At 39.6% G+C, this 144179-nt stretch overlaps 1 protein-coding gene across 7 annotated transcripts; it reads left to right on the forward strand.

The window, feature by feature from the left end:
• Positions 1-9939: 9939 nt before the first annotated feature.
• ELAVL4 (ELAV like RNA binding protein 4) lies at positions 9940-91788 on the forward strand. 7 transcript variants are annotated; one of them, XM_075832973.1, is made up of 8 exons: positions 9940-10220; positions 49138-49378; positions 60538-60624; positions 71372-71475; positions 74796-74949; positions 80610-80835; positions 84336-84374; positions 89377-91788. In XM_075832973.1, the coding sequence occupies exons 1-8, from the start codon at positions 10173-10175 to the stop codon at positions 89702-89704; spliced, it is 1227 nt and encodes a 408-aa protein (XP_075689088.1). In that variant the 5' UTR covers positions 9940-10172; the 3' UTR covers positions 89705-91788. The 7 variants fall into 7 exon arrangements, with proteins under 7 accessions (XP_075689088.1, XP_075689093.1, XP_075689089.1 ...); XM_075832971.1 differs by lacking the exon at positions 9940-10220 and adding an exon at positions 10237-10755; XM_075832977.1 differs by lacking the exon at positions 9940-10220 and adding an exon at positions 15425-15829.
• Positions 91789-144179: the final 52391 nt, after the last annotated feature.

Here is a 144179-nt window from a genome sequence, read left to right on the forward strand (position 1 = left end):
ACTTCAATGGGTGCGTGATGCGCGAAAAACGCACGATTATAGAACATGTCGTGAGTTTTACGCAACGCACTCGCGCTGCGCAAAATTCACGCATCGTCTGCACTGCCCCATAGAGTAATATAGGTGCGTACGACACGCGTAAAAAGCACGCGCGTCGCACGCGCGTATATTACGCTCGTGTAAATGAGGCCTTATAGCGAGAGAGACCAATTGTGCTTCTTCACTGTGGAAATGCATCCAGTTTACTGGACAGACAAAGGGAAATGAAAGCGAAAACGATGGCATATGTTAAAAGAATGTAAGGGTGGGAGAAGTTGGGAGGATCCTTTCTAAAAGCTGTGATGACATAGGTCTGTCCCATTTCTGTTTTGTTTGTTTTTTTGTTTTTTTCAATTATGTTGGAAATTGAATAATTCAGTGAGATTCATTTTCCAAAAACATTGAATCAGTTGTGAATCATTGCGACAGTAAAGAAAATGTTGCATGCAAAGTTTTCCTGGCTGGCGCTAGCAACATCTGTCATCTCATCCATTCTCCTCTGTCATAGTAACAAGTCAATAGGATAATGGATATGATATATAGAAATAATGGAGGTGATCTAAGATCGGTTCAGTAGTGCCGCAGGGGCTCCAGGTGTTGTGGCCATAATACAGATGCTACAATGTGGCTTTATTACAGTCTGGTAAAACCAGCGATGATCTTATTGGAAGGATCAGGAAAATGAGGGCAGACATTGTGAAAAAGCTACGGTGTTTGCACATTGGACCTGGAAAACATCCAAAGACATTGCAACACCATTCCTGTGGTTAGATGATGGTGGAATTTCTGTGGCAAGACCTCAACTTATAAAGCGGTTGTCCCTTCCGGATAACCCCTGTCCGAATGCTCCATTAGGGCATATGGCTGTCATAGAAAGGGGTCCCCCGTTCAATTTTTGCATAAACATTCAGTTCCAGGACTGTAAGCAGGTACATTAAATGTACAGAGTCTACAAAGTAGATGCACCTGTGATCGCCGAGAAATATTACCTGTCTTTATACGTGCGGCCAAAAAAAAAATTGTGGGAGCATAAATTCTAAATATGTGCTTGATCTTTTCGAAATGAAAACCATCAAGAGTCTCTTAAGAAGATTTTACATAATTATTATTGGTTAGCCTCCATATTTAAGCGACACTTTCCCATAATATAGAATGAAAGAGTAAAAATTTATTTTTAAATATACAGTAAAATCTCATATATATATTATTTTCAAAATCTTTATTTATTGTTTATTTCTTTTTATTTTCTTGCTATTTTCTTTTGGTCTTCAATAAGGCTTCATTCACATCTGCATCAGGGATCCGTCGTAGCTTCACGTCAGAACGGAACCCTGACTGAAACAAACGGAAACCATACGATTCAATGGTGACGGATCCGGTGCAAATTGTTTCCGTTTGTCTCAGTTGTACAAAGGTTCTGTCGTTTTGATGGAATGAATACAGTAGTCGAAACGACGGATCCCTTGCACATCTGAGTCAAACGGAAACCATTTGCACCGGATCCGTCACCATTGAAATCACTGGTGATGCAAACGGAAACCTATGGGTTCCGTCCTGACGGGAAGCTCCGAAGGAACGTCAGAACGGAACCCTGACGCAGATGTGAACGCAGCCTAAGCGAGTCGAAAGCAGAAAACTGTGGGTCAAACTGTGCACCAAACACTGTAGGCTTAGTACCCAGCCTACAGCCTACTCATGCACCAGGCTACTGGTCTGTACTATGGAGCCGTAGGCACTCTGTGTGTTGTTGTATAGTACCTTCATATAACATGCTATTACCGAGATATTCTAACCAAAAGCCATGGTTCTGGGAGAGAATACCCATGCCATGATTTCTTTGTCAGAAAAATACCTCTGTATGCTTTCCTATGAAGTCAGAGGTATACAGAATTACCGTAAAGCCGCATAAACTACTATGAGTCCTGTATTAATGCTCCATATACCTTTGTATGGCGTGGTGGTGTGGATGAGGTCTTACTAGCATGTTGTACCAGCAGCAGGAGCTCGTATTGACACCAAGACTAGGGAGTATGAGAGAAGTCATTTTCTGATCACTCTCTCTCCCTTCGATATGCATAAATATTCTAAAAATTAGGATAGGACATGGTGGCACGTAATCTAACAATTTGAGTCCTATGTAAATCTCAACAACTTCTTTCAGATTATTAGACCAGATGAAACTGTTCCATGAACCAGCAGCCTAAAGGCCATCACCAGTCAAGTGAATGTTTCCATTAAACTTGAAAGACAATCACAAAGGATAGGGTGCCACTATTTTAACAGTACTATAAGTCCATGACCCTGATGTCACGGGATATATCCTTTCAGTCTGCTGCATCTTATACGTACAATTTGCTAAGTGGTGCTATGACTTTAAGGGGCTGAGATAAATCTCCCTATAACAGTTGAGTTGCACTTAGCACTAGAGCAAGGCAGATGGTGTAATGTCAATGGGGAATGGTTATTATTGATCAGATAAAGCATCCTTGGGGTGGACGACATCCATTTTTTGTGGCTTTTTTTTTATGCATGTGCCTTTTATCATGCTGATGAATTAACCCCCTTTTCCCTGGATGCAATAATGAAGCTGTCAACATGAGTAATCATGTGACAACTTAAGATATTAGATGCAACATCAATATCGCGATCGTGTGTTGTAACCTCTCATCTTATCCCTCTTACAGCATTAAGATTTCTTTCATTGTTCGTAAATGTCTTCTTTAAATCGCCCGCTCCAAGACATAGGTCCACTTTTAGAAAAAATTGTTGTATTGACGGCAGTCTGCTCTTTGAGAAAATGGCGCAGGATTTATGAGGCATGTGTCATATTGCCTTATGGGCCATACATGAATTTGGTGAAGTAATTAATTGAGGTTTAGGATAGAAAACATTGTAACGAAGAACAGTAACATGCAAAGCTATGGCAGGGTTTAAAATAGGTTCAGGCTTTATGTTTGAAGAGTTTCACCAAAGGTATGCCAAACACATACGCTTATATAGTTGCATACGTGTGCCACTAAATCCTATGGAAAAAAAAACAAAAATCATAAACTGCAGTATGCTTTTTTCCCGATTCTGTTGTATTGAATTAAATACATTTGAGACAAGTGTATATGATATATACCAGTCAAACGTATCCCAAAAGGACACTCTTTAGTCATACATATAGTACATATAGCCTAATTGTACGTTAGATATGTATGTCAGGAAAATGTCAAAATGTCATATACACTTCTCAACATTGAAATTGCAACACCAAGAAGAAAAAGTTTTGGAATTATGGAAATCACAGGACCCATAGACATGAAAATGATATGCAAATGATTAAAAAATGGAAAGAAAATGTTGGGTCCGCGGTCACTGACCGACAGCACGTCCTAATTATCAGCAGCCGCGACCGCAGGACATTCTCTTCATAACGGCGTCTCCCTCCCCAGAGATGTTGGCATAAGCAGCTTCAGCTCCCCTCTGAGTCCTGTAAGGCGCAAAGTTTCCCAACCAATCCCTATACACCCTGGACTTTAAAAAGGGTTCTGCTCTTCCTCTCCTTGCCTGAGCGTTGTTGTGTCTGCCCATGTTTGTTACTGCTAATGCTCCCTAAGTTGTATCCTGTGTTCCTGTACCCTGTATCCCGTATCCAGTAATTGTGTTTGTTCCAGCGCAAAGCCAAGTGTCATCTGTGCCAAGCATCATCTGTGCCAAGTGTCATCAGTGCTACGTGTCTGCTACTCCTCGTGTCTGCTACGCTGAGTGTCTGCCAAATCATCTATGCAGGTACTCTTGTCCTAGAGAATGTTATTGTTATCATTTGGCCAGCTGCTATGCCACTACGGCAGAGCGGCCTAGTGGGTCCACATACCCTACAGCCGTGACAAAAAAATATTCCAAATATCTTGATTTATTCAGTATCAAATATAAGCGTTACACGCAGAAATACACACACTTACATGCCTTGGCATACTATTAATGAGGTTATTAATGCCACGTTGGATGCGTTTGGGCACACAAATCATCAAGATTGTCTTCTAGCAGCTTCCTTTGCAACTAAAAAACGGCTTCTGGGACAATTTGGAGAAATGACTGTACCACTGGTTTCACGACCAAATCAATGTAACATGGAGCTGTTAGTGTACCTGAAATAAGGACTAGAGGAATCCGTCCGCCGTAAATCCCTGGAGTAGGACCGGTGTGACGTTCCCTTGTGAAGGCCTCTTCATGGCGTTGACCATGTGGTCTCCAGACCAGTCTCTGGCTATCATTGCGTCCGAGACAAAATCGGGACTCATTGCTGAAGAGGATAGACCTCCTTTCCAGCCTCCAATGCCGTCTTGCTGGCACCATGATAGCCTTTGAGAACAGAGGCGTGTGAACACCTCTGGCTGGCTCGTAGCTCGATGTCGTGCAAATGCCTTCTGATGGTTTGTTTCAATACTGTTTGCCGCCCTAGGCTTGGGATGTGACGTTTAATTTCACTTCCAGTACAGAATGGATCACTATGCGCCATCCTTCCAATTACACGGTCTGTCCGTGCAGATGTTCTCCTCCGCGCACCTCTTACTGTCATTCCCGTTCGTTGTTGTTCTCCCAAACTCCAGGACACGCAACGTAGAACAGTGCTGACATCTCGGCCTAGACCAGTAGCGATCTGCTGGAGTGATAAACTAGGGTCTCTCAGTTCAAGGATTTCTGTTCCTCTCTGTTTGCAACAAGTGGTGATAACTGGTACGTCAACGAACAGGAGGAATCGCACAATCATCCCACACCACTTGATCTTTTAGGTTTCATGTGACTAAAAAACTTTGCTTTTAATCTGACTTTTAAGCCTCCCACATGCCACAGATTGGAGGTCAGTGCTTGAAAATTTGATCATTTGCAGATCTTAGCGACACCTGCGACTTCCTCGATTTGCATAACCTTACGGCTTGTCCTTCTTGATGTTGCAATTTCAATGTTGAGTTGAGGAGTATAGTATTATTATTTGTTAAAAGTTACTAAAATGTCACAAAATAAATGAAATATTGAATCTTACAATACACATCCCAATCACATCCACAAAGAACTACAGTATCTGACAAATTTTAAAAAGGAGGGGAGCAACGACATATAAGAGAAATATTGCATATAAACCATATTTGCACTTATTTGACTCCATAATATTGGCCACTTCATTGTTTTACAAATTACCCCTATAGTTAATCTAAAAATACATGAGGAGGATTAGTTATTTTTTGGAAATATAGGTTATTGGCGATTAAAAAACGTACTGAAAAGTGAAACACTTTCTAAATACTTATTTTAAACTCCTCACCACTTCCAGTTCTGTGTTTGCCGTTATTGAATCAAAGTATTCTTGTTTATATCTATCGGCTGCAATCCTGTCCTGATCATGGCCAATGACACAGAGTTATATGTTTGGACATACTTAATTGCATCGATGGCTCTGCTTGGGGTCTTTATCGCAAATCCTGTTAATTTTGAGGAGTGGAATAGTGCTGCATACATTGCTATTCTTCCCGTCAAAACAATGGAACTCAACATACCCCATTGTAAGTCAATGATGTTTGTAGGTATCTGTTGGTTTCAATCGTACAATGGATCCGGCAGCACATCTTGACTTCCGTTATGAATAGGAAGCCATGTAAATTCCGGTCAGACCTGAGTAAGCGGCTCCAACCACTCACTGCCTAGGCTTCGGACAGCGTTTCTTTTCTTAGAGTCAACTGTGAGCTATGGAGGACCAAGTTCCTGGAGAACCGAAACGTCCAAAGGTTGAAAAACTTATTGCATTCTTCTGTTCATTATAATGAGTACATGAATCATCGATTACGGCAATACATTTTTTTTGCAATTGACCTCTGAGCTCTTTGGATTTTTATATATAATGATGCAGCAAGTTTCTCTACCGAGCTATATGGTTTTTTAGTAAGAACACCCAAAGAAAGTCTAAAGTGAATATAACATACAGTAAGCTGGAAAAGACCACTTTGTGAGCACTTTGCCAGGGTTAAACTTATGTAAAGCTTTGTACTGGTAATAAAGCTATTAAGTAAGTTTAGAACATTATCAGACACAACACATAGTCCTTGAGATGCACTTAGCAGTGTGATAAGCCCTTTGTCAGGCATTGTCACATCTCTAAGAAGATGTACTTACTTTACAGTGGAAAGAGATCTTTGTGTTGTGCTAAGAAACATACAAATTCACACTACCTATGTGAAAAAAAATGTGCATTATGTAACAGTGTTAAAGGCTCGGCTGTTCTTTCCTTATTTTACTCTCTGGACACTTCAGTATCTGTTCTGTTAATGTAACACATCCAAACTAATACTGTAGCATGGCTTACGACTCTAACTAGGACTGGGCTACCTCTCTCCGAGGGCCTCAAAGCAGCCACATGGTCAGTGTCTTTGGTATACATATGAACAAATGTATTGGGACGCACCTTTTAATCATAACATTTAGGTGTTCCAGCAACTCGTCATGCAGTCGCCTTTACAAACACTTGTGATAGAATGGGTCATTGTAAAGAGCTCACTGAATTCCAGCGTGGTCCTGTAATAGGACGCCACTGTTGCAATAAGTCAGTTTGTGAATTTTCTTTCCTCCTAGATAGCCCTTGCTCAACTGCGAGTGGTGTTGTTAGAGTGGAAGTAATTGGGAACCACAGCAACTCAGCCGCAAAGTGTCAACCCACATAAAGTTACAGAGCGGGGTCGCCGAGTGCTGAATACATAAAAGTCGCCAATGCTCTGCTAACCCAATAACTGCAGAGCTCCAAACTTCCTCTGGTATTAACATCCGTGCAAAAACCCTGCGCCCGGAACTTAATGGCATGGGAGCCGAGTAGCTGCATGCAAGCCTTACATCACCAAGCGCAATGCCAAGCGTCGGATGGAGTGGTGTAAAGCACCCCGCCACTGGACTCTGGAGAAGTGGAAACGTGATCTGTGGAGTGACGCTTCTCTATCTGGCAGTTTGATGGACGAGTCTGGGTTTGGTTAATGCCAGGAGAATGTTACTTGCCTGACTGCATTATGCCAACTGTAAAGTTTGGAGGAGGGAAAATGCTATTGGGTGGTTTTTCAGGGGTCGGTCTAGGCCCCTCAGTTTTACTGAAGGGAGATCTTAATGTTTCCAATTGTAGCTTCCAACTTTGTGGGAACAGTTTGGGGTTCGGCCCTTTTCTGTTCCAGCATAACTGTGCCCCAGTGCACAAGGTCCATAAAGACATGGTTGGGGGAGTTTGGTGTGGAAGAACTTGACTGGTCGCACATAGCCCTGACCTCAACCCCATACAACACCTTTGGGATGAACTAGAACGGAGATTGCGAGCCAGACTCTCTCCTCCAACATCTGTGTCTGACCTCACAAATTGTCTTCTGGGGAAATGGGTAAAATTCCCACAGGCACTCCAATATCTTGTAGAAGGTCTACCCAGAAGAGTGGAAGCTGTTTTAGCTGCAAAGGGGGTGACCAACTCCATATTAATACTTATGGGTTTCGATTGGGATATCATAAAAGCTCCTGTAGGTATAATGTGTATGTGTCCTAATACTTTTGTTCATATAGTGTATATATTCCCTTGGACATATAGTTTTGAATGGAGTTCGGGCAGTAGAATAAAGAGATTTCATTTAATGGTGTCCTGACATCCTATCCTTCTAGAGGTTTTCTTGCAGACTTGATATCCTCAGAAGTTCCAGCTCTCATATTACTGCTGGTCATGCAGATTTGTTGTTGAAACCCCTTTTAGTGTCAATGAGATATGAGCATTAGTCGACCATTGTAGAGCTCAGGGGACCTGATAGATTTTGTGAAACTCTAAACGCGAGGAAACCAAAAATATAATTTTGCATTTTAGATCTATTCTAGAAGTTAAATGCTGAGAAGTGATATTTCACAGATCATAATGACGAAAATGTAATGAGATATCCAGGTGGAGTCTTCGCACTGGGTAAAAAATACCTACAGGCTTTGTCAGTAAATCTGGTCCAAGAACTGGATATGACCACTCGTGTATGTAAGGCCTCGTTCACATCTGCGTTGGGACTCCGTTCATGGATTCTGTCTGAGCTTTCCGTCATATATATATAAGGTTTTGTTGACCTGGCACCTATGGGTATGTTTATCCCAGGAGGTCTACATGTGTTGGGAACAATGTTCAGATGGAAGGATGACTGTGGAGTTGACTGCTGTTTAGCTTTAGAATTTGGCACTGTACTTGAGGTCAGGCTCCCCTAGAAGCAAAGATCTGACCATTTCACACTTTTATATACCTAGAACAATAGCTTGTTATTCTGTGGGACCACACAAGTGATAATGTCCCAATGCTGAGAAGTTGTTGTGATTTCATACTTTGAGTGTTTAGTGTAGTTAAGTAATTATGCCCGTTATTTAAACCCTATTATAGCTCTATAATGAATTGCAGCATGCAATAGTATACATAGAAGAGAGGGTACCCTTCATAAACCTTAAAGGGGTTGTCCGGGTACGGGACAGTTTTTTCTATACTGATGACCTATCCACAGGACAGCACGGCCACTATAATGTGACCAGAGCCATCTGTTTCCGGCACGGACATGCGGTGGCTGGGGACAGCCAGAGCAGCTGATTTGTGTGGGGTCCGGGTGTCAGGCCCCCACTGATCATATACCCACTCATCAGTATGAAAAAACGTTCTGTGCCCCGACAACCCCTTTAAGCTGCCCATACACTTAAGATGGATGTTGGCCGAACGAGTACAAAGCTATTCCTCCCGACACCGATATTCACATGCACGATGGGTTTGCTGAGTGTGCATGTGTATTTAATTAGAAGATGAGGAAAAAGCCGCTATTAGACACCTCTGGCAGCGCCATATTTGCTACGGAAACAAAGGATCGGCCATGTTGAAAACCAACATGCCCAATCTTTCTTTCCGCCTACATTTGCTATCGGGCAAAAGTCGGGACACCCCTTACACATCAGATGGTCCTCTGGTCCCTACTATCATCTGTTTGCTAATACTATCGTTCCACCTAAGAGAAGAATCCTGCCAGGCAAAGGAGATGGGACCAAGCAGGACTGGGCCTCCTCTCGCCAAATGCCCCATAGTAGTCGCGTGGTCTTCCTGTATATGTACGCCCCTGACACCATGTAGCAAGACCTTTTTGTTTACAGGATAAATGAATCATGTTGGATGAGACATGGACACTAAAGGGTTTATATAGGCATCAACCTATTTCCTATATTTGCCTTTTTCCTCAGCTTTATAGACTCTATTTCCCATTAAAAGTGAAGAATGAAATTCCTGCTCTACTATGCCCTTCACAATACCAGCTCAGTATCTGATAGAACGGCTGTAGTTAGCATTGCCGCCGTCATTCCATGTTTTTCTATTACACAAACACTTATCTAATACCTGCATGGATGGAATATGACTGCACCAAACATACCGAGACAGGTTTTTTTGGGGTTTTTTTTCACGCCAGTAACGTATTCAGCATGTTATATTACGAAGCAGGACTGAAGAACATTCTATTCAATTTGTATCTCTATCATTTATGTTCTATTTTGCGCAATCAGATTAATTGTGAAGCTCAGCGGCTTGCAGTTACAATGCAACAATTTCAAGGCATGCATTTATTCACTCAATGGAATTAATCTCCAGAATCTACTGAGATTGCAAGGAGTTTCTTCTTCGGTAAGAGAAGGGGGATTTCAGTGGGCAGTGACAAATAATTTAGTATACACGGGGTGATTGGAGGGACATCAGGCATGGGTGCACGCTTTTAATATACCTGTTTTAGCACATCCAACCAAGAAGCTCCAGGTCCCTTTCTCTACCCAAGGTTATTTGCATGTTTGCTCGCAGACCACCTAGTGGATATGCTTTGAATTGTTACTTTGAAAGAATACTTTTAACACCAGCCATGTTTGTAGCAGTGTAACCTTGCAAGAGAGCAGTCCATGCGGCTTTATCCATCTGTACTCTGTGTGCTTGATCAGGGGGAAAATATCCAGCAAGCTGAATAGAAGCTCTGATGTGCGAACTCTAGGGACTCTTCCTATTGACTCTCTTGGAAAGAACAATTCGGACAGACCCTTTGGAGACGGAGCATAGCAAAGGCTCCTTTTTCTTACTCTCTAGCAAGATGTTTGACATCACCAGGACCCTTAATGCTGCTTTATTAAATAATGAGGTAACAATTTGACACTTTCTTATGCGAGTCTAACATTTTTCGTGCTGACTTAAACTGCTGTAATGAAGAATTATTCCCAATTTTTTTCCTAAATGAAGACAAATTAACCTGATTTTGACATTTAAAAAAAAGAGGGTTTGTGGTTTTGTGGTTTTTGCGAAAAATCAAGATTTTTTTTCCTCTTCCCTCCTGTGATTTTGAAACCTCTTTGCAGCCAAGGGGGCTTCCAGTGTATTGCGTTCCTAGTCCTTTTGACAGCATAGAGGTTAATGAGTGCGTCAGTCGCCTGCTGTTGCCTATGGTAGTACGAAGTATGACTTGCAAGCTGCCCAGAGTAGGTGTTTATTAATGCTGAATTGGCTTGTGGTGTAGCCCATCTGGACTATAAGAGACGCTGCAGATTTCTTGTGATGTTAAGATGTCCATACCGTTTGGAAAGGATGTTTGCTGGAGACAGGCTGAGAGATACACTATGAATCCGTCCCTTTTACATGCATCTGCTGCCGCTAATGACTTACAAGGCTGCTCATTTAGGGTAAGGCAATCTAATCACCTTTTGATTTGATTTCGGAGGAATCGTCTGTGAACGAGCTCCTTGTCTATATATTTTTTTTTTTCATCCTTCTGTTTGTGCCTTGCAGTGTTTTCCTGAGCATAGCTGATCTTGGCAGGTGTAGAATCCTAACAGCTTTTTATTTCTTTTATATATATATATGTATATGTATGTGTGTGTGTGTGTTACCAAGTTTATACGAACAGGGGTATCCTCAATATAGAAGCAGAATTTTTGTATATAGAGGCTTGCAAGTTTTTGGATATAGAAATAATATTAGAATCTGTCCATTACAGAACATCAATGACTTACCGGAATGATACCTCAGCCAAACAAACCGGGTGAGGTGTACATAGCATGGGTGAGGGGGTTTTAATCTTGTTTTGCTACACTAAATGCCACTTACAATGACCTTCTAGATCTGAGTACCTTTTCATGCTATGTTAAATATCATTCACTATGCATCATGGGGAAAGTTGTAAATGTAACTTTGGCTTGTGACCCAATGTTCCCTGGCCAATTGGAATATTAAATATTGTCTAATTCTGATAAATGGACTGTTAGCATCAGGTCATATCTTGATGATGATGGATAAGTGTTGGCCAATGTTGTCCTTGAATTCAGTAAGCAAAGTGAAAATACCCAAAGGTCAGATGAAGTGTATTGCATTTCGTCACATTAATACATACTTGCAAGCTGAATATATACAAAATCTTCATATAATGCTCTTGTGATGTTCTTTTGATGATGCATTTCATATGCTCATTCCATGGTGTGTCTATCTGTATACACTTTGTATTGCTATGTGTTTTGCACTTTTGAACCATAATATAATGGGCCGTTCATTTCTTTTTACTATGACCAAGGGCATACATCTTGCTAGTTTTAGTAGGTGATGTCTATTTAGCTGCCTAGACCTTTAGAGTTAACTGAGAACTTTAAGACCGGACAGATAGCGCCCCCTAAGATAAAATAAAGGGACTTTAATTCATGTCTTAAGCTATTTTGTCACTCAAGGGTTCCATAAAGCAATAGTATGGCCCATGATAATAAAAATCTATCTGTAGTACATATATAAATTATCATACGTATATCGTTTTCTATGCTCAGATGGGGCATTTACTGCAATATATGGCAAACTCTACTTATAGTAGATGCCAACTTTATTGCTTGACTAGTGACGGTGATTAAAATACATTTACATTGTTTCCTACTGGACTTTAAATTCCCAGCACTGTTAAATCTTATCTACCAGAACAAAGTAAATACCTGCTGAGAATTCGATATTGTACTTGGACTTGATTGTAAACACCTATGAATTTTCTATAGCCCTCAGTCAGTGCCTGCTGTTAATAGTAGAAGACCGCATGAGTATCATAAAAAATGGGTATGCTTCAATGGCTCTATTTCACGTTCCCATCATGTCTGCGTGCAATTGTGCGCTGAGCCACCTTCGACAGTGGCGTCATTTGCAATTATTATGAGTAGCTGCAAAATATACTGTAACCAATCAGCATTTAGCTTTTATTATTCTGCTGCAGTGTAGACCATAATAGCAAGCGTCCAATTGGTTGTTGGATTTTAATGTAAATTCGAATGTTCGTCCCTATATATTGTACATATACAGCTTGTTCATCCATTGATGAGAGAATTTATGTGGCCTGGATTATTTCTTGTGGTGTCTATGTCTCAAATATAGTGTAGTATAGTGAATGGTAGAGGGTTTATTGTTTGCTTGGCCTGTGGATTTTGTTTTTAACTTTAGAAACTTATTTATGCACAAAGAGATGAACTAAATGACGCCTGGATAGAGTATTTTAATGATGAAATGTCTATCAATACCATGCAAGGTTAAAAAAAATAAAAAAGTAGCGGTTGTTCTGTTGCTCAAGCCTTCAGGTCCCAACAATTGTCATAAAGTCAATGCTGATGTGTATCTGCTATTTACCAGATTTGGAGAAACTTTAGAAAAATATCATCTATTGCCCGAAGAGAGTCCATGACAGCTGAGTAATATACATGTATCCCCAGTCCCACCATCCAGTGCCGGAATATAAGTCATTACTGTATCCTCTAGTCATTTCATTGCACTAAATGTATCCTTCAATCACATCTGACTCACTAATTCAGTGGAAACATTTTGCGCTCTCAGCATTTCTGCCCAGTAATGACTTTTCTCTGTATTTACATTAATCAATGAGGACAAAAATCCCTTAAAATGCTTCCTGCACATTATGGAACGTCTTATATCTTGGTGCCTCCAGGGAAAAAATACAAATGTATCTGGAAACCAAAATGTGGAAGCAATTGCAGAATATTATAATAACTTTCTCCCTTCCAAAGCAATTTGTTATTGATCTTCAGATCAGTAATATGCAAGAATTGTCCCACGATACTTCCTGTAAATATGATGCAACTAATGGACTCAAAGTGGAGGTTTCTGATACAGAGCCATCCCCCGCTCTGGGTCACAGTTCTTTTAACCCCTCTGCATAAATCATGTCTTAATAATGAGATTATAATGTCATCTCACTGGATACGGTATATAACTTTGGGGGAACATGGCTACCAACACATCTCAAGATCAATGTTACCACTCTACTTTGTACATCACTGTCAAAAAATGGGAAAAGTTACAATTTATTGGTAGCTTACCTTAAGCAAAATCTGCTTATTGGATTGATCCACCATGATTGAACATCCATGTTTTTGCAATAGGACACTCCTACTGTGAACATCAGTGGTTGTAAAAGAGCTCTGGATGTCTTTATGATAAAGCCAAACTAGGCACGTGCCTAGGGCGGCACAGTTTTATTGATATAATAAGCTATTCTTTCCACTAAGCTATAGGATGTAATTATATTGGGAATATAAATGGTATTTTATGGTGTATCTTCATACAGTGCCTGAGATACCACCCACACTTACTGTATTTTCAATCTTACTCTCATCATCATAATCATGGATGGACTCCTCTGGATCCATACAACCTTAATGGGTTTTGGACAGTTCAGGACAATCACCTTAGTATATGGGTTATCTACTGTATGAATGTTAGAGGTGTAATGCCTGGTTTGCATGTGCTGACCTTTAATCTTAACATACATGTAGATGGAGCGTATCTATTCTGGAGCAGGCCGTACATGTTGCAGTTGTTTCTTTATCAATGATGTTTTTTATTAAAGAATAAACAAAGAAATACAAAAAAGGTAACAAAAGCCCATCAGCAATCATCAAATGACATTTTATGTCGGATTCGCAGATCCGCAGTGTTATGACATAAGACATTAAAATGGTGATACAACAAGCGGGAACCGTCAAATGAAAAAATATTACTAAAAGCTGCACTATATTATTAATCTATTATCAGCTGAACTCATGAGGGGAAGGGAAAGATGAGAATTGTATCATTACAACTTTTTTGTTTTGTTTGTATGGCGTATATATACATTCAGTACTCATAGCAAAAGGTCGCCGTCTGTAGAGACCCGAATGACCTTCTGTAGAAATTATTTTAAACCGGGTCAAAAGATTTCCCATAAATAACTTCCATTATGGTTGTTTCAAAAAGTTGTCTACACATAATTTTTTGTATTGGCCACTATGGTTGAGTCTGAATCTGTGCAAAATTGCACCATGTTGAGTCAGCTTATTTAATGGTTTCATCCACTTTCACCATCCTTGTCATATTAGCTGAATAGAATTTTATCTCCCAGCTGCGGGATAAATGACCCCTTCAGTTCTACACAAAGAACAGATGTGGGCTATTGTCTAGTGCTGGTGGATTCCTCATTACACTATACCCCAAAAAGAAAATTGAATTGATATTAATATCTATACAAAGTGATAGTATTGTGGACAGCTCAAACCCTTTTGGTCTTCAGGTATTTACAATTTAAAATAAGAAAAAATTGTGAAAAACTTTGGTGGAGATGGATGTGAATGTCAGAAGAACATCTTATGTCCATGCATATTAAGAAAAAGGCAACTGCTGCTGCATTCTAAGGACATGTACTTGGAGGCTGATGCAGAACATCTTGACATGCAAAGCTATCAATCACCCCTAAGCACCAGCTTGCTCCTCCATAAAAATTACAAAATGTTTTTTTTTCCCACCAGCTTCAAATAATTAGTTCATGAAATCCTTATCTTTTTTACTTTTGGTCTTTTGACTTTCTTTAATCCAGTACCAGATTTTTTTTGCAAATTTCTTAGCAAAGTCTATAAAAACATCTCCCCAATCATTCTTCTGATTTTTAGTTTGTCTCTTTTATTTAACTTGGAGCGTAATATTAAAATCAATAACTTGGATTAGTACAATTTGCATGCTGAGAATGACCCGGGAACTGATACTGTTGAGCCTAAAGTGCCCATCTGGTCATTAATGATAAAATTCAATGCACATTTCAGTGACCGTCACCAAGCCATTAACCCCCCAGGCTCCAGTAGCAACATACTGAAAAGAACACACAGCAAAGCCTCTCGCAGCAGACAAAGAGTTAAGCTCCCTAGCTGTTAGAAGACAATTTCAATAGCACCTTGCATAACCCCGCCTTCCCTAGCTCACTCAGCCAATCAGATGCAGCCTTTATCTGACAGATAGTCCCATAAATGCATGCAAGCAGCCAGCCAATTTTCTAGCAAGGCTCTATCCAATTTTCATATCTACACCCTACTTCCGAGAGGCATCAACACAGTCTCTCTCTCTCTCTCTCTGTCTGTTTTTTTCTTTTCTTTTTTTTTCTTTCCTTATTTTTAATTTATATTTTAATTTATTTTTTCCTTTATTTCACAAAGGCGTATAGTTTACAATTTATTTAGATATTTTATTTTTATTTTATTTTATTTTTTATTTTTTTTTACCAATTACTGGACATTTTTTTCCTGGCAGTTCGTGGATTGGAAAAAAACAAACAAAAAGACATCACAAAAAAAAAAACACAAAAACTATTTTTTTTTTTTTCTCCAAAAATATATAATAAAGCATTCCTGAAAATAACTAGGAGAAAAGTCGGAGCACACAGCAAGAAAATTTTAACAATTAAGAATGGTGATGGTAGGTATGGCATTTTTTGTATGTTTTTGACTTCCGTTCAATGTGTCGATATGTTGTGTCTGCATCTCTTGTTATTTGGGCTTTATTGTTGCTGCTGTTTTAGTGATAGTATTGGTGGGCTGATTTATTTATTTATTTGTTCCTCAAGTGATTTGTCACGTGCTAATCGGTTGCATTACAATGCATATTATTTTCAAGGTCATTCCGATATTGCACGCTTGTGTAAGACAAAAAAGCACCCAACATACTGTTCATAGCATTTCGATCATCCGTCTCCATTTAACCCGTGATATTGTGTGTGAGGCTTCTTTTCTGCCATTGTGTTTCTGCACAAAGACTCTTAAGACCTCCGGAGGAAAAAAAAAATAAAAAATGAAATCTCGCCCGTGCTGCTAATTTCAGTTGGTCTGTTCCATCAGTATGGTAATCTTTTATGAGAGTAATATATAGGGGCTTGGTAAACGCTGCATATTGTATTTCAGAGTTCCCTTCCGTGACCTCATAAAAGAGGAGGAGGCTGGCGTGTGGTTGAGCGCGCACTCTGTGTATGTATGTGTGTGAGTGTGTGTGCGTGTGTCCTTCGTAGCATCTCTTGCCAGCAGTACTGTAAGAAGGAATGTCAGTTTTTACATAACGCTCTTTTTGGTTTTGACACTGTGACAAGCTTGAAGGCTCCATCTCAATAGTCACAGATGGAGTGGAATGGCTTAAAGATGGTAAGTGCATTATATACAATGCTATTCTTTTCCTTTATTTTTTTATGCTTTTTTATTTTTGCTTTTCTCATTATCAGCAATTATTTTAAATTACAGCTGTTTTTCCTTCTGGCTTTTTGATTTTACATGGGTAATTCATGTCGAAACGCGTGACTGCTGTGTAGCATCCAATCTAGGATAGGACCTTGACAACTATAATGTCAGTGCACATCTATCATAGAATTACTTGGTGCTGTGTAATCTTCATTTGAATTACATGAGTCTTTGGCTGTGTCAGGATTTTTTTCCCTTTACACTGCTGCTGCTGAAAGCTTTCAAAAAAAAAAAAGACCCCCCCTTAAAAAAAAAAAGAAGCATTTGCCGCAGAATGTCCATATGTTAAATAAGTGCAGCTGTCTTTTTTTCCCCTTCCCCAAAACACTGAGCATGTAGCTACTTGACGCTCCTTTTGTGTGCTTTTCTCACAATGGGTGTAAAGTGCCACACTTGAATCCTTGCAGTCGTGACCTGCATGGCATTTCATTGAAAGCTGCAGGGACACAGGGTACAATGTAGCTTACAGTTTCCTATAATCTCTCAAACCTGTTGTAGACTTGGACCTTTAAGACAAAAAAAAACCCCCAAAAAAACATACTTTCCCTTTTCCTACAATTTGAGAATTCCTTATCTCCACCCAGCGCCTTTCCCCATTCTTAAGGAATTGTCTTTGTCTGCTTGTTTTGATGGGTGTAAAACAAACAAGATTAGATGGAGCATTCTAAGCGAAAGCTATCGCTCCGAGGGGAAGCCAGAGAAAGGTTGCCGAGGAAACGACTAGGGAAAGAGCGGAGATAGGGGAGCAGGTGGCAATCATTTGGGAATATAGCAAGCGGCGTGAAAATGAAAAGGACTGGGGTTACTGCTATTATCTACACTGCACTATAGCAGTCACAACTTTAATTATTCTGTACATATAGGTGCTAATTACATCTCTGCACAGATGTACGGTGAATTTCTAAACACTATTTTTAAGCATCTGTCCCTCTGTAGAACGGTGTATCTTTTTATGTTTTAGGCATACTGAGCAAGATGAGTGAAACCTTGGCCACCAATAGAGCAAACATATCTCTCTATATATATATATATATATATATATATATATATATATATATATATATATATAAAAGAAAAAGTGTATCTATATATGTGTATCGACGTGTGTGTGTATATATATATATATATATATATATATATATATATACACACACATTATTCTGATTCTACATTCTTGATCGTGGGTTTGTCCTGCTATATACAATCAAGGTGGATTTTCTATACTAATACAGTTAAATAGTTATTTTAGATATTTCAAAATGGGCTTTACAGCACCAGCAGGGGGTTGAGATGAATAGTCACCTAGTTAATTTTAAGCAGAGAGCAGAATGTTCATTGATCCTTGTAGCCTTAGTCTTATTGCAGGTACCTATGGTTTATCTTCTTGACTTTCATTACTTCCATATGATGTAGCGGTAGGAGGTGTATAAACCATAATAAAATGCAGAAAAATGTAGGTAAAAAAAATGGTTTTGGGGTCGATGAATTGAACATGGCAGTGCAACCTACAGTCAAAAAGTACTGTAATAGTGAATATATTGTATTGTTATTATATATTCTCCAATATGAACGGAGCACCTCTATACTGTCGTGTCTTATAGGTCACAATAAATGATGCTTTGATAGAATTTTTGTAGATTGTGGTTTTTGAAATTTCAGCAAGTTAGGAAAATAATGGAATAAGACTGTTCGGTGTCTAAGCCTTTGTTGAGTAAGGAAATGCATACATCAGTACAGTGGGACATTTAAACCCTATAATCAAAATATGTGTTTCACTCCAGCGCACACAACACCTCAATTTCCATCTTGTTGACTAAATGAATAATGTTATAGAAAGACAGACTATAGTCTATAATGGGGATACAGCTGGTAACGGAAGGGAATTCTTACATTGTATTTCTTACCAGCGCGAATCTCACCCAATTGTGCCTTATTGTAAATCTTAATATTAATTGTGTGGGGTTTATGCATTTGAGTTTTCGTGTGTATGCGTCTAGGTACACACATGTGTTTGGTGCATTATGGAAATTGCTTTTGGCCTTGATAGAAAACTAGAGTAGGATCATTTTGTAGACCGAGTCAGTAGTCAGTTGATATTTTGTGTTACTATGTTTCAGGTGTATTTAGCAATATTAAAGGATATCTGTGTGTGTCGCTGTCTTCCCTCGCTGGTCTAAGGCGAAAAACTTGATGATGCTCTGATTAACTTACTATTCAAGCTGTGCCTGGACTAATACTTCCTGTTTGCAAATTTCATTGCCCAGAGCTTCCTGGGGAAGGAAATAGAAACATCTCAATTTTACAAAATTCTATCTGGAATTGTCTATGGCAGGATGCTGGAAGAAGGAGTGATGGAAACTTCGGTCCCAGAATAGGAAAATTTTTCATGATTTTTCACGGCTTTAAAAATAAAATTGGAAACGGTGTGGAAGTGGGTTGCTTAGGTTTCGACATTGTTGGTATGGCCATAAATGTACTCTACAAGGACACTCGATCACATACTCTATAGGAGGTCTGAACATGGGATTTGCTATCAGAGAGTAGGTGTAAAACAAAGCAGCAAAAGTCACCAGTATTAGTGCATTCTACGAATGGGTGTCAGGACATCATTACTATGGGTGATACACAGTGTAACAGAAGCAATAACCCTGTAATTTGTAGGGACAGTTGTAAGTCATGGAGATATAATGGGATACACAATGATGTTTTGTGCAAATATAAGAATGATTATGATCATAGATTTGATACTATGATGCAAAGATATCCAGGACATGGAATAAGTAAAATTCCTCCCAAATTCCCTGGATACTGTAAAGGTTCATATATTGTTATAAACTCACAGTTTCCACGGACACCTAAGCAAGTTACGACAAACCAGTAACATGGTCTATTCATGCCCTGATGGTGAGAGAAGACAGTGTTCTTATATTGTTCTTCACAGATTATTCCGGCTTCTGTCACTATATTAACAGTTCAGCACCTTGGTCAGCAGCTTAAGGGCCTTGGTCAATCCTTACTATTCTTTTCGAGCCTACAAGTCTAGATACAGACGTTGTGTTTGCGGTGATAGGATCTGTCGTCTTTTGTGAATTTAAAATCCAATTCCTTTCATTCCCTTTGTTCTGAAATGATCAGTGTCTCAGCCACTGATTTCCATGGCCCCCTCCTCCCTTTTATTCTTTACCTCTTTGTTTGCCAAATGCACAGAGCATCGGCACCGTAGCCTTTCCATGTCCTGCACTGAACACCACCACCAGGTATCCATGATTTGTCGTGTGGACTGTTGAGGGGAGTAGTGTCCTTATCCCGCTGTGTATTTAGCCTCTTGGCTTATAGTGATATGAATGTGCCTGGGAAATATAAGAAATATATATGTGAAATATTTCCCCCTGGGGAGGACATTATGATACCAAGCCGAGCTCTCTAGCTGAGCCGTATACCTTTCAAACACTTATTTGTCTATGGGACAGTTGAATGTGTAGACGTATTGAATAAGTGCTGCAATGCAGTATTTTTTTCAATGTCATTAGGGTGTTTAGGGTTAGAAAGACATTGTATTTTGTTGAACGTCATAAAAAAGCATGTCTGATTTCAAGATGCCTGTCAGATGGGGGATGGGCAAATCCTTAAATTTCTCCTCCCTCTTTTCTTGTGTTGACAAATGTTTTCAAGGTTGACCAATTACCCACAAAGGTGACAGCCTGTGAAGGTTAAACGATTAGTCCAATCTATCCCTTCTTTCTTTATGGGATGTTCACTTACTAGTTTAACGATTCTTTTGTAAAGCCCAAAGGCATGGATATAAAGAAAACGCATGACAAATAGACTGATGACTTTTCATTGGTTCAATGTTATGTAATACATATTATCTTTGTAACAAAAAGTAATTAAAAAAGAAATAGACCAGATCTAGCAGAGTTGAGTTTGTCATTTAGCAAAAAGCATGGTGATATAATAATGTGTTATCTGTAATATTTCATAGGACCGTATGAAAATATACAGAGCTATCTTCTCAGTAATAATAATGCTGAAAGAAACAGTAACATGACCAATTCAGCTCTCCTACATCAGTCAACTATAAAATGGGCCACTTATTTAACATTATTTAGAAGAAACAAAGTTATTATTAAATAAATATCGCCACTTTGTATTGTTTTAAAAAAAATCTTATATGGTAATAAATTCCTATGCCCAAAAAGAATAGTTAATTGACAAAATGAATTCTGCTACATCTGTAGCCAACAAACCTCTTAAAGTTTTCAGTCCATTTAACAATATTCTGTAAAATACAATACATTAATAGTGCATGCATGGATTTAACAGAGTCTGTATCTTGATATTCTTTGGTCCAGCCATCCTTCCGCCCAATGAAACCTACAGTATTCAGAAACTATAATATAGAATCATTAAAAGACAGAAGAAGCATTACAGACGTCTGACACATATGCCCCATATCCACTATAAGAACAAGCAGGTTAAAATAAACACTTTATTGAATAAATTAGACATCCCTCCAGATCTTATAGCTCCAGGCTTCGTCTTCCAGTGGGGACAGAGTTTATGTATTGCGTAGTCAATTGTTTCTCATTACATTGATTCCAAGGGACTTTTAAATGTGCACTCTTATAATGACCCCTGACCCCGAGCGCTGTCACATTTACGGCACCATAAAGGATCGTCTTATAAACCTATAAACATAACTGTTCAGATGCAGCCACCCGGAAGACAAGAAAGAGCTGATGCATAAAGGAAATAAGATGCAAATATTTTCAGCTCCATGACAGCTCATAAAAGAGAGGAGACATTTTTGTCAAGTCAAAAAGGTATTCTTGTGTAATGTCTAATATATATATATATATATATATATATATATATATATATATATATATATATATATATATATATATATATATATATATATATATAGGAAAGCCTATCAATGCAAGGAGTGGGTTTGGTTAGATGGGGCTACAAAAAAAGGACACATGACTTCCAACCACTCTATCATATGATAATAAATAATTACTCTATTTATAGGACTCCCTATATATATATTTATGATCATGTGACAACATGTATTGTTCACTTATCTCAGTGATTACTGACATGTATAAAAATTACAGGTTTTGCATCTGATTAATGGTATTGTTTAATTAAAAAAGCAAAAAAAAAAAAAACTACCTTATTAGGACCTGCTGAGTTAATTAAGTTGGGGGTCCTTTATAAAGCACCTCCATTAATTAGCCAGGGGGAAGATTTGCAACAAAGAGTGTCTCTTGCTCTGGAGGACCTGGCAAGTCCAAACATGGCAGAGACAGCCTATTGATTTGAGTGGGTACTATGTAATGCCTAATTTTCCCTGTGGTGGCGTTGTAGGAGAATTAAATATTTGAGAAACTTTCTAGCTTTCTCCACAGAGAGTCCCAGCAGCATGATTTATGTCAGCTTATTTTTGGGGAAGCTTTCTTACAATGAGATTGTCCAAAGTGAAGATCCCTTTGAGGATATTCATTGTTTTTATTAAGATTAAATTACCAACTGAATATGTGTATTAGGTTGGCTAACCCAGTAGAAGCCTAGAGTGCCCATGAGATAAGGGGCATGATACCATATTGAAAAAACAGAGTTGGGATCAAAGTAAATAATTAAATTATACTTACACCATTAGATTAACAGTGGTATGAGCAACGTATAACACGCAATATCTAATTTCTCTATACATGGCTATTGGCTTTGCCTCATCATTATTATAGATTGTTTACATATAGAGTTATGTGCAATTATTGTCATAGTCTCAAGTATATTAGACCAAGTAGTTCAGGCAGCAATCTCATATGTTTTGATAGGCATTTAAAAGGTGCCAGGACCTCGTGGTAAACCCTCTTGCCACCCAAACAATCCAGCAAAAAAATTGGTTGAAACTCCGGATTTGCAGGGTAATTCTAAATAAATTTTATTGTACTTAATCCATATCGGTAATAACACCACTGTGCAAATTGTAGCACTAGCAAAGTTTCGGGCTAATGTCCTTTATCAGGTTTAATAAAAGACTATATACACATTATGTACATTGATAGAGCATTGCATGTCATACAGTAAGCCATGAAGCAAAACACTTTTTTTTCTAATAATCCTCATAGTCATAGCAAATCATGAAAATGCCAGAATCATATATATATAGTGCGCTATAGGGAGATAACTCATGAGTGTTAAGGCTAGATAGGGATGGTCGGAGCATGTATGGAGAGTAGTGCAGCATCCCAGATGACCTGTACGTAAAGGGGCTAGACCCTGTGGCCATAGACATAACAGGAATGGTGTTACAGGATGCACCTTATTGTATTCACTTACAGCATTCATAAGTGCAGATGGCTCGAAGCCTGCTAATGTGCGTCATAGAGCATAAGCTTCGATTTATGTATATTGGCATGGTGAAAAGGAGGCATCAGATACTGAATATGGGTATGACACAAAAACAGAAGGAGTAAAGGATATAGAAAAGGAGCAACACTTTGTACCCAGTGCCTAGTAACATAGGAGACACCAAAATTACTGACCTTGGAGAAAATAAGTGCTCTCTAATACCTTGTAAGGTCAGATGCTCAAAAGGAAGATCAAAGTGACTAACTAATATTACGACAGGTAGATGTAACAATAACTTACCAATAGACATACAGTCTACGTCTCATAAAACAAATTCATTATTTAATTCACTTTTGGGTCACGTCTAAGAGATCTCTCCATCTATTTATCGATCGAACTATCGATCAATCGATCAATATTTATATATACGTTGGTTATACTAAGAACACTGGAATATTCCAATAGACTTTAATTGGGAAAAATATGCCAAAAGAGAGGGGTTTGACATGTATTTGAATAAGTAATGTTTTTTGGACTTTTCGGAATAGCATAGCCTTCTATGACATTTGGTACCATAAAGAAAATCTACGTTATGGAACTTTTTAATAAAAGTCAATGGACAAAGGGATCCAAACATATGGAATATTCTTGCCATTATACATTTCGATCTTATTTTGTGAAGTACAGGTATTCTTTAAAAAAAATCCCTCAACTGTGTAATCCGAATGAGATGTGAGCAGTCCAATAGTACAGACTATATGGAGTTGCTATTCCGCGTGGAGAACTTTGACTATGTTAATCCTCTCAGATATATAGGAATTCATTAGCTATTGACTGGTTATATATCCCTGTCCTATATTATACACAGTTTGCAACATATGCATAGAATCTACAGGGACACTTGGAAAATGAATCTATTCATATGTAATAAAATATTAATATCTATATCATACTAGTTAGTAATGCTGATGTGAAAGAAGTCTATGCAGCCGCTCAGTGTTAAACGCAGGAATATTGTTAGGGAAATTAAGTTATCAATATCTTGGACATATCTTGGCTACAGGTACGATAGAAACAACAATAACAATAATAATAATAATAATAATAATAATAATAATAATAACAATAATACTTGTACTACTAGCACTACTAATAATACTAATAATAATGTTAATAATATTTTAGTAATAATACTATAACAACTAATACTACTAATAATAATAATCTAATAATATAACAAGAATACTAGTAATAATAATAATGATAATAATGCAATAATAATAAAAATGACAATACAACTACTACTAATAATAATAATAATAATAAAAAATATAATAGCCTTATTTATGAGGACTTAAAATAAAGAGGTTTTTAGTGCAGTGCATTTCTATGACATTGCTTGTCACCTACAGTACCTAATTGTCATACCCACTAAGGCTTCATTTACAATCCATTCGGGCAACGTATGACCCAGGCATACACAATTGTATGCCTATACAGTTGCATATGTCTGCCATGACACCATTGGAAGATAAAAACAAAAACATATACCACTAGTTTATATGGGTTTTTTTTGTTTTGTTTTTGTATACAGTTGTTTTGAAAAGTGCAGTCAACTCATCTTTTCAATACAGTTGAAGTAAATGTATAATGACTTATACCGGCCAAACTAATATCAGAAGGACCCTCTTTTGGCATATATTTGGCTCATAGTACTCTATAGGGATTGTAGATGTATACTTTGGGATAATATGTCGATGTATATGCTGTATGTAGAGCCCAAACATGGTGTAAACTTCGCCCAAGAGGTCTTGGAGAATTGCCCCAGTACTATCCCTCTGTATAAGTGATCTACAACATTATAACTGGGTGTAATAATAATGCCATCACTTCTAAATGGGGAAAAAAATCTTAATATAAATATTAAATAATCACAACAAACCAGTTTTCTCATTCACATTTAACATTCATGTAATATTGAAGAGTAACCAAATTTCCACCAGATAGATGCACTGGAACATTATTGAACCTTCCCTAAAAATCCCCCCTCCCCATATGTAAGGGCAATGAGGTGTTTAAATGGTCTTTTATCTACTTGGTCTTGCATAATTTTCTCCCAGACTTCTTTCAAAGACTAGAAGAACTGGAAACTCGGAGTTCCTTCTGCTCTGCTCCACCATCCTTCATTATTCTGTATCCCCTGAGGATCAGGTGATCTTGAAAGGCTAAGGAAGTGTTTAGAAGCGCCTAGAATCTTTAATTAAATTGGATGGAGACATGGCAAGGGTGAATGTGCGCACTGGAAGGGGTGGGGGTAATAAGGTCGGATAAATGGATGTGCACGCACATTTGCAAAGATGTGACTGCAGCACAGTACAAAATGCAGAGCTAGCTAACAAAATGCTGCCCTGCACTCCTTCTTCTGATTGAAAGTTTAACCCCTTCCGTTACAGCTGAGGTTGAGCTCTGTGATTTTTTTTCTAGAATCACTTAAATCTTTTTTACTCAGTCTGTTCATTTATTTAAATTAACTATTCATTTTTATGATGATTCTGACTATGCAATAAAATCTTGGTACAAATGTAGCAGAGCTGAATTCGGCATTTAGCCCTTTAGGCCGTATTATTTGTGCTTTGTGATTTAAGGTAGCACTGTAGATTTACCTGAAGTTTTATGGAAAACCACAGACATTGTGATGTAATTGAATGCTGTTGCAATTTCAGCTCTGCTACATCAGTTCTACAAAATTATTAGGACTTGTACTTCACAACCTGTCTGCAATTCCTGCAAATATATTAAACAGATGTTGCATTCAATAACACAGAACAAGGAATATTCTGTTTACAGAGGCATGGCAAGGCTCCGCCTCTTTGGGGACCAGGCACAAAGTTGCCACCTGGCCAGTATTTAACTGTTGTGCTTGTTAAAAAAAAAGGTTTAGTCCAGAAGGAAGTAAAATGCCTTCTAGTGCTACTTATAGGTGACTACCCTGCAAGTCAATATCTGACTCATTACGGAGCCTTAAAAGACAACTGGGGTTAATAGACAAACCAGAGAAACCCATCTGTGAACAGCACTCTTTCAACATTATTGCTCCTCATCAGTACAGATTAGGTTTCTGGTTAGCTGAGCAGCTCTTGGAACGTCCTGATTCTCCTTGCAGAGATCCAGCTGGTAGGGAGATGGGTGTATCTGGTTTGACTATAAACCCAAGTTGTGTTACAAAGCTCTATAAAGGATCGGACATTGACTCACATGGTAGTCACCTAAAGATGGAGCTTCATAGACAGTTTTCTTCCTACTAGAGGAGAGCTAGTTTTCATACTTTTTCCGAGGGAGCATTGCCCTTAAGACTTCCTACCAGCAGGATCTCCGCAAGGAGAATCAGTACCCTACCAGAGCTGCTTCTTATTCAGCCAGCCAGAATCCTACTCTGTACTGATGAGGAGCAACTACTCAAAACAGTGTTGTCTACAGATGGGAGTCTCTGGTTTGGCTAGTCACCTAGAGGAGGTACTAGAGACAATATATTTTTTTTTCTTCTGGAGAAAAGCTATTTTGTATACTTTTCCTCAAGGAGCATTGACCTTAAGGCTTTCTACCAGCTGGATCTCCACAATGAGAATCCTTACGTTCCAAGTTGTTAAAAATGAACATGGCAAGAGAACTTGGTCCAACTTTCTATTCTTATAGTTGCAAAGAAAAACACAAACACCATATGTGTATATATGTGTGTGTATATATATATATATATATATATATATATATATATATATATATATATATATATATGCTGGAAGTTGTCACAGATTAGAGACCTAAAACACAACAAAAATAAAAAATATTTGATAGTAGATCCCAAATAGTAAAAACAAATATATGACACAAAGTCCCAGGTCAGACACTTTATATACAGTATATTTTCTGTCACCAGTCAAGGTGTTTTAAAGTTTTTGGTGATTAAATTTTTATTTGGACCTTTTAGTAAATCTGCCTTGTAGGCCACTGAACCTCTTGATCACATTTCAAGGCCATATAAGGTTTTTTGTTTTTCTTTAGATCTAAGTACATAGCTTCATTGAGAGTCAGGTTGAAAGTCCATCAATTTCAAAATAATTGTTTTCAATTATTGTACAAAATTCTTAAACTTCCAACATGATGATGCTTTGGTATAAGGCCTCATGCACACAACTATATTATGGATTTGTGTAGTACAAGGCTGTAATATGTTGCCCATAGGCTGTGTAAATCCATAAGAAAAAAAAATAACCAGGCAGCATCACATGCTATATTACGGAGCCAACATACCGAGGTACACAGAGTGCCTACTGCTCTGTATTCTGCACCCATGTATGCGGCTTTGCCATGTGCATGAGACCTAAGAATAGAGTACAAAGTAAAGATATACCTGGTTTGTGAGTGGTTTGGTTAATATCTACAGTATTGCCACTGTCACAGGTTCACAGACCAGATTACCAAATAAAGGCACACTGCGAAGCTGTAGACACTACATTTGCCACCCAGTATGGCTCCATGTTATAGAGGTATTGTCACAATAATTTTGGGAGAAAATATCGCTGTTTTATAGCATCCAGGGGAACATGCCCCATTTTTTATTTTCTCAGATTTCTTATCAAGAAAACTTCTTGTTCCTCAGAATAAAATCGGAGGGATGTCAAAGTACAGTATGGGTCCGTAGACATCTATGGGTGCCATATTACATATCCGTGCAACTCAGAACCTGGATAAAGCTGTAATACGCCGTGTGTATGAGACATAGTAGAATGTCACGTCTCCTATATACGTCATATAGCAATAATCAGCCTTTCCATATCACATTCTAGTTTCTCTTTTTCTTAATTCTTTGTAATCTAATCTGTGATCTCCCATTGGGGTGAGATGTTCTTGGTTTTCCAAATTGGAATTCTCAATTTTAAATCTGCTATCGAGGCTCCATCTTTATCGCTTATAAATACCAATGTACACACATATAATTCTGAATGCCTTTATATAAGATTGTTCTTTCCTCACAGTATGTGACGCTTAGTTTGTTACTAATTATTTTCTCAATATTCACAACAAAGACGGAGCAGGAGCGGGAGAGAACCGGGAGTCCTCTGTTTTTTAGCTTAGTCTCAAAATTAGACTCAGTATGTTTCTGGCTCCACCAACTACCAGATTGTCCTTAATGTATTCATTAAAAACAGCAGAAACGTATCGAATTGATGGAAATATAATCAAACGCTATAGAGGAGACTGGTGCTAATGGGAATATTTTCAAGAAATCTATATGGAGTACTGTATTTCTGTCCAATTGCCTCAACTGTATTGATAGTAAACAGAGTAAGTGATTAGATTCCAAAGAAAATGTAAACCAGTTGAAGCAGCTTGCAGAGGTATAGATGTAGTAGCGCCCAATATGTCATTGAACTGGTGTGCATCATGATAAGTTGATGAGCCTGTACGGATGAACGCAGATTGCCTACGGCTCCATACTACAAATCCGTAAGCACTCCATGTGCCGCCATATGGTGCCGCCATAGGACTCTATATTATGGAGGTATTCTCTCCTAGAGGCAGTCCAAACATGGCATGATTTTTGGCTCCATTTACCGCAGGTACGGGTACGTTGACTTCTATAGGAGCATTACAGCTCCTTATAACTAGAGCTGTAATGCGGCCACGTAGATAAGCTCTTAAGCTAATGCAGTAGCTTTACCTGCAGTTCTATTTATTACACATCAATAATACCATCAAATATGCCAAATGAGAATCCAAGCTTGTTGCCATAACAAACTTAGCTCTGCTTCATTTCTGCAGTAAAAGGGTCAAGTAGCAGATCAGTTATTACTATTCTTAGGTCCGTCATTCACTATATGATTAGTTGCTATACGTTTCTTTTCTAACACGAACCTATTTGTCAACTTGATATCCTCCAGGTATACAATTATAAGGCATTTGCACTGCGCTAAATCATCACCCCCTGAGAGTTTAATTAACACTGTGTTCTTAATATTTCTATGTTTTATTTAATTTTCAAAGACTCCTTTCCTGCTAGTTTATTCATTTCAAATTAGCATTTTTTTTTCTTGCACGGAATATCATTTTGTATTATTAAAAATAAGATTATTTATTGGGCTATTTTTAATTTCAGAAATTTGTGCTTGTGTGATCAAACTTGCAAAGTATTGTTTGCTGTGCATAAATTAATTTTAATTACATAGTGGTGAGTAAGTTAATTATGGGCAGAGGCGGCAATCGCCCTATGTATTTGTATCGCATTTTACAGATACTGCCAGCACAAAGGATGGTCAGGTCCTGTTTTTTTGGTGTGTTTCATGGTTCAGCGATCACCAGAGAACGTAGTAGTAGTAACCCAAGGAGAAAATAACTGCTGAATCCCACTGGATTACTATCCAAAAAACCCTATTACATGTAAATATATTAACAGCCTTCTACCAAATTAATATTATAAATGCTAAAATTAACCATATTACTAGTCGTTGGTTGAAAATTGACTTGAAAGACTGTTACTTTAGAGTGTGCAAGTCATGGACACATCCAGCCCTGGAGCCTGAGGAAGCCCAAAAGCTCCCTGCCCCATATGAGACCAGTACTAAGCTGTGTGATTGTTAGGGGGGAGGGGGGCTCGGTTCCAGATTTTGCTTTGTAGCCTAGGAGCCTCAAATTATGCCTCTATATATGACTATTGACATTGCTTGTATTACGTAAACACAAATTGTACAAAAAGCCAAGATTTTGAATGAGGGTCCTAATTTTCTCCTTGAATATAATCTGATGATCATTTTTTACCGCTTGGCTCCATTGTTAATGCACAAGCCCTGCATGGGCAGGGAGGTAGTTTAGGCAGTTTAGTTGAATGGTTTGATATGCCAGCCTGTCAGGGTATGTAACCAGTGCAGACCAATTGTGAACATTATTTATATCTGGAGGGGGGTTAACCAATTGAGCAAATAGTAGACATCATTTCTAGTAGATATATTATTTAGTCAAATAACTTTTTAATTCAAGCTTATCGATATACATCAATTAGAAACCTGAAATACAGTATGTACATCATTTAGTACAACATTTTTACTATAGTCCCTAACATATTATAGCACCGTATTACTGGGTGTTCCTTACTGTATAAAAATATTCTAGGCAAAATATGTGGCAATTAGTACAAACTCCATATGATAAACCAATTATACAGATAGCGATAAAAAGGACTATGATTGTTATCATTGGGTAGAAGTTCATGGTCGTAAACCTTGTGCAACGTATAAGCAAAAAAAAATCATGAAATTCAAAAATATATTTACAATCCTACACCTGGTTACAGCAATTACATCTGTGTAAACTCTTCAGTTCATATAGATGAGCTCTATGGCTATATGGTCAGTGGAAAGAATTTCCAATTTTTTGTCTCCTCATACCATCCTAAATTTTTACCAGATGGGTAGTGTCGAAAGATTCTGTGTGGTGGAGTGAACAACATTAGGAGGGTGCCATTTTTGAATTCTTGTAAGGAGTATGTTTTCTTCTCCGTTCGACCATGTATGTAATTTTTTGTGTTCAGGCTAACCGGCTTCGATTTAGGGATCTTTGGGCCAACCAGAAGAAAGTATTTTTCAGGCAACATCCTCAATCCATACAGAACATGTCCACGTCCACTTCTCATTACATTATAACTGGATTGTTGCATATTGCACACTAAACATATCATTAATAAGGTCAAATAAGTTATTTTTTAATCTACCCATAAGAAATAGACCTTAGGTGTAAGTGATAAACTCCACATTTTGGAACTTTGAGGCTCCGTTGTATTGGGGTACCATTATTTTGTCTGGCCATGCCCCACCAGAGGTTCCTCTGGTGGTCTGGATGAATTAATACATAGAAAAAGGTCAAAAGAGAAATAAAAAGTATGATACAGTAATAAAACATGTATGGACTTTATATTCTATACATGTATGGCAAGGGTAAGAATTACTTTGTAATGGTTCTTTGTATCTATTTTCATTTCTTTAGATGCAAGTCACAATTTATACAAAATATATATTTGTATCTAACATGTCCAATTTACCAAATTTCATAGAGCAAAAGTTTTGAGTTTTTCTTTAATTTTAGTTCAGCTTTAATAGACACCTTCTTGGGAAGTTGAACATCTTTACTTGTTTTAGGCTGAAGCCAGATGTACAGGATTTTGGAATAGTGAAATAATTATCACATCCACGAGGAAGTTGTCAGCTTTGCAGTCCCATCTCTGTGTTTTCTAGAAGCTCCTGGTGTGTTTGAGAACAGCCTGGAGCAAAGCAAAACACAGTTTTGAAAAGTTGAGCGGAATGATTAGAAATATATTTTCCAATGAGAACATCCAGTTTTCTGCTGTAAAACATTAACCATTGCACGAGCGCATAGATTTAAAATGACATAACTTTTTGTCCTGACGGTTTTTCACCCACCGATGGCGCACTTGGGTTTTGTTACATGGATTTAAGTTCTCTGTGTAAGTTTTATAGGCCACAAGACTCCTAGTGATATGGATTTTTACCCTAGTGTTAACTGCCAGTGATATGGGTTTGACCCTAATGCCAAGTTCTCGTATTGCTATGACATCACTAACGCCACTAAAACTCAATGATATCTAAAGCTGCCAACATGCAAGGGGCCCAAAGGCCACATGTTGCTCCTTAGCCACTGGTTGGGGAACACTGTTATAGTCTTTATTGGTTCATATGTTAGGACGTCCTTAGCCGACATAAAGTGGTTTTATAGGGGTTTTATAGTTTAAAATAAATAGGGCATAAGCTATAGAGACAATGTGGTAAATATATAAACGATGTTAAAATATTGTCTCCGAGAACTGATCTTCAGTCCATGGCTAAAGGAGAATATGGGCCTTGGTCCAATGATTGACATGGTATATAGCAAATGTAGGCAATTAATTTGATTCTAATTTAATAGATATTCATGCCCTATTTATATAAAATCATAGAACTCCTTTATATATTTGTGTTTTTTATCAGTAAAATAAAGAATTGATCTGATATAAAAGCATTAGATACCCAAATAAACCCTGATGCCTTCACCATTGGTATGGTCCATTTTGGACAAGTGCTGAATTAAAGAACGGATACAATATGAATGGACTGTCTTCCATGGTTGGGATTTGGGGCCCTCACATGAATCTGGAGGTCAAATTGTATAAAATCAATAAAGTGTGTTTGGTCCTTGTTCCTTTGTTGGTCCTTGTTCCTTCGGCATTCTTAAAGGGGTTGTCATTTTCAAATAAAATTATATAAATTATTCTGTTAATAAAGGGGAGTCCCTTGTTCAGGACACTTTTTTGTTTATCAGAATATAGATCTGGTAATAAAAGTTTTCAGGACCAAGAGAATCCATGAATTACATGTACATCCCATTGATTTCGGAAGAACGGTGAGAATGGTGTAATGCTTAATTTACTGTAATGGCTCTGCAATAGAATTTAAAACTTGCTGCTGGGTTCCCCCTAAGGTCCCAGCTGATCACTGGGGGTCCCCGCAACAGGACACCCTGTGATCAGCCTATTGTGATCTAATAAAGGGGATTATCTACATTAGATAGCCCTTTTAAGTCTCATTCTCTCTATGATTCACCCCTTAAATTTCTATCTTGGATCATTCCAAATCCCAAACATGTGGGGTTCTATTTTTTATGGCATAGCCAATCCCTTACCTATCAAGTATCAGCCTATTACTATTGTATTGCCGTTTAGTGAATAAGGTCAATAACATTTTGGATTCATTCTTTATTAAAGGGGTAACTGCGAATGTAATTTGGATAGTGGCGATGTAGACTTAGGATAGTATGTAGATGTAGCAATCATTATCTTTACATCTGCAGCACTCTAGGCTATAAACATTGTGCACCTACACTATTTCAGTACCATGGCCATTCATACACTTTAAATTAGAACTACGCAAATAACGCCCTGGCTGTATAGATAACGATTTATATGCTACATCTGTATGTCAGGTATTGTAGTTTTCCAGTTTGTAGTCATGTTGTCTTAATTTTGCCTATAAAATTCATGTACATTTATTCGTTTAGTTCAATTATTGACATTGATGATTACCTGTGGCATACATTGAAGAGATGGGACCCTATAGTTAAAAATTAATATGGGCCCCTCATTATGGCACCCAGTTTTTCCACCCAGGACAGAAATGCTTGGCATTTGTTACCCATGCATGCCCTTTGCATGACCCTTGGGCCAATTCCTCTCCTCCTATTTGCTGACAATTCAGTTCCTCTGAAGAAAGGGAGTCCTGCACAAGTGTTCGCCATCCAATAGACTCTTGTCCATAGGCTGTTTCTGGTATTGCTGCTCATCCCTATTTAATAAAATAGTACTGAGCTGCAATACCAGATACAGCCCATGGTCTTCGGTGGCGCTGTTTATAGAAAAAACACAGCCCCTTTTTTTAATTTCTGGGTAACCCTCCATTTCAGGGGTACATTGATAGAGCTGGAGTCATATTCAGTCGTGGACTAGTTCTTTTTACAATCTTTTGTTCTCTGTAAAGTGAGTTGGTCCTATCTTTGCTTCTGTCCATATATACTTGAGAAGCATAATAAACGCCTTCTAAAATGAGTCATTTTGACATTTTGAATGCATGTGGGCTTCCAGTGAAGGAATCACATCAAATGCATACTTTATTATTTTATATATCATCACAATTGTCAGTCTATTACTGGTTCTTGTGAGGCTTTCTATTACAAAGCCTCCTACAGCAGTATGATATAGATCTTTAATAAGTGAAATAATATTGTCCAACCTGTTTTAATGTCCGATAAACCTACATGATAAAAATGATTGATCGTAAACAAAGCAAATGTTTCTTTTTATAATAAATTATATGTGCATTGTATCCCCTAACTATTTATTGACCAAACATGAGATTAGCAATGAACTTTCACAAATCTATGCGGTACATTACCCTTAAAGGGGTTGTCTGCTTGAAGGCGTTGTCCGTGTTACATCTTTTTTTTATTCAGCCCTCTTAGACCTGAAGAATAAGAAAACTTTGCAAAAGGATAATTGTTAAAAAAAAACAAAAAAAAAACCTCCCTTCGGTTTACGGACTTAAGCGCTGCTGCAATGTTTACATAGAGCGGGTAGTGGGCGCTGTATGGAGGGAGGGGAGTCTTTAAAAAAAAAAAACACATTATAATGGAAAGGCCCCTTATTCTTCAAGAATTAAAGGGCTACATAAAAAAACATCCCAAACAACCCCTTGGAGGGCTCATGCCTACTACTGTATTATAGCCCCATAAAACCTCCAAGCTATATAGAGCAGTAATATGGTGACCATAGAAGTCTTTCGGGCCTACTGTATCTCTCTATACCCCAGATTTCATACTGAGGCATATAAAAAAAAATCTCTGATTCTGTATAAATATTCCAAAAAAATTGTGCCATGTTCCATGGGGCTTTGGATTTATAGAACTATTCTTTCCTATAAACATTGTGCCCTATTTGTGCATATGAAGGTAATAGAGGGGGTCCTCCATTTATTAGCCAAAGCAGAGATTCAAAGAGTCACTTTGCCCAACCTCTTTATTCAGCTAGTTGCTGGGAGATGAGCCTGTTAGAAAGGGATTTAATAAATCAGATAACTTCCTCAAAGAGGACTTGTCAACTCCCTGACATGTCTATTAAAGTGAATATTTGTATACCTTATGAAATAACAATTCTGGAACATATTTTCTTACAACTCTGCGTTGTGCCGTTCTTTTGTTATTCCTCCTAGAAAAAAAGTATGAATAAATTGACAACTGGGTGTTACCATTCCTCTTGTCAAAAGGGGCGTGTCCCTACACTGTCTCACTTTGTCAGCACTGATTGGACAATGTCAGTCAGTGTATGGACACACCCCCAACTGGTAACACCCAGTTGTCAGTTTATTTATAAATTCCTAGCAGGAATAACAAAAGAACGGCACCACGTAGAGTTCTAAGATAAGATTCTCCAGAATCATTATTTCATTAGGAATACAATTATTTACTAAAAAAAAAAAGGCATGTCAGGAGAGGTGACAGGTCCTCTTTAAAAACAACCCTTTGACATAAAAAAAATTTCTTTTGCAAAGTGTTTGTGAGGCAATGCCCAAATATGTTATATCCATTGCCTAACAACCGCATAAGGGACGAGTATCTCCTTACTTGTAGTCCGCTACCGGTCAGCAGAAGCAATGATGGCACTTATTGATAACAAGCCACCGTCACTTTGACTGCCAGGATTTTGCTTGGAAATATTGTTTCCAGTGTTTAACGCAGTTGAGAAATAAAAAAGGATTAAAGACTGGCAGAGATGTTGTCTCTCAATTGGAGTCTTTCTTCAAAGTCCACATTTTAACACCAAGTTGTTTTTTGGTCCAACATCCTGTGTTGATTATTTTTATAATATATCTTTATAGTGGATAGAGTTATTTTTCTAATATAGAGCTCCAAATCCCCTACATAGACATAGAGTTAAATGATCAAATTCTGGATTTCTGCAGTCACCACTAGAGGGAGCTTTCTGCATAATGTTATATAGCATTCAATGTATAAACTGTATATGAAGATTAGAAAAATGGCTAAAATATCTGTCTGGGTCGAAATGCTGAGCTTGAGAATCTCCTAAAAGTTAGTGCCATGTAAAGTTAACATGCCGCATTACTCTGTAGTATGTATTTAAAGGCTCTGTATAGAACCATCATAAAGCAGTGAAAGCCTAGAACAGTGTTGCCGGCTCAGTTTATTGTACAATTGATTCAATTGCCTATAATTCAACAATGAATTGAGCAGGAATAGTTAATTTCCTTGTGTTTGTATATAATACATATAGGATCCTAAAAACTCCCAGACCATTGAGGACTATGAGGAGAGATGTGGGTGTCTGGTGGAGCGGAGGATGTAAATCTGGGCCTGGCTTTAGCTTTGCCCTGACTCATAGATTATTATATATTTAAATGCCTCTCCTTATGGCTGGATGTAAGACATGTTTTCATTAATGAAGAGCAGAAATAATATGAAATCAGAGCTCATGAATAGTTCATGAGCACAATTTACCACAATCTCTTTTTCTGGCACAAAGGTGCAGGGAACAGTTTCTTATGCATAGATAATATTTTGGGCTTCTCCAGGCTTCTAGGAATAGCAATCTGTTCTCAGAATCGGATGGTAACAGCATGTTTTCTGTCTTTCACCTAATATTTAACTTCTTTGGAATTCTATTAGGGTGATATTTTCCAAACAAACGACACTTGGACACTTATAAATAGACGTATCCTTGTCGCACGTATTTTGCCGCACGAGGTGTGGGAATATTCTATGCTTACAATGCTGCAGAAGACATACAAATCTCAATATGCCCTGTCCTAAATGTACTAAGTTCAGCTATGTTTGTGACATACAGTAAAGGAAGCCCTATGAATGTTACTCCTGCCATCTTGCATGCTAATATGTCCACTAGGAGCACTGTTCCATTGGCATTCATGAATTTTGTTTTTGAATTTTGAATAAACCTTTTTAATGTGGATTCCTTTGTATTGCATTTTAGATCAGTTTATCTGTAGAAGTACATATTATTCATACATATATTTCCTACCATCAAAATAGATTTAGTCTTGGCAAACTTGAGTTGGGATAGAACTTGGGCAGTAAGGAATAATGTACCAGTCTATCATGCCTGGGTCTTGGATTTTCTCAGTCCACCCTCAGTGGTTTTGCATTGACGTCAGGTCAACAATATTATCCATAGTAGATTTCATTTAATAGTTTTTTTTCTCTGGCTCTGTAGCACTAGGCTTAAAAAGAGAGCAAAGCCAGGTCTGATTTGGGGGTCCTTTGGTTGTCCCATGTTGGAAACCAGTAGACAGAATCATAGCTAGGCGTTCTTTCATTGAGGGCAAATATTCAGATAACGAATTTAACTCTGTATCTAAATTCCCTGTCCAATGCAGAGTTGTTCATTGGCGCCCCCCACCGGCACTCAGCATCCATGGCACATGCCCCGCCAGACCCTCTTCAGCTATGTCAGTAGACCGAATAAATGTAGAAACTAAGGAACCTGGAGGAACTTTGCATTTGATTCCATTATATTTTTCTATTTCTTTTCAATTGTGTATGAAACTCATCCTTATTAGCATGCAGCATTCTTGGCATATTTATATAAGTACGAGTCTGATGTTACATACAAGTAGAAGGCTCAATGATTAAGCTTAGACTTGGGTAGAGATGAGAGCGCTATCTATGATCTGTCACAGATCAAACCGATTTGCACGCACGCTGGCAGAACCGAGATTGTACATTCTCTATGTGGCATCATTTTTATTTAGTTTTCTTGCCGACTTTAATCTCAACACAGAAAAGTGTTTCTGAATCATTGGCAGATTTGTGATTATAAGAATTCAACAATCTCGACTCAATTTACATAAAAAATGCAGGTTACTGTATGGTGGAGGACGATAGGCTTTTTAAATGCCATTTATATGTGATCTTAGTATAACCTATAGGGCAGCAGCTTTTGACAATTATCACACCAGAGTCACGTGCACATACGTAGCGTCACATATATTAATGCAGCGCAATGACTCTCTACGGCGCACGTGCAACTGCAACATCACATTGAATCGTGTCATGCCACTTAAAGGGGTTATGTGGGGACAAAAATTATTAGCAGTATACTCATTGCAGTATGTGAGTACACTCGCTAATATACATTCCGGTCCCCCGTTGCGCCGATTCTGAGATCTAGTTGCACAGTCTTCTTTGATGACCATATGACTCTTCGCCATGTGACCAGTCCCGCTATACTCTATGTACTCGCTATACTACTGCTACTGATGTACATGGAGTACAGCGCGGCAGGTCAAATGACGAAGAGTCGTATCGTCACCAAAGAAGACTGTGCAACTAGACTTCCGTTCCCCCGCCAGCGCTATAAAAATCTATGAAAATCTCAGAATCAGCGCGACGGGGGACCGGAATGTATATTAGCGAGTGTATCACATACTGCAGGGACTACTCTGCTAATCATTTTTGGTGCCCACATAACCCCTTTTAGTCATTGTGTAGCCCCAGTTTAAAGATTCAAAAACCCACTTACAACTGCATTACGGACCTGTAGGCACTTATTATGATATGATTACTTAACAGATGCTGATTTAGTCTATTTAGTGCTCTTGAAAGTAGGGTAGGCATTCATCTTGGCTAGGCTATGAATCATTAGACATAAAACTATTGATTCAGTAAGCTGCCATGTATATGGTATACCCAAAAACCTGTCATCCCAAAAGGGACTGTAATAGCGAACCTACTCATATGAATACGGCAGCAGATTTTGGCCATTATGCTACAAACCCAAAGGAAAACTCCAGCCATACTATTTTTTGTAGTTTTCTTCTAATATATATATGTTCTTACCATGTAGATTTTAGTTAAAGGGGTTTCCCAGAATTAGAAAAAAAACGGTCTACTTTTTCTTCTTAGAAATAGCGCCATTCTTGTCCATAGGCTGTAACTGGTATGGCAATTCAGCTCTATTTACTTGAATGGGGATGAGCTGCAATACCATACATTACCTATAGACAAGTGTGGCGCTGTTTTTGGTGCAAAAAAGTGTATGTTTTGTCATTCTTAATGTCCTTTTTAATTTAGATCTTTGATTTAACTTTTAATGATCATTTTCATATACACCTGTATTCGACATTAATAAATAGTGAATCTTTTATTAAGGAAGATGCCATCGTCGACCCGATTTCTTGCTTTTGAGAACTCTTAGGGTATATTCACACGACAACGCCAAATATGTCTGAAATTACAGAGCTGTTTTCAGGAAAAAACAGCTCCAGAATTTCAGATGTTTTTACAAGTGCACGCGTTTTTCGTGGCGTCTTTTACGGACGTAATTGGAGATGGTTTTCATTGGCATCAATGAAAAACGACTCCAATTACGTCCCAAGAAGTGACATGCACTTCTTTGATGCGGCCGTAATTTTACGCGCCGTCTTTTGACACCGACTTCGTAAGACCCATTGCAAGCAATGGGCAGATGTTTGCCGACATATTAGAGCCGTCTTTTCAGGCGTAATTCGAGGTGTAAAACGCCTCCATTACATCTGAAAAGAGGTCGTGTGCACATCCCCTAAATGACAAAACTGCCTTCCAGAAATTTTTATGCTAGCAAATGACATAGTAATTGCTGGTGGTGGCCTCATGTGACAATACTAATGGTTAAATCGTTTCTATGTCGAAGATGTGAAATGTCGAATTTTACATTATTACAGTATGGGGTCATTTTTTCTTATCTTTTTTTTTTTTTTTTTAGATTATATCGAATATGTGGTCTTTTTTCAGATCCATGTAGTGAAAGGTGAGGGAATCTAGATATGCGGTGCGAATGCATATTACTTATAGCCACAGGGGTTCCTTCGTAGCATTGAGTTGGTTCAGTCTTTTGATCGCTGTTTGAAGAATCATGTGATCCTGTATATTTGGGTCACTAGTTGCTTGGCACTGGAACAATTTAGCACATTTGGAAAAGGAAATGCAGAACTATAAATTGACTTTATGAATACAGTGCTGTCACTGAATTAGAAAGCTAATAAGTCGATTAATATGCCGGGTCTTATATATATTATTACAAGCAAGTTGTATTTACATTCTTAACTTGCATTTTCATATATATATACACTGTAATTGTGTTTACTTCAGCTAGGAATGAACTCCTGACTCTCCAACCTTCATCGTGTCTTTCAGATAGTCATTTTACATTTTTCCTTTATATTTTCTTTTTGTATGTCTTCATTTTTAGTACAATGTATTTAATGATTTATTAGTGTTGAAAACCAAGCTCTATTTTATAGTGCATTGTGCCTGCAACGTGAATAGAAACATAGTTGGAGGGAAATGTAATATATCAGATTATTACTAACTACTACATTGTAGCATTATTTATATTAAAAAAAACTATTAAGATGGGTTTACAATAATAATCATATATTTTCTAAGCCAGTAAATTAGCTGCCTAGGTGCCCCATGACAGCAACAGAAGTCCCATAGAAGTGACAGAAACACAAGTCCCATAACAGTGACATGGCACCAAAGCAGTGACATCTGCTATGCCCCCATGACAGTTATGGTTTAACTTGGCAACTTTATTGCCTTGGTAAAAGACAGCAATAATGCAGCCATAATAGGGCCACCCGCAGTGCTCCCACAAGAACCCCAGTACAGTTACTACAGTAAAGTCTCTATTAGAGATGAGCAAATTGATTCTACATTAATCAAATTTAGTTGACATTTTTCCAAAAGTTTTGGTGAAATCCAAAACATTTGGAGTTTGCGGTACACAAATTACAGCAAACGGTGGCCGCCATTTTACAGATTAGGAAAAGGATCACTTGACCTCGGATAGGCTTCTCCATAATGCCTTGCAGAGAGCCTTCCCAAAATCCACTGCGGTTATCCCTCCCTCCATCACACCCAATCAGGAGGGGTAGGGGTAGATGACATTACTATTGCAGGCTTGGCATTAAAGAGCTTGAAATGGGTAACATAGAGTCCTCGAAGACATCAGAGAGTCAGAATGTGTTTTCAGGGCAATTGGGGCACTAGCGGTTCGCAGTGAATTTATTCGGAACAAAACTACATTCAGGAAAATAGCTCATCTCTAGCCTCTGTTTACTACCTGCTTTTCATTGTAACAAACAAAAAGAACAGGTATTGGCCCAGGCGGAAGCCCAGCAGAGGTGATCTGTGAAGGATCCTTTCTTTTAGGACAGTGGAGCTTACCCCACATGCTGCACACTGCTCATGAGTCACCAGTTGGGCACAAGTGGCCATGTGTAGCAGTGAGGGATCAGGAATTACTGGTGGTTTATCCATGGTGCTAATTCTACTTCCATGCACCCTGTTTTGGCTACGATTGATTGATTGATTGATTGATTGATTATGTTTATGTCAAATAAAAGCAGAAGACGTAGACATGTGTGGATATATACCATATATATACTAAAGGAACCATTATCCCCCTCTTATACAGGAAGACAGAAAATGCTTCTTCACATTAATATTTCATGTCATATATTTTAGGACATTCAGGCATACTACATCTACATTAGAAACAATTGAAATCTAAATTTGACATTCCTGCACTTGCCAGCATCTATTGTACCCTATATGTATATAATATGGTATTATAGGAACTTATATACCCTATATTCTATAATACATATTCTGTATCAGGTACCAGTGGACAGACCATATAGTATACATTTGAGATTCTTTTTTTGGAGGGTTTTGCCACTGTGGTAATTTACCTCAGTACCCAGATGTATAGTTGTAACAAATGGTATTTTATCAAATCTTATTCACACAATGCACCTGAATATTGTATGGTTGCTAAGGGGGCATGCTACGTGTTGTTGTTTTTTTTCAGGAAACCCTATTTGCACAACAGTGAATGTAATTTTATGACATCCCATTCACACAGCGCAGCTGACAACTGCACGGTTTTCAGGGTATGCTGCAGTTTTTAATGGATGCACCACTGGTTTCATTGCGGTGAAATCCAGGGGAAAAATCACAACAATTATAACTTCATGTAAAAATCTAATTGTGGTTTGTACATGCATTAATGTGGTGAGAGATTCCAAAAGTTCTTGGAACATTTTCTTAGTTTCTTTAAAATAAATTGCAGACTTTGCGGCATTTTTTTTTTTTATGGCATGGACCTTTCTACCTCACAATAAAGTAAAGGTGTCTGCACGGAGCCTGTACAGCGGCACTTGGAGTCCCTACATGTCCATGTTTTGGAGCCATAGGCCCCTTGTGTCCTGCTGTATGATGTTCCTTTTCTCTCAGCATTGTTTCTAGAGATACCACCATAGTACAGCATGCGGACGCACATGGGGCTACAGTATGAGCCCATATATTTCTATGGGTGCCATATTACATATCCATATAACATGAATCCATAACATGGCCGTCTGCATGAAGCTTTACTGCAGCAAGTCCCGTTAGATACATTCTTACAACTGAATCATTGAGAAAATAATACGCTAAAAATCAGAGCTGTGGATAGGCTTTGCATTACATGGGGCAAAGCTTCACTTTGCTGACCCTTCACCGTTACTAAATATGTTGGCCAAGGCAAAGTGGCTTGTTGGCTCGTCCCCCCTTCCCCAGCACCTAGGGCACACCACCACTTAGCTACGTCTCTTTCTAAATTACCTGCATTTAATGCTTTATTTTTTGTCATTTTTTTCTTGGATGCCTCATCCTCCCACATCATTATCGCTGCGTATGTGAACATAGCCTTTGTAAATTGCAAAGAATGAGCAATGTCCTGTTTTCCTGTATAGAAATTGTAGCGCGCACATGTTAGAGTAAAAATATACTTATTGTTTTATGAAACTCAATTGCCAATAGCTAAATTGTAATCACAGATAAATGTAACTTTTTATTTTGATGTATCTATGTTAATTATTCAGCCTGGCATTTTAAGTAGTAAAAAGGTATGATTCAGATTTCCTGACTGCGCCGAAAACGGAATAAATAATTCAAGTGTAAATTAGAGATCGGGGTCATGCCACAATTTAAATCATTAGCTGCTAGAATTAATTTGCTTTTTTTTTTTTTAAAGCATTCAGACACAGAATAATTTGTCTTGCCGCCTAAAAAGCAGTGTTTTGTCGGAAAGTGGAAAGAAGGGAATAGAAATTATAGCAGGCAGTGCGCAGGCTTACGTGCTTGAACGTTACTAACTGATATAAAGATTTCGCCAAATGAATCATAGTAACAAGATCAAGAAGTAAAATGACTGCACATAAGAGGATGCTTTGTCTGTAGCTGGATGACAATTTATCAATGTTGAGACAGGTTCGTCTTCAACCCTGGAATCAAACGGATGTATTGACAGAGCTGTTGATTTGTAAAGCAAGAGACACATAAATGTTTCGAAAGATAAAAGTAAATATGCCGCTTGACAATATGACGTCTCATTTGGATGGACACATGCTGATTCTGGTCTTGCTTCAGAGAGAACTTAGCATTTCACTATAGACCTTTGAATTTTCTCATTTATTTTGTAAAATTTCAGAAATACCCCAAATCATTGTTGTCAATAAGGTAATTCCGGACCCCTGTTCTGCTTGGGGATGGCAGGCATGGACTTAATGGAGGTGGCTTTGCATGTGTGAGGCGCTCTCCAATTCATGTCTACGGGAGCATGGTGGAGCTTGCTTCATTCTTTTTATAGCCCCTATAGGGAGCGGCCACCTCGTCTGGTGTAGTGGGAGTAATGGGACCACCAACTATTACACTTGTATGATATATCCTGTCAGTCAGACACTCTTGTCCATTGGTTATGACTGGTATTACAGCAAAGCCCGTTACTTTTAAATGAGGTTGAGCTGTAATGCCAGACATGGCCCATGGACAAGAATGGTGCTGCTTATCATACAGAGAACCATTCTGGGTTATGGGCTGTGTCTGGTATTGGCAGCTCCAAAAGGGTTGTATCAGGTTCGAAAAAAAAAATGCAGATTATTTTTCCTGCAGTGTATGAAAAAAAACGTGCATTTTTTTCTAACCTGATACAACCTCCAGTGTAGCTAAACGTTTGACAAACTTCTATAGTGACATGTCAGAAGTTTTCATTGGTGGGGGTCCGAGCACTGAGACCCCCACCAATCGCTAGAATGAAGCAATTGAAGCGCTCGTGTGAGTGCTCAGCCGCTTCGTGTCTGTTTGGCTTTTTCTGGAAAGCTGATGTATCGGAGTACGGGCTCATAGACTTTCTATTGAGTCCATACACGATACATTTATTTCCGGAAAAAGCCGAACAGACACGAAGCGGCTGAGCGCTCACACGAACGCTTCAGTTGCTTTGTTCTAGCGATTGGTGGGGGTCTCAGTGCTCGCACCCCCACCAATCCAAACTTCTGACATGTCACTATGACATGTCAGAAGTTTGTCGAACGTTTAGCTACACTTTAATGCTGTAGGATTGGATATGACTTTGAACTACAGATCTTATAATCCTTTGTAGCACTTCACTTAAACTGATTATTTTCAGCTTTGGTAAAATGACCTATTTGTGCTTTTTTTTTGACTGATTCTAATTAGAAATAATATAGGTTGGGATGGAGGGTAGTCACACACAGCGATATCCGTGGCGGCAATTTTATTTTTTTTAGGCAAATTTAGTCCTATAGAAAATATATTGCCCATGCTTTGTAGTTTTTCTAGGTAACGGTCTGTAAAATATGATCTTTGCATTTCCAGGTATTACCTAATATAATCCCATAAGCAATAAAACAGAAGCCCCAAAAGATCTCACTACTCACAGCCAAATTTCCCATTAGGCATGTGCCTAGGAGCGGCTATATGGGGAGTGGATTATGTTCGATGAATTACATGTAATATTGCTCTAGTAGGAGATGATTATTGTACAGGTTGAAGCTCTAGTTTAATAATAGAAAGTGTGAGTTTTGGTGTGAATTTATTAAAGAGGGAGGCAGAGCGCAAAAAATGACTACAAGCAGAGGCGTAACATGAAGCTCCTGGACCCTAATGCAAAATCTGTAACAGGGCCCCCACCTACCATGTGCCATTTACAATATCTTCTTATGTGGCTGAAGGGCACCTTAGCTCCAGGGCCCTGGTGTGAATTTTACTTCTGCACACAATATATTCATGTCCCTGCCAACAGGCTCCAGAGATGTAAATCTTGATGCTACTATATCATGTTTAAATATGGAATTTTCAGATTTTTTTGCTTTGTATACAAGGACATTTTCAAACCCAATGGATTAATCCATTAGGAAATTAGGAAGAATTGTTTTGTCTGGCCATCATGGCCGGCTTTGGTCATGATCTTCACATATGAGATTATGTCAATTTTTTTACTTCGCTTTTAACCCTTTCTTACAATATAAAACCCATATCAGGCCTTTCACATATCTAGTATCTACCATATGTCGAAGAATCAATATTCAGTACATGGAAAATCTCTCATCAAAGATCTTATAAGGAAACATAGCCCGTTTCATTATCTTTCAAAGGACTAGAATCCATTCTATTATTATATATATATATATATATATATATATATATATATATATATATATTCTTTTTTATATATATATTATATATATATATATATATATATATATATATATTGTGAGGCACATTGCGACATCAGTAGAGAAATTCTTATTTTTTGTGATTTGTATGTATTATATTAAATAAGTGATATGAACTTGCCGTATATAAATGTATTTTGCATTGACTGATGGATCTCCCGCCATCTAAATAAGGTTATTTTTAATGAGCTTCGCATGTCAGTGCACAACATGCTAAAAGACTGAAAGAAATATATATTTTCTAGATTTCATGAATCCTTCTTATGCTGAAACACCCAAAGGTCATGAGGACACTGTACAGCCTCTAAACAAACCTCCACGGATGCAATGAAGGGGTTAATAAATGGACCTAGAAATCCATATTTCAAGTAATATCTTAAGCATTCATAAGGGCACAGAACACACACTCGTATACACCAGGGGTAGTTAAGGGACCTCAATCTGTCTGAGAGGATTCCTGATATGAAGCGGCAAGCGTGAAATTAGCAGATCTGCAGAGCAGGTGCGAAGTGGCACCGAGTGTCATACACACATTGAAAGATTTCTCTTTCCACGCTAATGGAGGCTGCTTCACAAGTGCCATTAAGAGGGACTGTGGGCAGCCAAGTAAATGCCGAGGCTGCTGAAGGGAAAACCGGGGAGGGGGTGACAAGGTGACTGCCCTAAATGCAGGTGGGTCTGGATTAGACTTGGTTATCTCAATGGCTTGAATAGACCCGCCAGGGAACTAGGGAGATGTGACTGAGCTTCCATCGCTTCTGGGAGTCTTTTTCTGCATGATGTATGACAGCAAACCAAAGGGCATTTACTATTTCTGGGAAATGAGAGCAGTCTGTTACTGTGGGAACTTTACTTCACAGAATACGGCCTGAAGTCAAAATCATTCCTCTTATACAATATGACATGGTTTACAAAATTCATCTGAATGTTCTTATTATAAGTACCTTTTTGTAACACCTATACAACGGTGTATGTATATAACATGGGGTTGTACGTTTCGTAGAAATCATTTTGATGTAAACTATTGGGGAGCTCTTTATGTAGAGTCAGGGGACATCATATCATATGTGCAACTGTGCATCGGGCCTGAAGGCAAGGGGGCCCACCATCACCATAAAAAAAAATATATATATATATATATATACACACATACATATACCCACATATATACAGAAGCATAGCTAGGTTTTTCTCAGGCTGGAACAAAGAGTTTACTGCCCATGTCCTGTATCTAATTGCCCTGGCCAGGTATCTTGTTGGCACTCCCCCTGGCACCTGGGGCAAATGCCTTACTAATTCCCCTAGCTATGTCCTGGAGTTGTGTTTTCTACTAGCTTAGTTGATAAAATTATATCCTTGGTTCACAGTTTCTGGAGGATTGTGACTCAAAAGAGAAATTTGGTTCTCCAGAGAAGGTTTGCCTGATAATTAACCGAGAGACGCCCTATGATGATGACTTTGATCTTGGAAAATTAACTATTGGACATCAAGTTGCCCACAATGGTGCCCTCTAATTCTATGTCCGTCACTGTGTAGAACCTCTATCTTCTTGCCTTTGATGGTCTTTATACTCACGCTTGGCTCCATTTTGACATAGTGTGGGTAATATTTACTGCATACAACTTCTTATGGAAAACTTAGACCTTCATGGCCTAGAACAACATAGATCACTGTACTTAATAGTTTGGATTGGAGTTGTGTCATATAGAGATAGTCAATGGGGATTAATGTTTCCAATGACATAGAAGTGTAGCAGTTCTGGAAACTCTATATGTAATATTAATTATATGAAGTGAAACGTGTTTCCTATTTAATGCTATTTATTACCATGTAGGATCTCAGTACTGTGTTATTGAGCTGGTTAACATTCATATGGACTCGCCTGCTTAAAGGAATAGCATTTGTGTATGTAAAAATATTCATAATGTATATATTAGTTTTGTAGACTACCAAGCAAATGATCTATTAATGCCATCTACAAGCCAAGTGAACATAAGTCATCTAACAGTTATCTTCAATAGATGTTGCATTATAGGTAATGGTCCTATACAATGGACCAGTCCTGAATTAGGGACCAGTGACTAAAGAGCCACTATTGGGTTACACTTCCTAATACATATGGTTGTATGAATGAGTTTAGATGTAGACAACCCATACATGTCAATGTGACATCAAAGTCCTGTCTAGAGCTGTAGGGACCAGTCATGTTAATTAATCCTTTTTTGCTCCATTTTATTTTTTCTATTTATAGTTTTACTTGTATTACAGGGAGCTCCATAGCTGAACTCCTCTACTGCAATGTATATGCCTGCTGACCTTCATAAGACACAAATAACACCAAGATAATTTTAAGATGGTTAGGATGGAACTTGTAAAATATTATTGGGCTGTCACAATTGGGACCATTTTTATGTCATTATGTCAAGGCACACCTACAAGTGTACAATCACATGAAATGCATATGAGAAACCTAAAAAAAGGAAAATAGCCATATTAACGGCAAGGAATACTCGAAAAAATAGCCACTTTTTCACTATTTTATCTTTAAAACCCCAGAAGATCATTCATTAGCAATTTTTGGACTTACAACTATTCACACAACAGATACCCGGCGCTTAGTAAAGTTACTTAATGTGAGATAGTCCAACAATCTGCTCCACTGACTGCTCAAGGCAAAGTCTATTACAGTGCCCCTTAGTCTAGGGGCGTACAGAAGAGGCACTGTCAGTTGCCACGCCGTTGGGATGGGCTTGCCCCTGTTGAACAGTATAATGGTGCCTTTATATGCTTCGATAATGCGTACGATTCAACTAATCTCGATCGTCGCTTACCATCATTTCATAGCCAAAAACTTGATCGCAGATCTTCAGTTATGCAAAGATCCGCAAATCCCTGTGTGTAAGTGCAATCACCCGATGGTCTGGCAATTAAACCACCATCTAGACTTTGGTGGCTTGCTTCTGTACCATGTGACTACGATACAATTTATATACATAGATATCTTTAAGACCAGTAGCAAATAGTTGCGCCAGCGAGATATTGCCCAATCAAATGCCTTATTAAAGTGTGTGTAACGACACCATTTCCAACAAAACCGCTTTACAACAGAAGAAGAGCAAGGCTCCTAAACGCATTAAATAAAGCAAGTATAAGTCAAATTCTGCTCCCGCATAAGTATGAATAGTCAGGTCATTCATTGTTCTCTGTCTTTTCACATTTAATCAACCCCATGCCGCTTCTTACATAATATTACCTTATTATTGTTTATGTGGCTAGATTTCAAGAAGATACTAAAAAAACTTCAAGGTCTTTTCAGTTGTACTTGGGAAGGTCTGCATATTCAGTAGAGGCCATTTATTTTTATCACAGATTGTCAGGGAAAGCGCAAAAAAAAAATGCCTATTGGTTTGTGTAGAATTAATGCTGTATTTGCATTTCCGCTCTGTGGTTATATCTCGCAGACAGTGCATTGTGCTGATTAGCTGTATACTCTTCCTCGGGGGCTCTGGACTTACAATCATTTGCATGAGAATAGTTTATTAGTAGCCCAGGAGTAGGTTACATATGAGAAAAGCAAGAGATAAACAGATGATTTACAAATCATTGGGTTAAGTAGATTGAACTATATATCTGCATGCAACATATTGTCAAGGTTACTTTCTCCCAATGGTTTGGATCAGATCATGACCCTCGTTTGGTTGCTGAAAAACACTGAGTTGACTTTAATAGAAGCATAAGCAAGGGTTGATGGAAAACCACAATTTCCCATATTAATAGACTCTTCAACACAGTTCTAGGTGTATCTTATGTCTACATAAAGCAGAGGCAGCCATACTGTCTAGCAAGCCTATGTCTCTCTTGGTTGTTATATATACTAGTCTATGAAGTTCCTACCAATGTACGTCCTCGTTTCTTAAGTCACAGCTAATCCTTTTCATATTTTTCATTGCAGATAATTAGCACGATGGAACCTCAGGTGTCGAATGGCCCAACTTCCAATACGAGCAATGGACCATCCAGTAATAGTCGAAACTGTTCTTCTCCTATGCAGACAGGGGCAGCTACAGATGACAGCAAAACTAACCTCATAGTCAACTATTTGCCGCAAAACATGACGCAAGAAGAGTTCAGGAGTCTGTTTGGAAGCATTGGAGAGATAGAATCCTGCAAGTTGGTGCGGGACAAAATCACCGGTACGTGTAAACTGTTTGCTTTCTAATTTCTTATAGGTGTTTTCAGATATGCGTTACATGGACCGGTAAGTATTGGATTAACAGATATCTGTAAGCACTAGCATATCTGCTATAGGGGGAGGCCATTGCTTGGTGCCATACCAGTCCTATTCATTGATTCCCAAGTTAATATAGTGACTGTTTTATAATGCGATTCTATCTACTACAAAGAGCAAAAATTAGGTAGGGTAAAACTTAAACCTCGTACTGACTCCACAGTACAGAGACCTCACAGTGCTTCTAATCTTGGGAAAGGGGGGGGGTGGCTCTAGAATAAGAAGAAGGCTACATTTTGAGTACCTCCACCCCTTTTCCACAATTTGACTCTATGCGTCCTCAGCGCACTCTTAAAGGAGTCGTACAAGATTAGGAAATGATGGCTGCTCTCTTCCAAGAACAGTGCCCCATCTGTCCACAGGTTGTGTGTGGCATTGCAGTTCAGTCTCATCTTCTTCAATGGAGCTGAGCTGCAATACCGGAAACAACCCATGGACAGGTGTGGCGCTGTTTTTGAAAGAAGGCATCCATGTTTTTATGAACCTTTACAACACATTTATAAAAAAAGAGGACAACAATACGTTGAGGATATACGTAAGACACATGAGAATTTTTGGCTGAAAGTTATGACTTATAATAATTATAGTAGTTATATAATAGTATATAGTTATAACCACCAGCCCCCCCCCCCCCCCATTAACAGTCATGGTTGGTTTAGTTGGAAGTGTATGTTAGTTTTCCACAGAGGAGGAAGAGGGAGTAGTCGTTTAGTCATTGACTCCTCCTGCACAAGAAATGAATTAACCAAATAAATACATCAAAGAGCAAACTTCACATGGGGCACTAACAAATCTCATATACTTTAGAGGATGCCACTAGAAATGTTCAGTCTAAGGCCTTATTCACACAAACGTGTTATACGTCCGTGATACGCGCGTGATTTTCACGTGCGACGCACGGACCTATGTTAGTGAATGGGGCTGTTCAGACTGTCAGTGATTGTGCGCTGTGCAATACTCACGGCATGTCCTATACTTGCCCGTGTTTCGCGCAGCATGCACCCATTGAAGTCAATGGCTGTGTGCAAATCGCGCACGGCACACGGAAGCATTTGATTCACGCTACAGCTGGTAAAGAAGAAAAGGGAAACATAAAATCCCCTCCTTCTTTAATGTGTCGTCACGTAAAAAGGGAGTGTCATAATGATGCCGGCTGTGTGAAAATCACGCAGCCACGCACCATATACACGTCACACTGAACTTTTGCGGGCGCAAAACGCAGCGTTTTTTGCGTGCGCAAAACGAACACGTTCGTGTGAATAAGGCCTAATATATATGGCCACCTTAGCTCTTATCTCAGACAGTGGGAGCACTGTAATAAAATAGTTAATCTTTTTTATATTGTGCAAGTCAAACTAGCGCTAAATGCCGAATATTGTATTTCAGAAATGCTTCACCTGCAAAAAAAGGGAGGTTTTAAAGGTTAAGTTGCTTGTAACAATTTAGATCTTAATATTTTTGTGCTAACTCCATCCTGAGAGTGAATGCAATTTTATTTGTAACAGTTGCTGTATCCAGTAGAATATAGCAAGAATATAACAAGGCTGCGATGTGCCTCAAATATCCAGATTTTGGGTTTATCTTGATATTACATGAGTCACAAAAGGGAACTGAATTCCCTATAATCCATCCATATGTCATAAATTCTCTAACATGGTGTTATTGTCTAAATTGCCCTGTTTGCAAGCTAGAGTAAAGGCCCTTTTACATGGGCCAATTATCGGGGAGATGAGCGTACACCCAACGCTCGATCCCGATCATTGCCCTGTGTAAACAGGGCAACGGTCAGCCGATGAATGAGAAAATGCTTAATCATCGACTGAACGTATGAGAGTCACAGTGACCCAAACAATGGACATGATTCTTGAGATTAGCATGAGCCCCCAAGCCTAGTGCGTCCTGGCATCTGCCCAGTTTGCCTGGTGCCGACACCAGCCATTCATAACATGGTTACAGTCGACAAACTAGCATTAACAGGGTGAAAAGAAAATATCAATTCCCAGTAGCCCTGCAGATTGGTCCCTCTTAACATATGAAGAAGTCCCTTTTTATGCCATTGTTTATTATATTGTACTAGTGCAGGTACATACACCTTTAGGTCAATAATTTAGGAATTCAGCTGTGTACCAAGACCGTAGTTGCCATTCTCACTTTTTCTTTGGTATCATAAAGGGAAGAGTAATAAGATTTATACTTTTACCTAATATGAGAAGTGAAGGGACTCAGCCTGACCTGATGGGAATGACGCATCCAGGTCGTTCCCTCCGACCCTCTATTAAAATAAATGGCCACAGCACAGGTCACACATAGAAACATCAGATGCAATATTCCTGAGCCAGGTAAAAAAAAAAAAAAAACATCAGTCATTTCTAATTGACACAAACTAAAAATTTTGGTTACTTTGAGTCAAACAGGATTCCCATTGAAAACCAATGGGTTCCTTTGCAACATTGGTTTCTCTCCAGCCCTTGAGAGGTTAATGGCTGGCATAGGAAACGTTCATTTTGTCTGGATTATTTATGAAAATGTTCCACATGTTTTATAGATCTTGGGACTAGGAACGAGAACACGATGCTGTGGGGGCTCTGCATTGTACGATGATTTCATTATGAGTGGTTTAATGATACCGTTAATTTGCAGATATTTTGGAGAACAGGACGTAATTCCCATTTTGTCCCTTAACAGACGTATTTTAAATCCCACCTGCTGTGAGCGAAGCCTGTGACCACCACGACTACATAAAGATTAATATTCTGAGTAATAATAGACAGGGATAAGTGCTCTATCAAGAGAAAACAAATGCATAAATAAGACGGGTCCGCAGTCAATAGTTATGATTCATATCGGAGATTGTCTTGGAAGATGGAACAAGAAAGAAAGACACAATGTAGCCATAAAGCGAGCTCATTATTACTTTCATTTCCACAACGTAATTAATTCTGGCTTTTTAAATTAACAATAAAACTGGTCCCTTCAGGATCATTGCAGTTGTTCAGAGGCCAAGAAGGAAAAAGATAAACTTTCTTACCTGTTCAGCAGAAACTAGATGATTAAATGAGGTCACAGTCAAATGAATGGGTGCTGGCTCTGTATAAACCTGCTTAAAGGGGTCGTCCACTTTCAGCAAATTAACATTATTTTTTTTTAAATATAATTTAGTTATACAATTTTTCACTATACTTTCTGGATTCATTCCTCACAGTTCTCAAGATCTCTGCTTGCTGTTTTTTCAGTAGGAACATTAATTGTTTACTTCCAGTGGATATAATTCTGTCCATGGTCATGTGATGGACACAGAGGTGCTGGGATCATTAGAAGACACATCTCTGATACACATATTGTAAGGAGCCGTGCACCTGTGTGTCCATCACATGACCATGGACAGAATTCTATCCACTGGAAGTAAACAATGAATGTTCCTACTGAATGACAACAAGCAGAGAAAACTGTGAGGAATTAATACAGAAATTATATTGAAAAATGGCATCGCTATTGATTATACAAAAAAAGAACATTAATTTACTAAAACCGGGCGACCCCTTTTATGAGATTGTACAGCGGCCCTTACATGGGGATTACACAACATACTTAGTTGATTCGTTGTATTTACAGCCACAGCCTAGAAACACATACGATTTTCTCTTCCAGAAACAATGCTATTCTTGTCCATAGGCTCTGTCGCGACAACACCTGTAAGATAAATAGGTTTACTTACAGCCCTATGGGAAACCACGATGACACATTGTGATATTAAAATGAGTCAAGCCTGGTTCTATATATTGTTTCTATAGTTTTAACACTAGCAAATTCTATCAAGTTACTCTAAGGCCCCATTCACATCACATTTATTTGCTTACATTTGTCGAATACATTAAATGCTGGCTGTGACGGATGCCTAACTGTGGAATCCGTCACTCATAGGCTATAATGGTATCTGTTTAACCCATACGTCTTCAAAAGGGGTCCCTAGAGATCATGACATATCCATTATTCGGATGTCATTATGGGAGATGGATGCCCTGGAAGTCACCCATAGGCTATTATGGTATCTGTTTAATGTACAGGGTGGGCCATTTATATGGATACACCTAAATAAAATGGGAATGGTTGGTGATATTAACTTCCTGTTTGTGGCACATTAGTATATGGGAGGGGGGAAACTTTTCAAGCTGGGTGTTGACCATGGTGGCCATTTTGAAGTCGGCCATTTTGTATCCAACTTTAGTTTTTTCAATGGGAAGAGGGTCATGTGACACATCAAACTTATTGAGAATTTCACAAGAAAAACAATGGTGTGCTTGGTTTTAACGTTACTTTATTCTTTCATGAGTTATTTACACGTTTCTGACCACTTATAAAATGTGTTCAAAGTGCTGCCCATTGTGTTGGATTGTCAATACAACCCTGTTCTCCCACTCTTCACACACTGATAGCAACACCGCAGAAGAAATGCTAGCACAGGCTTCCAGTATCCGTAGTTTCAGTTGCTGCACATCTCGTATCTTCACAGCATAGACAATTGCCTTCAGATGACCCCAAAGATAAATGTCTAAGGGGGTCAGATCGGGAGGCATTTCTTCTGCGGTGTTGCTATCAGTGTGTGAAGAGTGGGAGAAGAGGGTTGCATTGACAATCCAACACAATGGGCAGCACTTTGAACACATTTTATAAGTGGTCAGAAACTTGTAAATAACTCATGAAAGAATAAAGTAACGTTAAAAACAAGCACACCATTGTTTTTCTTGTGAAATTCTCGATAAGTTTGATGTGTCACATGACCCTCTTCCCATTGAAAAAACTAAAGTTGGATACAAAATGGCCGACTTCAAAATGGCCGCCATGGTCAACACCCAGCTTGAAAAGTTTCCCCCCTCCCATATACTAATGTGCCACAAACAGGAAGTTAATATCACCAACCATTCCCATTTTATTTAGGTGTATCCATATAAATGGCCCACCCTGTATATGTCATGAAAAGCTATTTAAAATCCTACGGACATATATGTGTAACGGATGCCTGTGACGTGTGCCATACAGTGGCATACATCATCTATAGGCTTCTATGTTAAAAAAAAAACGTATACCGCGTGGTATACGTTTCATTTGCTGGATCCCGTGGGGTGGAGAAGCATAGATATACCTAAAAAAAAAAGGTATACCGACTCGTTTGGCCTTCCGTCAGGGTAATGGAGCCCTACGGACACATTTAGGATCTGACTTGGCAGACAGATAAGATATTAAAACATATATTCAACCTTAAGAAATGGTAAGATATTAAAACATATGTTCAACGCTATTTTAAAGTTAACATATAGGATTAATCTAAATAAAATTAAAATAACTGTGTTACTTTTCTTGTAGTGGTCCTCAGTTACACCCTTTATTATAGTCCAGAGCTGCATTTATAATTCTGCCTGCTGCAGAGCCGAATCATTCCATGCTGGTTCAATGTTTCCACAGAGCTTGTTCTTTTTGCGATCTGCATTCTAGGAATAAACAGAAATCTCATGTTTATAAAAAATAAACTGTTCCACTGCATTATTGGATTTTTTCTAATTTGTGAGGGGCGTGTCTGTCCACAAACTTGTTGACTGTTTACAATAGCAACCAGCAACAATTATTAGTGCAGCTCGGGACTAGAATACAGGCTGTAAGTCAGGATCAGCATATGATAACTAATACAATATATTTACAAAGTTATTCAACTTTTTGAATAACTGGCAGATCCACGGACAAATGCTATGTCTCTGGCCGGCTTAAGTCATCTGTCATTTTTTACCTTCAATACAGGTCCCCCACAAGGCTCAAATTGTAATGAACACCCATACACCCCATTTCGGAGACCCAAAGGGGCTGTCGTTCCACGTATTTTAAATAGGATTTTATGAGGACGTTGAACTTCTTTCTAGTCAAGCTGAGCACCAGCTGTTTGCATTTGGTCCTCTGCCCAGTCCAAGTTTTTTTTAAATCGTCTCTAATTCAAGATTTACATAAAAATTCTGATTACATTCGTGTGTAAAGAGTTTTTGCAAAAACATATTCTGTAATAAATGACTATTGTACGAGCCCCTGTAATATCCTGCATTACTCGGAGCCTGCGGGAGACCTGGAGTCATGTGATGTATTTATAATGAGCTTCTTTTTTCAAAGAGAATTAGAATCTATACATATCCAGAGAGCCCAATGCTGGAGACTGTGCCAATAAAGCAATATGCAGCGTTTGTGCCAGTCAGCATTATTTGCATAGGAGGGGGTAGGGAATGCAGCTGTTAAAAAAAAAAAAACACCCCCCGACACACAAACACACATGACAGAAATCTGCTCCAGGGCTTGGGGGTGGCGGTGGGGATGAAAAGTCTTTAAATTGTGAACAGCTCAAGTGACAGACAGGGAAAGCAAGTCATGTCTGATCTAGGTTAATAAGCAGTCTGCACGCTCTGTACCTGCTGCAAGATGCAGGAACAAGATGAATATATTACAATCTATGTAAGCCATTCTGTGTTACACTCTGGCCCGTGAATTACCGGCTAGCTAGCGCCATAACCCTGACACAACAGTCCAGTCAGGACCGTCAGCTCCAATGTACAGAAGCCGTTTTGCATATGGAGCTTTTTATAGTCTAAATGTGTAAATCCCTTAAAATGTAACAGTTTCAAAGCCGTTTCCTTTTTATTATAATGTAGCGACCATTAGCAATACTTTAATAAGGAAAATAAGTGTTATATTCCCCAGCCTGCAGATTTAGCTATAGGAATGTTGTCCTATTCTACCGAGGGAAGAAACAAGTCATGTTCTGCATCATCCCTGTGGAGATAGGAGCCGTGGAATAAATAAGACTGGTCCTTATAGAGAATATGGCACAGTCCCACTCACTGAGATCATATTGACAGTTCCCACTATGAGGATAAAAGGAATATAGATATAAGCCAGTATATATACACCATATATTAATCAACATGAGGGACATTATAGATGCCTTATGTATTGGAAATCATATTAATACAGTATGCGGATTTATTATTATTGAGTGCACCACTTGTAATGGATTGTCAGTCTTGGGGCTTGATAGGTGACAAGCCCTTTATACCATTATGTGGCCACAATACAAGTCGATACCACTCTTCCACGACTTCTGCTGAAAAATTTGTTTTAGCAAATACTTATATTCCTCATAAAATAACAACAATAAGCATCTTTACTTATAACTCTCCACTGTTACAATCCTCTGTTAATCCTCCTAGAAGTTTATGAATAAACTGACAACTGGGTGTTCCTATTCCCCTTGTCAAAGGGGTGTGTCCCTATACATTGTCACTCTGTCAGCTCTGATTGGACAGTGTCAGACTATGTAGGGACATGGGTAACTCCCAGTTGTCAATTTATTCATACATTTTTAGGTGGAATAACAGAGGAACGGCACAATGTAGAGTTCAAATAAAAGATGCTCCAAAATTGTTACATTATGGGAAATGCAAGTATTTACTAAAACAGACATGTCAGGAGAGGCGACAGCTCCTCTTTAAAGGGTTTGTATAGGATTTAAAAAATGGCTGCTTTCTTCCAGAAACAGCGCTACACCTGTCCAGGATTTGTGTCTGGTGTGGCATCTCAGCTCTATAAGGCTGGGTTCACACGACCATGTTACGTCCGTAATGGATGGAACGTATTTCGGCCGCTAATCCCGGACCGAACACACTGCAGGGAGCCGGGCTCCTAGTATCATAGTTATGTACGATGCTAGGAGTCCCTGCCTCTCCGTGGAACTACTGTCCCGTACTGTAATCATGTTTTCAGTACGGACGGGACAGTTGTCCTGCAGCGAGGCAGGGACTCCTAGCGTCGTACATAACTATGATGCTAGGAGCTCCCTGCAGTGTGTTCGGTCCGGGACTTGCGGCCGAAATACGTTCCGTCCATTACGGACGTAATGTGCTCGTATGAATCCAGCCTTAGGGTATGTTCACACATACACGTCCGATACGCCTGAAATTACGGAGCTGTTTCCAGGAGAAAACAGCTCTGGAATTTCAGACGTAAAGGCAAGTGCAGGCGTTTTTCGCTGCGTCCATTACGGACGTAATTGGAGCTGTTTTTCTATGGAGTCAATGGAAAACGGCTCCAATTACGTCCCAAGAAGTGACAGGCACTTCTTTGACGCGGGCGTCTTTTTTACGCGCCGTCTTTTGACAGCGGCGCATAAAAAAAAATGACCGTCGGCACAGAACATCGTAAAGCCCATTCAAATGAATGGGCAGATGTTTGCCGGCGCTTTGGAGATGTATTTTCGGACGTAATTCGAGGTTAAAACGCCCGAATTACGTCCGTAAATAGGGTGTGTGAACCCAACCTTAAAGTGAACGAAAAAATCATGTTCCTTTTGGAGAAGTTTAGTTTTATTTATATAATTATTTAGCTTAAATTTGCTAATAAAAAGAGATTGTTAGCTAAGTGGTGGCGGCAGTGGTGAAGTAGTGGTAACAGAAGATATGTCATTGTGAATATGACTCTATATGCCATATGTCTGACCTATTTAGTGGCGTGGAATGCAATGAACTGTAGATTATGTCAAGTAAGGAAGAATTTTATGTTACAATGGCAGTATCACACAATAAAATGCTGGTAAGCAAAAAGTAATAGACCAAGATTTAGATTTAAAAAAAAAAGACCAGGATGTCCAAAAGTACAAGGTAAAGTTATAAAACTCCCTTCAAAATGGAAAGCTCAGGGTAGTACAAAATGAAGATTGTTCACAGGGCGTACAAGGAGATGATGGGTCCCCATACTAAAGATTAAATCAGAGGCCCCTTATTTAACGCTACAACCCCCCTCACCACCAGGGACAGGAAGACTTGGTGCTGCTAACTCTCATCTTCATTTCATATTCCTTGGGTAAATTCCCCCTTGCCCTAGTTTGTAGGACCTGTTTAAAGGGGATCTTTGCACAGGATCTCACTATCCATTAATGTAAGGGATGCAGCAGGCCTGGCCCCCACTTTCCAGCCTCCATTTTTCCATGGTCTTCCTCCATTTTTCCAGTAGATAACATCTTACTTGCACATTACAGGGCCAATATATGTGTCAATTTGCTGTTAGTTTTGTGTCGGTGATAATGGCCAACATATTGTCAGAAACATTGTAACATTGAGTTCATGTATGATGTATAGCTAAAATTCAAGAGTTGAGGTTGAGGCTGTACAGTAGAGCAGCAGTACCAATTCTCACTTTGCAGTTTTTATTTATTTTATTTAATTTATTTATTTAGCCAAGTAGACAATAACTCTCTAATACAACATTGGATAAAAAAAATTATGTCGGACTCTGTATGACTCCAAAAAGCCAAGGCAGAGTATGGACCCATAGACTTCTATGAACGCTGCATTACAGCTGAGTGCATCCAGCCTAATGGGTAATAGGGAAAAAATTAAACATATGGCGCACATGTTCACCTTATAAAAATAGTGGCAGCACCGGTTTTTAATGAAGATCCTCCACCTGTCCCCAGCACCTCATATATTGTAGAAGGTAGATACAGTAATCAGTTTAAGGTCTTCTGCCCATTTATTTTGAATCAAGTTGACATTTTTGCATTGGCACCAACTTGTATTAGATTACAAAAACGGCCGAAAATAGCCCGTGTGAACATACCCTAATAGGACATATACACTTTCACAGCAGCACTATGGTTATAAAAATGGGAAAATAGAAGTGACTGACAAGACTGTGTGATTCTGTGGGAAATCTCTAGAAGGAAGAAACTAATGGGCAAAGGTATTAATGGAGAAAATGTTTGTATTTGTTTAATCCCATGCCATGCATGCAAGAAAATCCTTGTCAAGAGATGCTTAGAATATAATTCATGCTAAGATTGTTCAGTATTGCACAGAAGAGTTAAGCTATGTGATCTTTTCCACAATACATCAGATGAGAATTAAATCCTGCAAGGCCCAGTATATTGCTTGTGATAGTCCGATCAAGCCTACATTGGCAGCTATAATTGCCGGCTGCTCGCCTTCGCTTCCCCTTCTCTCACACCCTCCCCTTCTGCATTTAAAATCCTGTTCTTTTTTTTTTTCCCCTTAATCACAATCAAATGTGTTTTGTTCCCACGAGTGGGACATTACAAAAGCGGAGAGGGGTTGTAAAGAAATGGCAGCTGTCTAGAATCTTCTCTCTTACAATCAGCCATAAGATCCGCAAAACATGTTTATCCTTGAAATAACTCTATAAATGTTTCACTCTATCATTGATGACATGAAAATCCTGTTGTCTTAAAGACTAGAAAAAGGCATCAGCTTTTTTCTCCTAAAACAGCGCCACTCTTATCCATGGGATGTGTCTGGTATTGCAGCCGAACCTAATTCTCTTGAATGAAGCTCAGCTGCAGTGCCAGACATAGCCTATCAGCAAGAATGGCGCTGTTTCTGGAAAAAAAATCAGACCCATTTTTCTAGTCTCATAAACCCCTTTAAGCCTACCATACATGGGAAGAACATTGACACCAATGGTTAGTGAGATATCTCCCCATCTTCAGACATCAAGGCAACACTGGCACCCGAGGGGCTTTGATCCTTCCAATTTTTATGTATAGTAATAGAATATTTGTATGTAATGAGTAAAGGGTAATTTAATCTTATTGTAGTATCACTTGCTTGTAGTCAACAGATCCATTCTTTTTCCTCCCATATCGGACCATGTATGGTCACTTTTATATCTAACTTGCCATTAAAGTTAATTTAGCTATAATTATTAGTGTCATTTTATGAAATGTGGTAGTGCTAAGGTGCTCAGTAGGCCTTTATGTTACACTGGGTCAACTTTATATTGACTCCATCCATAGAGTAATGTCTTCAAATGATAAATATTAACTAAGTTAAGACTAAATGTATATGATGGTTTTCCTGTAATATGCTCTATCGTTGTTATATTTTATATTCTCCTGTTTTTTCTGGAGGAGGATTATGCTCCCAAATTTTTATATTGTGCATGCATGAAATATATATATATACTTAATATACCAAGCTATAACTGTTATTGGGCCCTATTCACTAAGGATTTTTGCCATAGGCCCACATTTGGAGGAACACTTGAAGGATTTAGCTACTGGCACAAAATGGAAATCCCTTACTGAAGAGGGCCCTATCTTTGGGAAAGGTCAGTAGTGTTTGTTACTGCTTTTTAATATAATCTAGCTTGGTGACAGAGGGGTCTACAATGGATCATACATTGAAGGCTCCTTGCACGCAGGGCCGTTTTGTGTATGTGATACTGAATATAGCATTTTATAATATCCATTAAGCTCAAGGTTAACCCACATTTGTTTTTGCTATGACTCTTTAAGGACTTTTGTTTACTTGTTCATAGCATGGAGCTCACTGCTAAAGAATAACCCTACCCAAGACTAAGAGGACAAACAGTTCTTCACTGAAACTGGCAAGGAAAAAGTCTCTGGCCAGACCCCAATAATGTGCCACCAGCCCTTGTACTGAATGTGAATGACACCACTGGATCTTCACAAGATTGTGGAAATGCATTGGCGTCCCTAATGATTAATTACTCCTTTCCGTTTATTTACCTAGAGATTTGTATGATATTATCTGATTCCATTCTACTCTTCTTTTTGTGCTAAACCAGTTTGATGGTCAAGAAATAAAATGTTCCTTTCCCATTATAAAAATGGGAATCCAATTAAGACATAAACACTCTCATAAAGACCTGGACGAGAGAGAGTAGAGCTAGAATGGGGTTGTTACGACTATGATAAATGGGTTGTTGTCTTCTATTTCCAATCCTTAATGTTGACATATTATCAATATAGTCCTCTACTCCAATGTAGCACCTGGTTAATGAGAAGCCATGGGCGTTCTAATGATGATCCAAATGGGAGTGTCTCCATGCTACCCGGTGTGGTCTTTCCAAGAGGGTCATTGAATCTCCTTATTGTAGTATCACTTGTTTGTAGTCATCAGATCCATTCTTTTTCCTCCCATATCGGACCATGTATGGTCACTTTTGTATCTAGCTTGAAGTTGAAGTTAATTTAGCTTTAATTATTGGTGTCATTCTATTAAATGCAGTAGTTCATTTTTATCTTTCTATTTTTGAGCGCTCTTAACATTGACAGATTATCAATATAGTCCTCTACCCCAATGTGGCACCTGGTTAATGAGAAGCCATGGGTGCGTTCTAGTGATGATCCAAATGGGGATGTCTCCATGCTACCCAGTTTGGTCTTTCAGAAAGTAGAAACCTTTTCTAGAGTGCTGTTCTCCTTTAATTCATGAACATGTACTAGAAGCATCCAGGACATGATAGACTAGAAGAATTAGACATTATCCTGTACAGATCTGCTTGATTGGTTTACGTATTTGCTTGGACAGATCTCTGCTAGGACCTCTTCCTGCATGTTCCAGATAATAATATTTAATGTGATATGGAAGTTGCTGTTATTTTTAATGAGAATCATTAATAATCAAACAGATTGTTTCTATTGTAAGCAAGAATTATACACTGTTGGCCTCTTTGTATAAAGCAAAAATACATAATATATATTATATTTAATTATTATTCAATTATATATTATTTTGTTTAGTTATTTTTCAATTATATATTATTATATTTAATTATTATTCAATTATATATTATTATATTTAATTATTATTCAATTATATATTATTTTGTTTAGTTATTTTTCAATTATATATTATTATATTTACTTATTAATCAATTAAATATTATTATAGTTAGTTATTATTTAATTATATATTATTATATTCATTGTATTATTATGCATCCCATCAGTTTAGGGTAAACTAATGAGACACAAGGTCTATTGTGTCTTATGCATAAGTAATTGCTTTAATTTTTTAGTGTATGCCCCCACAATGTTGCACATTTAGCTCACATGGTACATGTATATATATATATATTTATATAACTTTGTATATATCAAATATTTCAGTGACCTCTTTAAACAAATATATTGTATTGATACATTAAGAATGATGTGAGGCATTACTGCTTTATTATTTTATTTTGCTTGTGTTTTACCCCTAACGGTAGTTTTATACATGTTATTCTCAGTACACACTACTGTAGTCTCATGGCTTCCGTTCATAATGGAGCTATCCCTTATACATTTTTGACCGGATTCTGACAAATCCTGAGGACTAGTGTGAACAGAGCCTTACAATCTCTGTATCCCTGATTGCATGGGGCTCGTAAATAGTGGATTAAGCCTTCTACCAGGCGAGTGGCACATCCATAATAGGCTGGTTTGTGTCAAGGGGCATAAAACCATTTAATTTATCCCCTTGCCATTAACTGGGTTATGTATTTACATGTATTTTACATATATAACCATTAGTTATACATTTGTCATTGTCCTATTATAATGAATGGAAGAGGTTCTTCTAGTCCAACAGCATTGGAAGTATATATCCTATTTGTATAATACTTTTCCTTTTAATTACACATCTACACATCTGTAGTTTAAATATTTAGCCTATTTTAGGCTTCGTTCACATCTGTGTCGGGGCTCCGTTCATGGGTTCCGTCTGAGCTTTCTGTAAGGGGAACCCATGGACGGAATCCAAACTGAAACAAACGGAAACCATAGATTTCCGTTTGCATCCCTATTGATTTCAAAGGTGATGGATCCGGTGCAAATGGTTTCCGTTTGTCTCCGTTGTGTAAGGGTTCCATCGTTTTGACGGAATCAATACCGTAGGCGACTGCACTATTCATTCTGTCAAAACGACAGAACCCTTAAACAACGGTGACAAACGGATCCGTCACCATTGAAATCAATGGTAATGCAAACGGAAATCTATGGTTTCAGTTTGGATTCCGTTCATGGGTTCCCCTGACGGAAAGCTCAATCGGAACCCATGTACGGAGTCCCAACGCAGATGTGAAAACCTATATACTATATTTTATCACATACGTATCTATTTATCTATTTAATATCTGTCTATCTCACATCTATCTATCTATCTATGTATCTATCTCACATCTATCTATCTCACATCTATCTATCTATCTATCTATCTATCTATCTATCTATCTATCTATCTATCTATCTATCTATCTATCTATCTATCTATCTATCTATCTATCTCACATCTATCTATCTCACATCTATCTATCTATCTATCTATCTATCTATCTATCTATCTATCTATCTATCTATCTATCTATCTATCTATCTATCTATCTATCTATCTAATCTGTCTATCTCACATCTATCTATCTATCTATCTATCTATCTATCTATCTATCTATCTATCTATCTATCTATCTATCTATCTATCTATCTATCTATCTATCTATCTATCTCTCTATCTATCTATCTCACATCTACCTATCTAATATCTGTCTGTCTGTCTGTCTGTCTAGCTATCTATCTCATATCTATCTATCTATTTATCTAATCTGTCTATCTCACATCTATCTATCTATCTATCTATCTATCTATCTATCTATCTATCTATCTATCTATCTATCTATCTATCTATCTATCTATCTATCTATCTATCTATCTATCTATCTAATCATCTAGTATAGTCGTCCAAAGATAGGCAGCACTCCAAATTTTAGTGAAAAAATGGCTTTTATTTAGCCCTTGTACAACGTTTCGGCTCAGCGTATGGAGCCTTTTTCAAGCCTTTGTCTATCTATCTAATATTTGTCTATCTATCTATCTATCTATCTATCTATCTATCTATCTATCTATCTATCTATCTATCTATCTATCTATCTATCTATCTATGTCTGTCTGTCGGTCTATCTATCTGTCTGTCTGTCTAGCCATGCAGGTACATAGGTTGACTAATTTAGTCCAAGACACGTGAATATGTTTTACTGATACAGCATAGCAGTGGTTAATTCTTTCTCAGTGACAATATAGTGAATGGTAGGGGCCATTGTCCACCGCCCCCTCTTTGTTTTGCAGTGTGGTCATCAGGGATGAGACAAGACATATTATTACTCCGATATATTAGGTTAATAATTGAAGTGCGCATAAGTCACGTTTTCCAGCATTTGCTTTTATCTGCGTGATGAGTTGAATGCTGAGGGCCACCAGTCGGCTGCTGGTGACATTGGACAAGGACTGTGTGTTATCAGCAAAATACATGGGAGCAGCAGAATGAATCTGAGTCTGCTGTATCTGCGTTAGAGCAGGGTTATTTTTACCTTTTGATCCCTGTGGATTGCATTATTTTAACCTTAGAATTACACTGCTGACTCTTCTCTATGCACATCTGCTGCCACCGCCTTCTGCACGCCATGAAGATTGCATTATTCATGAGAGAGGCTTCCATTTGTGTAGCAGGAATCTAGTAATAGCCACTGTGCAATAAACATTCTGAGCCTATAGAAATATAACACAGTTATACTCATATATGGTAAATGGGGTGTATAAATTAAGACGTGATGGAGTAATAAAGGTACGCAGACACTAGCAGACACATATGTTACATGGCTAATAGCTTATATCGTTACTCTGGCTAATATGGCTTAAAGGACCAAATGTGACCCTGAAATTCTAACCAGTCCTCAGTGATTCTCTATATATGTACCATGTGCCCTTTTTGATACAATGTTAAAAAACATACAAATGTGTCCTACCTTAACTTATTTCTAAACTCAACATATTCTGCGATGTATGGCATGTTAAAAAATGTATACCTCTGACGAAAGCCACCGGTGACAAAATATATACATATAACTTATAGTTTGTTTTTTTACTGGACGTCTATGATGGATTCTTCTTATGGATGGAATCTATCGGCCATCTGTCACCTATAGACTCCCATGTTAAAAATGTATACTTTTTTTACTGTGTGGCGCAAGATTGTATTGAATTAGATCATGACAAATTTACATAACTTAACGCAATTCAAGAAAATTTAAAGGTGGGCACATCTGTACATCATACACCTCATGGTTATTCCTAGTACATAATGTAGAACAGACTTTATTTGCTTTAGATTACATGAAATGCTACTTTTGTGACAAGAAAATAAAAAGAAATAGTGGAGGAATGCTTGGCCTCCAAATCCCCTGCATAGTCAGAGTTAAATAATAAAATTCTTGCTGCCTGCAGCCACCACTAGGGGGTGCTTAGGAGCTTACTGCATACTGTGTTATTATTAACTTCAATGTATAATAGTATGCCGTTATCTCCTAAGCTCCCTCTAGTGGTGGCTGTAAGCAGCAAGAATTTTATTATTTAACTATGTCTATATATTTGCAGGTGATTAGAAGCTTTGTAACAGAAAAAAGGAGCTCCGACCACTATAAAGATATATGTATAGCTCAGGATAGGTATTATAACATATGTACATAAAATATAGCGCTGTTTAGAGTACCATTCAGTGTTTCCAGTAAAAAATTTGCAATGTGACCGGTGGCTATGGATAATACCACTCATCTTTTTTTTGTATAAAGAGTCTATCTAGTGAATGTCTTGGTCTTCATCACGATGGCCAACGTTCCGCAGGTAATGCTCAGGATGGGACTTTAGCCATGGATGAGGAGATATGTTTGTTGACCAATCTTGTCATAGAAAGGGGACTGTTTTGGACTGTTGCTACTCCAGTGCCATCTAGGGGCCTCAGAGTGGGCAAGTGTGAGCCCCAATCCTTTATGTTGCCAAAACATCTTCCCATGTATGGCCAGTCTTAGCCTTATACTGTACACTAGGTACAATATCTACGCTCAGTCCCCCATTTGAAAGTGTCCTTGAGAAGGTCATTTCTTGACATTATTCCATTTCTGAGTAATGACTAGCTGACAGGACAATATATCTTGTGTGTTGGTGGCAGGATGCCATTGCATGTTGTTGTTTGTTTTTTTATCTTTAAATTTACGTCAAAATGTAAATACAATCACACGGGAATAAATACATATTTCAGATCTTTTTCTCATTGGTGGCATTATAATAACAGTCACCTTCAGATAACAATAGTGTAATCACTTTGTTACATCCTGCAACATCCACTGGATACACTTCTTTATGAATACCTATTTTGCCTTTTGTGTGTTCTTTTTGTTGCCCTTGGATACAAAGCTACAATTCTATTCAATAGACTGAACACAAGTAGAAATGTGTTTCGAAATAATTTGGCTTGATAATGTTAATGCATGATTGCGATGCACAGAAGGAAGCTGGAAATGTAGCATGTTATATTAAGCAAAACACGTGAATATTTGTGGTATCTGAAAGCTACAAATAAAGGGCATTTATGATACAATAAAAGAAATTATCGGTTTAGGATTTGTTATCAACTACAATTACTGAAATGCCACGTGTTTGCACAATGTATTCTAGAACTGTATTACGATCATATCCATTGGTCAGGTCATGTTGGGAGATGTAGTGTGCTGTGTCTGTAAAGAGTAAAGTAGGATTGTATTTTCCACTGGTCGGGTCATGTCAGTAGGTCTAGTGTTCTATGTCTGTATGGAGTATAATAGAATTGTATTGTCCTGTGGTGGGGTCATGTTGGGAGATGTAGTGTTCTATGTAAAAAGTATTACAGAATTGTATTATGGTCATATCTTGTGGTCTGGTCATGTTGGCTGGTGTGGTTATCTATATATACATGTGTCCATCCTTTCCTTTGTTTAAATTTGGTTAAGGACTCCAAATTCTCATGAAACCAATTCAATACAATATCGCGACATGCAAGCATAATCCTTGACAGGCTGCAATTCACTACACAACCACTGGATCGCAAAATTATACATATATTTTTTTGGTTATATGTTGAGATAAGAGAAAAGGTAAGTGAGGACACATCTGTATGTATGATACATTGTATTGTAGTCCTGTCCATTGGTCAGGTCATGTTGAGAGATGTAGTGTTCTATGTCTGTATGGAGTATAATATAATTGTATTATGGTCATGTCCATTGGTCAGGTCATGTTGGGAGATGTAGTGTTCTATGTCTGTATGGAGTATAATAGAATTGTATTATGTTCATGTCCAGTAGTTAGGTCATGTTGGGAGTTGTAGTATTCTATGTCTGCAAAGAATATAATATAATTGTATTATGTTCATGTCCAGTAGTTAGGTCATGTTGGGAGGTGTAGTATTCTATGTCTGTAAAGATTATAGTAGAATTGTTTTAGGGTCATGTCCAGTGGTTATAACGGTCATGTTGGGAGTTGTAGTGTTCTATGTCTGCAAAGAATATAATATAATTGTATTATGTTCATGTCCAGTATTTAGGTCATGTTGGGGGGTGTAGTATTCTGTGTCTGTAAAGAATATAATAGAATTGTATTATGTTCATGTCCAGTAGTTAGGTCATGTTGGGAGGTGTAGTATTCTATGTATGTAAAGATTATAGTAGAATTGTTTTAGGGTCATGTCCAGTGGTTAGGTCATGTTTGGAATTGTAGTATTCTATGTCTGCAAAGAATATAATATAATTGTATTATGTTCATGTCCAGTAGTTAGGTCATGTTGGGAGGTGTAGTATTCTATGTCTGTATAGAGTATAACAGACTTGTTTTATAGTCTGATGCAGTGGTCGGGTTATGTTGGGGGCGCTGTGTTGTATGAATGGAGAATAATATAATAGTATGATGATAATATACTATAGACTTTTGTATTCAGCGGATAACATATATTGCACATTTTCACTATATAGAACTATACTATGGTTTCATACCAAGCAAGCGGAAATAGCTTTGTTTCTTTCTAGAAATAATGCTTCACTGCCGAGACCCAATTTCCTATTTCTCAGACCAGGAAGAGATGATGGTTATTTCTAAGCCTGAAACAGAACATACTGAGCTGCAATTGTTAGTTTTACAAAGGCAAATAGCATAAACCCAACTAGTCTTCAAAAGAACAAAAATTATTATAATTTATTCATCATTTTCAAACATCAATGTCCTTTTAGAGCAATAAAACTAAAATATTCATATAATTTTTTTCTTTTTCTTTTTTTTTTTCATGAAGCCATCTTTATTTATATAAAGACTACAATAAGTTTAGACCATTAGGGTCAATTGTTACTTTTTTATAGAATTTACATTTCTGGATGAATTTCTTGCCCCAATGACTTAGTGGTCCAACATTGACAACTACATTGACTTGGCTGAAGCAACAATATTCGCAAAGAGCTTTCTAACACTCCCATTCATCTCTATGGAGATGCTCTCTAAGCCAAAAATGGGGATTCTCGGCAACGGTGAAGGTCACAGAGGTAGGACATACTTTAATGACCTGTCTGATTGACGGGTCATTAAAAGTAAGAGTTGTCATAGGATATAATATATATGGTTCTCGTAAAGCTGATACTTGATATGACTACCATTACAAATCCAATAGGTTATTTACCCAGATTTTCTAAACTACTAATTGCCAAATGAGTAGATATCCAGAGATATGTGAACATAGTATATATATCACTGCATTACTAGTCATTGTTCACATTCACACCCAAGAAAGTTGGGTGACAAAGCAGTATCCTATTTGACTGAACCTCAATACTTCATTTTTATCTACATTGAGCGCCACGGGCAAAAAACACAGCGAAAATTGCTTTCTTTGCCTCCCATTGATGTCTGAAACACCTGAAGAAATGGCGTGACGCTTCTTTGTCCCGTAAGCGTTAGTTTCCGCTCGCGGGGAAAAAACGCCTCCGCCAAGCATTGATTTCAATGGGAGGTGTTTTTGGTCGTTTTTGGGCGCGGTTTCCGACACAGTTTCCGCATCAAAAACAGCGCCAAAAAACAGCACAAAGAAAACACTGTGTGAACAGGGCCTATGAGTACGCACAGGAAGAAACAACCTGCCAGCCATTAGTTGCTGAGGAGGAGGGTGCCAAAAGCTGTAGGCTGTAGTAGGAACTGTGGTGGCTGAATACAGAGAATAGGGCAATGAATACATATTTTAGTAAGAATAAATTACAAAACCCTTAGTCTTAACGACACGGAGGTTCTTAGTTGTTGTTATTCTTTCATAGGCTTAAAAAATTGAATATTGGATAATTTTCCTATATGTAGTATGGAAATAGCTGTAGAAATTGAGCGTTTTGTGCCTCTGCAACCTTCTTTCAGGTTTATACAACTCTTTATGGTACCAACTAGAACCCGCCATGCACATATGACCAATCAAGTGAAATCATAACCGTAGCTATTTATATTTTGTTAGTTTATAATCCTTAAAGTGGTTGTCCATTTTAGAAAACCCATTTTTATACATCCTATTATGGAATTAATAAAGGGGAGGGGACCGCTGTCCAGAATCCTTATCTCTTGGCCATAGTGGAGAACGGTTACAAAGAGCATCCCTCGCTGTGGAGGACCTGTCCTGTCCCGAATTACACAGTCTATTAATATGGATGGGCACTCTGTAATACTTAATTTCTCCTGTGGTGGCACTGCAGGGAAATTTAAAACTTCCTGTCAGATTTTCCCCCAGATTACAGCTGATCGCTGGGAGTCCCAGTAGGAGGACGCTTTGTGATCTGCTTATTGTCAAGGGACTCTTCTAAGTAGGGATTGTCCAAAGCGGAGAACCCCTTTAAAGAGGATCCCTCATCAGACATACTTATTTTTATTAGAGCATCTATAACATACACTAACAGCGCTATACTAGTGGGTACAATAGGCACTAACAGCGCTATACTAGTGGGTACAATAGGCACTTATTTACTATACACGGCATTCATCTTGGTTGGTTGTGAGGGATCACTTTACAAGAACACAGTTATCAGATGGGTCAGATAATTCCTCTTAGCCATTCAAAAGAAGGTCAAACACCCAGGGGTGTAGCTAAGGGGGCTAGCGGAGAATATGCTGCAAGTGCAGGGTGCCAGGGTTAATGCCAATAAGCTACTCTTTCTTAGTTGGTGTATTTAGATACATGACTAAGGCAATGACCTGAATTCGCTATTCTGCAGGGATAAGGCTGGCATGTCTTTTTCTCTGAGCAAAACTGTTGATTTGGCCTTCTTCCCCACAAATCCTTTCATACAAATCCATGTATGCTGGCCTCCTGCAAACATAGATTTGTAATCCAAAGGCCAAATCATGAGCCTGTCTTAACCCAGCACTGCTCCTGCGGGGGAACAGCCCTGTGCTCCGCCACCATGCAAGATTTGCTTATACCCAAAATAGTACGAATTCTCCTAATTCTTAAAACATTGTTATTAACTCATACTGCTGGTGACTGTGAACACCCTACACCTAGGGCTCATACCCTGTCATTAAGCATACAGTGTGCACCCCTGGTAAACCCCTGACCAGGAGTAGAGGTTTTGGGGGGCTGTTCAGTGGGTCCTGTTGCACCCATTAGTATAGTTCTATTAGGACGTCTCATACATGCCGTAATACAAAGAGGTTCAAAGTCATCATTGGCCTCTCTTATCAGGCAGTGTCTTAAATAAATATTTCACATAAGGAAAGCCCAATAGACAAGAGGTCTCGCACACATATAGATTCATGATAAATGGAAATTTCCAAAAACAGTGACAATTCACATTAAGGTGAATCTTCAGTACTAAGCTAGAGTATAGCTATGTTAAAATCCATTGCTTCGGTTATGGGATCGTAACGCCTCGGGCCAGCTTTTCTGCCACAAACCCATAAATGTCATTAAAACCAGAAAACCTTCTTCTTCGACTAAATACATTAAAGGCCTTAGTCCTCACTAATTTTACATGACAGGCTGAAATGTTTATCTTTTGAGATAATTTCACATTTTCCTTTTAACAAGATCAGTGCATAGCTTTTCAGCTTCTGTTCTGACTGTCATACCAAAAAAAGTCCTTTGACCTCCATAGCTTGGTTGACCTTGTTGAAGATCATTTCTATGTAAATCATGTTCCGACTGATAAGATGATTTGTCCCTAAATTGCTGTTTCTTTTCCCATCTAGGGCAGAGCCTAGGATATGGATTTGTTAATTATATTGATCCAAAGGATGCAGAAAAAGCCATTAACACTTTAAATGGACTCAGACTACAAACCAAAACCATCAAGGTGAGGACACATGTATGTTAATGGTCGAAATGAGTGACGTTGTCAAATATAATTATAATAATGTATTCTTTCGTAACAGTTGGGCTGCAAAGATTGCTCATAATATAACATGATGTACCGTATTCTATAATTACTATATATATAGGGGTGGACATTACGCTAATGTGCTGGTTCTTGCAATAAGGGAAGGTTATCATCTCAGACTAAGGGATCACCTTTCTCATCTGCCTGAAGCAAAAAGTGACATGGTACCTCCTCCACCTTCCAAAATTTGGATGGTTAGGTGCATAGGTGAACTGTAAATCTGACAAAATGCTAGCCCTGCATTTCAACAGTAGTGGTTTATTGTTATCATAAGCCATCAATGTCAATGATAGGGGGTGAACCTACTGGGACCCCTACCGACCTTGGATTTTTTCCAGAGGTCACATGGCCTATTATATTGGATGGGATGAAATGGCACAGAGCTTTGCTAGCACCACTGCCTCTTTATATATGTAAGAAGACTTTATATTTTACAATGACTTGTTTATTACAGCAGTATTAGACGATATGCTGAGAAGCACTGGATCATTAAATGACTTGATGATGTTTCATTAATGTTTTGGACCTTAAAGAGAATCTTCACCTTTTAACACCATGTTAATTTTAAGTCTAATATTCTTTTCTAATTAATTTCTTAATATATCTTTGCAGAGGTAAAGTTCTATTTTTTGGATACAGAGTTCCAAATCCCCTGCATAGACAGACTTAAAGGATACAATTCTGGTTGCATGCAGCCACCGCCAGGGGGAGCTTAGGAGTTTACTGCATACTGGTTTATTAATGAGTTCAATGATTCAACAGTATGCAGTAAACTCATATCAGGCTGCCAGAATTATACCATTTATCACTATTTTCTGTAGAGGATTTGGAGATTTGTGTCAGAAAAACAGAATTGCAACCACTATAGAGGTATATCAATAAATTACAAAGGTGGTTCAAGAGTGGATAATCGCTTTTACCTTTACATGAAGAACGGCAGGGGGCCTGTGCTCATTAATTGAAGGTTATTTAAAATATTGAGGTCACATTGTTGTATAATGTGCCTACAATGCACGTCCAAGTCCAAGAGAGAATACACAAGAAGGGACTTATTGAATAACGCAGCTCAAAAATATGTTTTTTTTTTATTTAACCTCTTTCTTGTTAGCGGACTCTCTTCCTATCCGGTATTGCTGCTATTCTTGCAGACTGGAAGCTGAAATCACAAAAAGCAATGTTTGACCTACAAATGACATTTGAGATACATGTTTCCAAGACTGAATTTTACAAGCAGTATTTACAGTTACTATGAGCGCTGAACTAGAAAACCCACATTCAGCCAACCACACAAAACTGCAAGTTTGTCTTTCTTTATCCGTTCTGCTGAATCTAACATTAGTCACATTCTCTGTGTTGAGTCAATAGCTATTTTTAAAACACGGAGCAGATAAAGATGGAAACTGATCATTTGTGTTTGGGGGTTGGTTGGGCTTGATGTGTCTTATGAGGGATCTAATGGATATCAAGGCAGCTGTTTTTTTCCCCCTTTTTTTTTTTCTGCGTCAAAGCTTTGGAGTATTTCCATTCACTTCTGGTATTTAATATATAGGTTCTCAGGAGTTGCACATATAAGTATTCCCTTAATACAATGTTATTATGAGTAATGCTCTCCTTGGTCTGCAGGGCAGTTTTAAATTTCTGGTGGTGCCTTGTAGATCTGTGCGGAGAGTAAATCAATCATTGTGTTGTCTGCAGTACAATTATAGAATACAGTCTCCCATATCTATAGGAAGCATGATAATATTTAGAGAATAAAGTGGTTGCCTGATTTGGACAACCACTTCATTATAGGGGCCCCACACACCATACTGGTTACAGGGGTCTTGTGGCTAGCATTTATTCCATTTGGACAATTCCTAGAAAAAAAACACCATGGGGATCGACTGATCGCTGTATGTTTGACTTCTCTAAACCCCAGCAATCAGCGGTGATCGGTGGGGGAAGCTCAGAGCGGCCACTTAAGGTGCCCATTCAAATGAATAAACGATCAGGTAATATATGGTGATGCTAAGCTCCTCAAACTGGGTGCTGATCTGTGTAGAGGTTCTCCACTATGGCTCATAGAGGGGCTTCCAAGCAGCAGACCCTTTTCTATGATGTCCACATGCCCTATTAAGAGGGTCGTTCCATCTGACTAATAACGATAGGTCCTGTTTAAGGGACCGCCTACTATATACCCTTTAGCTGTGAGAACCAGCATTTTGTCTATGGGCTACAAACCTAAACTGAAAGTCACTTGAATGTATAAGGGAACCACATAAATAGAAAGAGTCCAATATAAAGTGGCTCTAAACCAAAGCTAAAGAATAACAATATCCTGTCCAAGACCACGTCATCAAGTCTATTATCATCAAATTAAAGGATATTACAGCTCTCAGAAATTTACGTGGACAATAAATACCTATCATCTTGTATAGGAAAAGATTGGCCTGACAGGAGGACATGTTTAAAGGTTCAGCGCCAAAAAACGGTGCATATGGATTGCAGTTGGCCACCATTGCTCTCCTTCTTTAGAGGCCAAACCTTTAGTAACCAACCACAATCGATCGTCATATCTTTAATGAAATGTTAGTTTAATGCCCAAGACCAAGTGGCTGACATTAAGACACATTGCAATGAATAAAAGAATTAGCCAGCCTGGAAAATCAATAGATTTTGGAGACACATATTTTGTCTTTCACGTGATTGGCCTTCTACTTGTAAATTAAAGTGGCTTTCCGGTTTTTGCAAATAATTCTTAATCTTAATCTCTCATGCAATCTTCCTATATACTTTCTGTATCATTTCCTCATGGTTTTCAAGATCTCTGCTTGTGTCAATATATTGTTTTCTTCCAGAAGTAAAAAATCTGTCCTGGTCATGTGATGAATGCACAGCTGCAGGGTTCGTAACAATTACAGTACAGTTATTAGCACCCTGTCTTGTAACGAGCTCTGAACCTATTTGATCATCACATGACCAGGAAAGACTTGCAACTTCTGGAAGTAAATAATAAAAGCGCCCATTAAATACCATCAAGCAGAGATCTTGAGAAAAGTGAGGAATTGATACACAAAGTATATTAGCAAATTGTATACCTTTTAATTATACAATGAATAAGCTTTAGTTGTCGAAACCGGAATACCCCTTTAAACTGAATGTTGTTCAAGCTTGGTTTCAGCCATCTTGTTCCTAACACCATACAATTTGTCTATTCTTTACCAGTGATCTGATGACAAACTCCTCATTTTTGTCAGGTTTCCTATGCCCGGCCCAGTTCCGCATCAATTCGTGATGCAAACTTGTATGTCAGCGGCCTTCCAAAAACCATGACGCAGAAGGAACTGGAACAATTATTTTCACAGTATGGGCGCATCATCACCTCAAGAATCTTAGTGGATCAAGTTACAGGTCAGTGACGGGTATATTTATTATGGATCAATCAGAGGTTGTCCAGTGATCTGTAAATAAAACATATTCATTCTATAGGGAAAGCTAATGCAACGTTCTTATATGCTTTAATTAAATGATCCACCATTTTCAATATCTCTGCTTGCAAACCTGTTTGTAAACCTGCACTGATTATGCGCAGCTCACACATACACAGCACTTTCAAGACAACCAAAATTCTCTGGTACACTGTAACAACTCATGCACCTTTGTGAGCAGAACATTATCAAGACAGCAAGCAGAGATCTTCAGTGGGGTTAAAGCACAAAGTATATTATAATGCCTAAATAAGAATATTACAGTTTATGTACCAAAATATAGTCCACATTTTATGCCATAATGTTTACATACCAGGTCTGAAAATAATATATAATAAATAACATATAAATGAAATAGACATTAGACTATTAACATACAAATTAAAATCAATTCGAAATCTGAGTTTAAAAGAACTAGAAATTAATAGCGTAAATGTCCTTTAATCTGGAAAATAGGGATCTGTAATTTCTGCTAATCCAGCAACCCAAAAATATGAACTAATTTCAGATTAGCTGAAAACCTCTATAATCTGTCATTTTCAGGTCTCATTTCTGGACTAACACATTCCTAATTTAACCTGGAATTTGGCAGTCTGGATTTCCACGTAATCTGTTTTAAAGGCTATGGAAACCTTTGAAGAAATTGTATTTTTATTTTTTTAACTAAAGCAATGTATTATAGTGTTTAGTGCAACTTTGTTATTTGTTTTTATAAAAAAAATGTTTTTAACTTTTTGAGATACAGCTGCTATGTATCCTGGATAGATAGAATCTGTATCTCGCGCTGAAACCGGAAACCGTCAGGTCAGCGTGACTGACGGGTTCAGTGTCAGCGGGTCCTGCAGGGGTGTAACTAGGAAAGACTGGGCCCTATAGCAAACTTTTGATTGCCCCCCCCCTGGGTGCCACATACAGCCCCCCTTGCAGATAGTGCCCCCCTGTAAATTGTGCCATATAGCCCCCCTGTAGATTCTGCCATACGGTGCCCACATGTAGATTGTGCCATATGGCCCCCCTGTAGATTTTGCCATACAGCCCCCCGTGTAGATTGTGCCATACAGCCCCCCATGTAGCTTGTGCCCTACAGTCCCCCCTGTATATTGTGCCATACAGCCCCTCTGGAGATTGTGCCATACAGCCCTCCCCCGTAGATTGTGCCATACAGCCCCCCCTGTAGACAGTGCTATAGAGGCCCCCTGTAGATAGTGTCACACCCCTCTTGTCGATAGTGTCACCCTTCCTCCCTGTAGATAGTGCCCCCCACCTCCTCCTTGTAGATAGTGCCATACAGCCCCCTTGTAGATAGTGCCCCCGCCTCCCCCTTGTAAATAGTGTTATACAGCCCACCTTGTAGATAGTGCCCCCACCTCCCCCTTGTAGATAGTGCCCCCACCTTGTAGATAGTGCCCCCACCTCCCCCTTGTAGATAATGCCATACAGGCGCACCTCTAGATAGTGCCCCTACCTCCCCCTTGTAAATAGTGCCATACAGCCCGCCTTGCAGATAGTACCCCCACCTCCTCCTTGTAGATAGTGCCATACAGCCCCCCTGTAGATAGTGCCCCACCTCCCCCTTGTAGATAGTGTCATACTGCCCCCCTCTGTAGATAGTGCCCCCCATTTCCACCTTGTAGATAGCGCCATACAGCCCCCCTGTAGATTGTACGCTGCAACCCCCTGTAGATCACGCCATACAGCCGCTTGTAGTAAGCACCATACAGCCCCACTGTAGATAGAGCCATACATCCCCCCTTGTAGATAGTGCCATACAGGCCCCCCTGCAGATAGTGCCATACGGCCCCCCCTTGTAGATAGTGCCATGCAGCCCCTCCTGTAGATAGCACCCCCCAAACAAATAAAACAAAAAAACGTTATACTCACCGAGGCCCCGTTCCCACGACGAACTGAGCTGGTCCAAAGCATCAACGCCGACGGTATCCTTACTTAGGCCGGTGGGATCCAGTGACATCATCACGTTGGCCTGCACAGGGATCCTGTCACTTTGCATGATAGGCTGCAGGCCGAACGTGGCCATTAGCCTAGTGGCCTGTAGCCTAGTAAATGGCAGAGCAGGGAGATACCTATATACTAGACTATAGTCTTCAATAGTATCTGTGTCTTAAGGACGCAGATACTATTGAATGTGACGTCGCTACCACTGTAGCAGCCATAGCGGCTGCTAGCGACACCACCGGGCATGAGGGGCCTGTGCCGGGGGGCCCCGTAGCAGCTGCTTTGGCTAATACATCGGTAGTTATGCCACTGGGGTCTTGAATGTCTGACACACAGGATCCACCTATAATCGATCACATCTAAGTTATGAATTCTGATGTGATCGATAACAGCTCGGTCCTGCGACGCGCAGGACCCGATGTCATCGAAGCTGTCAGTCCCGCTGACCTGACGGATTCGGGTTTCAGCGCAAGATACAGCTTCTATGTATCCAGGATATATAGAAGCTGTATCTCAAAAAGTACAAATCATTTTTAATACAGTTTAAGTACAAAAAAAAAAAAATACTTCAAAGGTTTCCATATCCTTTAAATTATAAGGGGTCCCAGGAGCAGATTAGTGAGAAAGATTCCGACACTCAGGGATTTTTTTATTGGTCCAAACCCAGAAGTACGAGATCAAACCAGTAATTGAAAGCATTGGTTCAAGACCAGATAGGATTTTTTTCCGGGACTGGACATATCCTGCAGTAGTTCTTATATACACGACTTTGATTTCTACAAATTTTTACATTTCCAAACAACAAGGCTCCCTCATCTCTTGCTCGTTTATCCCATTCCCTTGGCTTTATAGGATCTCTCTAATTCCAATGATCCAAAAAATCCAGTAATCTGGCACCTCTTTGATCCTACATGTAACAGAAAATGAATGTGTTACTGTTGGGGTATGTTCACACGGCAGCGTCCAATACGCCTGAAATTACGGAGCTCTTTTCAGGCTAAAAGAGCTCCTGAATTTCAGACGTAATTGCTCGTACTCGTGTTTTTCTCTGCGTCAATTACGGACGTAATTGGAGCTGTTTTTCAATGGAGTCAATGAAAAACGGCTCCAATTACGTCTCAAGAAGCGTCATGCACTGCTTTGATGCGGGCGTCTTTTTACGCGCCGTCTTTTGACAGCGGCACGTAAAAAAAAGCCTGTGTGCACAGAACTTCGTAACCCCATTGATTTCAATGGGCAGATGTTTGCCGGCGGTTTGGAGCTGTATTTTCGGACGTAATTAGAGGCGTAAAACGCCCGAATTACGTCCGTAAATAGGGCGTGTGAACATACCCTTAGAAGACATTTTTTTTACAGAAAGGAAATAGATAAATGGCGCAATCTGACATATATTTGTGAACCTATCAAGTTGTATACTCTGTCTGACCTGCAGGCAGCGGGTTATAGATCAGGAGGAGCTGAGGAGATTGAAATATAGGGGCGTCTTAATCCAGAGTCGACAAGACAGGCAGAAGATGCGCCAAATTTATCACTGTGGGCGGACACTGAGTGATAGATTTGCCACATTTTTCCAGGGATTAATTACTTTTCTGTTTCTTACGCCACCTCTTGGCTGGGTTACCTTATACCATTATTTTACGCTAAAATGTTATGCGTACGCTATTAATGAATCTGGAGAATTTTACATAAGCGTCTCGGGAGGCGCAAATGGTGTCTAAAATACTTAATAAATTTGGCGTATGGCATGTGTGCCAGTTTTTTGGCTCAATGTGAGCCAAAATTCTGGTGCATTTTAATTTGTAAATCTTCCACATAGTTTTGTGGGAAAAGACTCCGTATAACTAATATTGAGTTTATTTAAATCCCAGCTCCCTTAGGTCACATACATAGGATGTGTATTATGTGCGGATTTGTCACGCATTATTAATTTCCGCATGTAAAATCCGCACCTAATAGTGTGTTTTTTTTATGTGTTTTTAGTGGCGTTTGTTACATTGTGATGTGGAAATAGGTGTGTTTTTTTTCTAAAATTGTCAAATACAATTCGCAAGCGGAAACGCAAGATAAACTGACATGCTGTGGATTTTAAAATGCGCACCGCAGATCAATTTACGCGCTGATTTTTTTTTAAAAAGCAGCATTAAAACCACACCTATTTCTGCATGAAAATGTAAAAAAATGCATCTAAAAATGCGTAAAAAAACGCACCATTAAGTGCAGATTTTACCTGCAGAATTATCTGTGTCCCCATGCAGTTTTGATGCACATTTTCTGCATCAAATTACATATGTGTGCATGTAGCCTTATAAGTCCAGTGGGCGGCCTCACTCAGTGATTGACAGCCTTCCCTGGGTCAGTGCGCATACATAGGTAGATGTCAATCACTTAACGGGGTTTTCCAGCCAATAAAAATTAGACACCCGGGACCCCTGCCGATCAGCTGTTTTGAAGGGGCCTCAGCGTCGTACGAGCGCTGCTTCCCCTTCATTTCTTCTTGCTCACTGTGAATTTTCCAAACACATTTGGCGGCGATTCACAGTATTCACCTATTCATTTCAATCTAAACGTTGCATGTTAAAAATACAACAAAAACGCACAGGGTGAACCCAGCCTTAGGCTAGATTCACACAATGCATTTTGCTGCGTTCTTGTGGCGTTTTTCTGCTGCGTTTTTTCATGCAGTTTTAAGTGCGTCCAGATGTTACATTAAAGTCTATAGTAAAATATCAAATGCACTACATACAACTGTGTTTTCATTAGTTCCGTTTTTGAGACAATTTTCTGGTGAGCGCTTTTTTTTTCCAAATGCAGCATGCTCTGGTTATAGCGTCTTTTCAGGCGGTTTTACTACAGGCTTCTCTATAGGACTACAAAAATGCCATAAAAAAAAGCACGTGCAAAATTACACTAAATACCGTAAAAAATATGTTACATTTAATAACTGCTGGCGTTTTTAGAATCATATTTTGATGCAGTTTAAACTTCCAGAAAAATTCCGTTTTTTTGAAGGAGGCCTTACGCAGATGTAGAAGAGCAGAGTTAATGACCGCTGCAGAGCTAAGATTACGTTCAACAAGACCGTTCAAGAGGGTCCTCCAAATGTTTTCCCCCGAAGTATTCAACTGTTTGCCTCTACAGTTATATTATATATACTATTGAGTTCCATTGAAAAATGTATTAAAAAGACTAGCTGACTACACTTTTCAATATACAGTCGAGGCAAAGGTATACCTTCGCATACTGGCTAAACATATGTCAAAAGGACGCTATGCAGGCATTTAGTTATTACACCCACTTTTCTTTAGAGGGGTTGTATAAGAGTAAGAAAAAATGTCTGATATTTTTTCTGAAATAGCGCCACTCTTTACCATGGGCTCTGTCTGGTATTGCAGCTCAGCCCCATTCATGTGAATGGGACTAAGTTGCAACACCAGACACAGCCAATAGACAAGAGTGGCGCTGTTTCTAAAGAAAAAAAGACTTTTCTGATTTGAAACAACCTTTTTAAGATCCTGTGATCTAAAGGCGCCTATTACATGTGAGCGTGGTATGAATAAACATATTGTGTATCAGATGTACTGGGCAAGACAAAAGCTTTTATAGAAAGGATTCACAATGTTTCCTCTGCAGGTGTGTCTCGGGGAGTCGGATTTATTCGTTTTGACAAGAGAATAGAGGCCGAGGAAGCCATAAAGGGTTTGAATGGACAGAAGCCAAGTGGAGCAACTGAACCGATAACTGTGAAATTCGCCAACAACCCCAGTCAGAAAACCAGCCAAGCGCTACTTTCCCAGCTCTACCAGTCCCCCAACAGGCGTTATCCGGGCCCTCTCCACCACCAGGCACAGCGGTTCAGGTAAATATCGCCCTGATTACGTACATTATACAATTATTATTATTTTGTTGATAGTCTCTAATGCTAAATCGACTGAATATTTGTATCTTTTAACTAATAACCTTATAATAAATCATTTGAATTCAATCCGTTGAGAACAGCAGGGCCTAGTAAGACATATGTAGCGACAGCACAAGACGTGGTTTATGCTAATATCTGTATCTTCTGTCATTGATTTGTTGGCTAGTTTCCTTATCTGTATAGTAGGAGATTACTTACTGTACGACTGGCTGGAAAATATGCAAATAAAGACCAACGTGTCTGGATATGCAGAACTCATACAATGAAAAAGCAATCCCGGCGTGGTGCTGAATGACGGCAAGAGACACTTTCCTGGGCTTGTATTCTCAATGTTCATGTCTGCGACATTGCAAGGGTTAAGTCCGTCTTTTTTTTTTTTTGGGAAAGGGGGTAATATGGTGTAAAGGAGGATGTCTCCTTATCCCTGTGTAAGATAGATTGATTATTCACTCAAACCTGCTCAAAGGCCCATTTTATTCAAGGCTGAGAACTAATCTTCTGCCAAGTTTCAGAAGGTATTGATCAACCTCTCTCCAATATTCTCCCGTGGTGCTTCAGAGAGCAGGCAGGCAGAGCTGGGAAGCCGAAATCCTTTACTGGTCATCATTTTTTAATATCTGTGCATACCGAGCCTGGAAAAAAAAGATTAATTATTGCTTGCCTTCTTCCTAAATGTATAACTATTTTTGGTGAGCACTACCCATCCCCCCCCCCCCCCCCCACCACCACCACCACCGCCACCGCTTCTTCAAACCCTCCAAAAATGTAACATCCTGTATTCTGAAACGGTTCCAAAAATGAAGCAAAAGTCTACTGGCGAAATCATCTCAATTCTGACAGCCGAGGACCAAAATGCGTGAACCATTATTTTCTGTCGATCAGGGAGCAATTCATGCAATACGGATAATTACAATTTTTTGACTAGAAGAAGAAAAAGGCGAACTGATGGCAGATTGTGGAGCTGTTTTGCACATTTTTGCATATTAACTCAATATCTTGTATCCCTTTACACCAAATACAATTCAGGCTGTACATTTTTTTTTTAAAGGGAAAGGATTAGTCATTCATTTGTTTTTAATGCAGGCTCCGTAAATTATATGTTATTAGCATATCATTTATATGACACATCACACATATATGGCAAGTTCGGGGGGTACTCACAAATCTCATACAAACGCACCAATCGTGCTGTAAATTCATAATATGATAGGGAAAATGTACAAAGCAAAATGTGCCAGCAGTCGGGCTCAAATGGTGTACATGGCATGAGCCGGGTTTTTTTTAAGTTGTAGACACTTTGTGCACCTTCAAAAAGTGTCTGGATAAAAGGCCTGGTTAGGAGGTGTCGTAAAATGCGCCAAATTTTTTTAAAGGCATGCATCAATATTGGTGTAATGTGCGCTTGCCATGAGATACCGTGAGGAAGAGAAATGTGTCCTACATGTCGAGCGAGTTACGGTAAATTTGTTATTTTGCATGCACCACTTTGATCAATTTGGCACATTTTTCACCAGTTTTTTTCTCTCTATGAAAATATGAAAAAAATCTGCCCCAATGTGTGTTAAAATTGGTGCACCAAGTTCTGATTGCAAAAACCTCAGCAGCAGGTTGGGAGAGAGAGTTTATTTTATAACGCACGTCTATTCAGGCTGGCATGTGTTAATAGAGAACAATGGATGCATCTTATCCAGAGAGCCAACCGGTTGAACTTCCCTATGTAAATGAATAACTGCTCTCCCTCTGTAGCTTCTGCCCGCAATAATATGTAGGGACATGCCAGGAACAGAGCCCATTTCACAATTTGAAACATTTAAGTTGCATTGAAGATGGGAGGATAAGATTTTTGGAGGATAGTATTTTTGGAGTATAGGATTTTTTTCCCAAGATACAGCGCCATTCTTTTCTACGGACTGTGTCTGGTATTGTAAGTCAATCCTATTTAAAGGTGTTGGCCACTTTATGTCTAATGTTAAGGGTATGTTCACACACAGAGTCAAAAACATCTCAATATACGGAGCTGTTTTCAAGAGAAAACAGCTCCTGATTTTCAGACGTTTTTTGTGCCACTCACGATTTTCGCTGCGTTTTTCACTGCGTTTTTTACACATGTTTTTGGAGCTTTTTTCAATAGAGCCTATGGAAAACGGCTCCAAAAACGTCCCAAGAAGTATCCTGCACTTCTTTTTCGCGTCCGTTTTTTTACGCGTAAAAAAATGCAGCGGAAAAACGCTCTGTCGGAATAGAACGCCGTTTTCCCATTGAAATCAATGGGTAGATGTTTGGAGGTATTCTGCTTCTGGTTTTTCGGCCGTCTTTCGGCCGTTTACAGCCTGAAAAACGGCCTAAAATAGGCCGTGTGAACATACCCTAACAGATATGTGAGAAAGATGAATATATGCAACTTACTAATATCTACTTTTTAGAAGTTCCGCACCATTTTCTCTATTTCTGAAGCCAAGCCCCCTTATTAGTCAGACCGACTGTCCTGCTCCTGTCTAGAAAATGGTCGTAGAAGGAGGGGCCTATCACTAGACACGTCCATCAGCCTCCTCCATTGAAACCTGGGCAAGCACAGATCAAAATATTGTATCACGCTTTTATCTTTGCCTACGGTGGTCTTTGAATTTAGAAAACTCGCGCAGGCACAGTAGGTTTCAATGGAGGAGACTGATGGACGTGTCCCTCGATCTGCATCTATTTTCTTGACAGGAGCAGGACAGAAGGCTCAAATAACAAGAGGACATGGCTTCACAAATAGAAAAAAATGGTTCAGAACTTCTGAAACGTAGATATTAGTCATTTGCATATATTTAGTATAGCTACTAGTAATTTGCATAACATTACACATAAAGTGGACAACCCCTTTAAGTAAATAGAGTTGCAATACCAGACAGTCCATGCATAAGTGTTCCTGGTCTGGTATTGTAATTCAGCAACATTCACTTAGACTGGACTGACTTGCAATACCAGATGGAGCCCATTGGCAGGAGTGGCGCTGCTTCTGCGGGGCAGACCCTTTTTTCTGATTTCATACTACAGATATTTGGATGGTTCTATATGGATATAGAGCAAATATTCATGTGACTCAGATTGTATCATAAATGGAGAGACATGATAAAATATACTGACCCCTGATTTATAGGCCTAGGTGCAGTGGAGGCATCCTGTTATTATATTATAGACAAAGACCAGTAGTACCACAATAAGACAGAGGTATCCTCCAGCCAGAGGAAGGGTTAAAAGATGGCGAAACATTTCTGCAATTTTTTTCGGATCATGAAATGCGGCTTGATTGACTCCTACCGGCTAAAGCGCTAGCAGCCTAATCAAATGGTAGAAGATTTGTCTTTCTGTTGAAAAGGGACGTCATTAATAACAGCTCCATTGAGCTCTCTTACCATCTGTAAGACATTAACCCAAAGACACTCCTTCTCTTTCAGGCTGGACAATTTGCTTAATATGGCCTATGGCGTTAAGAGGTAATTAGAATTTCACAGAATGCCAGATGTCCATGTTGGCACAGATTGGCGCTATAATTTATTTCTTTTTTGTTTGTTTTGTTATTTTTTTTTCAATTCACTAACTTTATTTGTGTTTGTTTAATTGCTCTTTTTTTCCCCACCAGCATGTGACATTCTGTTCTTTTACGTTGAGACTTATGTTGGTTTTCATTTATGAAGATGCCAGTACATTGTGGTGTTCCATATTTTTTTCACTATTTTGTTTTTTTTACAGGTGGGCTTCATTGACAGTTAAGGTGCAACAATTACACTGGTTATTAGATACAAAGATGCATGTGGTCAATGGTAGGGCCACAACTACACCAGTTGTCTTTCGACCAAATGGCAGCATCGGGCTGTACTATATATACATTGAGTGTCTTCAACTCCTCATGGCAACTTTTATCTATTTGTAGATCACTGAAACACAATGTAAAGACTAGGGGCAAAATCCATTTTCAGTCGTGTCGAGGAAGCCATTGCAGGGGAACTGTTATATTTCCGACCATGTAATATATGGCCAGGCTGTGTCTGTCAGAGCGAGAGCTACTCTTTGTTCGCGGCTCTTTGCGCTGGCTAATACAGAAGGTCCTGAGCATGGGAACTTCCCTCTATGGTGCCTATATTCACTAAAAGATCATATGGAATGGGGTTGTCTTATTGAGACAACCCTTTAAGTGGCATTATTGTACCCAGCCAGTTGACTTAAGTACACATGCAACCCCTGCCTGAGGCTCCATGCACACCGCCGTATTATGGATTGCAGTTGTAACTATGAAATTGGACTTGTTGCCTGAGCATAGGGTAGGAAGACATTTTGTCGGTTTAAAGAGGCTCTGTCACCAGATTTTGCAGCCCCTATCTGCTATTGCAGCAGATAGGCGCTGCAATGTAGATTACAGTAACGGTTTTATTTTTAAAAAACGAGCATTTTTGGCCAAGTTATGACCATTTTCGTATTTATGCAAATGAGGCTTGCAAAAGTCCAACTGGGCGTGTTGAAAAGTAAAAGTACAACTGGGCGTGTATTATGTGCGTACAGCGGGGCGTGTTTACTACTTTTACTAGCTGGGCGTTCTGATGAGAAGTATCATCCACTTCTCTTCAGAACGCCCAGCTTCTGGCAGTGCAGATCTGTGACGTCACTCACAGGTCCTGCATCGTGTCGGCACCAGAGGCTACAGTTGATTCTGCAGCAGCATCAGCAGGTATCATCTGTATCAGAATCATCTGTAACAGAATCATCTGTAGCCTCTGGTGCTGACACGATGCAGGACCTGTGAGTGACGTCACAGCGTGATCTCTGGAGAACACGTCTGTGTCTGCACTGCCAGAAGCTGGGCGTTGTGAAGAGAAGTGGATGACACTTCTATACACAACGCCCAGCTAGTAAAAGTAGTAAACACACCCCGATGTACACACATAATACACGCCCAGTTGTGCCTTTACTTTTCAACACGCCCAGTTGGACTTTTGCAAGCCTCATTTGCATAAATACGAAAATGGTCATAACTTGGCCAAAAATGCTCGTTTTTTAAAAATAAAAACGTTACTGTAATCTACATTGCAGCGCCTATCTGCTGCAATAGCAGATAGGGGCTGCAAAATCTGGTGACAGAGCCTCTTTAATTACCAGCTTTAAAACACCTACAGGCTTTAGCTACGTATAAATATTTGCAATTATATAGCGAATGGAAGACTTGATAATTAGAAATGGCACCTCTTCAACCCCCTCCTCAGCTTCCTCCCCCCCCCCCCCCAACTTAGAGGGCATTCTGCACTTTGGATGGACTTCACAAGTATTTAGTTTGTGTTGCTCTAGCAACTGGGATATAAACTGCTGAATTTACAGATAAAATTCATGGCCAAAATGTTGTCTATTTACTATGTATGCTGGAAAATTTTATCCCATTGACTGAAAAAAAAATGACACTCATCTAATAGCTGTATTAATAGTACCCTGTTTAAAAATGTCTGCGAGAAACTTTGACCAATTCAGTTCTTTGCCATTTTTCACAATGTATAGTCTGAAAAGGCTTTGCTATCAATACCGGGTGTAGCTATATCGGGGGGCAGCGCTAGCTGTTGCATTCGAGCCCTGGTGCCCGAGGATTGCCCAAAGCCCCTTTGCCACATAAGAAGATACAAGTATTAATGCACTCAGTAGCTTTCAATAATATGGATGACCCGTGGAGTTGTCGGCACCTTAACTGTCTCAGAGTTTTCTTTTGTTTGCAGGTTTAATGACTATAATGTGATGTTTAGATTATTTGATTTGCTTTTTTTTCCACACATTCTGTACACCTCTCCAAACGTATTGCTTGCTATTACCTAATTTAATTGAGATACTCAAGCTAATAAACAACCGGTATCAGGAAATCCAACATAGATTTTTAGTTTGGTCATTAAAGCGGATAAATTAACGTAAACTATAATTATCCACAATATTTAATATCGAAGCCCGATGTCATCAGTTCATTAGTCCAGCTGGCAAATGATGCAGTGACTTTTAGTTCTGAGGTCAGTTTGAGTGCAACATGTTGTGTCTGATGTACAGAACAGCCTAAATTAACTAGTTCATGATTTGCTCTTTTTGGAGCTAACATACCAGGGGCATCAATATAGTCTGTGTTTCCACCACAGTGACAACTTCTGAGTCCTAATATTGGCCCAAGTTAAAAGAAAATAGCACATTTTAACACTATAGTATCTCTTAAATGTATATTCTGCTATACTGGGTATATTATAAAAAAATATGTATAGGAAAAAAAATACATAGAAACAAAAAGTTTAAAAATAGAAAATAAATAAAAAATATGGACTCTCATTTCTAACCTACATAAAAATTGATCAAAAAATTTAAAAATCGAATCTTCCAATCTGAAACTCATACAAACCTATACCTATACGGGCCAATTTCATAGGAATTATTTTAACTAACCAGTATGTTTATTTGAAACCCACGCAAACTCATTTAGCACCTCAGAACTGCAGTATTAGGGCATGACCACACATGGCGGAATTCCTCCGCAACTGTCCGCATCAATGCCGCACCTAATCCGGGTTGCGGATTACGGCTGCGGATCTGCACAAAATGTGCAGAAAATTGATGCGGACTAGCTGCTGCGGACTGCGGGAAAAGTGCTTCCCTTCTCCCTATCAGTGCAGGATAGAGAGAAGGGACAGCACTTTCCCTAGTGAAAGTAAAAGAAATTCATACTTACCGCCCGTTGTCTTTATGACGCGTCCCTCCTTCGGCATCCAGCCCGACCTCCCTGGATGACGCGCCAGTCCATGTGACCGCTGCAGCCTGTGCTTGGCCTGTGATTGGCTGCAGCCGTCACTTACACTGAAACGTCATCCTGGGAGGCCGGACTGGAGACAGACGCAGGGAGTTCTCGGTAAGTACGAACTTCATTTTTTTTTACAGATACATGTATATTGGGATCGGTAGTCACTGTCCCGGGTGCAGAAACAGTTACTGCCGATCGCTTAACTCTTTCAGCACCCTGGACAGTGACTATTTACTGACGTCTCCTAGCAACGCTCCCGTCATTACGGGAGCCCCATTGACTTCCTCAGTCTGGCTGTAGACCTAGAAATACATAGGTCCAGCCAGAATGAAGAAATGTCAAGTTAAAAAAGCAAGACGCATCCGCAGCACACATGACATGTGCATGACAGCTGCGGACTTCATTGCGGAACTTTGAATCTCCATTGAAGTCAATGGAGAAATTCCGCCATGAGTCCGCCACTGCTCCGCAACAGACAGAGCATGCTGCGGACACCAAATTCCGCTCCGCAGCCTATGCTCCGCAGCGGAATTGTACGCATCGTGTAAACGAACACTGCTAAATTAAAGTGAAAGTCAATGGAGAAACGGCTCCGCTGCGGATTAACGCTGCGGAGTGTCCGCAGCGGAATTTAAGTGAAATTCCGCCATGTGTGAACCCGCCCTTAGGGTATGTTCACACTGAGTTTTTTGCAGGCAGAAAATTCTGCATCAAAATTCAGTTTGGAATTTTGGAATTTTGATCTGCCTGCAGGCCGTTTGCTGCGTTTTTCGCTGCTTTTTTGTGCCTGTGGCAATTGAGGGCCGATGGGCAAAAACGCCACGAAATGCGCTTTCTCTGCCTCCCATTGATATCAATGAGAGGTCAGAGACGTAACCACCCGAAGATAGGGCATGTCGCTTATTTTTCCGGCGAGACGTTTTTTCCACTTGCGGGAAAAAAACCGCCTCCGCATCCCATTGAAATCAATGAGAGGCATTTTTGGCCATTTTTTGGCGCATTTTCCGACACGGTTTCTGCGTCAACAAAACTTATCAAAAAACTCTGTGAACTGGGCCTTATTGTGGCAAAAATACATATCTATATATATTTTTTGTAAGTACTTGTTCAGATATATCATGCTGGGTAATCAGTTCCCTCCACCCATAAAAAAGCCTGTCATATGTGTATAACGGACCCATAATATGTGGTGGCCATCCTTTCCATCTACCAGGGCATTGGCCCCATTGGCCCACCTGAAAAAATGTAGCATGCAATGTACCTCTTAGACAGAACTGACAGCATTAAAAGATGTCTGGCATAAGAAAAAAAAAAGTACAAGTGATTCCCATTGAAAACAACAGGATCAGTTGTGCCATCAGTTTCCCCTGAGGGAAGTGAGCCTGAGGGAAGTGAGCCTGACCTCTAGACATATATGAACGAGCCCTCGTGTTACTAAAGATCATTTCAATCTGACACCATTTAGTCATAGTTCAATCTGTTCCATTCACTGGGAGAAAGTGGAAACGTGTACAAAATTGTCCTTATTGTTATTATTACCATCATTATTATTTAAATTATTTGACTTTTAATTATTTGACTTTTTTTTAACTCAAAGATTGGGACGTGAGTGTTTAACTTTTTTTTTTTTCCTTATACCATCTCTTTATATTTTCTTGTAAGTGATGACCTCTGCTTTCTCTTTCTAGGTTTTCTCCTATCACTATTGATGGAATGACAAGTCTGGTTGGAATGAACATCCCTGGGCACACGGGTACAGGCTGGTGTATCTTTGTTTACAACCTCTCTCCCGACTCAGATGAGAGTGTCCTTTGGCAGCTTTTTGGCCCATTTGGGGCAGTCAACAACGTCAAAGTCATCCGTGATTTCAACACCAACAAATGCAAGGGATTTGGATTTGTCACAATGACCAATTATGATGAAGCAGCTATGGCTATTGCCAGCCTTAATGGATACCGCCTGGGAGACAGAGTTTTGCAGGTTTCATTTAAAACCAACAAAACCCACAAGTCTTGAATTTCTAGCCTATCTACATCAACCTGAAAACAAATATTGTGTTCACGAACAAAAAGAAGATGGAAAATAAAAAACAGACTCTCAATGGCTTATAACCAACCATGGACTTTATAAGCCAATGTTGCCTAAGTATTACCATTGGATATCCTGTGATAAACCGGAAGGGATTTTATAATGCTTAGAAAAAAGAAAATAAGAAAAAAAAACTTTGATGCATTGAATGTTCTTTCATAGCTGTTGTCGTTGAATATAATATACATAGATTACAATGAGCAGGGCTTTTTTAACCCAGCCGGCTAGTTTTACACCTTCTTTGAAGGTGGCTGTTTTTAAGATGACCATGAGTTCATTTGAAGAATTAAAAAATAAAAAAAAATAATTAAAAAAAACTTGAAAAAAAAAACAATTTTTACAAATGTAACACTATAAAGAAAAGAAAAAAGTGTGTTTTTTCTTTTCTTTTTCAGCTTTCTTTTCTGTTCACTGAATAAATCCTTTCAGATTGGTGACCGGTTCCCCCCCTCCTTTCCAAAAGTCCTTTTAGTGTGGGAATATAGCAAAGGTTCTGACACTCAAAGGGTAATTTAAATAAAAAGAAACAATATAGTAAGTTTATGCAAAAAGGGAACAAAAATAATGACTTTTGCATTTTGAATTGTATTGTTTCTTGACTTAGGTGTTGAAAGGAGATTTCTAAGGGGACCATTAAGGTCAGAAAACCTGATGACGCAAAACAATTTAAATAAATGAACAATGTTGCCAAAGAGTTTGTCTCTTTGCTGAAAATGGGTTTCCAGAAAAATCTATTTTTATAAAATATAAAGAATTTTTACAAGAGAATCTGGATTTGAGAAAAAAATAAAATAATATTTTGACTGGCTAATTTAGGGGAAAATTGACAACTTTGTCATTCATACTGCACTGGTAACTTTTTAGAGAACAAGATATGTTTTAAATTGGATTAGTAGAATGTTTTTTGAAAGATGGGTTACAAACAGTTGGTCTTCGTATCTTTTCATAGCATAATGCAAACTATACTATTGAGTGAGGGAGAGTGTGCTACACAGGTCCCCAAAAACCACAGTCAAAACCCAAATCAAGCAAGAGGTGCATTGCAAGACAATTTTTTTCTTTCAGTCATCAGTATGGGATATCTGCAGAACAAAAGAAAACTTACTTTTTTGTTTTGGGTGGGGCAAAAACTTCCTTAGTTTGAGCTGTAGGTGCTACAAAATCATTTACATATCTTAGTATCATAGTTAAATGTAATGTGTTTAGAATAATAAAAGGAAACATTTGCTTTAAATTTGTTCAAGTTTTCGAGTTCACTTTATGGCCCATTCCAATATAACAGGGCTGCGTTGGCACATTTTAAAACACTGTTTTTATGTTGCTTGCAACACGTATTTATTTAATTGCTGATGTAATGCATTTGGCCAATATCAATTATAGCAGGTTTGGCTAGTCTATTTATTTGTTTACTTAAACTATGGGAAGAAGCATATTATTGTGTCATTTCTTGTGTGTGTACGTGTATATATAATATAAATATATATATATAAAGTTATTTTCTTTTTGAATTTCTGTTAATTTATTATTAAGTTGTACTCCTTTGCTAGTTTTGTTTGTATATGTCTTAAAATGTTTTTCTTATAATACTTGATTGACAAGCGTATCAAGGTAACTTGTGTAGAAATATTGTTTGATATGTTGTCATGTTTGTCGTGAATATTTTTTCTTAATGCACAGTAGAAACAAAAAAAACTGGGTCTTTATTTTTAATGTTCTTCTGATGGATACAAGAACAGAGCTATGGGCTAAAGGCGAAGGAAAAATCCGCTCTCCCACATCCAGTGCACTGATAATTTTAGTATGTTTGTGCTCTGTACCGTTCTATATTTTAAAAAATAAAACATAATAAAAAATGTTCTGCTCTTCCCTGAGTACTAGGAAAAGTTACTCGCTATGCATAATCTAGTTGATAGTTAAAATTTGCTATTGCTTTTTCTTGTCTTGTTATATCAAATCTTTTCAATACAAGTTTAGTCTTAATGGTAATAAAACGTTGTTATGGTTATATATAACGTGCTTACTTTGTGTATTTTTTTTAATTCACATTACATGTAGGAAAAATATTTTGGGTTCATTTAGGAAGTTGAAAAAGTTATAAATACTTGTTTTCATGATTTCAAGTATTACAATTGTAGATAAACATTTATTATTATAATTGAAATAATTGTCACAATCAGGGTCAGACTGGGCCACCAATGGATTCTCCACTGGGCACAGGCTCAGACACAAACACAGTAAGGTTGAATTCACATGCAACAGATTTGCTGCAAAAATATATGCGACTGTCCCATTGATCTGACGTAGTTTTTTACATATATTTTTTATGCTATTTTTTATTTTGTACATACGTTTTCCTGGCATTTATAAAGTCCTATAGAGAAGCCTATGGAAAAATGCCTAACAATAACGCCATGCTGCAAATTATCTCTCACCAGAAGGTCTCAACTCACTCTCTAGTGCCACCTATAGGTCACTACCCTATGAGTAAATTTTTTACCATTTTTAGAGCCTTAAAACATGGACAAAAACAAAATGCAAAGTAATACCTAACAGTGAGTAAACACTATGTGTGAATCCAGCCTAAAGCTTGCTACTAAGGACAATTTTTATTTAGCTGAGTCACAAATAAGTTACTAGAATTTATTACTAAAAACCTGTGTGTACAATGATGACAACATAGTTTATGTATAGTGTAGATTGATGGGGAGTCCTCAAAATCATTTCCTCTGGTGGGCCCAAGGCAACTCATTCTGACGCTGATCCTGATATAGTCACTTTATTATTCTTAAATTAGAATTATGGAAATGTTATTTTATAAAATTATAAAATGTAGATTGTCATTAACAATTTTTTAACACAGCCGTTATGACAATTGCCGGCACTAATTTTACCACATTTAAAAAAAAAAAATTAAATGGCAGATGTAACTTTAAAAATATTTTTGGGGATATGATTTATTCCCTTATATTACTAAATGCATTTTACAGTTTGTTTTTCAAAGGTTGCAGTGTTATGAATAAATAAAGTATAATTCAGGTTGAGAACCATTCTAAAAACAAAAAGATTTATCAAAAAGTTACATAAACTCCAAAAATAAAACTTTTTATTTGTAATTCATTTTTCTAGTATAGCTGTTTCGGAACATCTGTAGAAATAGATGTGGATTTAGATTTTTAAATTTACTTTATTTAAGCACCTACTATTTGTCTCCAGACCAACATGCAGGGACACAGCTAGGACCACAATCCTTGCCTCTTCTCAACCCCAATCTCTCAGAGCTGCTCTCATATAAAAAATTGGCACAGGTTCATTATAAAATATAACCATTATATGTGCTCATAATGTTTTAGCCCACTTATAATTAGTGAACCCCTTTAATAACCAAAACCAATGCCAACATTTTACAAATGTATCCACTGCGCAAGGCTCATAAATCGAAATGCCCAATAACTTTTGATAGGTTACAATAGATGCATGCATTACATTTAAATTCCGAAAAGTTCAGACACGTCTGAACATGGCCTTAATCGACATTTGATTTTCTAGACACTTTCGTCACCAATGACAAACAACCGTATTCTAATCCACCCATTTCTCCTATGAAAATGCACTACAGGCCTCCACCACCCAAGTGTTAGTTGTCATGTGATTCCGTAATACTAAAATATCAAACCATGTGGAATAGCAATTTTATACCCAGAATTATTGGCCAATAATCAGTCAGTTAAAACTTGGTATATGATAGCTTGGGAAAGAGATATGGGGATGTCCTACTCGCCCCATGTTTGGAATCAAGCAATGAGATGGTCAAGCAGCCACATATACTGTATAGATTATCTAGATTCACTGCAGAAACTCAAACTAAGATGGAATCTGTATCCCTCGAGAATAGCTAAAGCATTTACGAACTATTCAGACCTGTGTTGGAGAAACTGCCAAGTGAAAGGCAACTTTCTCCATATATGGTGGGAATGCCCCAAAATTTGAATCAATATCAAAAATCTGTAAAATTAATATTAAACCAAAGTCGGAACTAGCGCTACTTCATCTTCTATTTGAAATCGTCCCAGTTGAGATGTAGATGGCTAATTAGTAGGGTTTGTATAGCTGCCAGAGCCGAACTGGCGTCTAAGTGGAAATGTGAGGAATCTCCATAATTGGATGGAGTAAAGGGTATGTTCACACACAAAACGGCTGTAAAATACGGAGCAGTTTTAAACAGAAAACAGCCTCTGATTTTCAGCTGTTTTTTAAGCATCAAGCGTTTTCTATTGAGACAATGAAAAATGGCTCAAGAAGTGACACATGCACTTATTTATATGGGCCGTTTTTTTACTCGCCGTTTTTGCAAACAGCCGTTTAAAAAAAACACCCTGTCGGAACGAAACGCCGTTTTTCCCATTAAAATGGTTGGAGGCGTTCATCTTCCGTTTTTTTCAGACGTTTTTTTGCGCGTTTACGGCCCGAAAAATGGCTGAAAATAAGCCGTGTGAACATACCCTAAGAGTTAAGAGAAGAGTGAACTAATACCAGTTGTATGAAAAGTGTATGCTGGAACATGGGGTTATCCATGTGAAAATGCTTTTAAAAAATGGGCCTGTTGGGCAAGTGATTTATAGATCTATTCTTCATTTACATGAGAAATTTGTAAACTCCCTGCCGACAACAGATGTAAAGGTGGCCTTTTTATTTATTTTTTAATACGTTGCATCTTGTTGTATTGTCCTATGTGTTGCAGGGGGTTTGGGAAGGTGTAGGAAGAGAACATTGTGTTTATGCTCTCTGAAAATATGTATGTATTTTTATAACGATCTACAGTGTATAAATTTGTAAACCTAAACTTGGAAATAAACAAATAAATTATACAAAAAATTTATATATTTAGATTTAAAAAAATATGTAAAAGTCTAACATAAAACACATAAAGATATTTTTATCCCTTAACACTCCTTAATGGCTGCATTGATATGTCTTCAAGGCATGGTGAGTGACACTTACCAGTAAGTATATAAGTGTACAGTATATCAGGACTTCTCATCTCTTGACCAGGGTGGAAAGCGGTTATGAAGAGTGTCTATTACTCTTGAGGATCTGTCCTGCCCTGCATTACAGAGACAACCCATTGATTTGAATGTAAACTGTGTAATGCTTAATTTCCCCTCTGGTGGCGCTGCAGGGAAATTGAACACTTGCTGATCTACCAACAGATTACATCTGATCTCTGGGGGTCCCAGCACAGGTACACTTGTGATCAGCTTATTGTCAAGAAACCCTTTTAACAAGTAGGGATTGTCTAAAGTGGAGAACCCCTATCAGATCAGCAAGAGTTTTTCTGCACTGTGTATACTCTAATGTTAATATAGTCTATCATTACAATAGAGAGGCACATGTGAGATAGAATAGTTTTACACGTTGATCGGCACTCGTTTAGCTTTATTTATATGGAGAAATCATTGTACTACATAGGGACAAAATAAATCATTTGTCCACATACCGTTTGCTTCATTGTTGGCAGCACATCCCCCGGTTTAGTGTAATACGTGTAATGCTGGGCTGTCAGATTTTCTTTGCTATCAAAAGTCAATGTCCTTCTGTCGGGTCTAGCACTCGATGACCTAGTCCCATTCCTTTGCCTTGACAATGCGGCAGCAGTGGGACCATTGACTTTTGGGTGTCATACTATTAGAGTTACATACAACTTTCATTATAAATACCAAATTATATTATCAGTGCACAGTACCTAGGAGATCAAGGTAAATACATTTAATATGTATGCAGTTAAAGGCTATGTAAACCTTTGAATGGCATTTTAAAAAAAAACAAAAAAAAAAAACAGGTCAGTCAGTGTGTTTGGTGTAACTTTATAATTAGTTTTTATTAAAAATCTGTTGTACTTTTTAAGATACTGCTGCTCTGTATTCTATATACAGAGCAGCTGTATGTAGCGCTAAATCCTATTCCCGTCAAGTCCGCGGGACATGCAGGATCCACCTGTAATCTATTACATCTAAATTCATAACTTAGATGTGATAGATTACTGTGATAAATTGTAGGTGGATCCCGTCAGGTCCGCGGGACTTACGGATTCAAGTAATAGCAAAGGATACAGCTGTTCCGTATAGAGAATACAGAGCAGCTGTATCTCAAAAAACAAAAATATTTTTTAATGAAAACTAATTATAAAGTTACACCAAACACACTGACTGACCTGTTTATTAAAAAAAATGTATAATAATTGCCCCGCAAAGATGTTCATAGCCTTTAAATCAACACAGCAAAACCGAAATAATATTAACCTTATTTATATGAGCCCGATATATGGTTACGTAAGAAAGATGGTGTAAATGACAGTAGGTATACTTTATAATATGGGTTATTATAGGTAGGACGTTTTTTTCTGAAAATAAAGTCAATGAAAATGGGAAAAAGGGGTTATAGGTAGACCTCAAACCACCGGATGATCAAACGTGCTCAATATTGATACCGTATAGACATGAAAGGATTTAGACCCCTTTTTGTAGGCAGCCTATAAAGGGTCTAGAGATTGACATATACCTCATTGATCATGTGACATTTGGTAATTTTTGGTAATTGTCAACTCTGCAAAAAAAATTTATAAAAATTTCTTAGTTATGACTGTATTGAAACAAGCATTAACCTTTGATGACCATCTCTACCCCTAGATTCCTACACATATGTTATCTTATAAATATCACTTGGCCATTGTTTTCCACTGAATTCATCATCGAAAGGGACATAATGGAAAGGGATCCTAGTGGTGTCCTGCCTCCTCTGTTCCTAAAGATGCCATTAAAAACCACACATCTGGAGTAGCATCAGAAGATTACACATAAACTTGTTCTTCAAGCAACACAACCTCACATTTGCTAAATTTCCGTTGCTCGTGCTCCACTATGGAAATGGTGTTGACAAAATGTGTTTATTAGAAAAATCTTTTAAGAAGAAACATAATTCCGTTTTTATCGGTTAGGGTTAATTTTGAACCTTGGATCCCATTCTCCTGGCCTGTGTCTATCCAGACCATGACTCTTTTGTCACCAGCATTGAATGGAGACAATCTGCTTGATCTTCAGAATCAATACTGCAACATTGTCTATAGCAAAAGAAGTACTTTTTAAAAAAAATAAAAAAATATATATATACACACATAACCTCAAGTATGATTTTGGAGTTGTAACATGACCTCTGACCTGCCCATAATGACATTTCCAATTAAGAACTGGAGTTACCTATTTTTTACGTTTCATTTTTTACGTTTAATCATAAAATATCCCGATGTTAAGCGTTTGCAATAATCAAATAACTATGGTTATGTAAATCATTAATAATAAGTGAGAAGATTAGTCTCGTCCAGTTTAGTGATAGAACATTCATCTCATTACAGTTCAGTATTAATGTGACTTATTTCTTCAGGTTTATTTTTAACCTGTCAACAGTATAACAGACATCTACTATGATTTTCATGTCTTCATCCCGACTACAAGCCTCAGCTATAGACTAAACAGTGACCTTGAGAAAAGAAAAGTCTGGATGTCAGCGATCTTTGGTCAATAAAATATACTGGATTGTTCAACCAACAAATTTAAGCCTTTCTTCCCAGGTCTGGTCCTTGACCCGTTCTACTGTTGTGATATAAGGTCACAATCCTCCCTAACAATGAAAGTGTTAATGAATGTGTGTCTCGCTGCCTGTCCATGAGATAGAATACATAAAACACATTTTATCTTCCTTCTTGACCAGTTTATTGGTCACATTAAGGCAGTGGAGTGTGCCAGTCCTGTCTGTACGACCTGCGCTGAGATGATTAATGATATTTAAACTGCCTCCTGACAGCCAGTGAGTACACAGATACATCAGTCACCCAGCAGTCTCACTGCAAGAAAAGAACTACTTCCATTTGTCGTGTAATTATTTTTTTTTATCATTTTACATATATAGTTGTTTTTATTATTTGCTTCTAAAAAAAGTTGGGTAATTTCTAACTTGAGCAGTTTGGGAACCCATGAATTTTAAATGCCATATCCTTAAGGGGGTTATATGAGATTAAAAAGACGTTTTTTGTTTTTTTAATCATAGCGCCACTTTTTTCCTTAGGCTGTGTCTGGTATTGTAGCTCTATTTATTCTCATGGATTATGAAAGCCTACAAGCCCTCCTCCGTGCACTCCTAATGTGAGAGACTACAAGTACCGACGAGACATTGGTGTTGAGCCTGCTTATTGAATGTCTTCTATTGCAGCTCAACCCCATTCCCTTGACTGGGGAGCAGTTTTAACACTCGACACGGCCATAGACAAATGTGTTTCTGTAAAAAAAAAACAAAAAACATTAGGTGACGCACAGGGATATCATTAGGTTGAGTATGATGGTAATGATGTGGTACAAGAGGCAGGGAATTAAGATTAGTGGGTAGAAGTATATAAATAAGTCACTCGCTGGGGGGAAGACTGGTGGGGCACGTGCCGCTTGTGCTCTGAGTGGGTGGATGGGGCATAAAGTGTTAATTATACGAGGACACATACTATTTTAACAGCGGATTCCCTTTGCATGGTGGAAAAGAGCAGGCTGCCCTTGTGGATGACCGGCCTATGTATAAAATAGTAAACATCACTTGTAAATTATAAAGTAGATTGGAGCGAAGAAGCCGTTTATTAATGACGGAGGAAAGCAAACATGAAGTGTTGAAATTGTAGAACAGAAAAATACATGACACATATAGTAACAAGAAGAGGATTTTATGAAGAAATAATGGAAAGGGAATGAAAGAGGTGAAAGGGTATGACGAAAAGAAGGAAATAATCCATGCTAATGTGGAGGATATTAATAATGATCTGGTGAAGATATAATGAGGCAAAACAGTGTCAAGGGTCAAATACTGGGAAACATGATGGACATGTGAACTAGATGTTTGATATGGTCCAAAACATCAGCATTAACGGTAATGAATATTCCATGTGTCAGGAGAAAATACAGCGAGCAAGATACGAATAGAAATATTAAAGCCTATTTCCTAGACACAAATAAAAAGTAGAGCCGTACGCTAGTCGGAAAAGCAGCAAGGTGAGGGTTGTAGTCCCAAACTCTGCAGTACCTGCATGTTGGGGGGTATAGTCCTCATTACCATTGTCAAGTCTCATCTGATGTTGATTATCACTATTTTTCCAAAGGCGTATTGGCCCATGCTGCGGCTTCATGTTCCTCCGATTTTATATAAAGTCACATGGCGGATGTTCTCAGGGATGCAATATGAGGCCACAATTCTATGGGAGAATACGGTGGCTCAAGGAAGCACCATATGGTGGCATATGAAGTGCCAACAAGTTAGTAATGCGCTAATTTTGCATGTGCGTGAGCCCTAAAACTTGCGGAGGGGCATTTTGTAAATCTCTTTTGCGACTGGAGTATATGTCACTTCTTGAGCCGCTTTTGGAGCCGTTTTTCATTGACTCTATAGAAAAACAGATCCAAAAACGGCTGTAAAAAACACTGCGAAAAACGCGAGTTTGCTTAAAAAATTGCTGAAAATCAGGAGCTGTTTTCCCTTGAAAACAGCTCCGTATTTTCAGACGTTTTTGGTAAGCGTGTGAACATACCCTTACCCAAACAAAAAAGTTTGTGTTGGTAAAAGTGGAAGGGCGTCCTCATACATCTAGCCTTTGTGATAAATGTCATTTTCTTCAATGATAATAGATACTTGGCGTAATTGGAGTGATATTGTACATGACCCCGCAAATAAAGACTCCCCCAAGATTAAGTATCAGTACACAAAGAATTCATGACTTCTATGTCCTCTTTTTTCTGCATGTTATGCTTTTATATATATATTTATCCCAAATCTGTATCATACTGTATATTGCTCAAGTTTCTTCCGTTTCCTTGTCTATGGGGGGGGGGGGGCATGAAACATGTTTGGTCTAATGCACACGACCGTCTTTTTTTTGTCCGCGTGCTGTCCGCTATTTTGCGGCTAGCACATAGACCCATTCATTTACATGGCCCCATGCACACGACAGTGATGTTCACAGATCTGTGTGGGGGTCATGCGTCTGGGCTCGCCCGGAATTGCCCATAGAAGTCCATTGGACCGTGAAAAATTGCAGATTGTCGTCTGTGCGTCGTTTGCAATTGCAGATACGTTGCCAAGTGACGTCAGGGAATTAATTTGGTTCCGTGTTCATGTGACCTGCTCTGGGGGTTTGGACAAACTGGTGACATCAATTTCAGCATTCCTTTTCTTTTGCAGATCTGTGAATACCGATGACACAAGGATGCACTACGGAAGATTTTTTTTGCGGACAAAAGGACCGCAATACACACAGCGGATCGGAGGTTTCGCAGAAATCTCCACGGTCGTGTGCATTAGGCCAAAGTCTAGCATGGAGCTGCAGTTGATTGCACAGTATATAGGACTTCCTGTAACCACTTAGGGTATGTGCACACACACTAATTACGTCCGTAAATGACGGACGTATTTCGGCCGCAAGTCCCGGACCGAACACAGTGCAGGGAGCCGGGCTCCTAGCATCATACTTATGTACGATGCTAGGAGTCTCTGCCTCGCTGCAGGACAGCTGTCCCTTACTGTAATCATGTTTTCAGTACGTGACAGTGGTCCTGCAGCGAGGCAGGGACTCCTAGCATCGTACATAAGTATGATGCTAGGAGCCCGGCTCCCTGCACTGTGTTCGGTCCGGGACTTGCGGCCGAAATACGTCCGTCAATTACGGACGTAATTAGTGTGTGTGCACATACCCTTATAGTACTGAATGGTAGTCACTCAGACAGAAAGACAAGTGGTCGCTAGGCAACCTGGACTAAACAACCCTACAAAATACACAAACGGGGTATACTGTAATAGAAATGGACACAGATTGTACAAACATGTATAATAATAACAAGAATTATTATGCCATGTGTATGCGGCGGAGTTAAGCTTTAAAACTTGAGGATCTAGAGAAAAACACATTATTACTTAATCTTCTAATTGTAAAGCTGTAACATGCCCAAAAGCACAACCAAACCACAAGAACAGGTGGCATATTCTGCGCTCATGGGTTTGAATTCAATCAGGGCAACATCTGTCTGGAGTTTATAGGTTCATGTGGATTTCCTCCCATGCTACAAAAAGCTTAGGGTAATTGGCTTTCTGTGAAATTGGCCCAACTGTGTGTGTATGTGATAGGAAAATTCGATTGTGAGCCCCAAAGGGAAATGGAAATAACATTAAAGTTGCAATTTGGACTTTTTGTTGTTTGTCTATTTTTGTTGGGGGGTGGGGGCTGCCATATTGAGGAATATATCCCTGAACAAAAATATAAGATAACTGCAACACCCCAATTTATATGCAACTCATTTCCAAAATCACATTTTTCCTGCTCTCCTAAGCATAAAATATTTGGCATACCTTATAACATTCACTTCAGCATTGATGAGGTTAATCATAGAGAGCTTGTAAATATCTTCTTCACCTTCCAAATCCAATTAGAAAAACTTAAAAAAAAGAAACAAAACTTTTTTCTTATTTTTTTTTCTCCTAGACAAGGTATACGATTTTGCCTCCGTAGAAAAAATGATTTGTATATTGAAGTCAACACTCGAGGTGCATAATTAACTTTTTTAAGCTTAGAAATCTGTCTGAAATCCACAGTTCGACTCCCACACAGCCATCTGCTGCTTAATATTATATGTCCACCTTACAGGGATTCCTAAAACTAAGTACAGCCAAGAAGCGCCACAAATACGTGAAGACAAGAAAGAGTGCAGGAACCCCTAATTTATAAGGGGTGTACTATGAAATAAAGAACGTTTGGTTATGTAGCACTGTATAGAACAATCAATCTAGATTATTTTTCTTCTTCCCTAACCACTTACGCTGTAAGAATAATTGATCTAGTACTGAGCATTTGTAGGATGAATTTTTTCCCAAGAGCAGGTTTGAAGGAAATATAAAGCTAGAAGTCTGTATATAATTGTGTGCAAGCACACAGGTAATTGTGCTCAAGTAATGAGACCCGCAGAATAAATCATAAACTGTATTGGTACGAAGGATCAGCAACACCAAAACTGAAGGAAAAAAATTGTAAAGGCTATGTACACCTTTTTTTTAAAAAAAAAAATGAAAATGTCTATGGCTGGGTTCACACGAGCACATTAACGTCCGTAATGGACGGACGTATTTCGGCCGGAAGTCCCGGACCGAACTCAGTGCAGGGAGCCGGGCTCCTAGTATCATAGTTATGTACGACGCTAGGAGTCCCTGCCTCTCTGCAGGACAGTGTCCCGTACTGTAATCATGTTTTCAGTACGGGACAGTAGTTCCACGGCGAGGCAGAGACTCCAGCGTCATACATAACTATGATGCTAGGAGCCCGGCTCCCTGCACTGAGTTCGGTCCGGGACTTCCGGCCGAAATACGTCCGTCCATTACGGACGTTAATGTGGTCGTGTGAACCCAGCCTATTAGTGTAATTGGTGCGACTTTCTAATTACGTTATTAAAAATAATTTTTAATTTTTGAATTAGCTGCTTTGTATCCTGCATATAGAGCAGCTGTATCTAGTGCTGATACCTCAATCCGTCAGGTCAGTGGGACTGACGGGTTCAGTGTCAGTGGGTCCTGCGTTTCTCAAACACGCAGGATTCACCTGTTACCGATCACATCTAAGTTATGAATTTAGATGTGATCGGTAACAGCTCGCACGGTGAACGCTGTAAAAAGTAAAACGCCAGAATCGCTGTTTTTGGTCACCTCATCTACCACAAAAAATGTAATCAAAAGTGATCAAAAACTTACATGTACCCCAAAACGGTACTATTAAAAACGACAGCTCGTCCCGCAAAAAATACGCCCTTATACCGTTCAATCGACAGAAAGTTATGGCTCTGGTGTGAGTCACTGATTTCCCAGTGGATGACAGTCATATGAGTCAGGGTACGTTCACCCGCAGAATTTTCATGCGTATTTCGGGGCTTAAAAAAAACGGGGTGTAAAAAACGGTAGCTGAACGCCTACAAACATCTGCCCATTGAAATTAATGGGAAAATGGCGTTATGTTCAGACGGGGCATTTTTTTACGGCGCTGTTTAAAAAAACGGAGTGTAAAAAAAACGCTGTGTAAAAAGAAGGATCATGTCACTTCTTGAGACATTTTTGGAGCTGTTCTTCATAATGTCGATGGAAAAACAGCTCCAAAAAGTCTAGAAAAAACGCCTCAAAAAACTTTTTCAGCTTCAAAAACAGCTCAAAATCAGAGGCTGTTTTCCCTTGAAAACAGCTCCGTCATTTTCAGCCGTTCTGATTTTACGTGTGAACAGTCCCTCATAGTCACTTTATCTGTGTGCAATGATAATACTTAGCAGCCCCCGCCTCATGAATAGTAAGTAGGTGTGAGTGTGGATGTTCATCAGTATTTTGCACCTGTGTAATCTCCCTCTATGTAGCATTGGGGCTCGTCTGCATCCTGCTGGGTCCTGATGTATAACTTGCCCTTTTATCGGTAAGTAGGGCCTTGTTCTGTGATTTTAAGTAAATGTTAATTCCCTTTTGGCCATGATCACACACACAGTTTTAATGCAGTTTTTGGTGCAGATTTTTTTAAGCCAGAAACAGGAGTAGCTGCATCAGTCTTTACTTTATACCTTTCTTTCCTTTCGCATCCATTTGTTTCCAATAAATAGATTTTAATTTCAATCCTGGTGCGGATAGCGTGCCGCTGCCAGCTGATATGGACATCCTGGATGTGACGTCACTTATTGTTTTGTATGCATGTCATTGCTAATAAGGCTGGGTTCACACGACCTATTTTCAGGCGTAAACGAGGCGTTTTACACCTCGAATTACGCCTGAAAACACGGCTCAAATACGTCGGCAAACATCTGCCCATTCATTTCAATGTGTTTGCCGACGTACTGTGCAGACAACCTGTAATTTTATGCGTCGCTGTCAAAAGACGGCGCGTAAAATAACAGCCTCGTCAAAGAAGTGCAGGACACTTCTTGGGACGTAATTGGAGCCGTTTTTCATTGACTTCAATGAAGAACCGCTCCAAATTACGGCCGTAATTGACGCCTCGCAAAACGCGAGTACGAGCAATTACGTCTGAAATGCAGGAGCTGTTTTCTCCTGAAAACAGCTCCGTAATTTCAGACGTAATGGTCGTTATCGTGTGCACATACCCTAATAGTGCCACCAAAAATTAGCTCATTGTTCTACGTCAAGCATTTATAAAGCGCCATTAACCTTCAGTCTGTACCCAAGTGACATTTTTACATTTTAAAAAGCATTCAAAAAGTGTCACTGCAGTGCGTTTTTATAAAGGCTGATAGTTACCACCGACTGCCATCTGTTTACCCACAGCCATATATGTTGCTGTCACTTTGACATTACTAAGGGTAAGTCCAAATGGAACGGCCCTGACCCAATCGCAACACAGCCAACAACCACGCCGGCACTATGTTCAGCGCGGCTGTCAAATAGTCTGTTAATGGCCGCGGGTTATTGCGGGAAAAACGTCCCTTCACGTGCAGCCATAATGGGTTCTTTAATTAATGGCTGCATGATTTTGCAGGTGAAGGGCCATTGTACCTGCAATAACGCGCAGGCATTAACAGACCGCTGCGCCGAACATGGTGCCGGAGCAGTTGTTGGCTGCGTGGTGATCGGGTGAGGGCCGCTCCGTTTGGAATTACCCTAGTGCTGTCTTGGCGTTAACTAAATTGTAAGGGGTTGGAAACCGTCCCAGAAGACCTCAGAGTGTCTTTTTCAGGGAAATTGGGGTACTGTCAATTTTGCAACAAATTTATTTGGATCGAATCTGACGGCCGGTTCAACAGAATTGGACCCGAAACAAATTTCGGGAAATTCGCTCATCTTAAGGGTATGTGCACACGTAGTGACCAAAAACGTCTGAAAATACAGAGCTGTTTTCGAGGGAAAACAGCCCCTGCTTTTCAGACGTTTTTTGAGCAACTCGCGTTTTCGCTGCATTTTTCGCGCCGTTTTTTACGTCCGTTTTTGGAGCTGTTTTCATTGGAGTCTATGAGAAAACAGCTCCAAAAACGTCCAAAGAAGTGTCCTGCATATAATGTATAGAAGTGTCCTGCACTTCTTTTGACGAGGCTGTATTTTTACGCGTCGTCGTTTGACAGCTGTCAAACGACGACACGTAAATGACAGGTCGTCTGCACAGTACGTTGGCAAACCCATTCAAATGAATGGGCAGATGTTTGCCGACGTATTGTAGCCCTATTTTCAGACGTAAAACGAGGCATAATACGCCTCGTTTACGTCTGAAAATAGGTCGTGTGAACCCAGCCTTACTTGATTTCCATTGTAAAAAAAAAAAAAAACGGTATGTCGCCTGGTAAATGTTTATAGTGGGATGCCTTTAGATTGAAAAGTTTAGAGAACTACACTCTTAAATAAAGTTTAAAAAAAATGTTGATGCATACTAGCCAGACGTATGCCGACAGAACACTCTTTTACCATACGTCTAGATCCTAGAAATCAAAGGGAACGTTTGCTGTAATTGTTTGTTTGTTGCACTTCCTGACGTATACGGATAACATGTACTGAAAGCAGAGTGTGAATACAGCCGAAGATTGTGTTTGTTAACTCCCTATATTGTAGAGCGCTGCGGTATATGTTGGCACTATGTAAAGAATAATAATAGTGTAATTGTTCTATGTGTGAATTATGTCATTGCAATGTGGTGACTGTTCCTCTGTGTGTGGGGAAAATCAGAGTGATGAGGAGACTCGTGGGTTTACATAGAAATCCCAAAGCCCCTTACTAAGGCTGGGTTCACACACCCTATTTACGGATGTAATTCGGGCGTTTTAGCCTCGAATTACATCCGAAAATACGGCTCCAATGCGCCGGCAAACATCTGCCCATTCATTTGAATGGGTTTTACGATGTTCTGTGCCGACGGTCTTTTTTTATTACGCGCTGCTGTCAAAAGACGGCGCGTAAAAAAGACGGCCGCGTCAATGAAGTGCCTGTCACTTCTTGAGACGTAATTGGAGCCGTTTTCCATTGACTCCATGGAAAAACAGCTCCAATTACGTCCGTAATGGACGCTGCGAAAAACGCCTGCACATGCCATTACGTCTGAAATTCAGGAGCTGTTTTCTCCTGAAAACAGCTCTGTGATTTCAGCCGTAATCGACGATGCCGTGTGAACATACCCTAAAAGATTACAAGGCCTTGTTAAATTTACACGTACTGGGTAAGGGTATGTGCACACGGCAGCGTCCGAATACGGCTGAAATTACGGAGCTGTTTTCAAGAGAAAACAGCTCCAGAATTTCAGACGTAATGGCGTGTGCAGGCGCTTTTCGCTGCGTCCATTACGGACGTAATTGGAGCTGTTTTTCCATGGAGTCAATGGAAAACGGCTCCAATTACGTCCCAAGAAGTGACATCCGTAAATAGGGTGTGTGAAGCCAGCCTAATAAGACGCATGTTAGACAGCAGAAATAAAAAGCTGTAGTGAATACATAATCATGGTAGCCAAAGCCTCAGTGCCAGATCCCCTCTGCCGCCTTTCAGAAGAGCACTTTATGGCCAGGATCCCACACGCAGTTTAAGGCCCTGTTCACACAGGGTCTTTTGCGGGTGGAAAAATCTGCCTCAAAATGTTGAAGCAGATTTTAACCTGCCTGCACTCTGTTTGCCGGGATTTCTGTGGCGTTTTTCGTTTACGGGCATTGAGCGCCGCAGGAAAAAAAACTCAGCGAACACCACTTTCTCTGACTCCCATTGATGTCAATGGGATGTCAGAGATGGAAACGCCTGAAGAAAGGGCATGGCGCTTCTTTTTCCAGCGAGCTTTTTTTCCGCTCACGGGAAAAAAACTTGTTCGCCTCCCATAGACATCAATGAGAGCTGTCAAAAACAGCGCAAAAAAACTCAGTGTGAACTGGGCTTTATGCAGTTTTTTGAGCCAAAGCCAAAAGTGGATCCAAAAGGAAGGAAAGGTATAAAGAAAAGACAAATGCATCTCTCTTTTTTGTGTCTATTCCTGTAATTGACAAAAAAAAAAAATGAAGCCAAAAAGTGTGTGTGTGTGTGTGTGTGTGTGTGTGTGTGTGTGTGTGTGTGTGTGTGTGTGTGTGTGATCCTGCCTTAATGCAGGGATTGTTGCCGTTTTTGCCTCCGTTTTTTTTAGCCAAAGCCAGAATTGGATCCATAAGGAACGAAAGGTATAAAGAAAAGACTGATGTGTCTCCTTTATTTTGTATGCACTCCTGTGTTTAGCTCAAAGGGTACGTGCACACACAAAATAAAAAAAGTCTCAAAATACAGAGATGTTTTCAAAGGAAGAGAGCTCTTGATTTTCAGACTTTTTTAATCAAAGTCGTGTTTTTCGCAGCGTTTTTTACGGACATTTTTGGAGCTGTTTTTCTATAGAGTTTATGAAAAATGGCTGAAGAAGTGACATGCTTTTTTTACGCGGCCGTGTAAAAAACGGCCCGTCGAAACAGAATGCCGTTTTTCCCATTAAAATTGGAGGTGTTCTGCTTCCAATTTTTCAGCTATTTTTCGGGACGTTTACAGCCCGAAAAACGGCTGAAAACACTCAGTGTGAACATACCCAAACACTTGAGACAAAAACTGAGCCAAAAACTGCCACAATTACTGCCTAAGGCCAGTTAGGCTGGGTTCACACGACCTATTTTCAGGAGTAATGGAGGAGTTTTACACCTCGAAATACGTCTGAAAAAAAGCCTCGAATACGTCGGCAAACATCTGCCCATTCATTTCAATGGGTTTGACGACGTACTGTGCCGACGACCTGTAATTTTACGCGTCGCTTTCAAAAGATGGCGCGTAAAATAACAGCCTCGTCAAAGAAGTGCAGGACACTTCTTGGGATGTAATTGGAGCCGTTTTTCATTGAAGCCAATGAAGAACAGCTCCAAATTACGTCCGTAATTGACGCCTCGCAAAACGCGAGTACGAGCAATTATGTCTGAAATGCAGGAGCTGTTTTCTCCTGAAAACAGCTCCGTAATTTCAGCCGTAATTGACATTATCGTGTGCACATACCCTTACACACACAGTTTTGATGCAGTTTTGTGGATTCAAAAGGAATTACACTTCTATGTAAATGTCTGTGACTGGAAATGAGTAGCATTCTTCTGAACTAAACTTGCAGACATCCACGTACCTGCTGCAGAAACAACTCCAAATCTACCACATGTGACTGCACCCTATGGCCTTGTTCACACAGTGCAGGTTTGATGCAGATTTTAAGCCAAAACAAGAATTGTATCAAGGAGAGGAGACACTTTAAGGCCTTCCTTTATATAGGTCTTCTGTGTAGGTTCCGTTCCTGATTTTGCCTTAAAAATACATGAAAAATCTGCATCCAATCTGCACTGTGTGAACAAGGCCTAAGACCACAGGAATGCATGTAGCTTGTCCATGCTGCTTTTTGCATTTTGCACACAACTTTTATTGTCTTTATTTGGATAATTATGCTAAATATTCATCAATACAATACAATGTGACTTTTGCCGTTCAGATCTATGTTACATATAGGGATTCCAGCCTTGAGACTCGCTATAATTGATCTTCAGCATATTGCAATGTAAATGTACATAAATATTGATTGCCCAATTTTCCCCATAGGGTATTTTTCCGGACTTATTTATATGACCATTAAATTTAATCTGGAAACTTTCCTTTTGTGATCACCAAGAGAGACATTTCCTTATCGCATATTTTTTTTTCTTTTTGGTAATACGTTTTGTATGATGCCGACATTAATATTTTATGTTCAGTTATGTAGTTTTGTTCGTATAACAGAAGATCATAAGAAAAATATGGGAAAAAAAATCATATTCTCCCTTACTGAATAAAATGCTGCACTGGCGAGCTATAATTAGAATTATTTCCATTTCATTGTAATATGGAGCTGATTGTATATTCATTGCTTCACAGGACACTCATAAAATGAATATACAGAGATAGGAGCTGCGCTCGTGAAGTAAATATCAGGGATGTAGATGTGAACATTAGATATGGTACACAGAAAGCAACAGGAACAGTAAGGAAAAGAGCATGTGGTGAATAAGCCGAGGGCTGCCAGTATAATGTAGTGCTACTTTTTTTAAGGGAACTAATCATCTAAAATGAATTAATAATATCATCTAGGTAATACTGCAGTATTGAAGCGTGTTTCCATGCAGAGCTGGGACAAGGGGTAGGTAAAATAGGTAGTTTACAATGCAGCTACCTGGAGAGGTAGGGGGAATGGACGCATCACAATAAGGGGGGATTCACACGAACGTGTATTGGGTCCGTGCGGGCCGCGTGGTTTTCACGCGGCACGCATGGACCAATACAAGTCTATGGGGCAGTACAGACAGTCCGTGCTTTTTGCGCAGCGTTTGTCAGCTGCGCAAAAACGCGACATGCTCAATATCTCCACGTATTTCGCGCATCACGCACCCATTGAAGTCAATGGGTGCGTGAAAACCACGCAGGTCGCACGGAAGCACTTCCGTGCGAACCGACTGAAACAGCGCACCAGCTGTCAAAAGGATGAATGTAAACAGAAAAGCACCACGTGCTTTTCTGTTTCCAAACATCCAAACGGAGTGTCTTTGAGATGAGCGAATCCGGACAACCGAGCCAAACTTCACCGGGTTCGGCCGAACTCGTTTTGGCCGAACCCGGCAAAAAAAATTCCGCTACACGACGTCAGGAGAAAGTCACTGTCCAAGGTGCTGAAAGAGTTAAACTGTTTCAGCACCATGGACAGTGACTTCCGATCCCAATATACATGAACCTGTAAAAAAAAAACGAAGTTCTGACTTACCGATAACTCCCGCCTTCTTCCTCCAGTCTGACCTCCCGGGATGACAATTCAGTCCAAGTGACAGCTCCAGCCAATCACAGGCCAAGCACAGGCTGCAGCGGTCACATGGACTGCCGCGTCATCCAGGGAGGTGGGGCCCGATGTCAAGAGAGGCGCGTCACCAAGGACGCGTCACCAAGGCAACGGCCGGGAGGGAAGTTCTCGCTGCAGGACAACTGTCCCGTACTGTAATCATGTTTTCAGTATAGGACAGTTGTCCTGCAGCAAGGCAGGGACTCCTAGCGTCGTACATAAGTATGATGCTAGGAGCCCGGCTCCGTGCACTGTGTTCGGTCCGGGACTTGCGGCCGAAATACGTCCGTCAATTACGGACGTAATTAGTGTGTGTGCACATATCCTAAGTGTAAAAAAGAAAATTTATTTTGTGTCGCCAAATTCCGAGAGCCATAAATTTTTTATTTTTCTGTCGATTAAGTGGTATAAGGGCTTATTTTTTGCGGGATAAGCTGTAGTTTTTAATAATACCATTTTTGTGCAAATGCGATGGTTTGATCGCTTTTTATTTCATTTTTTGTGGGAGATGAGGTGACCATAAAATAGACATTCTGGCGTTTACAATTTTTTTTTTTTTTTACGGCGTTCACCGTGCGGGTTAAATAATGATATATTGTAATAGTTCAGACTTTTACGAACGCGGCGATACCAATTATGTTTATTTATTTATTTTTTTAATATGCTCTAGGGGGAAAATGACAAAAGGGGGGTTTTTTGAACTTTTAATTTTAACTTATTTTTTTTACACAAAAAAAAACTTTATTTAACTAATTTTTATTTTTTTTATTAGTCCCCCTAGGGGACTTCAACCAGCAATCGTTAGATCGCTTGCACGATATACTGCAATACTAATGTATTGCAGTATATCGTGATTCTGACAGTCATCTATTAAGCCCTGTACAGGTGTAGGTGTACAAAGATGTCGGACCTGGGGGCGTTCATTAAGCCCCCAGGCAGCCATAGCAACCATCGCCCCCCCGCGATTGCATTGTGGGGGGCGTGATGAACTGTTAGAAGGGGTCGCCCCCCTCTTTCTGAGGATTTAAATGCTGCGGTTGGTATTGACCGCGGCATTTAACTAGTTAAACTAGCGGGATCGCGCTCGTGCGCGATGCCGCTAGTTACTCTGAAGTGTCGGCTGTAACATACAGCCGACACCGGCATCGTATGGAACGAGCTCACTGCGTGAGCCCGCTCCATACTTCCCCTACCCGACTTTGGCGTATGGATACGTCAAATGTCGGGAAGGGGTTAAAAATGACCCCATTTGAAAGATATTTTACCTGATATTCCAAAGATCACATATTGAAGATCACAGACTTTTAGAAATATTCTTTCCCCTAGCAAACTACGAGACCAAAAGCCGCATATCTTCAAAATTCCAGAAACACAGTGTCTGACGTCATTTTGCACATGTACGCGAAAGCAAATTCAATAACATAACTTATTACTCCAATAGAACAAATTTCTGCAGACACCGCTAACAGATTCTCCGGACTAAAACAACACGAACATTTCTGGATATACAAATTAGCTTGTCTACATCCTGGTGGATTAAATGACATCACAGAAACATTTTTGGATTAAAGTTAGATAAATAAATACATATCCCTGCTCCCGCCGTAACTGCCGGGATCGGAGATAACTCCAATCCCAGTAGTTTTACCCCTTAGATGCCACTGTAAATTGTGACTGCGGCTACCAAGTTGTTTTGCAGCTTGATTGCTGGGAGCCTGACTAAAGTCCCTAGACCTACCATTGATATATGCCTGTTAGGCTAGATTTTCACGTCCGAGGTGCCCCCATGTGGGTTCCGTTTTCACGTATCCCCATAGACTTGAGTGTATGGAGGGATCCGTGAAAACAGAACAAAATAGGACATGTTCTATTTTTCAACGGACTGTTCACATGGTCCGTCAAAACAACGGCTGTGTGAACGGCCCCATTGAGTTACATAGGTCCGTGTGACGGCCGTTGTTTCAACGGCCATCACCCGGACGTATTCAACGCTCGTGTGAATCAGGCCTTAGGCTGTGCCAAAGGCAAAGCCTTAAAGATTTCCTGCCAGTATATAATTGACAGGCAATAATACTCTGGAATACTAAGTTTTCCAAAGCATTAGTATATGTGATTGGGAGATCCCAATTTTAAGTCCTCTATTGGAACTAAAATAAAATGTGAAATGTTATTTTAAAAAAAATGCTGAAAAAATGCTGTCACTGTGCAAAAGTAATAAAGCATAAAAACATTACATATTTTGTATTGCGCTAAACGTGGTGACACATAGAATAAAGTGAGCATGTTATTTACACTGCAGTATCAACTGCTTAAAAAAATACCCAAAAATTTTTTTTTCACTTTTGCCCAAAAAAAAATTCATCACTAAGTTACAAGATTCAAAAATTGATGCAAATAAAAAATACACCTCATCCCCCAAAACAAACTCTCATACAGCTACATTGATGGAAAGGTAAAAAAAAGTTATGTCTGTGGAATGCGCAAAAATGAGAGAGATTCTGCAGTACTTAATGCATACATAGGTGCAGTCCTTAAGGGGTTAAAAGGGTTATCTAGTTTAGAAAACCCTTTTTTTAATATATCCTATTAGAATATTCTGAATTACTAAAGAGGATCCAGGATCCTCAGCTCTTGGCCAGAATGGAGGACCTGTCCTGTCCTGTGTTACGCAGACAATCTATTGATTTGAATCAGCACTATGTAATGCTTAATTTCCCCTGTGGGGGCGCTGCAGGGAAATTGAACACTTAGGCCTAATTCACACGATCGTGTTTGGTCTGTGATGTACGGTCCACATGTTGGCCGCATTTCCCTGACCGAACACAGTTCAGGTAGCCGGGCTCCTAACATCGTAGTTATGTATGACGCTGAGAGTCACTGCCTCCCCGGGGGAATACTATCCCATACTGAAAACATGTTTCAGTACGGGACAGTATTCCGGCGGGGAGGCAGGCACTCCTAGCGTCATAGATAACTACGATACTAGGAACCTGGCTACCTGAACTGTGCTCAGTCAGGGAAATGCGGCCGACATGGTCCGCATATCACTGACCGAACACGATCGTGTGAACGAGGCCTTACTGCCAGGCTTCCACACAGATTACAGCTGATCGCTGGGGGTTCCAAAATGTATCATACTATTAGTATAAATACCATTATCTTGCATAGACAATAAAAAAAAAATAATAATGATGATGCAAAGGCTGTTAATAGGGTAATTTCTATATTTCTATATTTTTGCTTGTTCCTATAGATGAACACAGTGTTTCTACTGCAATTTACAGAATTAACACAACTGGTTAAGAAAAATTGCAAAAATACATTTACATGTGACAAGAGTAGAAGAAAGCGTTACAGCGATTACGTAAGACTGACTGGAACGAGCGCCATACAAACGGAATACATAAAAATACAATCTGAGGAAAGAGAACCTAAGATGTTTCGAGAGACTTTAATAACCGACTTCATGCTGGGCCATTTTTTCTATGTTTTCATACTTATTTTAACAGGCTGCGACAAAGGTGCGGGCAGAGGGCATGTGCCAGTCTCATTGTTTTTGTAGAAGTAAATTTTACATAAGATGTATAGTTCTGCTTGTTTATGGCTGATTATTTCTGCATGTAATAAGAGCATTTACTTCACACACAAAAGTAAAAGTCGAAAATGATACAAAAAAAATACATGTTGTACAATTCTATTGGCTGACACACTAAGGTCTGTCACATCTATTGGAGGCCTCAATACAATAGAAAATGGTGACCTCATTTTATAGAGTACCTTCTGCAGTGTCTTTACATGTGTATTTTAGTAAATACTTGTATTCGCCGAGAGAATAACAATTCTGAAACATTTTTTTAGCACCCTATATGGTACCATTCCTCTGTTATTCCTCCTGGAAATTTATGAATATGTAACAAATGGCCTTTATCACACCCCTTGTCAATAGAACGTGTCTCTAGAGTATGACACTGTCAGCACTGATTGGACAGTGTTTCATTGTGCAGGGACACACCCCATTGACCAGGAAAATGGTAGCACCCAGTTGTAAATGTAAACATACATTTCCAGGAGGAATAACAGAACTCTGCATTGTGCTGTTCCTCTCAGAAAATATGTAATGTAAGGGTATGTTCACATGGCCTATTTTCAGCCATTTTTGAAACGCCCAAAAAACGTCCGACAAATCGGAAGCAGAACGCCTCCAAACATCTGCCCATTGATTTCAATAGGAAAAATGGCGTTCTGTTCCGACGGGCCTTTTTTTTGCACGCCCATTTTCAAAAAGCGGCCACATAAAAAAACAGCCACGAAAAAGAAGTGCAAGTCACTTCTTGGGATGTTTTTGGAGCCGTTTTTCATAGACTATTGAAAAAAGCTCAAAAAACGGTCGTAAAAAAACGCAGCGAAAAAGCAAAGAAAATCGCGAGTGGCTTAGAAAACATCTGAAAATCAGGAGCTGTTTTCTCTTGAAAACAGCTCCGTATTTTCAGACGTTTTTTGCTAACGTGTGAACATACCCTAAGGCTGGATTCACACGAGCATGTTAAGTCCATAATGGACGGACGTATTTCGGCCAGAAGACCCGGCCCGAACACAGTGCAGGGAGCCGGGCTCCTAGCATCATAGTTATGTACGACGCTGGGAGTCCCTGCCTCGCTGCTGGACAACTGTCCCGTACTGTAATCATGTTTTCAGTAGTTCCACGGAGAGGCAGGGACTCCTAGCGTCGTACATAACTATGATGCTAGGAGCCCGGCTCCCTGCACTGTGTTCGGTCCGGGACTTGTGGCCGAAATACGTCCGTCCATTACGGACGTAATGTGCTCGTGTGAACCCAGCCTAACTGTTTGCTAAACTAGGCATTTCTGGGGCGATGATAGGACTTCTTTAACAGAAAAGAGCTCAGATTGCGATACATTAGGATGACCAGCACCCTCTTTTTCCAGGATATATATCTTTATTTTTTTTGTATGTTAAATGGAGCTTCTCTTGCTCTGGAGGACCCAGCGAACTTATATATAACTTGGACAGCCCATTGATTTCAAAAGTTACCATGACATTTTATATTTGCCCTGTGGTGGTGCTGCAGGGAAATTGAATATTTGCTACCAGATTCTTATGCAGATTAGGGAAAAGATAGTCAAAATCGAACAACCCCTTTCATTTATTTTTATTTGGGTAGCTTTACTGATTTTTTAATATATAATTATTATATTAGGACAATTTAAAATATGGTATAAGATAATACAATATATTTTGTTAAATTAATGTAGCTTTCCTTCTTATCTAGCTTTTGCAATCAACCATCAAAACAAGATACAGCAGTGCTATATGTAAAAACAAGCTTGTGTCTCAACCAATTTTCTCTGTGTGGTCCACGCCGTGCAGAAAATATCTAGAATTTATGATAAAAGATACAATAAGAGACACCAAAGGAAATTAAAACAAGAAAGGATAAAGTGCAGTGTGGCCCAGACATAATGAAAAGGCCTCTGAGGCTCAACACCCCACAGACACAAAGCGACTTTTAGAATAAGTAGAACATCTCTCTTGCAGAAATAAATTGTCCTGTTATTGAGTAAGGAAACAGTGTCAGGGTCAGGACGCCAGGATTTATGTTCTTTGAGATATCTCCGAATTGAATTTCCTTGGTTACAAACCAACCAAATGAAAGCCCACTGCCTTACCCTATCTTAGGAAATGAATCTCCACTGATTAATAAATATGATGTAGCCGCCTCTACGGGGTGACTGAAATATCTGACTGTCTTGAAGGGTTTGTCCAATTTTAGAAAAATTGTCTACCAGAAATAGCGCCACTCTTCTTCGTAGGTGTATGGTATGCAACTCATCCCTATTTATTTGAATGGGGATAAGCTACAATACCAGACCCAGCCTATGGACCAAAGGGGCGCTGTGTCTGGGAGAAAAAAAAAAGCATACCCTTTTTTGTAATCCTGGAAAACACCAACATCGACAAGTCACCAATGAATTGTTGATTTTATATATAATAGTACATCTTGAGACAGTCAGATTATGCCAGAACTCATAAAGTAGCCTCAGTCTTATGTGTAACCCCTCATGCACACGAACCGTTGTGCCACTCGGGCCATTTTTGACGGCATCCGATTGGCACCCGATAGTCTTCACGGACCCATTCACTTTTGCGGGTGAATCGGGTCCGTGAAAAATTATCCAGGTCTCCGATCCGAGGAAAGATAGGACATGTTCAATCTTTCCTCGGATCACTGACGGGACACGGCCGGCGCACACGCATGAGGCGTAAAGATTGATGCATGCGTGAGTACAACATAACAGAATATACAGTTCACTTTGCTGCCTTTGGTGGGTTGCTATGATAAGAAAAAGATGTCACCCCTCTAGTCTATAGCCAGACCAGGTTGAAACCTGCATTACAAAGTTGTCTGGTGTATTAGAAGGAGCTCTACTGCTGATGACCCGGCTATATGCTCTGCTGGCTGCCCGGCTATATGCTCTGCTGGCTGCCCGGCTATATGCTCTGCTGGCTGCCCCGCCAAATTTATCTTCAGTTGGATGTCTCATTTACAAGTTATGATGGGCCATCTAATGGAATTCAGACCTCTATTCAGAAGATATTGGATTAACCCAAAAACGGTTTGTCATGTGCACACCTCTAATAATGGGTTGGAAAACCTTCAGGCCAGAAACACAATCTACAAACCAATAACTGGCTAAGGCACCATGCACACTGCCGTGCCCATAATCACGAGCAGCGATTACGGGCACGGCGCGGACTGCTGCCCACTTTCTTGGCCCGATCTCCCATACAAAGTCTGGGAGCACGGCCCGTAAAACATCTCCTATCTTTTGCGGTACACTTCTACGGCCCTTGCGATCCGCGATTACTGAGGATTTTTACGGTCGTGTGCGTGGGGCCTGACTGTATTATTATTGAGTGGGATGTCTGACCCCGAATCCTTACTCTAAGATATCTCAGATTCTGAAACGTAGATCTTTTAGAAACCTATACATCCATATGTGTGTGAAGTGTGAGTACTTTAGATTTAGGGCTCATACACAAGGCATAGCCGCAAGGCAGTGCATGGAGACTGTGCTTCTGCCTAGTATGGGGCCATATGTCCATCTACCTCTACCCCAGCCCTATTATGCTCAGTATAAATTGGAGCCATAATACGTCAATGTGCATGAGCCCTTAGCATTCCTTTAAATTGAAAACAATGAACTGGATAATGAATTGACACTAAACCAATGGGGCGTAACAATAAAACGCGGGGCCCTGTGGCAAAACTTCAAAAGCCCCCCCCCCCATGTCAACTTCAATAATGATACATGAAAAGTATATGATTATTTTGATCTTCAATTTATGCCATATTTATGTGTCTTTCCCTAATGCACAGAGATAATGCACATAGTGATGTCACAGAATAGAGATAATGCACATAGTGATGTCACAGGATTCACTCAGTGAATTTTTAGCAGTGGCATTAGAAAAGCAGTGATGTCACAATACAGAAATAAGGTACACAGTGATAACACAGTAGGACCGGAATAACACAAACAGAAAAAAAAATGACATCACAGTGATGTCACCACAACACGTATAATGGACACGATCATATCACAGCACAGGAATAATGCAAAAGGTGATGCAGGAGCAGATGGATAATGCGCACAGAAGGGGTACAACAAGTTTTCCATTTCCCCTTTCATCATCCGTAGACATCACTAACTGCACCTGTGTGGAGATGGGGCCACTTCATTGTTGGGCCCTATAAGAGCTGCTATGTCTGGTACCCTGGTATTTACGTCCATGCTGAGCCATCAGGGACAATGATTAACATTTCCAAAGCCGAAACGTATAATTTTATGTTGTTTCTTTGCTGAATAAAAGTTAGAACATGAAGGTTTTTTAAGCCACTTTGGCACATTCCTTCCAAAATGTACAGTAGGACTTAGATCAATTGACCAGACTGCTCTGGGTAGTGAAGTCTAAAATATGAATGATCAGTAATTCATGTAATTGAAGTTAAATGATAGGAAAGTTCTACCCAACTCATCCCTGTGGAATGTACCAGAAAATAATGATTTACAGATGAAATGTACAGCACAGAAAAGAAGAGTCAGCAGTTTTTTCTCATTTTCGCATTTGAATAACCCCTTTAAAAAGTGTCATATTCAGAGGCAAAAAAAAACTAAACAGCATTGATTTTCTCACATAAAATGAAAGCCTTTACTAATAAAGTCGAATTTTTACTTTACAGTCACGTGGTATCAGAAGCTGTTACGTTTCTCTGTGTGTAGTGACTCGTGGACACAGCCGCACGTGACTGAGGGTTGCCTCTCCATCCTGTTGGTGTCGGCATGTCACCTATTACGGCAAGGGGCTTGGATTCATGTATTGGGGACGTGCCAACATCGTGCTAGGGTAGGTGGGGAAAGATGTGCAGAGGGGAAAGAAAGGGATGACGGGATTTAAAGTTTTCGCATGCAATGAAACTAAGTTCTGCCTCAGAAGTGGAAGTATGCGGCGATCGCACGAGTCTGTGAGTAATACATAAAACTTTTTTTTAAAGGAAAATTCCATGTACGCATTTAGAAAGGTGGATAAAGGAATTTTTCCTATTTTTTTTTTTTGGGATAACCCTTTGAAATTTTGTATGTCCGCAACACAAAGAGGGGATCTTTAAAGGGGAAGAGCAGTTCTTAATAATGATACAGGAGAATGAAATGCCAGAACACGGAGGCCTAACTTGAAGCTCCCGGGCCCCAATGCAAAATCTCGAATCACTTACCATTTATAATTGGGCCCCACTCAGGCACCAGGGTCCTGGTTCAACTGCAACCTCTGCACTACCTATAGCTATGCCCCTGCCTGAAAAAAGGTGTGTATGGAGTCTTATGTGAAGGGTTAAAAATTACATAAGTTTATCATTCAAAATATCATGCCTAGAAACTTTATAAGAAGGCGTAAAAACACCCCTTGAGTAAAACTTTCCTATTTGGTGTCTTCTTGGCTGCTTTTTATTACTTCTCCATTAGGGCAAAGTTATGGTCCGCGTCTGTAGTTTAGTCCTATTGTTTGTTGGAAGAGGTAGACTGAAAGCCACTTCATGTTTCACTAGAGACTTGGGATGCTGCTTTGTCCACCCCCATGCTGTACACTGCAGTTCTGCTTTTTCAAAACATATAAAGCACAAGCTCACCCGGAAGTCAGTGCATGGAGCGCTACTTTACAATACAGCAAGTATAGAATGATTTATAAACTACAAGGAACCAAACTATCAATGTGAAAAAGATCACCGGTAATGCCACACACATACTGAAGGAAAGAAATCTCAAGAAGAGGGGTCCTGGAGAGCCCCTTTAATGTGTTATATTTTGTTAATGGTTTTTTTAGGGAGTCAAAAAATGTTTTGCATAAAATGCCCTCATGTCTCTATATAGTATACACAAAAAGGGCTCCTCTAGCAAGAAATATCACGGGTTGGATGCTATGGGTGTGAAGCATACTACCAAAATAATCTATTAGGAAGGCACTCCTGGGTAAACATTTTATACACAAGGAAGAACTGGGAGTATAGAAGCCATATGATAAAAATAAACCTTTATTACATAGAATATACACATTACATAGAAAAATTTAAAAAGGTACAATTGGAAAGAGTGACTCTGAAGTTCCCAATGCAGACAGGCAGGCTCAATGAGTCAAGGTAAACATACAGGGGAATTACCACTATCATATTGAGCAAAAGCAAACACGGATACTGAAGAACATGACATGATATAAGTATAAATTTAAATATAGGAAAACAAATCAGAAACACAAATTGCATGTGCAGGTTTCCGAGTCGTATCCCAAAGTAAGCAATGTGTAGCAGTCAATAGTCAATCTCAAGATAGTTTGAAGTTTGCAGATATGACCCAAATGAAAAAGTGTATCTTACCCATAATACAGTGTATTTGGAGCCTGACGAACGTATGGAACACCCCAATGCGCGTTTCGCGATGTGCTTCCTCAAGGGGTATACAGTGTCTAGTTCGGAACAGCCTTAAATGCTAAAGAAAACAGGTGTGTGCGATATCACCTGATCCAAGGAGAGTGCAGCGCATATCCTCCGCCGACAACCGGATGTGAGGCATGCCCCACTTCCATACCCCAGCGCCGTAGCGCATATCCAGGGTCCCCGACGCGTACAAGGACCCCGGACATGCGCAGTGCGCTACAGGGGCGGGAACAGGGCGTCAACACAGCGGTGACGAACGGGAGAGACGCGCATCTCATTGGACAAGGGACACAGCGGAGAGGTAAGGGAATCCCGTGGGTCAGTTTTAAATTCTGACTGGATATCATGTGTGTTGTGTCACATTATAAATTCTATGAAAAACGAAGAGAGTATGCATACACAAATAGAAGTGAATGCATAGCGGTGAGTGACCAAAGAAGAGAGACACATTGTACTCTCTTCATAGAAGAGATAGAATGTCTTAAAATATGTGAATCTGTAGTGATTACCAATAACTTGGTTACAAACATGTGAACACAAATTTTATGCAAATTATGACAAAATAAAATAAAATACAAGGTAAAACTGCATTATATTAATACCCCATAATTATACAGGATAGATGAAAAACATGCTCCTATAATTAGTGGGTGTGTTATAGGCCGAATGCTTCCAATAATAAATTGTACACATGGGGCCAACTAAAAAAATAATAAAGAAAGAAAGTGTAACATACATTATCCCATTACATAAAATAGTAGAAAATATGATATCAACAGAGATAGAAACAAACCCGAAGGGAAGTGTTATCAATACATCATCAATTTAAGAAAGGGTTGGTGACATTATACACAACAGATATTTCCTCTCTTTCAACACATTCAACCAGGATCCAGTTCTGGGTTGGGGATTCGCATCTAAAGAAGGCTGTCAGACGAAATGAGTACCTAAATAACACAGTAAAAGACACATGTTAAAATAAATTAAAAGCAAAAACAGAAGGTGGTAGGATAGTTAGAGGAAAATTTATAGAAAGGATGCAAAATTCAGTTGTTCATTGAGGCCATTTGGCACCATAGAGCCCAGCTTCACAATCCACATACATTCTCTTTGGGCCAGAACCTTCTTCAAGTCGCCCCCTCTGATGCCACAGTGTATGCGATCAATACCCCGAATCATAAGGGATCTTGGGCTGCTGTCATGACATTCTTTGAAGTGTCTGGGTAACGTTTTTAGTTGTCTTGGATCACTGATTTTCTTAGCTCCAATAATATCCCTGACATGTTCCCTCGTACGTATCCTCAACTGTCGGGATGTTAAACCCACATAAATTTTTGGGCAACCGCATAAAGCATAGTATACAACGTATGTAGTACTACAAGAGATATAATCTCTGATTGTAAATGTTTTACTGCCATCTGTTGTCTTAAAGTCCTTAGTTCTACTAATATTTGGGCATGCGGTGCAGTCACCACATGGGTAACATCCAGTTATGGGTTCCCGTGCACCAAAGGGATTGACAGTTTTAGATACATAATGACTTTTGGTCAAGAGGTCCTTAAGATTTTTGCTTCTCCTAGCTGTCATCATAGGTTTTAGTGATAGACTCTTTGCTAGGGCTGGTCCTGACCTTAAAATGGGCCAATATTGTGCCAAGATAGACCTCATATTATCCCATTGATTGTTATATGTCGAGTTTGATTATCGACAGTAGGATGACTTTTGTTTTGAAGGAGCTCGAGACGCGAAGTTTTTCTAGCCCTATTGTAGCCAGATTTAATGAGGCGTGTACTGTATCCTCTGTCTGAAAATCGGGATTTCAGGTCATCTGACTGTCGCTCAAAGAGTCTATCGGTGGAGCAGATCCGCTTCATCCTGAGGAACTGCCCAACCGGGATGGCTCTGACAGTGGACCGAGTATGAAAAGAGGTGGCGTGCAGCAAGGAATTCACTGATGTGGACTTCCGAAAGACATCTGTCTGAAGGAATCCATCACAATCGGTAAAAATCTGTATATCCAAAAAATCTATTTGTTGTTTATGTGACTTATAGGTCAACTTGACATTGACTGAATTCAAATTCAATTGCCGCATGAATTCCACCAGTTCATACTCGGAACCCTGCCATATGAAAAGAATGTCATCAATATACCGAAGCCAGCACTGCACATGTTCAGCGGCCCGAGCGCCATCCCCAAGAAAAACCTGCCTCTCCCAGAGGCCGAGAAACAGGTTTGCATAGGATGGCGCGCAGGCCGCGCCCATGGCAGTGCCCCTGGTCTGTAAATAAAAGTGATCTTTGAACACAAAGAAGTTGTGAGTCAAAATATACTGAAGCAGTTCCAGTATAAGATCACACATTTCGCCATCCCGGTTGCTGGTCCCCAGGTAGAAGCGGACCGCCTCCAAACCATCACTATGTCGTATACATGTGTACAGAGACTCAACGTCTGCCGTAACGAGAGACATGTCAGGCTCGATTTGGATACCATCTAACCTACCCAGGACTTCCGTCGTGTCTTTGATGTATGAGGGCAAATCAGCAACCAGAGGTTTAAGATAGTAATCTATAAATTTGCATATTGGGTCACAGAGACCACCCATACCTGACACGATCGGACGTCCTGGGGGGTCCACAAGACTCTTGTGAACCTTAGGCAGGAAATAAAGCGTTGGGATCTTAGGCTCATTCATCAGGAGTCCCTCATAAATTTTCTTAGGGATAAGTCCCTTATCTAGGGCCTTGCTGAGAATATTAGTTAACTCTACAGAAAAAGAGAGCAGCGGACTATGAGTCAATTTGGCATAAGTGTGTTTATCTCGTAATTGTCTCAGGGCTTCCCTTTCGTATTTAGCCATTGGCCAGACCACGATGTTCCCCCCCTTGTCTGCAGGTTTAATCACTACATCATCCAGACGTCGCAATTCGCCCAAGGCTTTCCTCTGGGAGCCAGTTAGATTGTCTGCTCCTCTTGTAATGGACAATTGCTTGAATTGATCTATAACTAATCTGGTGAAGATTTCAACCTCAGGACATAAGGACAAGGGGGGAAACCTCGTGGACCTGGGTAGCACAGATGTCGGAAAGGCACCCATTACCTCAGATGTCTGTTCACGTAAGAGATCCTCAAGAGCCTGGAGGGCCTCCCTTTCCATTTCGCTGGTGACTACCATCGTGTCAGAACTCCTACTATGGAGTTTCTTTAAAATCAATTTACGCGAAAAGAGGTGTAGGTCCTTCAAAGCTGTGAAGAAATCAAAGTGGTTGGTGGGTGAGAAGGTCAACCCCTTACTGAGAACATCACACTGAGCATCAGAGAGGGCATATGAAGATAGGTTAATTACCTCCAGATTGTTTGATGATTTCTTGTCCTGCTGAATATTTCGCATGTTCTTATGCTTGGCATGTCTGTCATAGCGCCTCCTTGAGCCTGAAAAGCCCTGACTATGCCCACTGGTGTCACTGTGGTTCGTGTCTCTAGCTCTATGTGTTTCCTCACCTGATGCACGGGATGAGACTGATGATGATCTGGAGTGGGGGAGAGATCTAGATCTGGGACGGCCACGTCTCATATGCCATCTGTATACTCTGTTTGATTGATAATCAGATAAGTCTCTCTGAAATTTCCCCGATTTGATCGTGCATATGTCTTTCTCCCACTTAGAGTAATCCTTATCCAAATCATCCTGTATTTTAGTCAGAACATCATTGGAAAAATCTTTTTTCATTGTAGACTGAATCTCGTCTATATCTTTTTCCAATTCAATCAATGTATTTGAATTAGATTGGACCAACAGATCCATAAAGCCCATTGAGCATGTGTTGGCTAAAGTTTCCCATTTGCTTTTAAAAATATCACTTTCCATATCAAAAGAGGGGAATACCTGTACTCTCAGCCCTCTGGGGATAAGGCCCTTCGAAATGTATTTAGTGAGAAAGGCCCTATTCCACCAAATCCTGATTCTATCTTGAGATTGACTATTGACTGCTACACATTGCTTACTTTGGGATACGACTCGGAAACCTGCACATGCAATTTGTGTTTCTGATTTGTTTTCCTATATTTAAATTTATACTTATATCATGTCATGTTCTTCAGTATCCGTGTTTGCTTTTGCTCAATATGATAGTGGTAATTCCCCTGTATGTTTACCTTGACTCATTGAGCCTGCCTGTCTGCATTGGGAACTTCAGAGTCACTCTTTCCAATTGTACCTTTTTAAATTTTTCTATGTAATGTGTATATTCTATGTAATAAAGGTTTATTTTTATCATATGGCTTCTATACTCCCAGTTCTTCCTTGTGTATAAAATGTCTCTATATAGGTAGTAACCCATTCAGTGTACTTGCTCTGCACTTACAACTCCCCCTAAGATTAAGTTTTGTAAGAAGGTTAATTTTTTTATGTCTGTGGCCCTATACCCTGAAACACAATGCCACCTGATAATGGCGCAGAAATAAAGGAGGACTCAACATAGTGGTTCCAAACAGTGGTACTTAGCACAGCGGTTACAGTCTCTAGTGGGTACCCCGCTTGACTATTACAGCTTGGCGCTAACAGTCTTTTATGGGCACTTAGCTTGACAGTTGCAATTTCTGGTGGGTCAAGACGCTGGAAGCCGTCCTAAACCGCTCAGCAGAATACACTGTGTCTTCCTGAGCAGCGACAACCGCCGACTGGACACAATTCTCTCACAGACCTCCTATAGTTCTCTGCCACACCGACAGTCCTCTCCAATACACACTCAAAACTCTGAACACGAGGCGCGCCAAAACACCTACAATATATAGCCTGGCTTCACCCTAGCATGGTGTCTGCGCTGTGCCACGCTACTCCGTCCAGACACATGACCGGAGATCTCGCCGGCCCATCTGAAAACTCTGTAAACAGAAAGACATTTCTTAAAGGCACAGTACCTGTGAATAAAAAGCAGGTTGGCAACATTTTTGTTTAACACACAACCAGAATATTCAGTGAACTTCACTTAGGTATCAATTGTTCATGTGCACGACAACAGAGGACAGTTCGAGTGCACTATTTTGTAAGGGGTGCTAGACCATGCTCAGGCCTACTTTTGCAGACGCATCCCCTTTAAAGTTACCCACAGCACCTATGTTGCATTTTTTGAAATACTATAAGTTTACAAAACCTAGTTTATACAGAGCATCTTTCTGGTGTGTTTTTTTTCCCATTGTCGTCAGATGTTGCATAAATGCAGATTTATGCACAGCTTAGTTTCAAGAGCCTGCTGCTATGTATGTTTCCGAATATCTAACTGGCTAAAATAACGACTTATTCATGCCCAAAGAATACTACAACTGACACTGAACAAAGTAATTGGAACACTTGGTATTTCATGATCACTGGACCACCGAACGTTCCCCTGTCCACCTGGTATCTGTGAATGTAGCTATATGGACCCTCGGTTTAAGCAGATGCTATGGTTATGAAGGACCATCATAATATAGTTACTGTGAGATGTTGGAATGGATCCTAGACCAATGCTGCCCATACACAAGGTATAGAAAACAGTTGAAAACTTTAGGTGACAGTCGTACCCTGACTGTCTAGAATATGCAATCCCTTTATAATCGATGGGGACCCACACCAGTCCTCAGAATGATCAATGTGGGTGCTGCGGCCCATTCTTCTTACCTGCAAAGCAGCAATGCAAGGAACTGCAGCTAGCCTCATTCACTTGGGTGCCGTTGTGCAGGGAAAAAGTGAAGGGGCCGCAGCGCTGCCGGGACCACCACGATTATTCTTAGAATCGGTGGGGGTCCCAGAGGCCGGAGCCTCCACCAATCATAAAATGATGGCAAATGCTAGCGATATTTTATCACTTTATAAGATGGGATTACCCCCTTTTAAGCAGCATACAAATTAAATGTGATTAGTGGATAACATCTAAACAGGACGGATGTTTTCTGCCTCAATAACAGATAATAATAAAAAATAAAAAAAAGACTGTCATATCTGAACTTCTACTTAAACATGACGTGCTATGCCATAAAATAGGTCCAATGGTGTATAACAATGTTCTGGAAGACTACACGTGGCCTTGATGTGGTTGTGTTCATTTTCCTCCTGGAAAACAATGAGTTAAACACCCAATTAAATAATTTACTCCTTTTAGGAAACTCGTCAGAGCAATATATATCTGGTGATTACAAATTAGAATGGTTGTGTAAAGAGTGAAGAAAATAAAAAAACAAAGCAAAAACATTTGAGAAGCGATGTTCTATCATCAAAATGAAAGGCATGACTTGTTCCTGTCCCAGAGCTGTGCGTGTGATCCTGGGATGGAAATGTCAGACAATGTCTAGTGACAAGTGATGTGCACACCCTCGATCCTCTGACTCATCTGAGCTGGAGGTGACGAGTCCGGGAATGGAGCAAGTGAAACACTGAGGCTGCGGAATCAATGTCTGCCTGGCTTTACCAGCACCCAGAGACCCAGTCTGCTCAGCCCAGGGGGGCTCTGACTCCTTCATTAGCGTGATTTAAATGACAGCTCTTCTACATACATTTTATTTGCTGCCTGCTTGTACCTGTGCAGGAGGTTTTTCAGATTTATGCAGATGTGCACAGCGGCATACAAATCTGTCCAAAAATGTATGCCGAGATATTAATCCAGCCCCCACTGGAAAGTCGTATTGGGCTCTACACCATGTGCAGCATCATTGTTACATGTTGTTTCTTTTCTGCAATGTAAATCCTTCCCCATCCCTCCACCATTTACCCTGGAAATGGCCTACGGGGCTTATAATGTCAAACACTGGGGGCACCTTTTAGGGCAGTTTTGGCAGTTGTCCCTTCCCTTCCTTCACACAACTGTAGTAAGAGGTAATTAATGTTTTCCAAGCCTGGGTAGAAGACCATTCCTGGTTAGGAAACAATGGAATTGATCTGTAATGCAAAGATATAGCATCAGTTCTAGATTAATCATACCTCGGCCAAGTTAAGATATTAGTAGGTCAGACCTAACGTTTCACTTACATTAATGGGGTTGTCTGGTTTAAAAAAATACAATCTAATTACCCAGTTAGGGAATTCAGTCTTAATAGAGGGGAGCCCCCATTCAGGACCCGGAGTGAGAGTGGAGAGCAGTTACAAAGAGCATCTGGAGGATCTACCACATCCATGCATTACACAAGTAGTCCATTGGTATTTCTGAGAACTGTGTAATAATTCATTTGCCCAAAGGTGGCGCTGCAGCAGAATTTAACACTCCTACCAGATTCTCTGACAGATTAACGCTGATTGATGGGGGTCCCAGTGATCAGTTTAACTAATGGGACCCTCCTAACAAAATGTGATTGTCAAAAATGGGTGACCTCTTTAATGGACATAATCGTCCTTCCAATGCTTGGATAAGGAATATTAGTTTTAAACCAAATCGTCATCTAATCCCATTATTGGAAAGAACATTGCCCCCTCTTAGTAACAGTGAGAACTTTTGCTGTTCAGGGACACCAGGAACATGATGTTAAAGTTCCTTTTCTATCTCAACGTTCAAGTTTCATTACCAAGTTTGAATATGAGCCCTTAGCCCACTGGACCTAAGGCAAGTGACTATATGAATCTTTATTAAAACAGATCAGATTGTACTACGTGCGGTATGTTTAAAGATGGGGACAAGCTGGTTTTCCTGGTTATTAAAGTCAAGCTCCACCTTATAGTCACAGCATATTAAGAAAGTTCATAAACAGCAATTGCCTAATGCAGTTTATTTATTGAAATAACTCCCGTATCTGTGTGTGTGGGGGGGGTGATCTCATGAGATACGCACAGGCCACAATATCCCATTTGGTTTCATTGTTTGATAGTTTCAAGAAGGAGCATTTGCTTCATGTTTGAGATAGTACTTTTTTTTTTTGAGGGAAAAGCGAGATTAAGACGTCTTTTTAGGTCCTCCTATTTTTCTCTTTCTCTTTCAATATCAAGTCTGACTATACACTGCTGTAAAACCGTCATTAAGGGGGGGGGGCAGATAACTGCGTATTGGAAGCCACTATAATGGCTAGCAGCCATTCAGCAACCTCAGGTATGGAAGTACTGTGAAGAAGCATGTGGTGCAGCAAATTTTTCGGCTGACTACAGCAACCTGGAAATGTACTTTGTGATCCTAGTCGAACCTCCAAAGTCAATCCTTGTTCTATCCTAAAGAAAGTCCTGTGTTCTTACCCTGAGCGGCCATTGTTAGTGATGGAAATGATGTCCCTGATTTGTCTCAAATACTAATGCTCACAATTGGTTCACTTATTACTAAGATTTGTATCTACTTCCCACTGTTGTGTCCATAAAGTAGTGACGGACAAAAATAGCAGTGCCAGTACAGTAATGGCATCAACATAGAATTACCCAAACTATTGTGATCATCGCGCGTAATGAACTATTATATTGTGAAAGCGACGTGTCCATGCAATAACTCCTATCCCATAGCAGAGCCGACAGGATAGTTAGGGCCTGTTCACATCAGCGTTCGTTTCCGTTCATGGGTTCCGTCAGACCTTTCCGTCGGAGGAACCCATCACTGGAAAGGCAAACGGAAACCAAAGCTTAGACTACGCTATTGTTTCCGCTTAAAAAATGGAAACCTTACGGAACAGAGACAAATGGAAACCATTTGCAATGGAAGCATTGTCATTGAAATCAATGGTATTGCAAATGGAAGCTATGGTTTCCGTTTGCCTTCCTGTTCATGGGTTCCCTCTTCGGAAAGGTCTGATGGAACCAATAAGCGGAAGCCCGACCCTGATGTGAACACAGCCTTCCTACTTCAAAAGTTCCCATGCGAAGGTGCCAACCAAACAAGTGGCCATATGATGCTCAGCTCCCCTATAGTATAACACGCTTATTTCCTCAATGGTCCTGCACTGCTCGCTGCTCTTAACAAGAAGGCATACATTAAAACTCAGCTACTTGAATGTATCTATCACTACTTTGCCAATTTGGCACTTGAGAAGATCATTTGGACAAAAATCTAGGACTATCACACTGAATCTTGTACACATGTTTAGAATGGGTTTGGGTATTCGGGACCCACACCAAAAAAAAACCTCTTGAAACCCCATGTGACTGCTGTGGCGCTTTTGAGGTCACCATGGGTTTAAGGTATGTTTACAGATTGCCACAGGGAATTAATTATTATTTTTTTTAATTTAGGAATTAAACATACTGGAATTCACCAGTTTTTAAACCAGGTCCCTCCAAACAAGAATTACACATTACATATCCTCTCCTTGAATTTCAATTATTACAAAGCTTAAAGGGCTTGTCCTCTTTGGACAATCCTTATTTGTTAGAGGGGTCCTGATGATCTAATTACAGGTTGATCTGCTGCTGGAAATCGATTTCCCTGCAGCGCCACCACAGGGCAAATAAAGCATTACATTATTGCCATTGAAATCAATGTGCTGTCTGTGTAATGCATGGATGTGCTGGTCCTCCAGAACTTTGTGTCTGCCCTCTGCTTGTTATAAGGGTCTTGAATGGGGGACTCCACTTTCTTATCTCAGAATTTCCAAATAGAGTATTTTTAAACAGTCCCTTTCATATAGTTTCTTTCCAATGCGATGTTGCTTTCATCCAAGTGAATTTTTTTTCCCATTTGTGTGATTATTCCACATTAAACAATTATAATAGTAATAATCAGTTACATAAAGTTCATTAAATATTTCCCTGTCCCTGTAGGCTACTTTTAGCCTCTGGAAATGACTTAGGCGTTAGATATTTTTATTTACGTTGTGGCTCAATTCAGTAAAAAGTTAAAGTTTTCAGCAGGCGCAGCCTTGAGGATTACAAAAAATCCTTCCAGTTCGGACCTTGAGTTCAGACTCCTGTGGAGATTTTATCTACTTCTTAAAAATCTTCACACTTTGCCCTGCCATCATGTGAAATCTTTTATGCATGGATACTCTCAGTGCTGCCGAGGCAGTTGCTACGCAACAGATGATCCGACTCCATAGGGCCCTGACATTAGTCAAAAGCAAATTTGGCCACAGGAGCACTAATCTACCATGAGGAGCAGTCGGTGCTCTACTTTTTTTTTTTTTCGAGAGCAAAACCCTATTCAACAAGTACAACATTCCTTAGAAGTGTCCAGCCTTTTCCAGGCTAGGGACAATTGACACAACAGTTTGACTCCCTGGGCGTGCAAATAAACAAGCTTTTTATTTAACTTCCTATGCCGTGAAGTGAAATGGAACTTTTTCCTTTAATGAAATACAAAAGTTGAGTAAATTGTTTTGAAATTAGGCCTCAAGAAACATTAAAATTCATGTGTTTACCGTGTGTTATTGGTTTATTAGCTCTGAAGCTATAGCTGCTCTCATATTGCAACAGTGCCACAACAGAAACTTTTTTTACCTGGACATGTAATAACAGATAATAAGGATATTCGTGTTTTTCCACGTTTTAACGCATTTAAATGGAGCCAAGCTATTTCCGTGAACAACTGAACACAACGTGGAACATCAAAATTCTTGTTCTCACAACAGAGCAACTAACCATTCTTCAGAAAGAAGAAAACCGTCTCTTAATTGTACACTACATATAGGTGGCTACTATTTCTCACTCCGGGACATTACTCACCTGGGGAAAAGAGACCTAGTTCTGTATCTAAAAAGCCCTGGCAAAGGTTCATTGACTTGTTGGTGCTCTCCTGGCACCTACCACCCAGGACACATGCCTACCTAGCCTGCTATATCTCTGCTCAGCCAAAGATACTCAACTGTGTATATTCTTATTCAAGATCATAGATATAGAGGCAGCACGGAGTGTAGATGTCTAAGCTATTCCCATTTCCCATGTGGTGTGTGAACCATTGGCGAACCCCCTCTCATTACATGTAGTATACAAAAGAAGGAGAAACCATGGCTATGTTCATGTTGGCATGGACGTTCTCATCAATACTGCAGTGGTCATTGATAAAAACATTTGACTTCATAGTCTTGATGTTTTCAGAATGCAAAAGGAAAGACAGCACTTTATAGGGCAACACAACTTAAAACCATGTAGATAAATATACAGGTGGATGCAGTAAACTATGGATTTTGTGCCAGGTGGGATCACGTCTGTAGAGGCTTTGGGTCCAACCTGGAAATGCTTGTTTTTTTTTTCTCCTGAATAATAAAGCTAAAAATTATCCTTGACTACGGATTCTTTGAGCAGTGCTGGTGACAATTCCCTATTTTTCCTTCTCTATGTACATGTACATCATCCTGGTGTCAGGCAAGGGCATGTACTGATGTCTAAGTGGCACAGGACCAGGGTGTGCTTGGTGGTGCCAGCCACTAGACTAGTCACAATAAGACTATAAATAGTGATCTATGCATGTGATCAGCTACAATGTAAAATATTAATCCAGAATCTAATAAAGCCTATCTCTAGCCCAACTCCAAAGAGCCCAAAATTGGGGGACCCTTGATAAGAAAAGCTTGGGGGGTGGTAGAGGGTTGCGATATTGAATCTTCACTCAAACTGATTATTGAAATTGCATCTGAAGATTCATTTTTATCAGTGATGTATATTAATTTTAAGAATTTTAATTTAATATTAATTTTTTAATTAAGATGCACAAATTTAAGAATACCACTTACGTACTAGTCTACTTGAACTATAATTACTGGTATACTGGAAATATTAGTTCTTTAGTAAAAATATAATTCTCGTTAAAGAAATTCCAAACTACAGGTCTCGGTCATTAGATAATACAATTATACCTCCTTTTGATTTATGATATGCATCATATTTGATGTCCCTTTTTTATGTCCATAATGAAATATAGTAACATCAACTGAATATGAACTGGATTCAACTCTGATACTGATATATTGCATTACACTTTTTCTGCTCCATTCCCTGACTAATAAGGGAAAAAACTAATCTTGCATGTATTTATATGACTGTATCGGGAAGTGTGCTAGAATGGATGTAGACTGTAGCTATATTTGGCCCATGATGATGGCCAGGCTCTATCTGATTGCTCTTTTCATGCATAGCTTTGCAGAGAAATTGCAGGTCAGCAGTTTTATGCGCAGCACTTTCTGTAAGAGAACGTTATGATTGGAAGATGTTGTTGTCATGGCGATATGTAAGTTCTAAAAACAAGAAGACACAGTAGTAGAATGCCCTCTACTCGTAAAGGTTCAATACTATCATTGACATTTTCAGATGATGGGTAGAAAAAGGAAATTACTCGGACTAAAACTATTTTCAAGCTAGGCGCAAATTAGAAGGTCCAAAATGATAGAAAATTTTCCATGCACTCAATAACTTGGGTAATATCTTCCAGAGAAAGTGATAGTATGTAGCACTTCCTCAAATGTTTGCAGCTAAAGAGTCCTTACATCAAAATAATATTTCCCAAAAACTGGGACCTTTTAAAAGGAGCAAAAATAACAAAGAAACAAAAAAGTGTAGGGTTTCTTAAAAGAGTTCTTAGTTTTCTGCAGGAAGTCTTGGATTCATAGAATGCTTATTTTCACAGCAGAAGCTTATAATTACAGACAGGAAGAAGGACAAGCTCAGTGGTTAAGGACATTGATTGACATCGAAAGATGCGCTAGATGCTTCATTTGTTTCCCAGGCACCAAAAATACCATGTTTAAGCTAAATCAGAAAGAGGGGCTAAGTCAACAATTTTCCTAACTTAAAAATAGATTGTTTTTGCGCTCATCCTAACCGTGATCTTTATACTACTGTGTACAATAAAAACCCGAATTTGGGGTTTTTAGTACAAATTTTGACCATAAGCCTACTTGCCCCTTAACTGTGACGTTCTACAGGTTGGTCCAAATTCTAACATTGCGTCCAGGACTTCACAGTGACAAATGTTGCAGCAATGTATCAGCCAGGGGAATAAAACTCTGTCACCAGGCTAAACAACCATGGGCCAGATCCCAATACTAAAAATGTCATGTTGGCTCACTTTTACTACGGATGTTACGGTGGCTTTAATCACCATGCGATTCTGCGCTCCTTAATTAATTGAGGACCCACTTGAGTTGTTGTATTTTCTACACCAACTCCTTGGTGGCTCAGGACAGTAATGCTGAGTTATCATATTGTCATTGCGTGATCGAGTGCTCATGACATTGCTGCTCTATTGGAACGGCCAGACCAGGGCTCCGCTGTGGCCTTGTAGAGGACAGTGGGAAACTCCAGAATGGCCTAGATTTGGTAAATTGAAACTTTTTGGCCAAGTAGCACTCTATAAGTCTGGCCAAGAGTTGAGTTTTCAGTTTTTGCCTGTAGTTAGACTTTACCATAACATGGGAAGTGCGCTTATATAATTTGAATGGTTCTGCATACATTTTTTAGCAACATAACAAGAGAAAATACCATATAACTCAATTTTTTTGTTGACTTTTTGATTATAGAGTGAAATACTCTTTAATGATTTTAGTTGATTGTACTCAAACCTATAAATGGATGCATAATTTCTTTGACCCTGTTAGGAGATGTAAAATATAATTAAAGGGGTTGTCTACTTTGTTAGAAAGGTTCCGTTAAATTAAGTTAATCACAGGTTGTCCCACGTTTGGGAGCCCTAGCAATCCGTTGTAATATGCAGCAAGTGTTCAATTCCCCTGCAGCATCACCACAGGAAAAATTAAGCATTACACAGTTGAAATTTAAGTCAATATAATGCACAGACATGCTGAGTTGTCCAGTGACAGACATGCTATTGCAGCTGCTCTGGCTATAAGATAAGTCCTGAACAAGGGACCCCTTCTATTATCTCTGAGTTCCCTAATATTGATATTCAAAAATGGATTTTCTAAATCCATCAAGCCTTTCAAAATATGTCATTGTAAACTACTTCCACTTTTACTACTATTAGATAATGGATATCTATTACAGTTTTTTTATTCATCTAGCACTGCATTGTGTGTGTGTGTGCGTGTGTGCGTGTGCGTGTGTGTGTGTGTTGGTAAACGGCTCCAGATCATCCTCCTCCATGTGTTTGTTATACAAAAAAAAAAATATATATATATATATATATATATATATATATATATATATATATATATATATAAAAAAATTCATTGTTTGCAGCTCCTAATTTAGTTGTGTGATCCACAGCACATCAGATCATCAAACAATGAATCCAGTTCATTCGAATGATCTCTTTTAAGAAGCACAGAGTCTGCTCTACTCCAGGAATAATAGCGGCACCTTCAAACAGAAATAGCACGTCTCAGTTTCTGTAATGACTAATATGCTTTGTTGGAATACTTTGCTTGCATTCCTGTAACTGTGTAAGTTAAACAAAGGTACTTTGAATCCACGGTGAAATATTAAATTAAGGAGATATGCCTGGAGTACGTGCTTTTTAAAGCAAAGGAACAAATAGCTAAAAATAGTTTAGTAGCTGTTTGACAAAAGTAGAAGAAAAAGTAGAATTCCTTTCCTAGACATTACTGGATGTTCTTAACTTCTTAAAAATGGGGCAGTCAATTGTCCCAGCTCAAAGTTTTTACCCCAGCTGTGTTTCCACTCAAGTGCCTAGACCTCTTACCACTAGAAATTGTTAGGCACTGACCCATACTTAAAATGCAACTAAACCTTCAACAAACTTCTGACATGTCATATAGTCAAATAATAATAAATACTAGGTTACTAAATACTAGGTTACTAATACTAGGTTACTAAATGCTAGGACAAATACTAGGTTACTAAATGCTAGGTTACTAATACTAGGTTACTAAATGCTAGGACAAATACTAGGTTACTAAATACTAGACTACTAGGTTACTAATACTAGATTAATAAATGCTAGGAAAAATACTAGGTTACTAAATACTAGGCTAGTAGGTTACTAATACTGTTACTGGTGCTAGGACAAACACTAGGTTACTAATACTAGGTTACAAAATGCTAGGTTACATTGAAGGGGCATGCAGGAGGAATTTTTTATAAAGGATAAAAAAGCCAAAAAGATTTAGAAAAGGATCATTCATAGCCATGAACACCAGAAAGAAATAAGTGGTGGAAAATAGAGCAATAGCACCCATGGAAAGCCAGAAGTGATGATGGGTGAAAGGCAAGGAAATGTCCTGAAGACTCTGCTACTTTAATAGTCATGTGCTAGTAGGAAGTTACCTAGAACAGGATCTGAAGTTTGGTGGAGCCAGACCGGTCAATTCCTTTTAGCATTAAATCAGGGGGTAGAGTATAGTCTAAATGAATCTAAGCAGGAGGGTTCCGAAGGAATTAAGTATTTGAGTTTGGAAATCACTCGAAATTTGCCCAGGGCGATGTCTTCATCTGTAAACTGGAGTTCTCCTTTTTCTCCATCCTGTGCTACGGAACTGTAATTCTTTATGAAAAGCAAACCTTAAAGTGTCTGCTTTGGACATTCCCTTTTTAATAGAATGGTTTACAGACAATAATCTGATCAGAGATTGCTTTAATCTGTGGCAGAAATGGCAAGTGTTTTCCCTACAGTGCCACGACAGGACCAATGAAGTATTACACAGAGCGCATTGAAATTAATGGTCTGTCCTTGGATGTCGGGTCCTCCAAAGGGATAGTTGCTCTTTGCAGCCACTCTGGCTAATAGATGAGGGCCTTGGACCCCTTATATTCGCTTACAGAGCTTGAATATTTAAATATGGATTTTCTAAACCAGACAACCCTTGTAATAAATGCTCATAGACATGCCTCTAGTCTTAAACATGTACAAGGATAATGCGAGACAAATCCATATTTAAATTTGTTCATGTATTTCCATTTAAGATTTGCAAAAAATACAGGAAATAAGATTGTATTAATTAATTGCAAGGTTACGCCACCTTAATCTAAACATACCTAGACAAGAGAGACTGAGCACAGACATCTCCTGGAAAATATATAACCTAATTATAAAACTTGCTATGTACACTCCTTCATTTCAGTAATTGTTTATATCCCTATTTAAGTACATTTGCCCTTTTCAGAAACTAATAAGCAAAGTTATTGAAGCCTGACTTTTTGAAAAGGTTTCTTAATTTGTTTGGAAATTCAAACAAAAGACGAATGTTTTTCAGTTCAGTATGAATCATATGTCTGGGGAAATTAGCTTTTTTTTTTTTGCCTTTTTTCCATGAAGTATAAATATTAAATGATTTATAGTATTAGAGTGGACATAGATAGCTAAATTGCAGGCACATTGGGCTAGATTGCCTTGCACAAGGAAAAAAAATTCAAGGTTATTGCCTGCATTTTAGCAAAGATTGTTTGTAGACAAAAATAAACCCCCCAAAAAATTGCCTAAAAAGCATTAATGTGGAAAATTATTTTAGGTAATATATTCAATGAACACCTCTTAAAGTGAAGCTCCTGCTTTATATCCACTTTAACTATTATATTAGGGAACTAGAATGTGAGCAGTGGCTTAATATAAGATTATAATCTGAATTACTCACTTTACTGTGCTAACCAGGGGCGTAACTAGGAAAGACTGGGCCCCATAGCAAACTTTTGACTGGGGCCCCCCCTCCCCTGGGTGTCACACAACCCCCCCCCCCCCCCTTGTAGATAGTGCCTTTTTTACAAATCCCCCCTTTTGATAACGCCATACAGCCCCCCTGTAGATAACGCCATACAGCCCCCCTGTAGATAACGCCATACAGCCCCCCTGTAGATAACGCCATACAGCCCCCCTGTAGATAACGCCATACAGCCCCCTGTAGATAACGCCATACAGCCCCCCTGTAGATAACGCCATACAGCCCCCCTGTAGATAACGCCATACAGCCCCCCTGTAGATAACGCCATTCAGCCCCCCTGTAGATAACTCCATACAGCCCCCCTGTAGATAACGCCATACAGCCCCCCTGTAGATAACGCCATACAGCCCCCCTGTAGATAACGCCATTCAGCCCCCCTGTAGATAACGCCATACAGCCCCCCTGTAGATAACGCCATACAGCCCCCCTGTAGATAACGCCATACAGCCCTTTGTAGATATCTACAGAGGGGGCTGTATGGCGTTATCTACGGGGGGACTGTATGGCGTTATCTACGGTGGGACTGTATGGCGTTATCTACGGGGGGACTGTATGGCGTTATCTACGGGGGGACTGTATGGCGTTATCTACGGGGGGACTGTATGGCGTTATCTACGGGGGGACTGTATGGGGTTATCTACGGGGGGACTGTATGGGGTTATCTACGGGGGGACTGTATGGGGTTATCTACGGGGGGACTGTATGGGGTTATCTACGGGGGGACTGTATGGCGTTATCTACGGGGGGACTGTATGGCGTTATCTACGGGGGGACTGTATGGCGTTATCTACGGGGGGACTGTATGGCGTTATCTACGGGGGGACTGTATGGCGTTATCTACGGGGGGACTGTATGGCGTTATCTACGGGGGGACTGTATGGCGTTATCTACGGGGGGACTGTATGGCGTTATCTACGGGGGGACTGTATGGCGTTATCTACGGGGGGACTGTATGGCGTTATCTACGGGGGGACTGTATGGCGTTATCTACGGGGGGACTGTATGGCGTTATCTACGGGGGGACTGTATGGCGTTATCTACGGGGGGACTGTATGGCGTTATCTACGGGGGGACTGTATGGCGTTATCTACGGGGGGACTGTATGGCGTTCCCTACAGGGGGGGACTGTATGGCGTTCCCTACAGGGGGGGCTGTATGGCGTTCCCTACAGGGGGGGGGCTGTATGGCGTTATCTACAGGGGGGGGCTGTATGGCGCTATCTACAGGGGGACTGAAAGGCGCTATCTACAGGGGGAACTGTATGGCGCTATCTACAGAGGGGGCTGTATGGCGTTATCTAGAGGGGGGACTGTATGGCGTTATCTACGGGGGGGGCTGTATGTCGTTCCCTACAGAGGGGGCTGTCTGGCGTTACCTACAGGGAGTCTGTATGGCGTTCCCTACAGGGGGGTCTGTAGAGAACGCCATACAGCCCCCCCTGTAGGGAACGCCATACAGACCCCCCTGTAGGGAACGCCATACAGCCCCCCCCTGTAGGGAACGCCATACAGCCCCCCCCTGTAGGGAACGCCATACAGCCCCCCCCCCCCTGTAGGGAACGCCATACAGCCCCCCCTGTAGGGAACGCCATACATCCCCCCCCTGTAGGGAACGCCATACAGCGTCGTCCCCCCTGTAGGGAACGCCATACAGTGTCCCCCCCCCTGTAGGGAACGCCATACAGTGTACCCCCCCTGTAGGGAACGCCATACAGCCCCCCCCCCTGTAGGGAACGCCATACAGCATCCCCCCTCCAAAAAAAATGCGACCTACAGTGTGTCCTAATAAAAGACATGTATCCCCTATCCACAGGATATTCACAGGATAGGGGATACATGTGTGATCGCTGGCAGCGATAGGGAGAACGGGGGACCGAAAGTCCCCCTGAAGTTCTCCATGACTAACCTCTGACTTCCGGCGTCTGCGCAGCTCTGTAGAAATGAATGGAGCGCTGGTCACGCATGCGCACAAGCGCACGCATGCACACAGACCCCGGATGTCCGAGGTTTGTGATGGAGAACTTCAGGGGACTTTCAGTCCCCCGTTCTCCCTATCGCTGCCAATGATCATACATGTATCCCCTATCCTGTGGATAGGGGATACATGTCTTTTGCTTAATGGCAGAGCAGGGAGATACCTCCCTGCTCTGCCGTACTGTTCAGTGGCGTCCCGCTGTAGCAGCCATAGCGGCTGCTAGCGGAGCCTCGGGCCATGGTGGGGGCCCGTGCCGGCGGGCGACACGGGCCCCCTCATGCCGCGGGCCCCGTAGCAGCCGCTACTGCTGCTACGGCGGTAGTTACGCCACTGGTGCTAACGCGATTCACAGAATACAGTCTTCTGTAAATGTCCTCGATAAAAGTGCAACGTCAATGTAACGCCCTGTATGCCCAGTCATTAAGAATCGCGCCCCTTGGTAAAAGAAGCAATTCTGGTAACAGGATTATGTTAGGGTTTTGCTTAGAATGCAATTCCATAATATCATCACTTTGGACAATCCCTTTTTGTTGTTAGAGTCCCCTAATGAAAAGCTGATCACAGGGTGTCTTGCTAATGGTGTTCCCCCCACAATCATCTGTAATCTGTGTGGGTACCGGGCACAAAATGTTCATTTTCCCTTTAGTGATGTGGTTTACAGTTCACAGTGGAAGCAATGTATAATGCATGGATGTGCTGGGTCCTCCAAATAGAGACGCTCTTTGTAGCACCTCTCTTTGCAGTATAATAAATGAACATCCTGAATGGGGGAGTCCATTCTTCTAACTAAGAATTCAGATCATTTGAAAATGGGTTTTCTACATTTAAACAACCCCCATTGTGACCGGCCCCGCTGTAAACTATGTACAAGCAGTAGTACAGTGAGTACATAGGGTACAGCGGAGCCGGTCATGTGGCGAAGAGTCGTATCGTCCTCAAAGAAGACTGTGCAACTAGACTTCCGGTCCCGCGGCAGCGCTATAGAAATCTATGAAAATCTCAGAATCAGCGCGACGGGGGACCGGAATGTATAATAGTGAGTACCCACATACTGCAGTGACTACACTGCTAATTAGTTTTGTTTCCGACATAACCCCTTTAAGTTATAGATACCATATTATTTCCTTCTCCTTAATTCCATATTCCATACATAAATCTTGGAATATTTTTACACTTCCCTCCCTGTATATATCTGTCCCAGTTTATTAATCCCTCTTTGTTTCCAAAACTTGTACTCTTTAAAGAAGTAGTCATCTTCCAAATTACTATTCCCCCATATTGGGGTACTCTTTTATAGTATCCATTAACATCATGACTTTATACCAATACATTCAAGACTAAAGTAAACATATAGAGGAGGGGAAGTTCGTCTCTGCATCTTCTTCCCATTCCGGACTCTAAGACTTCAGAAATATTATAAAGCCCTAATGATCAGTCTGCCCCTGCTAGAACTGCTGTCCAAGAGTTGAAGAAATTAATCGGGCTGCATGTAATGTTATAAAAAAATCTTACTCACTTGTTAAATTCCCCGCCGCTCCTGCACCGATGCTCTGGTAGTCCCCACTAGTCTTCATTTATTTTCCTGGAGCGGTGCCGCGCCATATATCCAAGTGATCGCTGCAGCTAATCACTGACCGCAGAGGGAATTCTAGCATGTATGGCACGTGACCTCTGAGGCCAGGGATTGCCTGCAGCGATCATGTGGATGTACGAAACGTCATCATTCCAGGAAAATGAACAAAGACCAGCGGGGATCACTGAAACATCAATGTAGGAGCGGCAGCTCTGTATTTTTTTTTCCATTTGATAACTTTTCCTGCACACTGCTTCATTTCTTTAACTCTCAAACAACCTTTTTGACCCCTTGGCATCAACTGACGTACAGTTACATCAGATTTGCGCTAACCCAGAATTGTGCGGGCTCAGGAGCGGAGCCCGTGCCATATGGAGCAGGTGCCAGCTATTTTAAACCCACAATACCTCCCTAGGCAGCTGTAGCTGTATATTAGATGTAGTGCAGCCAGGAAAGTTGCATGTATGTGCATAATTTCTGTAAATGTGCATTTTCTCTCATAACCATCGACCAACATATAGCCTGTGCAGCCTATTTAGCTGCACAGGGGCCCAGAGGGCTAGGGGTGCACACTCTCTGGTCACAAGGATTTAAAACAAGTATCCTGCTTCTCTTTTCCCCCTTCCCTGTTCACACTCTCTATGGGTCTCTTATAGATCACACAGACATTGAATCTTTCCAGTCAACCAATCACAGAGCCACTAGGGTTTTCTGCGCTGCTCTGTGATTGGCTGATACCGGATGATGCAGTAAGACCATGTTTACCACAGGTCTATTATCTTAACACCTTCCCTGTCCTAGATTACAAGGAATCTTACCATTAACCCCATTCACTGTACTACACCACCAGAAATGTTATTGCTGCAAGTAAAATTAAGACTATCTTGTTGTTTTTCAGCGGGATAACAGCAAAAGCAGTTTTTATATTCATTATTTATTTTAAATGTGAGTTAATAGAGAGCTGTGCTGTGTGTTCTGGCCAATCAAATGCTATCCTGCAGCTCCTTCTCCCCTCTCACAGCAGTATTCACAAACACACAGACAGAGTGCGGCACCACCCTCTCCGCCCTCCTCGCCCGCCTCTACTCTGTGTCTTCAGTTGCTGATAGTGAATGATAGATTGCTGAACATTTACAGAGAGAGAACTACAGACAGATGGGCCACTTTCCCCACAAGATATATTACAAAGTTTGATGTATTAACATGTACAATTGAAAAAAAATAATATTATAACAGGTATTCTATCTGGGAAATGTGTTATATACAAATTGCTAACAGTGTTTGGTATAACAGGTTTGTCCGATTTAGCATTCAAATTTAATGTAAAATGAAAGGCAAATTAAGTAAAAGGAGCATTAAATGAGTTTTTCTATGCAGACTATGGGAAGAAAGAGGTAATAATATTATTGTTATCTGGGTGCTAAATACCAAGTAAAACATGAAATTATAACTGTAACATAATTAGGTTGACTCACTCTTAGTCATTCTGCTGGTTCTGATATCAACATATGATGCCAATTAATAAAGCAATGACTGACAAGAAACCTAGCTTACATCTAAGTAATAGAAGTCCTTATAGAAAAGAATAACATTATACAAAGAAAACTGTAATAAAACGTATCCACATGATAGGACCCCCACCAATTACAGCTCGGCCGTTCCCGTCAGTCCCATTGAAACTCCTCCTTACTGCCGTTCTACTGATTATTACATTTAACACCAATCCTGTAGTTATACAGGGTGGGCCATTTATATGGATACACCTAAATAAAATGGGAATGGTTGGTGACATTAACTTCCTGTTTGTGACACATTAGTATATGGGAGGGGGGAAGCTTTTCAAGCTGGGTGTTGACCATGGCGGCCATTTTGAAGTCGGCCATTTTGTATCCAACTTTCGTTTTTTCAATGGGAAGAGGGTCATGTGACACATCAAACTTATCGAGAATTTCACAAGAAAAACAATGATGTGCTTGGTTTTAACGTTACTTTATTCTTTCATGAGTTATTTACAAGTTTCTGACCAATTATAAAATGTGTTCAAAGTGCTGCCCATTGTGTTGGATTGTCAATGCAACCCTCTTCTCCCACTCTTCACACACTGATAGCAACACCGCAGAAGAAATGCTAGCACAGGCTTCCAGTATCTGTAGTTTCAGTTGCTGCACATCTCATATCTTCACAGCATAGCATCTTCAGATGACCCCCAAAGATAAAAGTCTAAGGGGGTCAGATCGGGAGACCTAGGGGGCCATTCAACTGGCCCACGACGACCAATCCACTTTCCAGGAAACTGTTCATCTAGGAATGCTCGGACCTGACACCCATAATGTGGTGGTGCACCATCTTGCTGGAAAAACTCAGGGAACGTGCCAACTTCAGTGCATAAAGAGGGAAACACATCATCATGTAGCAATTTCAGATAACCCGTGGCCTTGAGGTTTCCATTGATGAAGAATGGCCCCACTATCTTTGTACCCCATATACCACACCATACAATCAATTTTTGTGTTCCAACAGTCTTGGAGGGATCTATCCAATGTGGGTTAGTGTCAGACCAATAGCGGTGGTTTTGTTTGTTAACTTCACCATTCACATAAAAGTTTGCCTCATCACTGAACAAAATGTTCTGTGTAAACTGAGGGTCCTGTTCCAATTTTAGTTTTGCCCATTCTGCAAATTCAGTGCGCCGATCTGGGTCATCCGCGTTGAGATGCTGCAGCAGCTGGAGTTTGTAAGGGTGCCATTTGTGAGTAGCTAATATCCGCCGAAGGGATGTTCGACTGATGCCACTCTCCAGTGACATGCGGCGAGTGCTACGCTGTGGGCTCTTGCTGAATGAAGCTAGGACAGCCACTGATGTTTCTTCATTAGTGACAGTTTTCATGCGTCCACATTTGGGCAAATCCAACACTGAACCAGTTTCATGAAACTTGGCAAGCAGTTTGCAAACTGTAGCATGGGAGATGGGTGGTCTCGTAGGGTGTCTTGCATTGAAATCTGCTGCAATGACCCGGGTACTGCGTTCACCAGACATCAACACAATTTCTATCCGCTCCTCACGTGTTAACCTCTGCGACATGTCAATGGCTGTAAACAAAGAGAAACTTGTAAATAACTCATGAAAGAATAAAGTAACGTTAAAACCAAGCACACCATTGCTTTTCTTGTGAAATTCTCGATAAGTTTGATGTGTCACATGACCCTCTTCCCATTGAAAAAACTAAAGTTGGATACAAAATGTCCGACTTCAAAATGGCCACCATGGTCAACACCCAGCTTGAAAGTTTCCCCCCTCCCATATACTAATGTGCCACAAACAGGAAGTTAATATCACCAACCATTCCCATTTTATTTAGGTGTATCCATATAAATGGCCCACCCTGTATAATGTATTTTGTGGGATAACCCTATTAAATTAAGCTGTAGTTGGCTGGTCAAACCTAGATCGGATGCTTAAGCAGACCTATGGCCATTTTGGATAGACCCATTTACACACTAATATAACCATCCTCATTTAATAGCATTACTTTCAACCACACTTAAGGTCACGATGTGGGCCATGTAAACGAGCGCTGATCAACAAGATCGGCGCTCATGTTTCCCATTCAGGACCCTCATCTATTAGCCAGAGCAGAGATTGGCTATTAAAGGGAACCTGTCACCAGCATTTCACCTATTAAACCAGCAATACCTGGTGGTAGTGGGTGAAAAGTCATTTCTATATAACCTATAATTTTCTTCGTAGTCGGCTCTATAGCTTTAGTATTCAGCTTTTTAGTGTTCCCACACCGCATGCTAATGACCATAAAAGAGTCAAGTCTTCAGTTGAAAATAGTCAAATCTTCATTTGAAAAGAGTCATATCTTCATTCCTCAAGTCTTTCTGAGTTTACCCCACCCCCTTATTTTTGATTGACAGATCCTCGCCTCCCCCCAGCACACAAAATCCTGCACTTGTGCATTGATGTCCTCTTCTGGTGTGTGCGCACAAAGGGACACCAGATTATTACGCTAAAGGCGTGAAATGTTTGCAGACCGCAATCGGAGGAGGAGTTTAGGAGAGGGGATAACGGCAATGAACTTTTGATAGCAGCAGCCAGTGAGGGATAAGTAAAGTTCAATAGGTGAAATGCTGGTGACAGGTTCCCTTTAAGAGCGTTTGTCACTTTGGAGGACCCAGCACATCCACGTAATACATGGACAGCTGATTAATTTCTATAGGAACTGTGTAATACTTCCCTTTACCTTGTGATGGCACTGTAGGAAAATTAAACAGTTGCAACTGATTGCTTAAGATCCTGTGATCAGCTTATATTTGGGGGACCCAGCTAACAATAAATGTATGTTTACACAGAGTTTTTTGCAGGAAGAAAAATCTGGCTCAAAATTCCTTCAGGAAATTTAAGGCAGATTTTGACTTGCCCGC

Source organism: Rhinoderma darwinii, chromosome 7 (assembly GCF_050947455.1).
Source record: "Rhinoderma darwinii isolate aRhiDar2 chromosome 7, aRhiDar2.hap1, whole genome shotgun sequence".
Taxonomy (NCBI): Eukaryota; Metazoa; Chordata; class Amphibia; order Anura; family Rhinodermatidae; genus Rhinoderma; species Rhinoderma darwinii.

Bases quoted from the DNA above. Each gene is read 5' to 3' on its own strand.
- ELAVL4 (XM_075832971.1), top strand. From the start codon at position 10,639: ATGTCCATACCGTTTGGAAAGGATGTTTGCTGGAGACAGGCTGAGAGA. The intron at 49,379-60,537 runs GTACGTGTAAAC...TTTTTGCCATAG, and splicing joins GGTGCGGGACAAAATCACCG to GCCCACATTTGGAGGAACAC. The intron at 74,950-80,609 runs GTCAGTGACGGG...TTTCCTCTGCAG, and splicing joins CTTAGTGGATCAAGTTACAG to GTGTGTCTCGGGGAGTCGGA.